The 123,358-nt window shown below is 45.6% G+C and overlaps 3 protein-coding genes and 20 non-coding genes across 23 annotated transcripts; 11 read left to right on the top strand and 12 right to left on the bottom strand.

The window, feature by feature from the left end:
- Positions 1–21,853: 21,853 nt before the first annotated feature.
- Positions 21,854–21,926, bottom strand: TRNAN-GUU (transfer RNA asparagine (anticodon GUU)). Its single transcript has one exon. It is a non-coding gene; the product is annotated as a tRNA-Asn (tRNA).
- A 3,428-nt stretch (positions 21,927–25,354) lies between these two features.
- Positions 25,355–25,427, bottom strand: TRNAN-GUU (transfer RNA asparagine (anticodon GUU)). The gene has a single exon. It is a non-coding gene; the product is annotated as a tRNA-Asn (tRNA).
- Positions 25,428–39,820: 14,393 nt separating this feature from the next.
- Positions 39,821–39,893, bottom strand: TRNAS-GCU (transfer RNA serine (anticodon GCU)). Its single transcript has one exon. It is a non-coding gene; the product is annotated as a tRNA-Ser (tRNA).
- Positions 39,894–40,292: 399 nt separating this feature from the next.
- Positions 40,293–40,365, bottom strand: TRNAN-GUU (transfer RNA asparagine (anticodon GUU)). Its single transcript has one exon. It is a non-coding gene; the product is annotated as a tRNA-Asn (tRNA).
- An 801-nt stretch (positions 40,366–41,166) lies between these two features.
- Positions 41,167–41,239, bottom strand: TRNAS-GCU (transfer RNA serine (anticodon GCU)). The gene has a single exon. It is a non-coding gene; the product is annotated as a tRNA-Ser (tRNA).
- Positions 41,240–41,638: 399 nt separating this feature from the next.
- Positions 41,639–41,711, bottom strand: TRNAN-GUU (transfer RNA asparagine (anticodon GUU)). The gene has a single exon. It is a non-coding gene; the product is annotated as a tRNA-Asn (tRNA).
- Positions 41,712–42,945: 1,234 nt separating this feature from the next.
- Positions 42,946–43,018, bottom strand: TRNAS-GCU (transfer RNA serine (anticodon GCU)). Its single transcript has one exon. It is a non-coding gene; the product is annotated as a tRNA-Ser (tRNA).
- A 399-nt stretch (positions 43,019–43,417) lies between these two features.
- On the bottom strand, positions 43,418–43,490 carry TRNAN-GUU (transfer RNA asparagine (anticodon GUU)). Its single transcript has one exon. It is a non-coding gene; the product is annotated as a tRNA-Asn (tRNA).
- A 1,871-nt stretch (positions 43,491–45,361) lies between these two features.
- On the bottom strand, positions 45,362–45,434 carry TRNAN-GUU (transfer RNA asparagine (anticodon GUU)). Its single transcript has one exon. It is a non-coding gene; the product is annotated as a tRNA-Asn (tRNA).
- A 16,432-nt stretch (positions 45,435–61,866) lies between these two features.
- LOC149701875 (uncharacterized) lies at positions 61,867–64,491 on the top strand. The gene has a single exon (XM_089867278.1). It carries the CDS (start codon positions 61,867–61,869, stop codon positions 64,489–64,491), a length of 2,625 nt encoding a protein of 874 aa, XP_089723404.1.
- A 2,984-nt stretch (positions 64,492–67,475) lies between these two features.
- On the top strand, positions 67,476–67,548 carry TRNAN-GUU (transfer RNA asparagine (anticodon GUU)). Its single transcript has one exon. It is a non-coding gene; the product is annotated as a tRNA-Asn (tRNA).
- Positions 67,549–69,089: 1,541 nt separating this feature from the next.
- Positions 69,090–69,162, top strand: TRNAN-GUU (transfer RNA asparagine (anticodon GUU)). Its single transcript has one exon. It is a non-coding gene; the product is annotated as a tRNA-Asn (tRNA).
- Positions 69,163–71,141: 1,979 nt separating this feature from the next.
- On the top strand, positions 71,142–71,214 carry TRNAN-GUU (transfer RNA asparagine (anticodon GUU)). Its single transcript has one exon. It is a non-coding gene; the product is annotated as a tRNA-Asn (tRNA).
- A 1,101-nt stretch (positions 71,215–72,315) lies between these two features.
- On the top strand, positions 72,316–72,388 carry TRNAN-GUU (transfer RNA asparagine (anticodon GUU)). The gene has a single exon. It is a non-coding gene; the product is annotated as a tRNA-Asn (tRNA).
- Positions 72,389–72,756: 368 nt separating this feature from the next.
- TRNAS-GCU (transfer RNA serine (anticodon GCU)) lies at positions 72,757–72,829 on the top strand. Its single transcript has one exon. It is a non-coding gene; the product is annotated as a tRNA-Ser (tRNA).
- Positions 72,830–73,953: 1,124 nt separating this feature from the next.
- TRNAS-GCU (transfer RNA serine (anticodon GCU)) lies at positions 73,954–74,026 on the bottom strand. Its single transcript has one exon. It is a non-coding gene; the product is annotated as a tRNA-Ser (tRNA).
- Positions 74,027–74,866: 840 nt separating this feature from the next.
- Positions 74,867–74,939, bottom strand: TRNAN-GUU (transfer RNA asparagine (anticodon GUU)). The gene has a single exon. It is a non-coding gene; the product is annotated as a tRNA-Asn (tRNA).
- Positions 74,940–75,160: 221 nt separating this feature from the next.
- On the bottom strand, positions 75,161–75,233 carry TRNAN-GUU (transfer RNA asparagine (anticodon GUU)). Its single transcript has one exon. It is a non-coding gene; the product is annotated as a tRNA-Asn (tRNA).
- A 1,085-nt stretch (positions 75,234–76,318) lies between these two features.
- Positions 76,319–78,362, top strand: LOC149701866 (uncharacterized). Its single transcript, XM_089867277.1, has 3 exons — positions 76,319–77,377; positions 77,490–77,926; positions 77,990–78,362. The coding sequence occupies exons 1-3, from the start codon at positions 76,319–76,321 to the stop codon at positions 78,360–78,362; spliced, it is 1,869 nt and encodes a 622-aa protein (XP_089723403.1).
- A 12-nt stretch (positions 78,363–78,374) lies between these two features.
- On the top strand, positions 78,375–97,301 carry LOC149701864 (uncharacterized). The gene is made up of 3 exons (XM_089867276.1): positions 78,375–81,200; positions 82,469–82,732; positions 97,161–97,301. Exons 1-3 carry the CDS (start codon positions 78,375–78,377, stop codon positions 97,299–97,301), a joined length of 3,231 nt encoding a protein of 1,076 aa, XP_089723402.1.
- TRNAN-GUU (transfer RNA asparagine (anticodon GUU)) lies at positions 90,864–90,936 on the top strand. Its single transcript has one exon. It is a non-coding gene; the product is annotated as a tRNA-Asn (tRNA).
- Positions 97,302–104,682: 7,381 nt separating the features above from the next.
- TRNAN-GUU (transfer RNA asparagine (anticodon GUU)) lies at positions 104,683–104,755 on the top strand. The gene has a single exon. It is a non-coding gene; the product is annotated as a tRNA-Asn (tRNA).
- Positions 104,756–107,169: 2,414 nt separating this feature from the next.
- On the top strand, positions 107,170–107,242 carry TRNAT-GGU (transfer RNA threonine (anticodon GGU)). The gene has a single exon. It is a non-coding gene; the product is annotated as a tRNA-Thr (tRNA).
- The last annotated feature ends 16,116 nt before the right edge of the window (positions 107,243–123,358 follow it).

The following is a 123,358-nucleotide window of genomic DNA, read 5'->3' as shown; positions in this document are numbered from 1 at the left end:
TTGCCACCATGATGCATTCCGTAGCTAATACCCGTTTACCATTTGGCCAATATGATCTTTTCTTCTATTATTAAATCTAAACCTGATTATTTAAACGTGTAAATAACTTTCGACTCACTCTGAACCGTTAATGTCCCTTCATTACAGACACGAAAATAAAACCCACAGTTTAGTTCACCTTAAGTCTCAATTATATACTCTTTGGTTCACTAAGCCTATTGCGGATAATATTTGATTTACCCGATTGAGTCCAGGCCTAAGCTTCCTTCTTGAAATATTTAGATCAAGGATTATTCTATATACAGATGTAGTATAGCTTAAGGAATATATAAACAGCAATTTCAAATAATAATATTAAAAATATCCTTGGAATATCAAAATGAAACAGAGCTTTAAAGCTAGAAAAGTACTAAATGCATCGTAGTTACGAAAAATATTTCCACATATTCACTTTATATTATGGAAAAAGTGAATATTAAGGTTCTGTAGGATTTCTTTACACATTAAAGCAAAGCGAACTGCTAAAGCAGCGCGCTAGTGTAACAACGGACCGACACACACAGACAAGAACATAGACTGCTTTTTAACTCCTTCCGTATTAATTTTGAATTGAGAAACCAAATTATCTTAAATATTAAAATAAATATATAATTAATATTTGATATTTTATTCGTTAGTTGTTCGCCTTATTGAGCTTTACATCGTTTTAAAAAAGAACAATTAAACATTCTTGAAAGACTTGACTAATATTGACGTTTGAAATGAAGCATACGCCTGTTGCTTCGCCTTACTCAAATAGGTAGTATATAAAGGATTCGAAACGCAGCTGTAGATAAGAACATCGTAGTTGCGTGAACCTTTGGAGGAAGACCCCGCCATTGGAAGGCTAGACGTTTCTCGTAACCCTTGCCGATCACCGCGCACAAATACAAGTACCCTGGTAATGGTAAATCAGTCAACGTGGTTGTCCCCTAGCAAAAACATTGAACTGACCGGTCCCAGGTGCCTAGAAAGGCTTAAAAAAGTGTAAACATATTCTATACACTCATTTGCAAGTTTAGAATCATCTTGATTTTTAATAGAAAATCCCATTTTGATGTTTTTACGTTGGTACGCCAAGATAACAAATAATATATTTTGATCGGTTATATGTACTAAACCTCTGATCTAAACTTACAGTTCACAACAAAAATGGTTACTGAAACATTTTTGAAGGCAATTTTAGCGTGAGTCAAACCGTTTAATGAGCAACAATTTCTAAAATTAGAATTCATAACTCAAAATTAAACCCAGTTATAAACCAAACTAATATAAAAATAAAATTTTATTTATTTACTAAATATGGGCGAAGTTCTAATATGGCTTTTTTGTGAGTAAATTCTGACTTTAGACGTGTCAAGCACCAGCGAATGAATGTACCCCATTCCCAAATTTCTGAACCTTGGCCTCTCGGCATGAGAAGGGGTTAAAACCGATTCAACAAATAAAATATTAATTATTCTTCCTCAGATGCTCGAGTTAACTACATGACGTCAATATGTTTATATCCTTTACACCTAGAGTAGGTTTTGAACACGTTTAAACCCTGGCGTTTCGGTTTATGTCCACTTTACGATAAGTTTAGATTTTAAACGTGTTTTTAAAGGCTTTCAATGCGCTGTTGTGTTTAGTTTTTATATGTTTAGCTATTACACCCATTGGTACTAGTTGGTGTTTAGTTTTCGTACGTCAAATCTAGGGGCTTAGATTTTCAACATGTTTAAATCAAATGGATGTGCTCAAAACCTAAACGTTGTTTTTTCTGTGTATGAACTGGTGAACATTTAATGGAACTTTTTTAACCATAATTTAATAATACTAATAAGACCATTAAGTAAGCTAGTAAACAGAAATAAGCCAATCTTAAAACCATTTGAGTATTATATGACATGATAAACTGGCCAATTAAGTAAAGTAGAGAATACAATGGCCGATTACGTAGAGACTAACAACGCGGGCAATGCTCTATCATTTCGAAAATTAAATGATTGCAATTATGAGACCTGGAAGCGCGATATGCGAATGGCATTATTAGACTATGGTTTATGGGGATTCCTGGATGGAAAAGAAAAAGAACCAGATGCAACAGCTTCAGAAGACGCGAAAACAGCATATCTTAGAAGATCGCAGAAAGCGTTATCAAAATTATCATTAGCGTGTGATGACCCCCACAAGAGTACTATAGAGAAGTGCGATACAGCAAAGGAAGCGTGGGATATTTTAGCAGGAATATATGAACCCAAATCAAAAGCGCGTATGGCAGACTTACGATCAGAATTTATAAGCTGTCGATATAAGGGTGGCTCAATGGCAACACACTTAGCAAGTTTAATAGTGATAGCAGATAATTTGAAAGCAGCGGGTTTACAAATATCGGACATGGAAATAGCCTTCCAAATGTTACATAAACTACCAGAAGCCTATAGGCAAATCAAGACTTTAGCGTATCATTGGCCTGATAAAGATTTTACTCCGAAGAACGTGAAACAGTTGCTAATATCAGAATATGATAGACAAAGGAGAGAAGATTGTGAAGATGATTATGAACAAGCCGGTTATTCATCTCACTTGCAACAAAGAGGTAGAGTTAGGACCCCGAATAACTTTAATCAGCCTAGGCCCAATAGAAAAGGTCATTATGCAAGAGATTGTTGGTCAAATAAAACAAATAAACAGAAACATAAGCAGTCAAGCGACAATGAAAGTAGACGAGCTCATTTCGCATCAGCCTTACTAGCGATAAAGGATAAAGAAGCCTGGATATTTGACACAGGAGCTTCGCATCATTTTTGCCATAAGAGGGAATGGTTCTCAAACTATAAACCAATAGAATCATCAGTAGAAATAGCTGAAGGTGGACCTAAAGCTATAGGCATAGGGAATGTCGCATTATCAATTAGAAATGGACAGGAAATAATTGATTTGATAGATGTCATACATGTACCAGGGTATAATAGAAATTTATTATCAGTGAGAAAATTCGATATGAATGGATACAAGACTATCGTGGAAAATGGAAAAGCAAAGGTATACGATGAGAAGAGGAAATTCTTCCTGAGCGCCAGGTTAACGGAGGAGAATTTATACGTCGCAGACGTCAAAGTACATATTGATGAACCAGAACAAGATAGTAAGCAGCACATAAGCACATTAACAAGTCAAACGCATGATATAATGAGATGGCACCAACGATTAGGGCACCCTAACGAAAGAAAATTGAAGGAATTACACGACAAGCATTTAGTCGAAGGCATACCTAAATTGGATGGGGAAGTTAGGCGTTTGTCAACCTTGCCGATTATCAAAAGCTGCGAAATATCCGTCTCGAACAAGTGAGAAAATTAAAACCACACAACCATTAGAGATAATTAGGGTTCGAAAATTACGGTAATTTTGGAAAATGGTAAATTACGCCGTAATTTACCGCGTAAATTACCGTTCATGGTAATTTACGAAAATTCAAAAATTAAATTATATTGATAGTTTTTAAGCTAAATAATAAAAAATATCACTAGAACACAGCTATTCTTTTTATAGCATAGTGTCTTACATTATTTAAACACCGAGTTTTGATGTTTACAGCTCAAAATACTTTTGAACAGCAACATCCACTTTCTTCTTCTTACCAATTTTGCGGATTGTTGCTATTTCACGTTTTTAGAACAAAATTCTAGAGAAGGACCGATACCAGTTTAAACCGATACCGATATATCAGTTTAGTCAAATTTCGGTGCCGATATTGGTATTGGCCCATCTCTAGAAATTTCTAACAACTACAGCTTTCCAGGTAAAGCAAACGAACTCGACAACAAGAATAGACGAGAGAATCAAATTTCATTTCCTTAATCAAAATTTTCCCACGCTTGCCGTTCGACCTTTTATGACTTACTCATATCTCATGAAAAGAAAAAAGTGTGCAAACACGGGCAGAGCAAATTATGGAGCTTTGAGCCCATTTTCCAAGTGAAGGAAATGAAAATTCGGTGGTAAATTACCATCGTGGTAATTTACCAGCGTAAATTACCGTTTTCGTAATTTACCCGTGAAAATCGTAAATTGCAGTTACCCTGGTAAATTACCGCGTAAATTACCATGGTAGTTTACCGATTTAGAACCCTAGAGATAATACATAGTGATGTATGGGGACCCTCACCTATAACGTCAAGATGTGGTGGCAGATATTTTATTTCGTTTATCGATGACTTTACAAGAAGAGCTACGATTTATATTATGCAAACGAAAGATCAAGCGTACGACAAATTTCAAGAGTTTAAACGATTCGTAGAAAGGCAAACAGGCAAGAACATCAAGGTCTTACGAACAGACAATGGCTTAGAATACTGTAATAGGCAATTTGAGAATAATAGTAAGAAATTGGGAATAAAACTCGAAAGAACCAATACATACACTCCAGAAATGAATGGCATCGCGGAAAGATTCAATAGGACAATAACAGAAGGCATTCGTACGATGTTAGAAGATGCAAAATTACCTTTGAAATTATGGGGCGAAGCTGCAATGGCGTTTACATACCTGTACAATAGATTACCTCATGACAAACTTAAAAATCAAGTTCCTTTAGAACGATGGATGGGAAAGAAACCAAGTGTACGACACCTTAAACGATATGGATGTACGGCGTTTGCATTGATACCCAAACCAAGAAGAAACAAACTACAAAACAGATCAAGAATTGGTGTTTTCATTGGGTATGCAATCAAAACTAAAGGATATAGAATATGGTTTCCAGATCAAGACAAGAAAATTGAACTGAAACATGTATCATTTGACGAAGATAAATTGGGGATACAGGAAGTTAACGCGAAGGTTGAAATAGTAGAACACTGTGATGAAGAGTGTTTGGAACCAGCAAAGACCAAGAAAACAGTACGATTTGCTGATGAAGCCGAAGAAACATCTGATGATGAATTCGAGGACAGTATGGAACAATCTGTAGAAGACAATATGGAAGAAACTAGCCATGAATCTGATGATGATGAAGAAAGAGTCACATTCCGAAGACCCAAACGTACCAACAAAGAACACGTGAAGCCCAAGGAGAAAGACGACATGGTCACATTTCATTTCCCAGACCATAAAGATAACGTGGAACCTCAGAAGAAAGAAGATAGATTCCCAGATAAAGAAGAAGATTTAGAATTACCAAGAGGATGGCGAAGAAAAGAAGTACCGAGAACATCTGGGCCAAGAATAGATGTCCTCTACATCACGGATGAAGAGGAAAGGTTGAGATCATATAATGAAGTGAAAGCTTGTTTACGCCAAAGAGGGATCCAGCATGACATGAGTAAATTTTCGTTTAAGCCTAAGGCAAAACAGCAGGCAAGATATGCCAGAGATATGTTAGGAAATATTGAATTCCATTGTATGACGATTCCAAAGACGTATGAAGAAGCCATAGAGAGAGAAGACAAAGATAAATGGGAAGACGCCATGGATATGGAATTACAAACAATTGCAAAACGAAACGTATATGATCTAGTGAAGAAACCAGAAAACCAACATATTATTGGAACGAAATGGGTTTACGCCTTGAAACAGAATGCAAACGGCGAAACTATACGGCATAAAGCGCGACTAGTAGCCCAAGGATTTTCACAAGAATTTGGATTAGATTATACGACGACGTATGCGCCAGTTATCAATTTTGCACTTGTAAGAATTTGCGTAATCATATTTATCCTATATTTGGGATGGACTCATACACAACTAGATGTAAAGAATGCATACTTATATGGCGATTTAAAAGAAGATATATACTTAAGGCAACCAAAGGGTTTTGTTCAATCAGGAAAAGAAGAGTATGTTTGGAAATTAAACAAGGCGTTATACGGGTTAAAACAAAGCGGTAGGCAGTGGTATGAACAGTTAGACAAAACATTACATGATTTGAACTTTAAGAAGTTACAAGGTTGTAATTGTATTTACCATTATGAAGATAAGGGGATACTACTAGTATACGTAGATGATATCATAATAATTGCTAAAAATAACCAAGTAATGAAGGAAATAACGACAAGACTTGAATCCGAATTCGAAATAAACAACCTTGGACCATTGCACTATTTTCTTGGGATAGAATTTGAATTTCACAAGAATGGCACAGCATATATACATCAAAAGGGATATATTGCTAAAATAAAAGAAGCATGGGATATGGAACTAACCAGAATCTATGAAATACCGGTACCAGTTGGCGTTGTATTCTCGAAACGACAATGCCCACCTGATGGGCAAAGAGTAGACTTTCCATACCGACAACTAATAGGAATATTGCTATACATAGCACAACGTACAAGACCAGATATAATGCATGCGGTAATTAGCTTATCAAGATACTCGGAAAATCCAGCCAAAATACATTGTGATCATTTAACAAGAGTATTGAAATATGTATTTGATACTAATGCTTAAGGATTGAATTATAACGCATTAAGCTATTTAACGGTCGACGCTTATACCGACGCATCCTATGGGATGGATTTAGATGATGGTAAATCAACCACAGGGTTCATACTAAATGTTGGCAATAATCCAGTTCAATGGAGAACTGTTAAACAAGACATAGTCGCATTATCAAGCACCGAAGCTGAATATATTGCATTAGCAGAGACAACGAAAGAAGTAATTTGGATATCAAGAATCATAAACGAATTAGTAGATATTTTTAGATTACAAAGTAATGAATTAAAGCCAACCATATATTGTGATAATCAGGCAACCATAGCTTTATCTAAAAATAGTATAGAGAATAATAGAACGAAACATATTGATATCCGATATCATTTTATAAGGGATTGTATTAATAAAGGTCTTGTTAATGTTGAATTCATAAGAACAAATGATAATATTGCTGATATGTTTACCAAGGCAATACCAACTAGAAAATTTAAAGAATTTTGCAACACACTAAGGTTGCAGTATTAACAAACCAAAGTGATACTATAAATAGAAAATGTGATAAATAATTAATAGATTAATGTGATAATAAGACTAACCTGATATATAAATGGTAATAATAGACTAAAGTGCTATAATGTGACAAAAGAACATAACAATGTATTAATAAAATAACATAATAATGTATGAAAAAAAAAATCAGAAACAAAACAAAGATGTATAAAGCATAATAGCTCAGACAACGAAAAAAAGAGGGGAGCATGTTGGAACTGAACTGAACTGAACAGTTATCTTCGCTATAATCACATGATAGAGATAAAGAACCTTTGCACCTAACCCGAGTTTAGGATTAGACTGAATTAGTGATAATGCATCACTCACTCTCTCTCTCTCGATCGGTTCTCTACCAGTGAGTCTCCCTCAGGATGTGCCTCTCGTGTGTAACGCTAAGTAGACCTAGTATTGTAGTAGGACGTATTCAACTATTTGTAATTATAACCAGTATGTAATAACAGTAAGAGTGCTTTACCGTAATGAAGAACGATGACTAACTTAACATAAACAGATTAATAATAAACTAATATGGTTTTATATAATCCGGCGTCATTCTTGAATATTAATTTAACAACTCTGAATTTTACGTTACATATAAGACCTCACAACACCGCTCCCGGATGGGCTCGAACCACCAACCTTTCGGTTAACAGCCGAACGCGCTAACCATTGCGCCACGGAAGTCCAAGATTAAATGGTCGTCAGGTATTGTGGAAAAACTTTGACTTTTTACGTCACATCTGAGACCTCACAACACCGCTCCCGGATGGGCTCGAACCACAAACCTTTTGGTTAACATCCGAACGCGCTAACCGTGGAGCCAAGGAAGCTCAGAAAATTGAAATGGTCGTCAGGTATTGTGGAAAAACATCGACTTTTTACGTGACATCTGAGACCTTGCAACACCGCTCCCGGATGGACTCGAACCACAAACCTTTTGAATAGCAGCTGAACGCGCTAACCATTGCGCCACGGAAGCTCAAAAATTAAATGTTCGTCAGTTATTGTGGAAAAACTCTGAATTTTACGTTACATCTAAGACCTCAAAACACTGTTCCCGGATGGGCTCGAACCACCAACCTTTCGGTTAACAGCCGAACGCGCTAACCATTGCGCCACGGAAGCCCAAAAATTAAATGGTCGTCAGGTATTGTGGAAAAACTTTGACTTTTTACGTTACATCTGAGACCTCACAACACCGCTCCCGGATGGGCTCGAACCACCAACCTTTCAGTTAACAGCCGAACGCGCTAACCATTGCGCCACGGAAGTCCAAAAGTTAAATGGTCGTCAGGTATTGTGGAAAAACTTTGGCATTTTACATTACATTTGAGATCCCACATCACCGCTCCCAGGTGGGCTCGAACCACCAACCTATTGGTTAACAGCCGAACGCGCTAACCATTGAGCCACGGAAGCCCAGAAATTAAATGGTTGTCACGTTATATGGAAAAGTTTTGACTTTTTACGCTACTTCTGAGACCCCACAACACCACTTCCGGGTGGGTTCGAACCACCAGCCTCTCGGTTAACAGCCGAACGCGCTAACCATTGCGCCACGGAAGCCCAAGATTAAATGGTCGTCACGTATTGTGGAAAAACTATGACTTTTTTCGTCACATCTGAGACCTCACAACACCGCTCCCGGAGGGGCTCGAACCACAAACCTTTTGGTTAACATCCGAACGCGCTAACCATGGAGCCAAGGAAGCTCAGAAATGAAATGGTCGTCAGGTATTGTGGAAAAACATCGACTTTTTACGTCACATCTGAGACCTTGCAACACCGCTCCCGGATGGGCTCGAACCACAAACCTTTTGAATAACAGCTGAACGCGCTAACCATTGCGCCACGGAAGCCCAAAAATTAAATGTTCGTCAGTTATTTTTAAAAAACTCTGAATTTTACGTTACATCTAAGACCTCAAAACACCGCTCCCGGATGGGCTCGAACCACCAACCTTTCGGTTAACAGCCGAAGGCGCTAACCATTGCGCAACGGAAGCCCAAAGATTAAATGTTCGTCAGGTATTGTGGAAAAACTTTGGATTTTTACGTTACATTTGAGACCTCACAACACCGCTCACGGATGGGCTCGAACCACCAACCTTTCGGTTAACAGCCGAACGCGCTAACCATTGCGCCACGGAAGCCCAAAAATTAAATGGTCGTCAGGTATTGTGGAAAAACTTTGGCATTTTACATTACATATGAGATCACACAAAACCGCTCCCGAGTTGGCTCGAACCACCAACCTATTGGTTAACAGCCGAACGCGCTAACCATTGAGCCACGGAAGCTCAGAAATTAAATGGTTGTCACGTATTCTTGAAAAGTTTTGACTGTTTACGCTACATGTGAGACCCCACAACACCACTTCCGGGTGGGCTCGAACCACCAGCCTCTCGGTTAACAGCCGAACGCGCTAACCATTGCGCAACGGAAGCCCAAAGATTAAATGTTCGTCAGGTATTGTGGAAAAACTTTGGATTTTTACGTTACATTTGAGATCTCACAACACCGCTCCCGGATGGGCTCGAACCACCAACCTTTCGGTTAACAGCTGAACGCGCTAACCATTGCGCCAAGGAAGCCCAAAAATTAAATGTTCGTCAGGTATTGTGGAAAAACTTTGACTTTTTACGTCACATCTAAGACCTCACAACACCGCTCCCGGATGGGCTCGAACCACAAACCTTTTGGTTAACAGCCGATGGCGCTAACCATTGCGCAACGGTAGCCCAAAGATTAAATGTTCGTCAGGTATTGTGGAAAAACTTACGATTTTTACGTTACATGTGAGATCTCACAACACCGCTCCCGGGTGGGCTCGAACCACCAACCTTTCGGTTAACAGCCGAACGCGCAAACCATTGCGCCACGGAAGCCCAAAAATTAAATGTTCGTCAGGTATTGTGGAAAAACTTTGACTTTTTACGTCACATCTGAGACCTCACAACACCGCTCCCGGATGGGCTCGAACCACCAACCTTTCAGTTAACAGCCGAAAGCGCTAACCATTGCGCCACGGAAGCCCAAAAATTAAATGGTCGTCAGGTATTGTGGAAAAACTTTGGCATTTTACATTACATTTGAGATCCCACAACACCGCTCCCGGGTGGGCTTGAACCACAAACCTATTGGTTAAAAGCCGAACGCGCTAACCATTGAGCCACGGAAGCTCAGAAATTAAATGTTTGTCACGTATTGTGGAAAAGTTTTGACATTTTACGCTACATCTGAGACCGCACAACACCTCTCCCGGGTGGGCTCGAACCACCAACCTTTCGGTTAACAGCTGAACGCGCTAACCATTGCGCCAAGGAAGCCCAAAAATTAAATGTTCGTCAGGTATTGTGGAAAAACTTTGACTTTTTACGTCACATCTGAGACCTCACAACACCGCTCCCGGATGGGCTCGAACCACCAACCTTTCAGTTAACAGCCGAAAGCGCTAACCATTGCGCCACGGAAGCCCAAAAATTAAATGGTCGTCAGGTATTGTGGAAAAACTTTGGCATTTTACATTACATTTGAGATCCCACAACACCGCTCCCGGGTTGGCTCGAACCACCAACCTTTCGGTTAACAGCCGAACGCGCTAACCATTGCGCCACGGAAGCCCAAGATTAAATGGTCGTCAGGTATTGTGGAAAAACTTTGACTTTTTACGTCACATCTGAGACCTCACAACACCGCTCCCGGATGGGCTCGAACCACAAACCTTTTGGTTAACATCCGAACGCGCTAACCATGGAGCCAAGGAAGATCAGAAATGAAATGGTCGTCAGGTATTGTGGAAAAACATCGACTTTTTACGTCACATCTGAGACCTTGCAACACCGCTCCCGGATGGGCTCGAACCACCAACCTTTCAGTTAACAGCCGAACGCGCAAACCATTGCGCCACGGAAGCCCAAAAATTAAATGTTCGTCAGGTATTGTGAAAAACTTTGACTTTTTACGTCACATCTGAGACCTCACAACACCGCTCACGGATGGGCTCGAACCACCAACCTTTCGGTTAACAGCCGAACGCGCTAACCATTGCGCCACGGAAGCCCAAAAATTAAATGGTCGTCAGGTATTGTGGAAAAACTTTGACTTTTTACGTCACATCTAAGACCTCACAAAACCGCTCCCGGATGGGCTCGAACCACAAACCTTTTGGTTAACAGCCGACGGCGCTAACCATTGCGCAACGGAAGCCCAAAGATTAAATGTTCATCAGGTATTTTGGAAAAACTTTGGATTTTTACGTTACATTTGAGATCTCACAACACCGCTCCCGGATGGGCTCGAACCACCAACCTTTCGGTTAACAGCTGAACGCGCTAACCATTGCGCCAAGGAAGCCCAAAAATTAAATGTTCGTCAGGTATTGTGGAAAAACTTTGACTTTTTACGTCACATCTAAGACCTCACAACACCGCTCCCGGATGGGCTCGAACCACAAACCTTTTGGTTAACAGCCGACGGCGCTAACCATTGCGCAACGGTAGCCCAAAGATTAAATGTTCGTCAGGTTTGTGGAAAAACTTACGATTTTTACGTTACATGTGAGATCTCACAACACCGCTCCCGGGTGGGCTCGAACCACCAACCTTTCGGTTAACAGCCGAACGCGCAAACCATTGCGCCACGGAAGCCCAAAAATTAAATGTTCGTCAGGTATTGTGGAAAAACTTTGACTTTTTACGTCACATCTGAGACCTCACAACACCGCTCCCGGATGGGCTCGAACCACCAACCTTTCAGTTAACAACCGAAAGCGCTAACCATTGCGCCACGGAAGCCCAAAAATTAAATGGTCGTCAGGTATTGTGGAAAAACTTTGGCATTTTACATTACATTTGAGATCCCACAACACCGCTCCCGGGTTGGCTCGAACCACCAACCTTTCGGTTAACAGCCGAACGCGCTAACCATTGCGCCAAGGAAGCCCAAAAATTAAATGTTCGTCAGGTATTGTGGAAAAACTTTGGCTTTTTACGTTACATTTGAGATCCCACAACACCGCTCCCGGGTGGGCTCGAACCACAAACCTATTGGTTAACAGCCGAACGCGCTAACCATTGCGCCACGGAAGCCCAAAAATGAAAAGGTCGTCAGGTATTGTGGAAAAACTTTGACTTTTTACGTCACATCTAAGACCTCACAACACCGCTCCCGGATGGGCTCGAACCACAAACCTTTTGGTTAACAGCCGACGGCGCTAACCATTGCGCAACGGAAGCCCAAAAATTAAAAGGTCATCAGGTATTGTGGAAAAACTTTGACTTTTTACGTCACATCTAAGACCTCACAACACCGCTCCCGGATGGGCTCGAACCACAAACCTTTTGGTTAACAGCCGACGGCGCTAACCATTGCGCAACGGTAGCCCAAAGATTAAATGTTCGTCAGGTATTGTGGAAAAACTTACGATTTTTACGTTACATGTGAGATCTCACAACACCGCTCCCGGGTGGGCTCGAACCACCAACCTTTCGGTTAACAGCCGAACGCGCAAACCATTGCGCCACGGAAGCCCAAAAATTAAATGTTCGTCAGGTATTGTGGAAAAACTTTGACTTTTTACGTCACATCTGAGACCTCACAACACCGCTCCCGGATGGGCTCGAACCACCAACCTTTCAGTTAACAGCCGAAAGCGCTAACCATTGCGCCACGGAAGCCCAAAAATTAAATGGTCGTCAGGTATTGTGGAAAAACTTTGGCATTTTACATTACATTTGAGATCCCACAACACCGCTCCCGGGTTGGCTCGAACCACCAACCTTTCGGTTAACAGCCGAACGCGCTAACCATTGCGCCACGGAAGCCCAAGATTAAATGGTCGTCAGGTATTGTGGAAAAACTTTGACTTTTTACGTCACATCTGAGACCTCACAACACCGCTCCCGGATGGGCTCGAACCACAAACCTTTTGGTTAACATCCGAACGCGCTAACCATGGAGCCAAGGAAGCTCAGAAATGAAATGGTCGTCAGGTATTGTGGAAAAACATCGACTTTTTACGTCACATCTGAGACCTTGCAACACCGCTCCCGGATGGGCTCGAACCACCAACCTTTCAGTTAACAGCCGAACGCGCAAACCATTGCGCCACGGAAGCCCAAAAATTAAATGTTCGTCAGGTATTGTGAAAAACTTTGACTTTTTACGTCACATCTGAGACCTCACAACACCGCTCACGGATGGGCTCGAACCACCAACCATTCGGTTAACAGCCGAACGCGCTAACCATTGCGCCACGGAAGCCCAAAAATTATATGGTCGTCAGGTATTGTGGAAAAACTTTGACTTTTTACGTCACATCTAAGACCTCACAAAACCGCTCCCGGATGGGCTCGAACCACAAACCTTTTGGTTAACAGCCGACGGCGCTAACCATTGCGCAACGGAAGCCCAAAGATTAAATGTTCATCAGGTATTTTGGAAAAACTTTGACTTTTTACGTCACATCTGAGACCTCACAACACCGCTCACGGATGGGCTCGAACCACCAACCTTTCGGTTAACAGCCGAACGCGCTAACCATTGCGCCACGGAAGCCCAAAAATTAAATGGTCGTCAGGTATTGTGGAAAAACTCTGAATTTTACGTTACATCTAAGACCTCAAAACACCGTTCCCGGATGGGCTCGAACCACCAACCTTTCGGTTAACAGCCGAACGCGCTAACCATTGCGCCACGGAAGCCCAAAAATTATATGGTCGTCAGGTATTGTGGAAAAACTTTGACTTTTTACGTCACATCTAAGACCTCACAAAACCGCTCCCGGATGGGCTCGAACCACAAACCTTTTGGTTAACAGCCGACGGCGCTAACCATTGCGCAACGGAAGCCCAAAGATTAAATGTTCATCAGGTATTTTGGAAAAACTTTGACTTTTTACGTCACATCTGAGACCTCACAACACCGCTCACGGATGGGCTCGAACCACCAACCTTTCGGTTAACAGCCGAACGCGCTAACCATTGCGCCACGGAAGCCCAAAAATTAAATGGTCGTCAGGTATTGTGGAAAAACTCTGAATTTTACGTTACATCTAAGACCTCAAAACACCGTTCCCGGATGGGCTCGAACCACCAACCTTTCGGTTAACAGCCGAACGCGCTAACCATTGCGCCACGGAAGCCCAAAAATTAAATGGTCGTCAGGTATTGTGGAAAAACTCTGAATTTTACGTTACATCTGAGACCTCACAACACCGCTCCCGGATGGGCTCGAACCACCAACCTTTCAGTTAACAGCCGAACGCGCTAACCATTGAGCCACGGAAGCCCAAAAATTAAATGTTCGTCAGGTATTGTGGAAAAACTTTGGCATTTTTCATTACATTTGAGATCCCACAACACCGCTCCCGGGTTGCCTCGAACCACCAACCTTTCGGTTAACAGCCGAACGCGCTAACCATTGCGCCACGGAAGCCCAAGATTAAATGGTCGTCAGGTATTGTGGAAAAACTTTGACTTTTTACGTCACATCTGAGACCTCACAACACCGCTCCCGGATGGGCTCGAACCACCGACCTTTCAGTTAACAGCCGAACGCGCTAACCATTGCGCCACGGAAGCCCAAAAATTACATGGTCGTCAGGTATTGTGGAAAAACTTTGACTTTTTACGTCACATCTGAGACCTCACAACACCGCTCCCGGATGGGCTCGAACCACCAACCTTTCAGTTAACAGCCGAAAGCGCTAACCATTGCGCCACGGAAGCCCAAAAATTAAATGGTCGTCAGGTATTGTGGAAAAACTCTGAATTTTACGTTACATCTAAGACCTCAAAACACCGTTCCCGGATGGGCTCGAACCACCAACCTTTCGGTTAACAGCCGAACGCGCTAACCATTGCGCCACGGAAGCCCAAAAATTAAATGGTCGTCAGGTATTGTGGAAAAACTCTGAATTTTACGTTACATCTGAGACCTCACAACACCGCTCCCGGATGGGCTCGAACCACCAACCTTTCAGTTAACATCCGAACGCGCTAACCATGGAGCCAAGGAAGCTCAGAAATGAAATGGTCGTCAGGTATTGTGGAAAAACATCGACTTTTTACGTCACATCTGAGACCTTGCAACACCGCTCCCGGATGGGCTCGAACCACCAACCTTTCAGTTAACAGCCGAACGCGCAAACCATTGCGCCACGGAAGCCCAAAAATTAAATGTTCGTCAGGTATTGTGAAAAACTTTGACTTTTTACGTCACATCTGAGACCTCACAACACCGCTCACGGATGGGCTCGAACCACCAACCTTTCGGTTAACAGCCGAACGCGCTAACCATTGCGCCACGGAAGCCCAAAAATTAAATGGTCGTCAGGTATTGTGGAAAAACTTTGACTTTTTACGTCACATCTAAGACCTCACAAAACCGCTCCCGGATGGGCTCGAACCACAAACCTTTTGGTTAACAGCCGACGGCGCTAACCATTGCGCAACGGAAGCCCAAAGATTAAATGTTCATCAGGTATTTTGGAAAAACTTTGACTTTTTACGTCACATCTGAGACCTCACAACACCGCTCCCGGATGGGCTCGAACCACCGACCTTTCAGTTAACAGCCGAACGCGCTAACCATTGCGCCACGGAAGCCCAAAAATTACATGGTCGTCAGGTATTGTGGAAAAACTTTGGCATTTTACATTACATTTGAGATCCCACAACACCGTTCCCGGGTTGGCTCGAACCACCAACCTATTGGTTAACAGCCGAACGCGCTAACCATTGAGCCACGGAAGCTCAGAAATTAAATGGTTGTCACGTATTGTGGAAAAGTTTTGACTGTTTACGCTACTTCTGAGACCCCACAACACCGCTCACGGATGGGCTAGAACCACCAACCTTTCGGTTAACAGCCGACGGCGCTAACCATTGCGCAACGGAAGCCCAAAGATTAAATGTTCGTCAGGTATTGTGGAAAAACTTTGGATTTTTACGTTACATTTGAGATCTCACAACACCGCTCCCGGGTGGGCTCGATCCACCAACGTTTTGGTTAACAGCCGAACGCGCTAACCGAAAATTAAAAGCCCAAAAAATTAAATGGTCGTCAGGTATTGTGGAAAAACTTTGACTTTTTACGTCACATCTGAGACCTCACAACACCGCTCCCGGATGGGCTCGAACCACCAACCTTTCGGTTAACAGCTGAACGCGCTAACCATTGCGCCAAGGAAGCCCAAAAATTAAATGTTCGTCAGGTATTGTGGAAAAACTTTGGCTTTTTACGTTACATTTGAGATCCCACAACACCGCTCCCGGGTGGGCTCGAGCCACAAACCTATTGGTTAACAGCCGAACGCGCTAACCATTGAGCCACGGAAGCTCAGAAATTAAAAGGTCGTCAGGTATTGTGGAAAAACTTTGACTTTTTACATCACATCTAAGACCTCACAACACCGCTCCCGGATGGGCTCGAACCACAAACCTTTTGGTTAACAGCCGACGGCGCTAACCATTGCGCAACGGAAGGCCAAAGATTAAATGTTCGTCAGGTATTGTGGAAAAACTCTGAATTTTACGTTTCATCTAAGACCTCAAAACACCGTTCCCGGATGGGCTCGAACCACCAACCTTTCGGTTAACAGCCGAACGCGCAAACCATTGCGCCACGGAAGCCCAAAAATTAAATGTTCGTCAGGTATTGTGGAAAAACTTTGACTTTTTACGTCACATCTGAGACCTCACAACACCGCTCACGGATGGGCTCGAACCACCAACCTTTCGGTTAACAGCCGAACGTGCTAACCATTGCGCCACGGAAACCCAAAAATTAAATGGTCGTCAGGTATTGTGGAAAAACTCTGAATTTTACGTTACATCTAAGACCTCAAAACACCGTTCCCGGATGGGCTCGAACCACCAACCTTTCGGTTAACAGCCGAACGCGCTAACCATTGCGCCACGGAAGCCCAAAAATTAAATGGTCGTCAGGTATTGTGGAAAAACTCTGAATTTTACGTTACATCTGAGACCTCACAACACCGCTCCCGGATGGGCTCGAACCACCAACCTTTCAGTTAACAGCCGAACGCGCTAACCATTGAGCCACGGAAGCTCAGAAATTAAATGGTTGTCACGTTATATGGAAAAGTTTTGACTTTTTACGCTACTTCTGAGACCCCACAACAGCACTTCCGGGTGGGCTCGAACCACCAGCCTCTCGGTTAACAGCCGAACGCGCTAACCATTGCGCCACGGAAGCCCAAAAATCAAATGGTCGTCAGGTATTGTGGAAAAACTTTGGCTTTTTACGTTACATTTGAGACTTCACAACACCGCTCCCGGGGGGGCTAGAACCACCAACCTTTCGGTTAACAGCCGAACGCGCTAACCATTGCGCCACGGAAGCCCAAGATTAAATGGTCGTCAGGTATTGTGGAAAAACTTTGACTTTTTACGTGACATCTGAGACCTCACAACACCGCTCCCGGATGGGCTCGAACCACAAACCTTTTGGTTAACATCCGAACGCGCTAACCATGGAGCCAAGGAAGCTCAGAAATGAAATGGTCGTCAGGTATTGTGGAAAAACATCGACTTTTTACGTCACATCTGAAACCTTGCAACACCGCTCCCGGATGGGCTCGAACCACAAACCCTTTGAATAACAGCTGAACGCGCTAACCATTGCGCCACGGAAGCCCAAAAATTAAATGTTCGTCAGTTATTTTTAAAAAACTCTGAATTTTACGTTACATCTAAGACCTCAAAACACCGCTCCCGGATGGGCTCGAACCACCAACCTTTCGGTTAACAGCCGACGGCGCTAACCATTGCGCAACGGAAGCCCAAAGATTAGATGTTCGTCAGGTATTGTGGAAAAACTTTGGATTTTTACGTTACATTTGAGATCTCACAACACCGCTCCCGGGTGGGCTCGATCCACCAACGTTTTGGTAAACAGCCGAACGCGCTAACCATTGCGCCACGGAAGCCCAAAATTTAAATGTTCGTCAGGTATTGTGGAAAAACTTTGGCTTTTTACGTTACATAAGAGATCCCACAACACCGCTCCCGGGTGGGCTCGAAACACAAACCTATTCGTTAACAGCCGAACGCGCTAACCATTGAGCCACGGAAGCTCAGAAATTAAATGGTTGTCACGTTATGTGGAAAGGTTTTCACTTTTTGCGCTACTTCTGAGACCCCACAACACCACTTCCGGGTTGGCTCGAACCACAAGCCTCTCGGTTAACAGCCGAACGCGCTAACCATTGCGCCACGGAAGCCCAAAAATCAAATGGTCGTCAGGTATTGTGGAAAAACTTTGGCTTTTTACGTTACATTTGAGACTTCACAACACCGCTCCCGGGGGGCTAGAACCACCAACCTTTCGGTTAACAGCCGAACGCGCTAACCATTGCGCCACGGAAGCCCAAGATTAAATGGTCGTCAGGTATTGTGGAAAAACTTTGACTTTTTACGTGACATCTGAGACCTCACAACACAGCTCCCGGATGGGCTCGAACCACAAACCTTTTGGTTAACATCCGAACGCGCTAACCATGGAGCCAAGGAAGCTCAGAAATGAAATGGTCGTCAGGTATTGTGGAAAAGCTTTGGCTTTTTACGTTACATTTGAGATCCCACAACACCGCTCCCGGGTGGCCTCGAACCATAAACCTATTGGTTAACAGCCGAACGCGCTAACCATTGAGCCACGGAAGCTCAGAAATTAAATGGTTGTCACGTATTGTGGAAAAGTTTTGACATTTTACGCTACTTCTGAGACCCCACAACACCACTTCTGGGTGGGCTCGAACCACCAGCCTCTCGGTTAACAGCCGAACGCGCTAAACATTGCGCCACGGAAGCCCAAAAATTAAAAGGTCGTCAGGTATTGTGGAAAAACTTTGACTTTTTACGTCACATCTGAGAACTTACAACACCGCTCCCGGATGGGCTCGAACCACCAACTTTTCGGTTAACAGCCGAACGCGCTAACCATTGCGCCACGGAAGACCAAAAATTAAATGGTCGTCAGGTATTGTGGAAAAGCTTTGGCTTTTTACGTTACATTTGAGGTCCCACAACACCGCTCCCGGGTGGCCTCGAACCATAAACCTATTGGTTAACAGCTGAACGCGCTAACCATTGAGCCACGGAAGCTCAGAAATTAAATGGTTGTCACGTATTGTGGAAAAAATTTTACATTTTACGTTACATCTGAGACCTCACAACACCGCTCCCGGATGGGCTCGAACCACAAACCTTTTGGTTAACATCCTAACGCGCTAACCATGGAGCCAAGGAAGCTCAGAAATGAAATGGTCGTCAGGTATTGTGGAAAAACATCGACTTTTTACGTCACATTTGAGACCTTGCAACACCGCTCCCGGATGGGCTCGAACCACAAACCTTTTGAATAACAGCTGAAAGCGCTAACCATTGCGCCACGGAAGCCCAAAAATTAAATGTTCGTCAGTTATTGTGGAAAAACTCTGAATTTTACGTTACATCTAAGACCTCAAAACACCGTTCCCGGATGGGCTCGAACCACCAACCTTTCGGTTAACAGCCGAACGCGCTACCATTTCGCCACGGAAGCCCGAAAATTAAATGGTCGTCAGGTATTGTGGAAAAACTTTGACTTTTTACGTTACATCTGAGACCTCACAACACCGCTCCCGGATGGGCTCGAACCACCAACCTTTCAGTTAACAGCCGAACGCGCTAACCATTGCGCCACGGAAGTCCAAAAGTTAAATGGTCGTCAGGTATTGTGGAAAAACTTTGGCATTTTACATTACATTTGAGATCCCACATCACCGCTCCCAGGTGGGCTCGAACCACCAACCTATTGGTTAACAGCCGAACGCGCTAACCATTGAGCCACGGAAGCTCAGAAATTAAATGGTTGTCACGTTATATGGAAAAGTTTTGACTTTTTACGCTACTTCTGAGACCCCACAACACCACTTCCGGGTAGGCTCGAACCACCAGCCTCTCGGTTAACAGCCGAACGCGCTAACCATTGCGCCACGGAAGCCCAAAAATCAAATGGTCGTCAGGTATTGTGGAAAAACTTTGGCTTTTTACATTTGAGACCTCACAACACGGCTCCCGGATGGGCTCGAACCACCAACTTTTCGGTTAACAGCCGAACGCGCTAACCATTGCGCCACGGAAGCCCAAAAATCAAATGGTCGTCAGGTATTGTGGAAAAACTTTGGCTTTTTACGTTACATTTGAGACTTCACAACACCGCTCCCGGGTGGGCTCGAACCACCAACCTTTCGGTTAACAGCCGAATGCGCTAACTATTGCGCCACGGAAGCCCAATATTAAATGGTCGTCAGGTATTGTGGAAAAGCTTTGGCATTTTACGTTACATTTGAGATCCCACAACACCGCTCCCGGGTGGCCTCGAACCATAAACCTATTGGTTAACAGCCGAACGCGCTAACCATTGAGCCACGGAAGCTCAGAAATTAAATGGTTGTCACGTATTGTGGAAAAGTTTTGACATTTTACGCTACTTCTGAGACCCCACAACACCACTTCTGGGTGGGCTCGAACCACCAGCCTCTCGGTTAACAGCCGAACGCGCTAAACATTGCGCCACGGAAGCCCAAAAATTAAAAGGTCGTCAGGTATTGTGGAAAAACTTTGACTTTTTACGTCACATCTGAGACCTTACAACACCGCTCCCGGATGGGCTCGAACCACCAACTTTTCGGTTAACAGCCGAACGCGCTAACCATTGCGCCACGGAAGCCCAAAAATTAAATGGTCGTCAGGTATTGTGGAAAAGCTTTGGCTTTTTACGTTACATTTGAGATCCCACAACACCGCTCCCGGGTGGCCTCGAACCATAAACCTATTGGTTAACAGCTGAACGCGCTAACCATTGAGCCACGGAAGCTCAGAAATTAAATGAATGTCACGTATTGTGGAAAAAATTTGACATTTTACGTTACATCTGAGACCTCACAACACCGCTCCCGGATGGGCTCGAACCACCAACCTTTCAGTTAACAGCCGAACGCGCTAACCATTGCGCCACGGAAGTCCAAAAGTTAAATGGTCGTCAGGTATTGTGGAAAAACTTTGGCATTTTACATTACATTTGAGATCCCACATCACCGCTCCCAGGTGGGCTCGAGCCACCAACCTATTGGTTAACAGCCGAACGCGCTAACCATTGAGCCACGGAAGCTCAGAAATTAAATGGTTGTCACGTTTTATGGAAAAGTTTTGACTTTTTACGCTACTTCTGAGACCCCACAACACCACTTCCGGGTGGGCTCGAACCACCAGCCTCTCGGTTAACAGCCGAACGCGCTAACCATTGCGCCACGGAAGCCCAAAAATTAAATGGTCGTCAGGTATTGTGGAAAAACTTTGACTTTTTACGTCACATCTGAGACCTCACAACACCGCTCCCGGATGGGCTCGAACCACCAACCTTTCGGTTAACAGCTGAACGCGATAACCATTGCGCCACGGAAGCCCAAAAATTAAATATTCGTCAGGTATTGTGGAAAAACTTTGGCTTTTTACGTTACATTTGAGATCCCACAACACCGCTCCCGGGTGTGCTCGAAACACAAACCTATTCGTTAACAGCCGAACGCGCTAACCATTGAGCCACGGAAGCTCAGAAATTAAATGGTTGTCACGTTATGTGGAAAAGTTTTGACTTTTTACGCTACTTCTGAGACCCCACAACACCACTTCCGGGTAGGCTCGAACCACCAGCCTCTCGGTTAACAGCCGAACGCGCTAACCATTGCGCCACGGAAGCCCAAAAATCAAATGGTCGTCAGGTATTGTGGAAAAACTTTGGCTTTTTACGTTACATTTGAGACTTCACAACACCGCTCCCGGGTGGGCTCGAACCACCAACCTTTCGGTTAACAGCCGAACGCGCTAACCATTGCGCCACGGAAGCCCAAAAATTAAATGTTCGTCAGGTATTGTGGAAAAACTTTGGCTTTTTACGTTACATTTGAGATCCCACAACACCGCTCCCGGGTTGGCTCGAACCACAAACCTATTGGTTAACAGCCGAACGCGCAAACCATTGAGCCACGGAATCTCAGAAATTAAATGGTTGTCACGTATTGTGGAAAAGTTTTGACATTTTACGCTACTTCTGAGACCCCACAACACCACTTCTGGGTGGGCTCGAACCACCAGCCTCTCGGTTAACAGCCGAACGCGCTAAACATTGCGCCACGGAAGCCCAAAAATTAAAAGGTCGTCAGGTATTGTGGAAAAACTTTGACTTTTTACGTCACATCTGAGAACTTACAACACCGCTCCCGGATGGGCTCGAACCACCAACTTTTCGGTTAACAGCCGAACGCGCTAACCATTGCGCCACGGAAGCCCAAAAATTAAATGGTCGTCAGGTATTGTGGAAAAGCTTTGGCTTTTTACGTTACATTTGAGGTCCCACAACACCGCTCCCGGGTGGCCTCGAACCATAAACCTATTGGTTAACAGCTGAACGCGCTAACCATTGAGCCACGGAAGCTCAGAAATTAAATGGTTGTCACGTATTGTGGAAAAAATTTTACATTTTACGTTACATCTGAGACCTTGCAACACCGCTCCCGGATGGGCTCGAACCACAAACCTTTTGAATAACAGCTGAAAGCGCTAACCATTGCGCCACGGAAGCCCAAAAATTAAATGTTCGTCAGTTATTGTGGAAAAACTCTGAATTTTACGTTACATCTAAGACCTCAAAACACCGTTCCCGGATGGGCTCGAACCACCAACCTTTCGGTTAACAGCCGAACGCGCTAACCATTTCGCCACGGAAGCCCGAAAATTAAATGGTCGTCAGGTATTGTGGAAAAACTTTGACTTTTTACGTTACATCTGAGACCTCACAACACCGCTCCCGGATGGGCTCGAACCACCAACCTTTCAGTTAACAGCCGAACGCGCTAACCATTGCGCCACGGAAGTCCAAAAGTTAAATGGTCGTCAGGTATTGTGGAAAAACTTTGGCATTTTACATTACATTTGAGATCCCACATCACCGCTCCCAGGTGGGCTCGAACCACCAACCTATTGGTTAACAGCCGAACGCGCTAACCATTGAGCCACGGAAGCTCAGAAATTAAATGGTTGTCACGTTATATGGAAAAGTTTTGACTTTTTACGCTACTTCTGAGACCCCACAACACCACTTCCGGGTAGGCTCGAACCACCAGCCTCTCGGTTAACAGCCGAACGCGCTAACCATTGCGCCACGGAAGCCCAAAAATCAAATGGTCGTCAGGTATTGTGGAAAAACTTTGGCTTTTTACATTTGAGACCTCACAACACGGCTCCCGGGTGGGCTCGAACCACCAACCTTTCGGTTAACAGCCGAACGCGCTAACCATTGCGCCACGGAAGCCCAAGATTAAATGGTCGTCAGGTATTGTGGAAAAACTCTGAATTTTACGTTACATATAAGACCTCACAACACCGCTCCCGGATGGGCTCGAACCACCAACTTTTCGGTTAACAGCCGAACGCGCTAACCATTGCGCCACGGAAGCCCAAAAATCAAATGGTCGTCAGGTATTGTGGAAAAACTTTGGCTTTTTACATTTGAGACCTCACAACACGGCTCCCGGATGGGCTCGAACCACCAACCTTTCGGTTAACAGCCGAACGCGCTAACCATTTCGCCACGGAAGCCCGAAAATTAAATGGTCGTCAGGTATTGTGGAAAAACTTTGACTTTTTACGTTACATCTGAGACCTCACAACACCGCTCCCGGATGGGCTCGAACCACCAACCTTTCAGTTAACAGCCGAACGCGCTAACCATTGCGCCACGGAAGTCCAAAAGTTAAATGGTCGTCAGGTATTGTGGAAAAACTTTGGCATTTTACATTACATTTGAGATCCCACATCACCGCTCCCAGGTGGGCTCGAACCACCAACCTATTGGTTAACAGCCGAACGCGCTAACCATTGAGCCACGGAAGCTCAGAAATTAAATGGTTGTCACGTTATATGGAAAAGTTTTGACTTTTTACGCTACTTCTGAGACCCCACAACACCACTTCCGGGTAGGCTCGAACCACCAGCCTCTCGGTTAACAGCCGAACGCGCTAACCATTGCGCCACGGAAGCCCAAAAATCAAATGGTCGTCAGGTATTGTGGAAAAACTTTGGCTTTTTACATTTGAGACCTCACAACACGGCTCCCGGGTGGGCTCGAACCACCAACCTTTCGGTTAACAGCCGAACGCGCTAACCATTGCGCCACGGAAGCCCAAGATTAAATGGTCGTCAGGTATTGTGGAAAAACTCTGAATTTTACGTTACATATAAGACCTCACAACACCGCTCCCGGATGGGCTCGAACCACCAACTTTTCGGTTAACAGCCGAACGCGCTAACCATTGCGCCACGGAAGCCCAAAAATCAAATGGTCGTCAGGTATTGTGGAAAAACTTTGGCTTTTTACATTTGAGACCTCACAACACGGCTCCCGGGTGGGCTCGAACCACCAACCTTTCGGTTAACAGCCGAACGCGCTAACCATTGCGCCACGGAAGCCCAAGATTAAATGGTCGTCAGGTATTGTGGAAAAACTCTGAATTTTACGTTACATATAAGACCTCACAACACCGCTCCCGGATGGGCTCGAACCACCAACTTTTCGGTTAACAGCCGAACGCGCTAACCATTGCGCCACGGAAGCCCAAAAATTAAATGGTCGTCAGGTATTGTGAAAAAGCTTTGGCTTTTTACGTTACATTTGAGATCCCACAACACCGCTCCCGGGTGGCCTCGAACCATAAACCTATTGGTTAACAGCTGAACGCGCTAACCATTGAGCCACGGAAGCTCAGAAATTAAATGGTTGTCACGTATTGTGGAAAAAATTTGACATTTTACGTTACATCTGAGACCTCACAACACCGCTCCCGGATGGGCTCGAACCACAAACCTTTTGGTTAACATCCGAACGCGCTAACCATGGAGCCAAGGAAGCTCAGAAATGAAATGGTCGTAAGGTATTGTGGAAAAACATCGACTTTTTACGTCACATCTGAGACCTTGCAACACCGCTCCCGGATGGGCTCGAACCACAAACCTTTTGAATAACAGCTGAAAGCGCTAACCATTGCGCCACGGAAGCCCAAAAATTAAATGTTCGTCAGGTATTGTGGAAAAACTTTGGCTTTTTACGTTACATTTGAGATCCCACAACACCGCTCCCGGGTTGGCTCGAACCACAAACCTATTGGTTAACAGCCGAACGCGCTAACCATTGAGCCACGGAAGCTCAGAAATTAAATGGTTGTCACGTATTGTGGAAAAGTTTTGACATTATACGCTACATCTGAGACTTCACAACACCGCTCCCGGGTGGGCTCGAACCACCAACCTTTCGGTTAACAGCCGAACGCGCTAACCATTGCGCCACGGAAGCCCAAAAATTAAAAAGTCGTCAGGTATTGTGGAAAAACTTTGACTTTTTACGTCACATTTGAGATCCCACAACACCGCTCCCAGGTGGGCTCGAACCACCAACCTATTGGTTAACAGCCGAACGCGCTAACCATTGAGCCACGGAAGCTCAGAAAGAAATTAAATGGTTGTCACGTTATGTGGAAAAACTTTGGCTTTTTACGTTACATTTGAGATCCCACAACACCGCTCCCGGGTGGCCTCGAACCATAAACCTATTGGTTAACAGCCGAACGCGCTAACCATTGAGCCACGGAAGCTCAGAAATTAAATGGTTGTCACGTATTGTGGAAAAGTTTTGACATTTTACGCTACTTCTGAGACCTCACAACACCGCTCCCGGATGGGCTCGAACCACAAACCTTTTGGTTAACATCCTAACGCGCTAACCATGGAGCCAAGGAAGCTCAGAAATGAAATGGTCGTCAGGTATTGTGGAAAAACATCGACTTTTTACGTCACATCTGAGACCTTGCAACACCGCTCCCGGATGGGCTCGAACCACAAACCTTTTGAATAACAGCTGAAAGCGCTAACCATTGCGCCACGGAAGCCCAAAAATTAAATGTTCGTCAGTTATTGTGGAAAAACTCTGAATTTTACGTTACATCTAAGACCTCAAAACACCGTTCCCGGATGGGCTCGAACCACCAACCTTTCGGTTAACAGCCGAACGCGCTAACCATTTCGCCACGGAAGCCCGAAAATTAAATGGTCGTCAGGTATTGTGGAAAAACTTTGACTTTTTACGTTACATCTGAGACCTCACAACACCGCTCCCGGATGGGCTCGAACCACCAGCCTTTCAGTTAACAGCCGAACGCGCTAACCATTGCGCCACGGAAGTCCAAAAGTTAAATGGTCGTCAGGTATTGTGGAAAAACTTTGGCATTTTACATTACATTTGAGATCCCACATCACCGCTCCCAGGTGGGCTCGAACCACCAACCTATTGGTTAACAGCCGAACGCGCTAACCATTGAGCCACGGAAGCTCAGGAATTAAATGGTTGTCACGTTATATGGAAAAGTTTTGACTTTTTACGCTACTTCTGAGACCCCACAACACCACTTCCGGGTAGGCTCGAACCACCAGCCTCTCGGTTAACAGCCGAACGCGCTAACCATTGCGCCACTGAAGCCCAAAAATCAAATGGTCGTCAGTTATTGTGGAAAAACTTTGGCTTTTTACATTTGAGACCTCACAACACGGCTCCCGGGTGGGCTCGAACCACCAACCTTTCGGTTAACAGCCGAACGCGCTAACCATTGCGCCACGGAAGCCCAAGATTAAATGGTCGTCAGGTATTGTGGAAAAACTCTGAATTTTACGTTACATATAAGACCTCACAACACCGCTCCCGGATGGGCTCGAACCACCAACTTTTCGGTTAACAGCCGAACGCGCTAACCATTGCGCCACGGAAGCCCAAAAATTAAATGGTCGTCAGGTATTGTGAAAAAGCTTTGGCTTTTTACGTTACATTTGAGATCCCACAACACCGCTCCCGGGTGGCCTCGAACCATAAACCTATTGGTTAACAGCTGAACGCGCTAACCATTGAGCCACGGAAGCTCAGAAATTAAATGGTTGTCACGTATTGTGGAAAAAATTTGACATTTTACGTTACATCTGAGACCTCACAACACCGCTCCCGGATGGGCTCGAACCACAAACCTTTTGGTTAACATCCGAACGCGCTAACCATGGAGCCAAGGAAGCTCAGAAATGAAATGGTCGTAAGGTATTGTGGAAAAACATCGACTTTTTACGTCACATCTGAGACCTTGCAACACCGCTCCCGGATGGGCTCGAACCACAAACCTTTTGAATAACAGCTGAAAGCGCTAACCATTGCGCCACGGAAGCCCAAAAATCAAATGGTCGTCAGGTATTGTGGAAAAACTTTGGCTTTTTACATTTGAGACCTCACAACACGGCTCCCGGGTGGGCTCGAACCACCAACCTTTCGGTTAACAGCCGAACGCGCTAACCATTGCGCCACGGAAGCCCAAGATTAAATGGTCGTCAGGTATTGTGGAAAAACTCTGAATTTTACGTTACATTTGAGATCCCACAACACCGCTCCCGGGTGGCCTCGAACCATAAACCTATTGGTTAACAGCCGAACGCGCTAACCATTGAGCCAAGGAAGCTCAGAAATTAAATGGTTGTCACGTATTGTGGAAAAGTTTTGACATTTTACGCTACTTCTGAGACCCACAACACCACTTCTGGGTGGGCTCGAACCACCAGCCTCTCGGTTAACAGCCGAACGCGCTAAACATTGCGCCACGGAAGCCCAAAAATTAGAAGGTCGTCAGGTATTGTGGAAAAACTTTGACTTTTTACGTCACATCTGAGACCTTACAACACCGCTCCCGGATGGGCTCGAACCACCAACTTTTCGGTTAACAGCCGAACGCGCTAACCATTGCGCCACGGAAGCCCAAAATTAAATGGTCGTCAGGTATTGTGGAAAAGCTTTGGCTTTTTACGTTACATTTGAGATCCCACAACACCGCTCCCGGGTGGCCTCGAACCATAAACCTATTGGTTAACAGCTGAACGCGCTAACCATTGAGCCACGGAAGCTCAGAAATTAAATGGTTGTCACGTATTGTGGAAAAAATTTGACATTTTACGTTACATCTGAGACCTCACAACACCGCTCCCGGATGGGCTCGAACCACCAACCTTTCAGTTAACAGCCGAACGCGCTAACCATTGCGCCACGGAAGTCCAAAAGTTAAATGGTCGTCAGGTATTGTGGAAAAACTTTGGCATTTTACATTACATTTGAGATCCCACATCACCGCTCCCAGGTGGGCTCGAACCACCAACCTATTGGTTAACAGCCGAACGCGCTAACCATTGAGCCACGGAAGCTCAGGAATTAAATGGTTGTCACGTTATATGGAAAAGTTTTGACTTTTTACGCTACTTCTGAGACCCCACAACACCACTTCCGGGTAGGCTCGAACCACCAGCCTCTCGGTTAACAGCCGAACGCGCTAACCATTGCGCCACTGAAGCCCAAAAATCAAATGGTCGTCAGGTATTGTGGAAAAACTTTGGCTTTTTACATTTGAGACCTCACAACACGGCTCCCGGGTGGGCTCGAACCACCAACCTTTCGGTTAACAGCCGAACGCGCTAACCATTGCGCCACGGAAGCCCAAGATTAAATGGTCGTCAGGTATTGTGGAAAAACTCTGAATTTTACGTTACATATAAGACCTCACAACACCGCTCCCGGATGGGCTCGAACCACCAACTTTTCGGTTAACAGCCGAACGCGCTAACCATTGCGCCACGGAAGCCCAAAATTAAATGGTCGTCAGGTATTGTGGAAAAGCTTTGGCTTTTTACGTTACATTTGAGATCCCACAACACCGCTCCCGGGTGGCCTCGAACCATAAACCTATTGGTTAACAGCTGAACGCGCTAACCATTGAGCCACGGAAGCTCAGAAATTAAATGGTTGTCACGTATTGTGGAAAAAATTTGACATTTTACGTTACATCTGAGACCTCACAACACCGCTCCCGGATGGGCTCGAACCACCAACCTTTCAGTTAACAGCCGAACGCGCTAACCATTGCGCCACGGAAGTCCAAAAGTTAAATGGTCGTCAGGTATTGTGGAAAAACTTTGGCATTTTACATTTCATTTGAGATCCCACATCACCGCTCCCAGGTGGGCTCGAACCACCAACCTATTGGTTAACAGCCGAACGCGCTAACCATTGAGCCACGGAAGCTCAGGAATTAAATGGTTGTCACGTTATATGGAAAAGTTTTGACTTTTTACGCTACTTCTGAGACCCCACAACACCACTTCCGGGTAGGCTCGAACCACCAGCCTCTCGGTTAACAGCCGAACGCGCTAACCATTGCGCCACTGAAGCCCAAAAATCAAATGGTCGTCAGGTATTGTGGAAAAACTTTGGCTTTTTACATTTGAGACCTCACAACACGGCTCCCGGGTGGGCTCGAACCACCAACCTTTCGGTTAACAGCCGAACGCGCTAACCATTGCGCCACGGAAGCCCAAGATTAAATGGTCGTCAGGTATTGTGGAAAAACTCTGAATTTTACGTTACATATAAGACCTCACAACACCGCTCCCGGATGGGCTCGAACCACCAACTTTTCGGTTAACAGCCGAACGCGCTAACCATTGCGCCACGGAAGCCCAAAAATTAAATGGTCGTCAGGTATTGTGAAAAAGCTTTGGCTTTTTACGTTACATTTGAGATCCCACAACACCGCTCCCGGGTGGCCTCGAACCATAAACCTATTGGTTAACAGCTGAACGCGCTAACCATTGAGCCACGGAAGCTCAGAAATTAAATGGTTGTCACGTATTGTGGAAAAAATTTGACATTTTACGTTACATCTGAGACCTCACAACACCGCTCCCGGATGGGCTCGAACCACCAGCCTTTCAGTTAACAGCCGAACGCGCTAACCATTGCGCCACGGAAGTCCAAAAGTTAAATGGTCGTCAGGTATTGTGGAAAAACTTTGGCATTTTACATTACATTTGAGATCCCACATCACCGCTCCCAGGTGGGCTCGAACCACCAACCTATTGGTTAACAGCCGAACGCGCTAACCATTGAGCCACGGAAGCTCAGGAATTAAATGGTTGTCACGTTATATGGAAAAGTTTTGACTTTTTACGCTACTTCTGAGACCCCACAACACCACTTCCGGGTAGGCTCGAACCACCAGCCTCTCGGTTAACAGCCGAACGCGCTAACCATTGCGCCACTGAAGCCCAAAAATCAAATGGTCGTCAGGTATTGTGGAAAAACTTTGGCTTTTTACATTTGAGACCTCACAACACGGCTCCCGGGTGGGCTCGAACCACCAACCTTTCGGTTAACAGCCGAACGCGCTAACCATTGCGCCACGGAAGCCCAAGATTAAATGGTCGTCAGGTATTGTGGAAAAACTCTGAATTTTACGTTACATATAAGACCTCACAACACCGCTCCCGGATGGGCTCGAACCACCAACTTTTCGGTTAACAGCCGAACGCGCTAACCATTGCGCCACGGAAGCCCAAAAATTAAATGGTCGTCAGGTATTGTGAAAAAGCTTTGGCTTTTTACGTTACATTTGAGATCCCACAACACCGCTCCCGGGTGGCCTCGAACCATAAACCTATTGGTTAACAGCTGAACGCGCTAACCATTGAGCCACGGAAGCTCAGAAATTAAATGGTTGTCACGTATTGTGGAAAAAATTTGACATTTTACGTTACATCTGAGACCTCACAACACCGCTCCCGGATGGGCTCGAACCACAAACCTTTTGGTTAACATCCGAACGCGCTAACCATGGAGCCAAGGAAGCTCAGAAATGAAATGGTCGTAAGGTATTGTGGAAAAACATCGACTTTTTACGTCACATCTGAGACCTTGCAACACCGCTCCCGGATGGGCTCGAACCACAAACCTTTTGAATAACAGCTGAAAGCGCTAACCATTGCGCCACGGAAGCCCAAAAATCAAATGGTCGTCAGGTATTGTGGAAAAACTTTGGCTTTTTACATTTGAGACCTCACAACACGGCTCCCGGGTGGGCTCGAACCACCAACCTTTCGGTTAACAGCCGAACGCGCTAACCATTGCGCCACGGAAGCCCAAGATTAAATGGTCGTCAGGTATTGTGGAAAAACTCTGAATTTTACGTTACATTTGAGATCCCACAACACCGCTCCCGGGTGGCCTCGAACCATAAACCTATTGGTTAACAGCCGAACGCGCTAACCATTGAGCCAAGGAAGCTCAGAAATTAAATGGTTGTCACGTATTGTGGAAAAGTTTTGACATTTTACGCTACTTCTGAGACCCACAACACCACTTCTGGGTGGGCTCGAACCACCAGCCTCTCGGTTAACAGCCGAACGCGCTAAACATTGCGCCACGGAAGCCCAAAAATTAGAAGGTCGTCAGGTATTGTGGAAAAACTTTGACTTTTTACGTCACATCTGAGACCTTACAACACCGCTCCCGGATGGGCTCGAACCACCAACTTTTCGGTTAACAGCCGAACGCGCTAACCATTGCGCCACGGAAGCCCAAAATTAAATGGTCGTCAGGTATTGTGGAAAAGCTTTGGCTTTTTACGTTACATTTGAGATCCCACAACACCGCTCCCGGGTGGCCTCGAACCATAAACCTATTGGTTAACAGCTGAACGCGCTAACCATTGAGCCACGGAAGCTCAGAAATTAAATGGTTGTCACGTATTGTGGAAAAAATTTGACATTTTACGTTACATCTGAGACCTCACAACACCGCTCCCGGATGGGCTCGAACCACCAACCTTTCAGTTAACAGCCGAACGCGCTAACCATTGCGCCACGGAAGTCCAAAAGTTAAATGGTCGTCAGGTATTGTGGAAAAACTTTGGCATTTTACATTACATTTGAGATCCCACATCACCGCTCCCAGGTGGGCTCGAACCACCAACCTATTGGTTAACAGCCGAACGCGCTAACCATTGAGCCACGGAAGCTCAGAAATTAAATGGTTGTCACGTTTTATGGAAAAGTTTTGACTTTTTACGCTACTTCTGAGACCCCACAACACCACTTCCGGGTGGGCTCGAACCACCAACTTTTCGGTTAACAGCCGAACGCGCTAACCATTGCGCCACGGAAGCCCAAAAATCAAATGGTCGTCAGGTATTGTGGAAAAACTTTGGCTTTTTAAATTTGAGACCTCACAACACGGCTCCGGGGGGGCTCGAACCACCAACCTTTCGGTTAACAGCCGAACGCGCTAACCATTGCGCCACGGAAGCCCAAGATTAAATGGTCGTCACGTATTGTGGAAAAACTTTGACTTTTTACGTCACATCTGAGACCTCACAACACCGCTCCCGGATGGGCTCGAACCACAAACCTTTTGGTTAACATCCGAACGCGCTAACCATGGAGCCAAGGAAGCTCAGAAATGAAATGGTCGTCAGGTATTGTGGAAAAACTCTGAATTTTACGTTACATATAAGACCTCACAACACCGCTCCCGGATGGGCTCGAACCACCAACTTTTCGGTTAACAGCCGAACGCGCTAACCATTGCGCCACGGAAGCCCAAAAATTAAATGGTCGTCAGGTATTGTGGAAAAGCTTTGGCTTTTTACGTTACATTTGAGATCCCACAACACCGCTCCCGGGTGGCCTCGAACCATAAACCTATTGGTTAACAGCCGAACGCGCTAACCATTGAGCCACGGAAGCTCAGAAATTAAATGGTTGTCACGTATTGTGGAAAAGTTTTGACATTTTACGCTACTTCTGAGACCCCACAACACCACTTCTGGGTGGGCTCGAACCACCAGCCTCTCGGTTAACAGCCGAACGCGCTAAACATTGCGCCACGGAAGCCCAAAAATTAAAAGGTCGTCAGGTATTGTGGAAAAACTTTGACTTTTTACGTCACATCTGAGACCTTACAACACCGCTCCCGGATGGGCTCGAACCACCAACTTTTCGGTTAACAGCCGAACGCGCTAACCATTGCGCCACGGAAGCCCAAAAATTAAATGGTCGTCAGGTATTGTGGAAAAGCTTTGGCTTTTTACGTTACATTTGAGATCCCACAACACCGCTACCGGGTGGCCTCGAACCATAAACCTATTGGTTAACAGCCGAACGCGCTAACCATTGAGCCACGGTAGCTCAGAAATTAAATGGTTGTCACGTATTGTGGAAAAGTTTTGACATTTTACGCTACTACTGAGACCCCACAACACCACTTCTGGGTGGGCTCGAACCACCAGCCTCTCGGTTAACAGCCGAACGCGCTAAACATTGCGCCACGGAAGCCCAAAAATTAAAAGGTCGTCAGGTATTGTGGAAAAACTTTGACTTTTTACGTCACATCTGAGACCTTACAACACCGCTCCCGGATGGGCTCGAACCACCAACTTTTCGGTTAACAGCCGAACGCGCTAACCATTGCGCCACGGAAGCCCAAAATTAAATGGTCGTCAGGTATTGTGGAAAAGCTTTGGCTTTTTACGTTACATTTGAGATCCCACAACACCGCTCCCGGGTGGCCTCGAACCATAAACCTATTGGTTAACAGCTGAACGCGCTAACCATTGAGCCACGGAAGCTCAGAAATTAAATGGTTGTCACGTATTGTGGAAAAAATTTGACATTTTACGTTACATCTGAGACCTCACAACACCGCTCCCGGATGGGCTCGAACCACCAACCTTTCAGTTAACAGCCGAACGCGCTAACCATTGCGCCACGGAAGTCCAAAAGTTAAATGGTCGTCAGGTATTGTGGAAAAACTTTGGCATTTTACATTACATTTGAGATCCCACATCACCGCTCCCAGGTGGGCTCGAACCACCAACCTATTGGTTAACAGCCGAACGCGCTAACCATTGAGCCACGGAAGCTCAGAAATTAAATGGTTGTCACGTTTTATGGAAAAGTTTTGACTTTTTACGCTACTTCTGAGACCCCACAACACCACTTCCGGGTGGGCTCGAACCACCAACTTTTCGGTTAACAGCCGAACGCGCTAACCATTGCGCCACGGAAGCCCAAAAATCAAATGGTCGTCAGGTATTGTGGAAAAACTTTGGCTTTTTACATTTGAGACCTCACAACACGGCTCCGGGGGGGCTCGAACCACCAACCTTTCGGTTAACAGCCGAACGCGCTAACCATTGCGCCACGGAAGCCCAAGATTAAATGGTCGTCACGTATTGTGGAAAAACTTTGACTTATTACGTCACATCTGAGACCTCACAACACCGCTCCCGGATGGGCTCGAACCACAAACCTTTTGGTTAACATCCGAACGCGCTAACCATGGAGCCAAGGAAGCTCAGAAATGAAATGGTCGTCAGGTATTGTGGAAAAACTCTGAATTTTACGTTACATATAAGACCTCACAACACCGCTCCCGGATGGGCTCGAACCACCAACTTTTCGGTTAACAGCCGAACGCGCTAACCATTGCGCCACGGAAGCCCAAAAATTAAATGGTCGTCAGGTATTGTGGAAAAGCTTTGGCTTTTTACGTTACATTTGAGATCCCACAACACCGCTCCCGGGTGGCCTCGAACCATAAACCTATTGGTTAATAGCCGAACGCGCTAACCATTGAGCCACGGAAGCTCAGAAATTAAATGGTTGTCACGTATTGTGGAAAAGTTTTGACATTTTACGCTACTTCTGAGACCCCACAACACCACTTCTGGGTGGGCTCGAACCACCAGCCTCTCGGTTAACAGCCGAACGCGCTAAACATTGCGCCACGGAAGCCCAAAAATTAAAAGGTCGTCAGGTATTGTGGAAAAACTTTGACTTTTTACGTCACATCTGAGACCTTACAACACCGCTCCCGGATGGGCTCGAACCACCAACTTTTCGGTTAACAGCCGAACGCGCTAACCATTGCGCCACGGAAGCCCAAAAATTAAATGGTCGTCAGGTATTGTGGAAAAGCTTTGGCTTTTTACGTTACATTTGAGATCCCACAACACCGCTACCGGGTGGCCTCGAACCATAAACCTATTGGTTTACAGCCGAACGCGCTAACCATTGAGCCACGGTAGCTCAGAAATTAAATGGTTGTCACGTATTGTGGAAAAGTTTTGACATTTTACGCTACTTCTGAGACCCCACAACACCACTTCTGGGTGGGCTCGAACCACCAGCCTCTCGGTTAACAGCCGAACGCGCTAAACATTGCGCCACGGAAGCCCAAAAATTAAAAGGTCGTCAGGTATTGTGGAAAAACTTTGACTTTTTACGTCACATCTGAGACCTTACAACACCGCTCCCGGATGGGCTCGAACCACCAACTTTTCGGTTAACAGCCGAACGCGCTAACCATTGCGCCACGGAAGCCCAAAATTAAATGGTCGTCAGGTATTGTGGAAAAGCTTTGGCTTTTTACGTTACATTTGAGATCCCACAACACCGCTCCCGGGTGGCCTCGAACCATAAACCTATTGGTTAACAGCTGAACGCGCTAACCATTGAGCCACGGAAGCTCAGAAATTAAATGGTTGTCACGTATTGTGGAAAAAATTTGACATTTTACGTTACATCTGAGACCTCACAACACCGCTCCCGGATGGGCTCGAACCACCAACCTTTCAGTTAACAGCCGAACGCGCTAACCATTGCGCCACGGAAGTCCAAAAGTTAAATGGTCGTCAGGTATTGTGGAAAAACTTTGGCATTTTACATTACATTTGAGATCCCACATCACCGCTCCCAGGTGGGCTCGAACCACCAACCTATTGGTTAACAGCCGAACGCGCTAACCATTGAGCCACGGAAGCTCAGAAATTAAATGGTTGTCACGTTTTATGGAAAAGTTTTGACTTTTTACGCTACTTCTGAGACCCCACAACACCACTTCCGGGTGGGCTCGAACCACCAACTTTTCGGTTAACAGCCGAACGCGCTAACCATTGCGCCACGGAAGCCCAAAAATCAAATGGTCGTCAGGTATTGTGGAAAAACTTTGGCTTTTTACATTTGAGACCTCACAACACGGCTCCGGGGGGGCTCGAACCACCAACCTTTCGGTTAACAGCCGAACGCGCTAACCATTGCGCCACGGAAGCCCAAGATTAAATGGTCGTCACGTATTGTGGAAAAACTTTGACTTATTACGTCACATCTGAGACCTCACAACACCGCTCCCGGATGGGCTCGAACCACAAACCTTTTGGTTAACATCCGAACGCGCTAACCATGGAGCCAAGGAAGCTCAGAAATGAAATGGTCGTCAGGTATTGTGGAAAAACTCTGAATTTTACGTTACATATAAGACCTCACAACACCGCTCCCGGATGGGCTCGAACCACCAACTTTTCGGTTAACAGCCGAACGCGCTAACCATTGCGCCACGGAAGCCCAAAAATTAAATGGTCGTCAGGTATTGTGGAAAAGCTTTGGCTTTTTACGTTACATTTGAGATCCCACAACACCGCTCCCGGGTGGCCTCGAACCATAAACCTATTGGTTAACAGCCGAACGCGCTAACCATTGAGCCACGGAAGCTCAGAAATTAAATGGTTGTCACGTATTGTGGAAAAGTTTTGACATTTTACGCTACTTCTGAGACCCCACAACACCACTTCTGGGTGGGCTCGAACCACCAGCCTCTCGGTTAACAGCCGAACGCGCTAAACACTGCGCCACGGAAGCCCAAAAATTAAAAGGTCGTCAGGTATTGTGGAAAAACTTTGACTTTTTACGTCACATCTGAGACCTTACAACACCGCTCCCGGATGGGCTCGAACCACCAACTTTTCGGTTAACAGCCGAACGCGCTAACCATTGCGCCACGGAAGCCCAAAAATTAAATGGTCGTCAGGTATTGTGGAAAAGCTTTGGCTTTTTACGTTACATTTGAGATCCCACAACACCGCTCCCGGGTGGCCTCGAACCATAAACCTATTGGTTAACAGCTGAACGCGCTAACCATTGAGCCACGGAAGCTCAGAAATTAAATGGTTGTCACGTATTGTGGAAAAAATTTGACATTTTACGTTACATCTGAGACCTCACAACACCGCTCCCGGATGGGCTCGAACCACAAACCTTTTGGTTAACATCCGAACGCGCTAACCATGGAGCCAAGGAAGCTCAGAAATGAAATGGTCGTCAGGTATTGTGGAAAAACATCGACTTTTTACGTCACATCTGAGACCTTGCAACACCGCTTCCGGATGGGCTCGAACCACAAACCTTTTGAATAACAGCTGAAAGCGCTAACCATTGCGCCACGGAAGCCCAAAAATTAAATGTTCGTCAGTTATTGTGGAAAAACTCTGAATTTTACGTTACATCTAAGACCTCAAAACACCGCTCCCGGATGGGCTCGAACCACCAACCTTTCGGTTAACAGCCGAACGCGCTAACCATTTCGCCACGGAAGCCCGAAAATTAAATGGTCGTCAGGTATTGTGGAAAAACTTTGACTTTTTACGTCACATCTGAGACCTTACAACACCGCTCCCGGATGGGCTCGAACCACCAACCTTTCAGTTAACAGCCGAACGCGCTAACCATTGCGCCACGGAAGTCCAAAAATTAAAAGGTCAACAGGTATTGTGGAAAAACTTTGACTTTTTACGTCACATCTGAGACCTTACAACACCGCTCCCGGATGGGCTCGAACCACCAACTTTTCGGTTAACAGCCGAACGCGCTAACCATTGCGCCACGGAAGCCCAAAAATTAAATGGTCGTCAGGTATTGTGGAAAAGCTTTGGCTTTTTACGTTACATTTGAGATCCCACAACACCGCTCCCGGGTGGCCTCGAACCATAAACCTATTGGTTAACAGCTGAACGCTCTAACCATTGAGCCACGGAAGCTCAGAAATTAAATGGTTGTCACGTATTGTGGAAAAGTTTTGACATTTTACGCTACTTCTGAGACCCCACAACACCACTTCTGGGTGGGCTCGAACCACCAGCCTCTCGGTTAACAGCCGAACGCGCTAAACATTGCGCCACGGAAGCCCAAAAATTAAAAGGTCGTCAGGTATTGTGGAAAAACTTTGACTTTTTACGTCACATATAAGACCTCTCAACACCGCTCCCGGATGGGCTCGAACCACCAACTTTTCGGTTAACAGCCGAACGCGCTAACCATTGCGCCACGGAAGCCCAAAAATTAAATGGTCGTCAGGTATTGTGGAAAAGCTTTGGCTTTTTACGTTACATTTGAGATCCCACAACACCGCTCCCGGGTGGCCTCGAACCATAAACCTATTCGTTAACAGCTGAACGCGCTAACCATTGAGCCACGGAAGCTCAGAAATTAAATGGTTGTCACGTATTGTGGAAAAAATTTGACATTTTACGTTACATCTGAGACCTCACAACACCGCTCCCGGATGGGCTCGAACCACCAACCTTTCAGTTAACAGCCGAACGCGCTAACCATTGCGCCACGGAAGTCCAAAAGTTAAATGGTCGTCAGGTATTGTGGAAAAACTTTGGCATTTTACATTACATTTGAGATCCCACATCACCGCTCCCAGGTGGGCTCGAACCACCAACCTATTGGTTAACAGCCGAACGCGCTAACCATTGAGCCACGGAAGCTCAGAAATTAAATGGTTGTCACGTTTTATGGAAAAGTTTTGACTTTATACGCTACTTCTGAGACCCCACAACACCACTTCCGGGTGTGCTCGAACCACCAGCCTCTCGGTTAACAGCCGAACGCGCTAACCATTGCGCCACGGAAGCCCAAAAATCAAATGGTCGTCAGGTATTGTGGAAAAACTTTGGCTTTTTACATTTGAGACCTCACAACACGGCTCCCGGGTGGGCTCGAACCACCAACCTTTCGATTAACAGCCGAACGCGCTAACCATTGCGCCACGGAAGCCCAAGATTAAATGGTCGTCACGTATTGTGGAAAAACTTTGACTTTTTACGTCACATCTGAGACCTCACAACACCGCTTCCGGATGGGCTCGAACCACAAACCTTTTGGTTAACATCCGAACGCGCTAACCATGGAGCTAAGGAAGCTCAGAAATGAAATGGTCGTCAGGTATTGTGGAAAAACATCGACTTTTTACGTCACATCTGAGACCTTGCAACACCGCTCCCGGATGGGCTCGAACCACAAACCTTTTGGTTAACATCCGAACGGGCTAACCATTGCGCCACGGAAGCCCAAAAATTAAATGTTCGTCAGTTATTGTGGAAAAACTCTGAATTTTACGTTACATCTAAGACCTCAAAACACCGTTCCCGGATGTTCTCGAACCACCAACCTTTCGGTTAACAGCCAAAGCGCTAACCATTTCGCGACGGAAGCCCGAAAATTAATTGGTCGTCAGGTATTGTGGAAAAACTTTGGCTTTTTACATTTGAGACCTCACAACACGGCTCCCGGGTGGGCTCGAACCACCAACCTTTCGGTTAACAGCCGAACGCGCTAACCATTGCGCCACGGAAGCCCAAGATTAAATGGTCGTCAGGTATTGTGGAAAAACTCTGAATTTTACGTTACATATAAGACCTCACAACACCGCTCCCGGATGGGCTCGAACCACAAACCTTTTGAATAGCAGCTGAACGCGCTAACCATTGCGCCACGGAAGCTCAAAAATTAAATGTTCGTCAGTTATTGTGGAAAAACTCTGAATTTTACGTTACATCTAAGACCTCAAAACACCGTTCCCGGATGGGCTCGAACCACCAACCTTTCGGTTAACAGCCGAACGCGCTAACCATTGCGCAACGGAAGCCCAAAAATTAAATGGTCGTCAGGTATTGTGGAAAAACTTTGACTTTTTACGTCACATCTGAGACCTCACAACACCGCTCACGGATGGGCTCGAACCACCAACCTTTCGGTTAGCAGCCGAACGCGCTAACCATTGCGCCACGGAAGCCCAAAAATTAAATGGTCGTCAGGTATTGTGGAAAAACTTTGGCATTTTACATTTCATATGAGATCACACAAAACCGCTCCCGGGTTGGCTCGAACCACCAACCTATTGGTTAACAGCCGAACGCGCTAACCATTGAGCCACGGAAGCTCAGAAATTAAATGGTTGTCACGAATTGTGGAAAAGTTTTGACTGTTTACGCTACATGTGAGACCCCACAACACCACTTCCGGGTGGGCTCGAACCACCTCACAACACCGCTCCCGGGTGGGCTCGATCCACCAACCTTTTGGTTAACAGCCGAACGCGCTAACCGAAAATTAAAAGCCCAAAAACTAAATGGTCGTCAGGTATTGTGGAAAAACTTTGACTTTTTACGTCACATCTGAGACCTCACAACACCGCTCCCGGGTGGGCTCGAACCACCAACCTTTCGGTTAACAGCCGAACGCGCTAACCATTGCGCCACGGAAGCCCAAAAATTAAAAGGTCGTCAGGTATTGTGGAAAAACTTTGGCATTTTACATTACATTTGAGATCCCACATCACCGCTCCCAGGTGGGCTCGAACCACCAACCTATTGGTTAACAGCCGAACGCGCTAACCATTGAGCCACGGAAGCTCAGAAATTAAATGGTTGTCACGTTTTATGGAAAAGTTTTGACTTTATACGCTACTTCTGAGACCCCACAACACCACTTCCGGGTGGGCTCGAACCACCAGCCTCTCGGTTAACAGCCGAACGCGCTAACCATTGCGCCACGGAAGCCCAAAAATCAAATGGTCGTCAGGTATTGTGGAAAAACTTTGGCTTTTTACATTTGAGACCTCACAACACGGCTCCCGGGTGGGCTCGAACCACCAACCTTTCGATTAACAGCCGAACGCGCTAACCATTGCGCCACGGAAGCCCAAGATTAAATGGTCGTCAGGTATTGTGGAAAAACTCTGAATTTTACGTTACATATAAGACCTCACAACACCGCTCCCGGATGGGCTCGAACCACAAACCTTTTGAATAGCAGCTGAACGCGCTAACCATTGCGCCACGGAAGCTCAAAAATTAAATGTTCGTCAGTTATTGTGGAAAAACTCTGAATTTTACGTTACATCTAAGACCTCAAAACACCGTTCCCGGATGGGCTCGAACCACCAACCTTTCGGTTAACAGCCGAACGCGCTAACCATTGCGCAACGGAAGCCCAAAAATTAAATGGTCGTCAGGTATTGTGGAAAAACTTTGACTTTTTACGTCACATCTGAGACCTCACAACACCGCTCACGGATGGGCTCGAACCACCAACCTTTCGGTTAGCAGCCGAACGCGCTAACCATTGCGCCACGGAAGCCCAAAAATTAAATGGTCGTCAGGTATTGTGGAAAAACTTTGGCATTTTACATTTCATATGAGATCACACAAAACCGCTCCCGGGTTGGCTCGAACCACCAACCTATTGGTTAACAGCCGAACGCGCTAACCATTGAGCCACGGAAGCTCAGAAATTAAATGGTTGTCACGAATTGTGGAAAAGTTTTGACTGTTTACGCTACATGTGAGACCCCACAACACCACTTCCGGGTGGGCTCGAACCACCTCACAACACCGCTCCCGGGTGGGCTCGATCCACCAACCTTTTGGTTAACAGCCGAACGCGCTAACCGAAAATTAAAAGCCCAAAAACTAAATGGTCGTCAGGTATTGTGGAAAAACTTTGACTTTTTACGTCACATCTGAGACCTCACAACACCGCTCCCGGGTGGGCTCGAACCACCAACCTTTCGGTTAACAGCCGAACGCGCTAACCATTGCGCCACGGAAGCCCAAAAATTAAAAGGTCGTCAGGTATTGTGGAAAAACTTTGGCATTTTACATTACATTTGAGATCCCACATCACCGCTCCCAGGTGGGCTCGAACCACCAACCTATTGGTTAACAGCCGAACGCGCTAACCATTGAGCCACGGAAGCTCAGAAATTAAATGGTTGTCACGTTTTATGGAAAAGTTTTGACTTTATACGCTACTTCTGAGACCCCACAACACCACTTCCGGGTGGGCTCGAACCACCAGCCTCTCGGTTAACAGCCGAACGCGCTAACCATTGCGCCACGGAAGCCCAAAAATCAAATGGTCGTCAGGTATTGTGGAAAAACTTTGGCTTTTTACATTTGAGACCTCACAACACGGCTCCCGGGTGGGCTCGAACCACCAACCTTTCGATTAACAGCCGAACGCGCTAACCATTGCGCCACGGAAGCCCAAGATTAAATGGTCGTCACGTATTGTGGAAAAACTTTGACTTTTTACGTCACATCTGAGACCTCACAACACCGCTTCCGGATGGGCTCGAACCACAAACCTTTTGGTTAACATCCGAACGGGCTAACCATTGCGCCACGGAAGCCCAAAAATTAAATGTTCGTCAGTTATTGTGGAAAAACTCTGAATTTTACGTTACATCTAAGACCTCAAAACACCGTTCCCGGATGTTCTCGAACCACCAACCTTTCGGTTAACAGCCAAAGCGCTAACCATTTCGCGACGGAAGCCCGAAAATTAATTGGTCGTCAGGTATTGTGGAAAAACTTTGGCTTTTTACATTTGAGACCTCACAACACGGCTCCCGGGTGGGCTCGAACCACCAACCTTTCGGTTAACAGCCGAACGCGCTAACCATTGCGCCACGGAAGCCCAAGATTAAATGGTCGTCAGGTATTGTGGAAAAACTCTGAATTTTACGTTACATATAAGACCTCACAACACCGCTCCCGGATGGGCTCGAACCACAAACCTTTTGAATAGCAGCTGAACGCGCTAACCATTGCGCCACGGAAGCTCAAAAATTAAATGTTCGTCAGTTATTGTGGAAAAACTCTGAATTTTACGTTACATCTAAGACCTCAAAACACCGTTCCCGGATGGGCTCGAACCACCAACCTTTCGGTTAACAGCCGAACGCGCTAACCATTGCGCAACGGAAGCCCAAAAATTAAATGGTCGTCAGGTATTGTGGAAAAACTTTGACTTTTTACGTCACATCTGAGACCTCACAACACCGCTCACGGATGGGCTCGAACCACCAACCTTTCGGTTAGCAGCCGAACGCGCTAACCATTGCGCCACGGAAGCCCAAAAATTAAATGGTCGTCAGGTATTGTGGAAAAACTTTGGCATTTTACATTTCATATGAGATCACACAAAACCGCTCCCGGGTTGGCTCGAACCACCAACCTATTGGTTAACAGCCGAACGCGCTAACCATTGAGCCACGGAAGCTCAGAAATTAAATGGTTGTCACGAATTGTGGAAAAGTTTTGACTGTTTACGCTACATGTGAGACCCCACAACACCACTTCCGGGTGGGCTCGAACCACCTCACAACACCGCTCCCGGGTGGGCTCGATCCACCAACCTTTTGGTTAACAGCCGAACGCGCTAACCGAAAATTAAAAGCCCAAAAACTAAATGGTCGTCAGGTATTGTGGAAAAACTTTGACTTTTTACGTCACATCTGAGACCTCACAACACCGCTCCCGGGTGGGCTCGAACCACCAACCTTTCGGTTAACAGCCGAACGCGCTAACCATTGCGCCACGGAAGCCCAAAAATTAAAAGGTCGTCAGGTATTGTGGAAAAACTTTGACTTTTTACGTCACATTTGAGATCCCACAGCACCGCTCCCAGGTGGGCTCGAACCACCAACCTATTGGTTAACAGCCGAACGCGCTAACCATTGAGCCACGGAAGCTCAGAAAGAAATTAAATGGTTGTCACGTTATGTGGAAAAACTTTGACTTTTTACGTCACATCTGAGACCTTACAACGCCGCTCCCGGATGGGCTCGAACCACAAACCTTTTGAATAACAGCTGAACGCGCTAACCATTGCGCCACGGAAGCCCAAAAATTAAAAGGTCGTCAGGTATTGTGGAAAAAGTTTGACTTTTTACGTCACATCTGAGAACTTACAACACCGCTCCCGGATGGGCTCGAACCACCAACATTTCGGTTAACAGCCGAACGCGCTAACCATTGCGCCACGGAAGCCCAAAAATTAAATGGTCGTCAGGTATTGTGGAAAAGCTTTGGCTTTTTACGTTACATTTGAGGTCCCACAACACCGCTCCCGGGTGGCCTCGAACCATAAACCTATTGGTTAACAGCTGAACGCGCTAACCATTGAGCCACGGAAGCTCAGAAATTAAATGGTTGTCACGTATTGTGGAAAAAATTTGACATTTTACGTTACATCTGAGACCTCACAACACCGCTCCCGGATGGGCTCGAACCACAAACCTTTTGAATAACATCCGAACGCGCTAACCATGGAGCCAAGGAAGCTCAGAAATGAAATGGTCGTCAGGTATTGTGGAAAAACATCGACTTTTTACGTCACATCTGAGACCTTGCAACACCGCTCCCGGATGGGCTCGAACCACAAACCTTTTGAATAACAGCTGAAAGCGCTAACCATTGCGCCACGGAAGACCAAAAATTAAATGTTCGTCAGTTATTGTGGAAAAACTCTGATTTTACGTTACATCTAAGACCTCAAAACACCGTTCCCGGATGGGCTCGAACCACCAACCTTTCGGTTAACAGCCGAACGCGCTAACCATTTCTCCACGGAAGCCCGAAAATTAAATGGTCGTCAGGTATTGTGGAAAAACTTTGACTTTTTACGTTACATCTGAGACCTCACAACACCGCTCCCGGATGGGCTCGAACCACCAACCTTTCAGTTAACAGCCGAACGCGCTAACCATTGCGCCACGGAAGTCCAAAAGTTAAATGGTCGTCAGGTATTGTGGAAAAACTTTGGCATTTTACATTACATTTGAGATCCCACATCACCGCTCCCAGGTGGGCTCGAACCACCAACCTATTGGTTAACAGCCGAACGCGCTAACCATTGCGCCACGGAAGCCCAAAAATTAAAAGGTCGTCAGGTATTGTGGAAAAACTTTGACTTTTTACGTCACATCTGAGAACTTACAACACCGCTCCCGGATGGGCTCGAACCACCAACTTTTCGGTTAACAGCCGAACGCGCTAACCATTGCGCCACGGAAGCCCAAAAATTAAATGGTCGTCAGGTATTGTGGAAAAGCTTTGGCTTTTTACGTTACATTTGATGTCCCACAACACCGCTCCCGGGTGGCCTCGAACCATAAACCTATTGGTTAACAGCTGAACGCGCTAACCATTGAGCCACGGAAGCTCAGAAATTAAATGGTTGTCACGAATTGTGGAAAAGTTTTGACTGTTTACGCTACATGTGAGACCCCACAACACCACTTCCGGGTGGGCTCGAACCACCTCACAACACCGCTCCCGGGTGGGCTCGATCCACCAACCTTTTGGTTAACAGCCGAACGCGCTAACCGAAAATTAAAAGCCCAAAAACTAAATGGTCGTCAGGTATTGTGGAAAAACTTTGACTTTTTACGTCACATCTGAGACCTCACAACACCGCTCCCGGGTGGGCTCGAACCACCAACCTTTCGGTTAACAGCCGAACGCGCTAACCATTGCGCCACGGAAGCCCAAAAATTAAAAGGTCGTCAGGTATTGTGGAAAAACTTTGACTTTTTACGTCACATTTGAGATCCCACAGCACCGCTCCCAGGTGGGCTCGAACCACCAACCTATTGGTTAACAGCCGAACGCGCTAACCATTGAGCCACGGAAGCTCAGAAAGAAATTAAATGGTTGTCACGTTATGTGGAAAAACTTTGACTTTTTACGTCACATCTGAGACCTTACAACGCCGCTCCCGGATGGGCTCGAACCACAAACCTTTTGAATAACAGCTGAACGCGCTAACCATTGCGCCACGGAAGCCCAAAAATTAAAAGGTCGTCAGGTATTGTGGAAAAAGTTTGACTTTTTACGTCACATCTGAGAACTTACAACACCGCTCCCGGATGGGCTCGAACCACCAACATTTCGGTTAACAGCCGAACGCGCTAACCATTGCGCCACGGAAGCCCAAAAATTAAATGGTCGTCAGGTATTGTGGAAAAGCTTTGGCTTTTTACGTTACATTTGAGGTCCCACAACACCGCTCCCGGGTGGCCTCGAACCATAAACCTATTGGTTAACAGCTGAACGCGCTAACCATTGAGCCACGGAAGCTCAGAAATTAAATGGTTGTCACGTATTGTGGAAAAAATTTGACATTTTACGTTACATCTGAGACCTCACAACACCGCTCCCGGATGGGCTCGAACCACAAACCTTTTGAATAACATCCGAACGCGCTAACCATGGAGCCAAGGAAGCTCAGAAATGAAATGGTCGTCAGGTATTGTGGAAAAACATCGACTTTTTACGTCACATCTGAGACCTTGCAACACCGCTCCCGGATGGGCTCGAACCACAAACCTTTTGAATAACAGCTGAAAGCGCTAACCATTGCGCCACGGAAGACCAAAAATTAAATGTTCGTCAGTTATTGTGGAAAAACTCTGATTTTACGTTACATCTAAGACCTCAAAACACCGTTCCCGGATGGGCTCGAACCACCAACCTTTCGGTTAACAGCCGAACGCGCTAACCATTTCTCCACGGAAGCCCGAAAATTAAATGGTCGTCAGGTATTGTGGAAAAACTTTGACTTTTTACGTTACATCTGAGACCTCACAACACCGCTCCCGGATGGGCTCGAACCACCAACCTTTCAGTTAACAGCCGAACGCGCTAACCATTGCGCCACGGAAGTCCAAAAGTTAAATGGTCGTCAGGTATTGTGGAAAAACTTTGGCATTTTACATTACATTTGAGATCCCACATCACCGCTCCCAGGTGGGCTCGAACCACCAACCTATTGGTTAACAGCCGAACGCGCTAACCATTGCGCCACGGAAGCCCAAAAATTAAAAGGTCGTCAGGTATTGTGGAAAAACTTTGACTTTTTACGTCACATCTGAGAACTTACAACACCGCTCCCGGATGGGCTCGAACCACCAACTTTTCGGTTAACAGCCGAACGCGCTAACCATTGCGCCACGGAAGCCCAAAAATTAAATGGTCGTCAGGTATTGTGGAAAAGCTTTGGCTTTTTACGTTACATTTGATGTCCCACAACACCGCTCCCGGGTGGCCTCGAACCATAAACCTATTGGTTAACAGCTGAACGCGCTAACCATTGAGCCACGGAAGCTCAGAAATTAAATGGTTGTCACGTATTGTGGAAAAAATTTGACATTTTACGTTACATCTGAGACCTCACAACACCGCTCCCGGATGGGCTCGAACCACAAACCTTTTGGTTAACATCCGAACGCGCTAACCATGGAGCCAAGGAAGCTCAGAAATGAAATGGTCGTCAGGTATTGTGGAAAAACATCGACTTTTTACGTCACATCTGAGACCTTGCAACACCGCTCCCGGATGGGCTCGAACCACAAACCTTTTGAATAACAGCTGAAAGCGCTAACCATTGCGCCACGGAAGCCCAAAAATTAAATGTTCGTCAGTTATTGTGGAAAAACTCTGAATTTTACGTTACATCTAAGACCTCAAAACACCGTTCCCGGATGGGCTCGAACCACCAACCTTTCGGTTAACAGCCGAACGCGCTAACCATTTCGCCACGGAAGCCCGAAAATTAAATGGTCGTCAGGTATTGTGGAAAAACTTTGGCTTTTTACATTTGAGACCTCACAACACGGCTCCCGGGTGGGCTCGAACCACCAACCTTTCGGTTAACATCCGAACGCGCTAACCATTGCGCCACGAAAGCCCAAGATTAAATGGTCGTCAGGTATTGTGGAAAAACTCTGAATTTTACGTTACATATAAGACCTCACAACACCGTTCCCGGATGGGCTCGAACCACCAACCTTTCGGTTAACAGCCGAACGCGCTAACCATTTCGCCACGGAAGCCCGAAAATTAAATGGTCGTCAGGTATTGTGGAAAAACTTTGGCTTTTTACATTTGAGACCTCACAACACCGCTCCCGGATGGGCTCGAACCACCAACTTTTCGGTTAACAGCCGAACGCGCTAACCATTGCGCCACGGAAGCCCAAAAATTAAATGGTCGTCAGGTATTGTGGAAAAGCTTTGGCTTTTTACGTTACATTTGAGATCCCACAACACCTCTCCCGGGTGGCCTCGAACCATAAACCTATTGGTTAACAGCCGAACGCGCTAACCATTGAGCCAAGGAAGCTCAGAAATTAAATGGTTGTCACGTATTGTGGAAAAGTTTTGACATTTTACGCTACTTCTGAGACCCCACAACACCACTTCTGGGTGGGCTCGAACCACCAGCCTCTCGGTTAACAGCCGAACGCGCTAAACATTGCGCCACGGAAGCCCAAAAATTAAAAGGTCGTCAGGTATTGTGGAAAAACTTTGACTTTTTACGTCACATCTGAGACCTTACAACACCGCTCCCGGATGGACTCGAACCACCAACTTTTCGGTTAACAGCCGAACGCGCTAACCTTTGCGCCACGGAAGCCCAAAAATTAAATGGTCGTCAGGTATTGTGGAAAAGCTTTGGCTTTTTACGTTACATTTGAGATCCCACAACACCGCTCCCGGGTGGCCTCGAACCATAAACCTATTGGCTAACAGCTGAACGCGCTAACCATTGAGCCACGGAAGCTCAGAAATTAAATGGTTGTCACGTATTGTGGAAAAAATTTGACATTTTACGTCACATCTGAGGCCTCACAACACCGCTCCCGGATGGGCTCGAACCACAAACCTTTTGAATAACAGCTGAAAGCGCTAACCATTGCGCCACGGAAGCCCAAAAATTAAAAGGTCGTCAGGTATTGTGGAAAAACTTTGACTTTTTACGTCACATCTGAGACCTTACAACACCGCTCCCGGATGGGCTCGAACCACCAACTTTTCGGTTAACAGCCGAACGCGCTAACCATTGCGCCACGGAAGCCCAAAAATTAAATGGTCGTCAGGTATTGTGGAAAAGCTTTGGCTTTTTACGTTACATTTGAGATCCCACAACACCGCTCCCGGGTGGCCTCGAACCATAAACCTATTGGCTAACAGCTGAACGCGCTAACCATTGAGCCACGGAAGCTCAGAAATTAAATGGTTGTCACGTATTGTGGAAAAAATTTGACATTTTACGTCACATCTGAGACCTCACAACACCGCTCCCGGATGGGCTCGAACCACCAACCTTTCAGTTAACAGCCGAACGCGCTAACCATTGCGCCACGGAAGTCCAAAAGTTAAATGGTCGTCAGGCATTGTGGAAAAACTTTGGCATTTTACATTACATTTGAGATCCCACATCACCGCTCCCAGGTGGGCTCGAACCACCAACCTATTGGTTAACAGCCGAACGCGCTAACCATTGAGCCACGGAAGCTCAGAAATTAAATGGTTGTCACGTTTTATGGAAAAGTTTTGACTTTTTAAGCTACTTCTGAGACCCCACAACACCACTTCCGGGTGGGCTCGAACCACCAGCCTCTCGGTTAACAGCCGAACGCGCTAACCATTGCGCCACGGAAGCCCAAAAATCAAATGGTCGTCAGGTATTGTGGAAAAACTTTGGCTTTTTACATTTGAGACCTCACAACACGGCTCCCGGGTGGGCTCGAACCACCAACCTTTCGGTTAACAGCCGAACGCGCTAACCATTGCGCCACGGAAGCCCAAGATTAAATGGTCGTCACGTATTGTGGAAAAACTTTGACTTTTTACGTCACATCTGAGACCTCACAACACCGCTCCCGGATGGGCTCGAACCACAAACCTTTTGGTTAACATCCGAACGCGCTAACCATGGAGCCAAGGAAGCTCAGAAATGAAATGGTCGTCAGGTATTGTGGAAAAACATCGACTTTTTATGTCACATCTGAGACCTTGCAACACCGCTCCCGGATGGGCTCGAAACACAAACCTTTTGAATAACAGCTGAAAGCGCTAACCATTGCGCCACGGAAGCCCAAAAATTAAATGTTCGTCAGTTATTTTGGAAAAACTCTGAATTTTACGTTACATCTAAGACCTCAAAACACCGTTCCCGGATGGTCTCGAACCACCAACCTTTCGGTTAACAGCCGAACGCGCTAACCATTTCGCCACGGAAGCCCGAAAATTAAATGGTCGTCAGGTATTGTGGAAAAACTTTGACTTTTTACGTTACATCTGAGACCTCACAACACCGCTCCTGGATGGGCTCGAACCACCAACCTTTCAGTTAACAGCCGAACGCGCTAACCATTGCGCCACGGAAGTCCAAAAGTTAAATGGTCGTCAGGTATTGTGGAAAAACTTTGGCATTTTACATTACATTTGAGATCCCACATCACCGCTCCCAGGTGGTTTCGAACCACCAACCTATTGGTTAACAGCCGAACGCGCTAACCATTGAGCCACGGAAGCTCAGAAATTAAATGGTTGTCACGTTATATGGAAAAGTTTTGACTTTTTACGCTACTTCTGAGACCCCACAACACCACTTCCGGGTAGGCTCGAACCACCAGCCTCTCGGTTAACAGCCGAACGCGCTAACCATTGCGCCACGGAAGCCCAAAAATCAAATGGTCGTCAGGTATTGTGGAAAAACTTTGACTTTTTACGTTACATCTGAGACCTCACAACACCGCTCCCGGATGGGCTCGAACCACAAACCTTTTGGTTAACATCCGAACGCGCTAACCATGTAGCCAAGGAAGCTCAGAAATGAAATGGTCGTCAGGTATTGTGGAAAAACATCGACTTTTTACGTCACATCTGAGACCTCACAACACCGCTCACGGATGGGCTCGAACCACCAACCTTTCGGTTAACAGCCGAACGCGCTAACCATTGCGCAACGGAAGCCCAAAAATTAAATGGTCGTCAGGTATTGTGGAAAAACTTTGACTTTTTACGTCACATCTGAGACCTCACAACACCGCTCCCGGGTTGGCTCGAACCACCAACCTATTGGTTAACAGCCGAACGCGCTAACCATTGAGCCACGGAAGCTCAGAAATTAAATGGTTGTCACGTATTGTGGAAAAGTTTTGACTGTTTACGCTACATGTGAGACCCCACAACACCACTTCCGGGTGGGCTCGAACCACCTCACAACACCGCTCCCGGGTGGGCTCGATCCACCAACCTTTTGGTTAACAGCCGAACGCGCTAACCGAAAATTAAAAGCCCAAAAACTAAATGGTCGTCAGGTATTGTGGAAAAACTTTGACTTTTTACGTCACATCTGAGACCTCACAACACCGCTCCCGGATGGGCTCGAACCACCAACCTTTCGGTTAACAGCTGAACGCGATAACCATTGCGCCACGGAAGCCCAAAAATTAAATATTCGTCAGGTATTGTGGAAAAACTTTGGCTTTTTACGTTACATTTGAGATCCCACAACACCGCTCCCGGGTGGGCTCGAAACACAAACCTATTCGTTAACAGCCGAACGCGCTAACCATTGAGCCACGGAAGCTCAGAAATTAAATGGTTGTCACGTTATGTGGAAAAGTTTTGACTTTTTACGCTACTTCTGAGACCCCACAACACCACTTCCGGTTAGGCTCGAACCACCAGCCTCTCGGTTAACAGCCGAACGCGCTAACCATTGCGCCACGGAAGCCCAAAAATTAAAAGGTCGTCAGGTATTGTGAAAAAACTTTGACATTTTACGTCACATCTAAGACCTCACAACACCGCTCCCGGATGGGCTCGAACCACAAACCTTTTTGTTAACAGCCGACGGCGCTAACCATTGCGAAACGGAAGCCCAAAGATTAAATGTTCGTCAGGTATTGTGGAAAAACTTACGATTTTTACGTTACATGTGAGATCTCACAACACCGCTCCCGGGTGGGCTCGGACCACCAACCTTTCGGTTAACAGCCGAACGCGCAAACCATTGCGCCACGGAAGCCCAAAAATTAAATGTTCGTTAGGTATTGTGGAAAAACTTTGACTTTTTACGTCACATCTGAGACCTCACAACACCGCTCCCGGATGGGCTCGAACCACCAACCTTTCAGTTAACAGCTGAACGCGCTAACCATTGCGCCACGGAAGCCCAAAAATTAAATGGTCGTCAGGTATTGTGGAAAAACTTTGGCATTTTACATTACATTTGAGATACCACAACACCGCTCCCGGGTTGGCTCGAACCACCAACCTTTCGGTTAACAGCCGAACGCGCCAACCATTGCGACACGGAAGCCCAAGATTAAATGGTCGTCAGGTATTGTGGAAAAACTTTGACTTTTTACGTCACATCTGAGACCTCACAACACCGCTCCCGGATGGGCTCGAACCACAAACCTTTTGGTTAACATCCGAACGCGCTAACCATGGAGCCAAGGAAGCTCGGAAATGAAATGGTCGTCAGGTATTGTGGAAAAACATCGACATTTACGTCACATCTGAGACCTTGCAACACCGCTCCCGGATGGGCTCGAACCACAAACCTTTCGAATAACAGCTGAACTCGCTAACCATTGCGCCACGGAAGCCCAAAAATTAAATGTTCGTCAGTTATTTTTAAAAAACTCTGAATTTTACGTTACATCTAAGACCTCAAAACACCGCTCCCGGATGGGCTCGAACCACTAACCTTTCGGTTAACAGCCGACGGCGCTAACCATTGCGCAACGGAAGCCCAAGATTAAATGGTCGTCAGGTATTGTGGAAAAACTTTGACTTTTTACGTCACATCTGAGACCTCACAACACCGCTCCCGGATGGGCTCGAACCACCAACCTTTCAGTTAACAGCCGAACGCGCTAACCATTGCGCCACGGAAGCCCAAAAATTAAATGGTCGTCAGGTATTGTGGAAAAACTTTGGCATTTTACATTACATTTGAGATCCCACAACACCGCTCCCGGGTTGGCTCGAACCACCACCCTATTGGTTAACAGCCGAACGCGCTAACCATTGAGCCACGGAAGCTCAGAAATTAAATGGTTGTCACGTATTGTGGAAAAGTTTTGACTGTTTACGCTACATCTGAGACCTCACAACACCGCTCCCGGATGGGCTCGAACCACCAACCTTTCGGTTAACAGCTGAACGCGCTAACCATTACGCCACGGAAGCCCAAAAATTAAATGTTCGTCAGGTATTGTGGAAAAACTTTGACTTTTTACGTCACATCTGAGACCTCACAACACCGCTACCGGATGGGCTCGAACCACAAACCTTTTGGTTAACATCCGAACGCGCTAACCATGGAGCCAAGGAAGCCCAAAAATCAAATGGTCGTCAGGTATTGTGGAAAAACTTTGACTTTTTACGTCACATCTGAGACCTCACAACACCGCTCCTGGATGGGCTCGAACCACAAACCTTTTGGTTAACATCCGAACGCGCTAACCATGGAGCCAAGGAAGCTCAGAAATGAAATGGTCGTCAGGTATTGTGGAAAAACATCGACTTTTTACGTCACATCTGAGACCTTGCAACACCGCTCCCGGATGGGCTCGAACCACAAACCTTTTGAATAACAGCTGAACGCGCTAACCATTGCGCCACGGAAGCCCAAAAATTAAATGTTCGTCAGTTATTTTTAAAAAACTCGGAATTTTACGTTACCTCTAAGACCTCAAAACACCGCTCCCGGATGGGCTCGAACCACCAGCCTTTCGGTTAACAGCCGACGGCGCTAACCATTGCGCAACGGAAGCCCAAAGATTAAATGTTCGTCAGGTATTGTGGAAAAACTTTGACTTTTTACGTCACATCTGAGACCTCACAACACCGCTCCCGGATGGGCTCGAACCACCAACCTTTCGGTTAACAGCTGAACGCGATAACCAATGCGCCACGGAAGCCCAAAAATTAAATATTCGTCAGGTATTGTGGAAAAACTTTGGCTTTTTACGTTACATTTGAGATCCCACAACACCGCTCCCGGGTGGGCTCGAAACACAAACCTATTCGTTAACAGCCGAACGCGCTAACCATTGAGCCACGGAAGCTCAGAAATTAAATGGTTGTCACGTTATGTGGAAAAGTTTTGACTTTTTACGCTACTTCTGAGACCCCACAACACCACTTCCGGTTAGGCTCGAACCACCAGCCTCTCGGTTAACAGCCGAACGCGCTAACCATTGCGCCACGGAAGCCCAAAAATTAAAAGGTCGTCAGGTATTGTGAAAAAACTTTGACATTTTACGTCACATCTAAGACCTCACAACACCGCTCCCGGATGGGCTCGAACCACAAACCTTTTGGTTAACAGCCGACGGCGCTAACCATTGCGAAACGGAAGCCCAAAGATTAAATGTTCGTCAGGTATTGTGGAAAAACTTACGATTTTTACGTTACATGTGAGATCTCACAACACCGCTCCCGGGTGGGCTCGGACCACCAACCTTTCGGTTAACAGCCGAACGCGCAAACCATTGCGCCACGGAAGCCCAAAAATTAAATGGTCGTCAGGTATTGTGGAAAAACTTTGGCATTTTACATTACATTTGAGATACCACAACACCGCTCCCGGGTTGGCTCGAACCACCAACCTTTCGGTTAACAGCCGAACGCGCCAACCATTGCGACACGGAAGAACAAGATTAAATGGTCGTCAGGTATTGTGGAAAAACTTTGACTTTTTACGTCACATCTGAGACCTCACAACACCGCTCCCGGATGGGCTCGAACCACAAACCTTTTGGTTAACATCCGAACGCGCTAACCATGGAGCCAAGGAAGCTCGGAAATGAAATGGTCGTCAGGTATTGTGGAAAAACATCGACATTTACGTCACATCTGAGACCTTGCAACACCGCTCCCGGATGGGCTCGAACCACAAACCTTTTGAATAACAGCTGAACGCGCTAACCATTGCGCCACGGAAGCCCAAAAATTAAATGTTCGTCAGTTATTTTTAAAAAACTCTGAATTTTACGTTACATCTAAGACCTCAAAACACCGCTCCCGGATGGGCTCGAACCACTAACCTTTCGGTTAACAGCCGACGGCGCTAACCATTGCGCAACGGAAGCCCAAGATTAAATGGTCGTCAGGTATTGTGGAAAAACTTTGACTTTTTACGTCACATCTGAGACCTCACAACACCGCTCCCGGATGGGCTCGAACCACCAACCTTTCAGTTAACAGCCGAACGCGCTAACCATTGCGCCACGGAAGCCCAAAAATTAAATGGTCGTCAGGTATTGTGGAAAAACTTTGGCATTTTACATTACATTTGAGATCCCACAACACCGCTCCCGGGTTGGCTCGAACCACCACCCTATTGGTTAACAGCCGAACGCGCTAACCATTGAGCCACGGAAGCTCAGAAATTAAATGGTTGTCACGTATTGTGGAAAAGTTTTGACTGTTTACGCTACATCTGAGACCTCACAACACCGCTCCCGGATGGGCTCGAACCACCAACCTTTCGGTTAACAGCTGAACGCGCTAACCATTACGCCACGGAAGCCCAAAAATTAAATGTTCGTCAGGTATTGTGGAAAAACTTTGACTTTTTACGTCACATCTGAGACCTCACAACACCGCTACCGGATGGGCTCGAACCACAAACCTTTTGGTTAACATCCGAACGCGCTAACCATGGAGCCAAGGAAGCCCAAAAATCAAATGGTCGTCAGGTATTGTGGAAAAACTTTGACTTTTTACGTCACATCTGAGACCTCACAACACCGCTCCTGGATGGGCTCGAACCACAAACCTTTTGGTTAACATCCGAACGCGCTAACCATGGAGCCAAGGAAGCTCAGAAATGAAATGGTCGTCAGGTATTGTGGAAAAACATCGACTTTTTACGTCACATCTGAGACCTTGCAACACCGCTCCCGGATGGGCTCGAACCACAAACCTTTTGAATAACAGCTGAACGCGCTAACCATTGCGCCACGGAAGCCCAAAAATTAAATGTTCGTCAGTTATTTCTAAAAAACTCGGAATTTTACGTTACCTCTAAGACCTCAAAACACCGCTCCCGGATGGGCTCGAACCACCAGCCTTTCGGTTAACAGCCGACGGCGCTAACCATTGCGCAACGGAAGCCCAAAGATTAAATGTTCGTCAGGTATTGTGGAAAAACTTTGGATTTTTACGTTACATTTGAGATCTCACAACACCGCTCCCGGGTGGGCTCGATCCACCAACGTTTTGGTTAACAGCCGAACGCGCTAACCGAAAATTAAAAGCCCAAAAATTAAATGGTCGTCAGGTATTGTGGAAAAACTTTGACTTTTTACGTCACATCTGAGACCTCACAACACCGCTCCCGGATGGGCTCGAACCACCAACCTTTCGGTTAACAGCTGAACGCGCTAACCATTGCGCCAAGGAAGCCCAAAAATTAAATGTTCGTCAGGTATTGTGGAAAAACTTTGGCTTTTTACGTTACATTTGAGATCCCACAACACCGCTCCCGAGTGGGCTCGAACCACAAACCTATTGGTTAACAGCCGAACGCGCTAACCATTGCGCCACGGAAGCCCAAAAATTAAAAGGTCGTCAGGTATTGTGGAAAAACTTTGACTTTTTACGTCACATCTAAGACCTCACAACACCGCTCCCGGATGGGCTCGAACCACAAAACTTTTGGTTAACAGCTGACGGCGCTAACCATTGCGCAACGGAAGCCCAAGGATTAAATGTTCGTCAGGTATTGTGGAAAAACTTACGATTTTTACGTTACATGTGAGATCTCACAACACCGCTCCCGGGTGGGCTCGAACCACCAACCTTTCGGTTAACAGCCGAACGCGCTAATCATTGCGCCACGGAAGCCCAAAAATTAAATGGTCGTCAGGTATTGTGGAAAAACTTTGGCATTTTACATTACATTTGAGATCCCACATCACCGCTCCCAGGTGAGCTCGAACCACCAACCTATTGGTTAACAGCCGAACGCGCTAACCATTGAGCCACGGAAGCTCAGAAATTAAATGGTTGTCACGTTATATGGAAAAGTTTTGACTTTTTACGCTACTTCTGAGACCCCACAACACCACTTCCGGGTGGGATCGAACCACCAGCCTCTCGGTTAACAGCCGAACGCGCTAACCATTGCGCCACGGAAGCCCAAAAATCAAATGGTCGTCAGGTATTGTGGAAAAACTTTGGCTTTTTACGTTACATTTGAGACTTCACAACACTACCTGACGACCTTTTAATTTTTGGGCTTCCGTGGCGCAATGGTTAGCGCGTTCGGCTGTTAACCAATAGGTTTGTGGTTCGAGCCCACCCGGGAGCGGTATTGTGGGATCTCAAATGTAACGTAAAAAGCCAAAGTTTTTCCACAATACCTGACGAACATTTAATTTTTGGGCTTCCTTGGCGCAATGGTTAGCGCGTTCAGCTGTTAACCGAAAGGTTGGTGGTTCGAGCCCACCCGGGAGAGGTGTTGTGCGGTCACAGATGTAGCGTAAAATGTCTTAGGTTTCTTCTTGTTATGTGTAACTCACCGCCGTTGTTTGTACTGTTCTTGTCCCCTGTTGTATGGCTTCTTGTTTCTTAAGTCGCTCTTCCTTGGTTGCTTGATGTGAGCATGTTTTAACTTGTCCAAGACAGTTCCATTCCTCGATTAGTTGACACACTTGGTCTGGGTTTTCTAACCCTAACTTCCACGTTGTACCGGATTACCGCACTGATTTTGACTGCCCCGTTCGTCGTTAAGCCTCGGCTATATACGTTGACTCCGTCCGCGTTTATTACCGCGTCATTACCATTAATCACGTTAAATATTTGTTGAATACCGTTAAATACCGCGAACCACGCTCTGCTACCATGTTAAATTAATATTCAAGAATGACGCCGGATTATATAAAACCATATTAGTTTATTATTAATCTGTTTATGTTAAGTTAGTCATCGTTCTTCATTACGGTATAGCACTCTTACTGTTATTACATACTGGTTATAATTACAAATAGTTGAATACGTCCTACTACAATACTAGGTCTACTTAGCGTTACACACGAGAGGCATATCCTGAGGGAGACTCACTGGTAGAGAACCGATCGAGAGAGAGAGTGAGTGATGCATTATCACTAATTCAGTCTAATCCTAAACTCGGGTTAGGTGCAAAGGTTCTTTATCTTTATCATGTGATTATAGCGAAGATAACTGTTCAGTTCAGTTCAGTTCCAACAAGAGTTTTTCCACAATAACTGACGACCATTTAATCTTGGGCTTCCGTGGCGCAATGGTTAGCGCGTTCGGCTGTTAACCAAAAGTTTGGTGGTTCGAGCCCACCCGGGAGCGTTGTTGTGAAGTCTCAAATGTAACGTAAAAAGCCAAAGTTTTTCCAAAATACCTGACGACCATTTGATTTTTGGGCTTCCGTGGCGCAATGGTTAGCGCGTTCGGCTGTTAACCGAGAGGCTGGTGGTTCGAGCCCACCCGGAAGTGGTGTTGTGGGGTCTCAGAAGTAGCGTAAAAAGTCAAAACTTTTCCACAATACGTGACAACCATTTAATTTCTGAGCTTCCGTGGCTCAATGGTTAGCGCGTTCGGCTGTTAACCAATAGGTTTGTGGTTCGAGCCCACCCGGGAGCGGTGTTGTGGGATCTCAAATGTAACGTAAAAAGCCCAAGTTTTTCCACAATACCTGACGAACATTTAATTTTTGGGCTTCCTTGGCGCAATGGTTAGCGCGTTCAGCTGTTAACCGAAAGGTTGGGGGTTCGAGCCCATCCGGGAGCGGTGTTGTGAGGTCTCAGATGTGACGTAAAAAGTCAAAGTTTTTCCACAATACCTGACGACCATTTAATTTTTGGGCTTTTAATTTTCGGTTAGCGCGTTCGGCTGTTAACCAAAACGTTGGTGGTGTTAAATCCCTCGGATAGTTTTCTCTTTTTATAAAAAGTTGTTTAGCACTTTAAACCCAAAAGGGGACCTAATGACACAAAATGTGCATACTGTTAAAATTCGCCGTACAGGCTCAGTTATATCTTAAACACAATAAAAACGAGAAAGCTCCCTTTTCGCACACATGTGTCGATTTTAAGTTTCCGTTTACTATTCAATACAAAAGAGAGTAAAAGCTCCTATTTCCACATCTTTTTTAACGATAAGAAAATAATAAAATCTTCACGCTTGCCTGTAACCTATTAACTTAAAAGGTAGAGAAGCTACCCTAAAATCTGTATGTTGAACCCTGTAAAAAGTAGGGGAAACCAATTTTAAAAACTGTACAACCTTATGGTCTATAATTCCCAAAAAGAAGCACTCTTCTCCGAACTTTGCCAGAGAGCAGATCAGAAAAAGACTAGCTAAAAATTTGTAGTAAATAAAGATATTTAAAACTTGCAATACTTGTAAAATTAATTCGTAGCCTTAAGTATAACTACTAGGTCGGCGACTATAGCGACGCACGATTGGAAATACTACTGAAAGTATCCTTTTTGAAAGCCTTTCTAAAAGTCTTTAGGAAGGCAATGGTAGTCTCCAAATGAGACATGGTTGGTCTCCAAATGAGACATGGTTGGTCTCCAAAAGAGACAGTCTCCAAATGAGACATGGTTGGTCTCCAAAAGAGACAGTCTCCAAATGAGACATGGTTGGTCTCCAAAAGAGACAGTCTCCAAATGAGACATGGTAGGTCTCCAAAAGAGACAAGGGTAGGTCTCCATAAGAGACAAGGGTCTCCGAATGAGACAATTGGGAAGGTCTACTAAATAGACATAGGGTGGGCTTCCAAAAGAAGCCAAATAAAATAACATAAAATAAATTCCGTAACTAAAAATCATACAACTGCCGCATTTGCTGGACCGATCAGGACTCATTAACAAAAAATCCACGACATTTTGGTGCCGAAACCCGGGACTAGACGTCCAGAGACTTAAACTTACAACCGTGGAAACTAAAAGAGCTAGCATGGACAACTACTCTAGCGACGAGGAGCAGACGCTGGCGAGCCTACGGACCCAGGAGAGAAGGCGGCAGAACGAACTAAGGAAACTGGAGGTGATACGGAGATGTGCTAGAGAGAGCGTGGCTACTCTCATCGGAGAACTTGGAGTGTTGTTGAGTGGTGATAAAAATTCGGGCGATGAAATAGACGATAAAGTGACTTTGTTGAACCAACGCGAGGAAGAACTCGTAGTGTTGGACGAAAAGATAAGAAACAATATCGATGATGTTGAGGCATTATCAAACGAGGTGATCGCCGCGAGAAAAATCCGCGATGAAATCACACTCACTGGGTCGGCAACGCGCCGTAAACGGCAACGCGATTCTTCACCGATTGGGAACAATCGCGTATCGGGACATGGTTCCGTTTCCGGTTGCCAATCGGGGTCGTGTAGTGCCATGAGAAGAACAAATACAAAATTGCCCCGCTTGGACATGCCAAAATTTGGAGGGGACATAACTCAATTCAACTCTTTCTGGAGCAGATTTAAAGCTGCTGTGGATGATGATGAAACTATCCCAAAGGTAGAGAAATTTAATTACTTAGTTTCATATCTAGAAGGTGAAGCAAAGGGTGCAGTTAAAAATTATAACGCTTCAGATGAAGCTTATGATGAAATAGTTAAAGACTTAAAAAACAGATTTGGCAGGTCAGATTTAATAATGCTAACTCATATGAACAATTTGATTAACTTAACACCTGTCAAATCATCTAGAGATATTAAGGCCTTACGCCAACTTTTAGAAATTTGTGAAGTAAATTTAAGGAGTTTAAAAGGGTTGGGTATGGACACGGCCTCCAAAAACACGTGTTTGGCCCCCTCGATTCTGCAAAGCATTCCGGAAGAAATCCGTTTAGAGTACAGTCGTACACGCGTTTCGGACGATGATTGGAACGCGGAAACACTGGTAGACTTTTTAAGAAAGGATGTGGAAAGCAGAGAAAGGGCTAATATTTTGGGAACCAACCTTTTTGGAGCCTCCTCCTCAGGGAGCAAATGGTCAGAGAGAGATAAATACCCCGTAAAAGCAAAGACTGACTTCCGTCAAAAAAAAACCTAACAAGTATGCCTATACGCGTAACGGACGCGGAGCTGCTGTTTCTTCCGCATCCGTACTATTTACGCAAACAAAGAAAGCGGGTTATTGCATCTTTTGCAAAAATGATAAACATACATCGGTCAACTGCACTGTCCATTCCCTAAAAGACAAAAAGGATTTGATAAGGGCATCGATGCGATGTTTTAATTGTCTGCGAATGGGACATTCTCTATCTGAGTGCAGATCATATTTGCAAGGCTGCATGTTATGCAAGGGAAAACACAATCGAGCCATATGCCCCCAAAATAACTCAAACAAGGGACCAAAAAATACCGTTATGGCGGGTATCAACAATCAATCAAACGCCGCGATAGGGAGTGGAAATGCTACAGTCCATTCAGTATATTCCAATCGCAACGTTTTGTTAAAAACTGCACAGGCCATAGTCAGGAACCCCCACCCGGAAGAAGCCATGAAGAAAAGGCAAGCGCGCTGTTTGTTAGACGACGGCAGCGACGCTACTTTCATTAGGCAAGATGTTTCTTGAGCTTTAAACTTACCAGTGGTTGGAATTGTAAGCCTAACAATAAGTAGTTTTGGAAATAACGATCAAGAAGCTGTCAAAAGAAGGAAAGTGAAACTAACCTTAGAAAACAAGAATAACCAAAATAAGGCAGTAGAAATTATAGCCATAGAGGTACCTTATCTATGCCAAGCCATCACCACCATTGACTGTAAGGAGATAGAGAAACACATGAATAGCCAAGGTATGGCTTTAGCCGACGAGCCCGAGGAGTCCGCGAGAAGCGGGTCGGACATTGGCATACTAATAGGAAGCGACTATTATTGGGAAATCGCCACGGGAAATATCGAAAGAATGGGCAAATCTCTAGTCGCTCAAGAAACAACATTTGGATGGGTTTTGCAAGGCCCACAATCTTCTCCTTCTTTACCACAAGAATATTGACAAGCAACGTCTGTGCGTGTTGGAATAGAAGAGAAGAAAGTATCCGACACGTTAAAGTCATTTTGGGAACTAGAATCCCTCGGGATAGATGCAAAGAAAGACGAAAACCCCCATAGTGAAGACTTTATGACTTTATTTGAACAAACTACTACATTCATAGACAATAGATACCAAGTTAAATTACCATTCATAACAGAAAAAACCGTCCTTCCTAATAACAAAAGTGTAGCCTACAAACGCATGAAAAGCCTAGTGCGAAGATTTAATAGAGACCCAGTTTACTTTCAAGATTACAAGGATATAATGAATGAACAGTTAAAAAATGAGATCTTAGAAAGGGTAGAAACAATTGAATCAATTCCTGGAACATACTATATGCCACACCAAGGGGTAACTAGGGTATCTAGTACAACTCGCTTGCGTGTCGTATGTGATGCATCATCACACATAGAAGGGGTACCGTCTTTAAACGACTGTTTGTCTGCGGGACCCAACCTGAACCCAGACCTTCTACTCCTATTACTAAGATTCAGAAATCATAAGATCGCGATAACCGCAGATATCGAAAAAGCATTCCTTCAAGTGAGAATAGACCCAGAAGATCGGGACTCGTTAAGAATGTTATGGATCTCAGAGTTAGACTCAAATGAATTCCAAGAATTACGCATGACCAGAGTCCCATTTGGGGTGACGTCATCTCCCTTCCTCCTAGCCGCGACCATCAAATGTCACCTTAAAAAATATGACAGCGGAAGAAAGGAAATTATAGTTCTAGGAAGAGATCTATACGTAGATGACTTGTGTAGTGGCGACAGTGATCCTAAGGCTGCCCTCGACCTTTCACTAAATATCAATAGCGTCATGAAAGAAGCCGGAATGACATTGAGAAAATGGAACACTAACTCAAAAGAACTAAAACGCATGTGGGGTCATAAAGGCTTATCAAGCGAAGGTGTCACGTTTGAAGGGGAGGCGGGGGAGAAAGATTTCAAGATCCTTGGGCTACTCTGGAAGCCAGAAGAAGATTACTTCACCTTTAATCTACAAAATTTGATTCAGTTTCTCGAAGGAATAAAGAACAACAAACGCTTCATATTAAGCGCGGTAGGCCAAATTTTTGACCCTATCGGTGTACTAAGCCCATATACCCTCAGGGCGAAACTTTTATTTCAATCCTTGTGGGAACAAGGCTTCGAATGGGATCAAGAACTTCCCCAAGAAATAAGCGAGCAGTTCAGACAATGGTGTAAAGAGCTTCCCGAATTGCGACACATTAAACTTCCCCGTCACTATTTCAATGAAACGGACAATGTTGAAACCAGTGAAATACATTGTTTCTGTGATAGTAGCATAAAGGCATATGCCTGCGTTATTTACATACGCTATACATCGAAAGATCATGAAATACATACATCATTTGTAACCGCCAAGGCTAGAGTGGCTCCTTTAAAACGACTAACCTTGCCAAGATTAGAACTAATGGCTTGTTTGCTTGGTTGTCGTTTGGTAAAGAACATAGAGACCGTATTTCAAACCGACGCATTAAAGGTGCGAATGTGGACCGATTCGATGATAGCGTTGCACTGGCTAAAGGGTTCAGCAAAATCATGGAAGCCCTTCGTTTCAAACCGAGTAGCTGAAATACAGCAAGCATCCGACCCCTTAGATTGGATGCATTGCCCAGGGGAAAATAACCCTGCAGACTTGCCTACACGAGGCTTATCAGCCACAGCCCTAAAAGAAAACGAACTCTGGTGGCACGAACCCCCCTGGCTGAGACAGGAGGAAGAAAACTGGCCCGAACAAAGCACCGTAGCCCTTAGGGCAAAAGACAACATTGAAGTAGAAAGGAGGAAAACTGTACTAAGCGTGAGCGTGAATTGTAAAGAAAGACTTTGCATTCAAAATCTCATCGACTTGAATAAATATAGCAAATTAGACACGGTTCTAAGGGTTACGGCTTGGATGTACCGATTTGTTGCTAATTGCAAGAAGAGAGATACAAGGCAAGGCGCCCTAACAGCATCTGAATTACTAAACGCGGAACAAAAATGGATAAAATCAGAACAAATAGAAGACTTTCAAGACGAAATAACGTCACTCAAAAATAAAACCAACATAAAAAGAACTTCAAACATATTAACTTTAAAACCCTTTCTTAACACTGAAGATATTCTATGCGTTGGTGGAAGGTTAGAAAAATCAAGCTTAACCTTTGAGGAGAAGCATCCAGCTATCCTAAACAAAAAGAAACGCTTGACAGAACTTGTAGTTTGGCGAAGCCACGAAGACGTTTTTCACAGCGGCGTGACTGCAACATTCACTCAATTACGATCTCGTTATTGGGTTCCCGCTGGTCGACAATTAGTGAAATCCTTATTGAAAAAATGCCACCTATGTAAAAAACTTAGCTGCAAAGCAGGCGAACTTTCCACCGCACCTTTGCCAAGGGAAAGAATTGACCAAGTTCCACCCTTCCAAGTAGTTGGCATCGATTTTGCAGGACCTTTATACATAAAAACTAATCAAACGTCCGAAAAGGCATACATCTGCTTAATTACGTGCGCGGTAACACGAGCCATTGACCTAGAGCTTGTAGGCTCTTTGACAACGGAGGACTTTCTGTTAGCCTTAAGAAGAATGATAGGCAGGCGTGGTTTACCAAGTGATATTTACACCGACAACGCAAAAACATTCACAAAAGCGAATGCGGACCTTAAAACCATATGGAACAATCTAGATACACCTTAACTGAAAGATTTTTTTGGCAAAAGGGGTATCACATGGAGATTCATAGCGGATAGAGCTGCCTGGTGGGGTGGTTTTTGGGAGCGAATGGTGAGGACAACGAAAAGTCTCTTAAAAAAGGCCCTTGGCCATTCATCCTGCAACTTTCAAGAACTACAAACAATATTAGTAGAAGTTGAAGCGGTGATAAATTCGCGCCCCATCACTTTTGACAATACAAGCGTTGACGAGCCTTACCCCCTCGCATCTGCTTATAGGAAGGAGACTCACGAGCTTACCTCCACAAAAGGTAAAACCAACCGATTTCACGACTAGCTCCCAAAGGGAAACAGCCAAGAGGCTACGATATAGACTGGCCTTAATGGACCATCTCAGTAAGAGGTGGAAAAACGAATATTTACTAGATTTGCGATCTGCCCATCACAGCAAACTCGCAAAAAACGAAACTGTAATGAAGGTCGGGGACGTTGTTCTAATACACGACGACAAATTACAAAAACAAATGTGGAAAATGGGTGTTGTAAATGAAACTCAAATTGGCCGCGATGGCAAGGTACGGGCTTGCATAGTGCGAACCGCGAACTGAAATCTTTTACGGAGGCCAGTCCAATTACTCTACCCCTTAGAAATCTCTGATAATTAAATAAAAGCATTAAACTTGAAAACATTTAAAATTACATATTAAATAAAAACATTAAACATTGAAAACATTTAAGATTAATTAAGCAAATGTAAAATTAAGATTCATTGAAGACATTTAACAAATTAAGATTAAACCTAACTAAACACGGTAAAACGTGAGAAAATTATGCACAAGAAAACAAAAAACAATATAAGAAATACTACGTATTTCGCGGGGGAGTGTTAAATCCCTCGGATAGTTTTCTCTTTTTATAAAAAGTTGTTTAGCACTTTAAACCCAAAAGGGGACCTAATGACACAAAATGTGCATACTGTTAAAATTCGCCGTACAGGCTCAGTTATATCTTAAACACAATAAAAACGAGAAATCTCCCTTTTCGCACACATGTGTCGATTTTAAGTTTCCGTTTACTATTCAATACAAAAGAGAGTAAAAGCTCCTATTTCCACATCTGTATCTTTTTTAACGATAAGAAAATAATAAAATCTTCACGCTTGCCTGTAACCTATTAACTTAAAAGGTAGAGAAGCTACCCTAAAATCTGTATGTTGAACCCTGCAAAAAGTAGGGGAAACCAATTTTAAAAACTGTACAACCTTATGGTCTATAATGCCCAAAAAGAAGCACTCTTCTCCGAACTTTGCCAGAGAGCAGATCAGAAAAAGACTAGCTAAAAATTTGTAGTAAATAAAGATATTTAAAACTTGCAATACTTGTAAAACTAATTCGTAGCCTTAAGTATAACAACTAGGTCGGCGACTATAGCGACGCACGATTGGAAATACTACTGAAAGTATCCTTTTTGAAAGCCTTTGTAAAAGTCTTTAGGAAGGCAATGGTAGTCTCCAAATGAGACATGGTTGGTCTCCAAAAGAGACAGTCTCCAAATGAGACATGGTTGGTCTCCAAAAGAGACAGTCTCCAAATGAGACATGGTTGGTCTCCAAAAGAGACAGTCTCCAAATGAGACATGGTTGGTCTCCAAAAGAGACAGTCTCCAAATGAGACATGGTAGGTCTCCAAAAGAGACAAGGGTAGGTCTCCATAAGAGACAAGGGTCTCCGAATGAGACAATTGGGAAGGTCTACTAAATAGACATAGGGTGGGCTTCCAAAAGAAGCCAAATAAAATAACATAAAATAAATTCCGTAACTAAAAATCATACAACTGCCGCATTTGCTGGACCGATCAGGACTCATTAACAAAAATCCACGATAGGTGGATCGAGCCCACCCGGGAGCGGTGTTGTGAGGTCTCAGATGTGACGTAAAAAGTCAAAGTTTTTCCACAATACCTGACGAACATTTAATTTTTGGGCTTCCGTGGCGCAATGGTTAGCGCGTTCAGCTGTTAACCGAAAGGTTGTTGGTTCGAGCCCATCCGGGAGCGGTGTTGTGAGGTCTCAGATGTAGCGTAAACAGTCAAAACTTTTCCACAATACGTGACAACCATTCAATTTCTGAGCTTCCGTGGCTCAATGGTTAGCGCGTTCGGCTGTTAACCAATAGGGTGGTGGTTCGAGCCAACCCGGGAGCGGTGTTGTGGGATCTCAAATGTAATGTAAAATGCCAAAGTTTTTACACAATACCTGACGACCATTTAATTTTTGGGCTTCCGTGGCGCAATGGTTAGCGCGTTCGGCTGTTAACTGAAAGGTTGGTGGTTCGAGCCCATCCGGGAGCGGTGTTGTGAGGTCTCAGATGTGACGTAAAAAGTCAAAGTTTTTCCACAATACCTGACGAACATTTAATCTTTGGGCTTCCGTTTCGCAATGGTTAGCGCCGTCGGCTGTTAACCAAAAGGTTTGTGGTTCGAGCCCATCCGGGAGCGGTGTTGTGAGGTGTTAGATGTGACGTAAAAAGTCAAAGTTTTTCCACAATACCTGACGACCTTTTAATTTTTGGGCTTCCGTTGCGCAATGGTTAGCGCCGTCGGCTGTTAACCAAAAGGTTTGTGGTTCGAGCCCACCCGGGAGCGGTGTTGTGGGATCTCAAATGTAACGTAAAAAGCCAAAGTTTTTCCACAATACCTGACGAACATTTAATTTTTGGGCTTCCTTGGCGCAATGGTTAGCGCGTTCAGCTTTTAACCGAAAGGTTGGTGGTTCGAGCCCACCCGGGAGAGGTGTTGTGCGGTCTCAGATGTAGCGTAAAATGTCAAAACTTTTCCACAATACGTGACAACCATTTAATTTCTGAGCTTCCGTGGCTCAATGGTTAGCGCGTTCGGCTGTTAACCAATAGGTTTGTGGTTCGAGCCCACCCGGGAGCGGTGTTGTGGGATCTCAAATGTAACGTAAAAAGCCAAAGTTTTTCCACAATACCTGACGACCATTTAATCTTGGGCTTCCGTGGCGCAATGGTTAGCGCGTTCGGCTGTTAACCGAAAGGTTGGTGGTTCGAGCCCACCCGGGAGCGGTGTTGTGAAGTCTCAAATGTAACGTAAAAAGCCAAAGTTTTTCCACAATACCTGACGACCATTTGATTTTTGGGCTTCCGTGGCGCAATGGTTAGCGCGTTCGGCTGTTAACCGAGAGGCTGGTGGTTCGAGCCTACCCGGAAGTGGTGTTGTGGGGTCTCAGAAGTAGCGTAAAAAGTCAAAACTTTTCCACATAACGTGACAACCATTTAATTTTTGAGCTTCCGTGGCTCAATGGTTAGCGCGTTCGGCTGTTAACGAATAGGTTTGTGCTTCGAGCCCACCCGGGAGCGGTGTTGTGGGATCTCAAATGTAACGTAAAAAGCCAAAGTTTTTCCACAATACCTGACGAATATTTAATTTTTGGGCTTCCGTGGCGCAATGGTTAGCGCGTTCAGCTGTTAACCGAAAGGTTGGTGGTTCGAGCCCATCCGGGAGCGGTGTTGTGAGGTCTCAGATGTGGCGTAAAAAGTCATAGTTTTTCCACAATACCTGACGACCATTTAGTTTTTGGGCTTTTAATTTTCGGTTAGCGCGTTCGGCTGTTAACCAAAAGGTTGGTGGATCGAGCCCACCCGGGAGCGGTGTTGTGAGATCTCTAATGTAACGTGAAAATCCAAAGTTTTTCCACAATACCTGACGAACATTTAATCTTTGGGTTTCCGTGGCGCAATGGTTAGCGCGCGTTCGGCTGTTAACCGAGAGGCTGGTGGTTCGAGCCCACCCGGAAGTGGTGTTGTGGGGTCTCACATGTAGCGTAAACAGTCAAAACGTTTCCACAATACGTGACAACCATTTAATTTCTGAGCTTCCGTGGCTCAATGGTTAGCGCGTTCGGCTGTTAACCAATAGGTTTGTGGTTCGAGCCCACCCGGGAGCGGTGTGGTGGGATCTCAAATGTAACGTAAAAAGCCAAAGTTTTTCCACAATACCTGACGAACATTTAATTTTTGGGCTTCCTTGGCGCAATGGTTAGCGCGTTCAGCTGTTAACCGAAAGGTTGGTGGTTCGAGCCCACCCGGGAGAGGTGTTGTGCGGTCTCACATGTAGCGTAAAATGTCAAAACTTTTCCACAATACGTGACAACCATTTAATTTCTGAGCTTCCGTGGCTCAATGGTTAGCGCGTTCGGCTGTTAACCAATAGGTTTGTGGTTCGAGCCCACCCGGGAACGGTGTTGTGGGATCTCAAATGTAACGTAAAAAGCCAAAGTTTTTCCACAATACCTGACGAACATTTAATCTTTGGGCTTCCGTTGCGCAATGGTTAGCGCCGTCGGCTGTTAACCGAAAGGTTGGTGGTTCGAGCCCATCCGGGAGCGGTGTTTTGAGGTCTTAGATGTAACGTAAAATTCAGAGTTTTTTAAAAATAACTGACGAACATTTAATTTTTGGGCTTCCGTGGCGCAATGGTTTGCGCGTTCGGCTGTTAACCAATAGGTTTGTGGTTCGAGCCCACCCGGGAGCGGTGTTGTGGGATCTCAAATGTAACGTAAAAAGCCAAAGTTTTTCCACAATACCTGACGACCATTTAATCTTGGGCTTCCGTGGCGCAATGGTTAGCGCGTTCGGCTGTTAACCGAAAGGTTGGTGGTTCGAGCCCACCCGGGAGCGGTGTTGTGAAGTCTCAAATGTAACGTAAAAAGCCAAAGTTTTTCCACAATACCTGACGACCATTTGATTTTTGGGCTTCCGTGGCGCAATGGTTAGCGCGTTCGGCTGTTAACCGAGAGGCTGGTGGTTCGAGCCTACCCGGAAGTGGTGTTGTGGGGTCTCAGAAGTAGCGTAAAAAGTCAAAACTTTTCCACATAACGTGACAACCATTTAATTTTTGAGCTTCCGTGGCTCAATGGTTAGCGCGTTCGGCTGTTAACGAATAGGTTTGTGCTTCGAGCCCACCCGGGAGCGGTGTTGTGGGATCTCAAATGTAACGTAAAAAGCCAAAGTTTTTCCACAATACCTGACGAATATTTAATTTTTGGGCTTCCGTGGCGCAATGGTTAGCGCGTTCAGCTGTTAACCGAAAGGTTGGTGGTTCGAGCCCATCCGGGAGCGGTGTTGTGAGGTCTCAGATGTGACGTAAAAAGTCATAGTTTTTCCACAATACCTGACGACCATTTAGTTTTTGGGCTTTTAATTTTCGGTTAGCGCGTTCGGCTGTTAACCAAAAGGTTGGTGGATCGAGCCCACCCGGGAGCGGTGTTGTGAGATCTCTAATGTAACGTGAAAATCCAAAGTTTTTCCACAATACCTGACGAACATTTAATCTTTGGGTTTCCGTGGCGCAATGGTTAGCGCGCGTTCGGCTGTTAACCGAGAGGCTGGTGGTTCGAGCCCACCCGGAAGTGGTGTTGTGGGGTCTCACATGTAGCGTAAACAGTCAAAACGTTTCCACAATACGTGACAACCATTTAATTTCTGAGCTTCCGTGGCTCAATGGTTAGCGCGTTCGGCTGTTAACCAATAGGTTTGTGGTTCGAGCCCACCCGGGAGCGGTGTGGTGGGATCTCAAATGTAACGTAAAAAGCCAAAGTTTTTCCACAATACCTGACGAACATTTAATTTTTGGGCTTCCTTGGCGCAATGGTTAGCGCGTTCAGCTGTTAACCGAAAGGTTGGTGGTTCGAGCCCACCCGGGAGAGGTGTTGTGCGGTCTCACATGTAGCGTAAAATGTCAAAACTTTTCCACAATACGTGACAACCATTTAATTTCTGAGCTTCCGTGGCTCAATGGTTAGCGCGTTCGGCTGTTAACCAATAGGTTTGTGGTTCGAGCCCACCCGGGAACGGTGTTGTGGGATCTCAAATGCAACGTAAAAAGCCAAAGTTTTTCCACAATACCTAACGAACATTTAATTTTTGGGCTTCCTTGGCGCAATGGTTAGCGCGTTCAGCTGTTAACCGAAAGGTTGGTGGTTCGAGCCCATCCGGGAGCGGTGTTGTGAGGTCTCAGATGTGACGTAAAAAGTCAAAGTTTTTCCACTATACCTGACGACCATTTAATTTTTGGGCTTTTAATTTTCGGTTAGCGCGTTCGGCTGTTAACCAAAACGTTGGTGGATCGAGCCCACCCGGGAGCGGTGTTGTGAGATCTCAAATGTAACGTAAAAATCCAAAGTTTTTCCACAATACCTGACGAACATTTAATCTTTGGGCTTCCGTTGCGCAATGGTTAGCGCCGTCGGCTGTTAACCGAAAGGTTGGTGGTTCGAGCCCATCCGGGAGCGGTGTTTTGAGGTCTTAGATGTAACGTAAAATTCAGAGTTTTTTAAAAATAACTGACGAACATTTAATTTTTGGGCTTCCGTGGCGCAATGGTTTGCGCGTTCGGCTGTTAACCAATAGGTTTGTGGTTCGAGCCCACCCGGGAGCGGTGTTGTGGGATCTCAAATGTAACGTAAAAATCGTAAGTTTTTCCACAATACCTGACGAACATTTAATCTTTGGGCTTCCGTTTCGCAATGGTTAGCGCCGTCGGCTGTTAACCAAAAGGTTTGTGGTTCGAGCCCACCCGGGAGCGGTGTTGTGGGATCTCAAATGTAACGTAAAAAGCCAAAGTTTTTCCACAATACCTGACGACCATTTAATCTTGGGCTTCCGTGGCGCAATGGTTAGCGCGTTCGGCTGTTAACCGAAAGGTTGGTGGTTCGAGCCCACCCGGGAGCGGTGTTGTGAAGTCTCAAATGTAACGTAAAAAGCCAAAGTTTTTCCACAATACCTGACGACCATTTGATTTTTGGGCTTCCGTGGCGCAATGGTTAGCGCGTTCGGCTGTTAACCGAGAGGCTGGTGGTTCGAGCCTACCCGGAAGTGGTGTTGTGGGGTCTCAGAAGTAGCGTAAAAAGTCAAAACTTTTCCACATAACGTGACAACCATTTAATTTCTGAGCTTTTGTGGCTCAATGGTTAGCGTGTTCGGCTGTTAACGAATAGGTTTGTGTTTCGAGCCCACCCGGGAGCGGTGTTGTGGGATCTCAAATGTAACGTAAAAAGCCAAAGTTTTTCCACAATACCTGACGAACATTTAATCTTTGGGCTTCCGTTGCGCAATGGTTAGCGCCGTCGGCTGTTAACCGAAAGGTTGGTGGTTCGAGCCCATCCGGGAGCGGTGTTTTGAGGTCTTAGATGTAACGTAAAATTCAGAGTTTTTTAAAAATAACTGACGAACATTTAATTTTTGGGCTTCCGTGGCGCAATGGTTTGCGCGTTCGGCTGTTAACCAATAGGTTTGTGGTTCGAGCCCACCCGGGAGCGGTGTTGTGGGATCTCAAATGTAACGTAAAAATCGTAAGTTTTTCCACAATACCTGACGAACATTTAATCTTTGGGCTTCCGTTTCGCAATGGTTAGCGCCGTCGGCTGTTAACCAAAAGGTTTGTGGTTCGAGCCCACCCGGGAGCGGTGTTGTGGGATCTCAAATGTAACGTAAAAAGCCAAAGTTTTTCCACAATACCTGACGAACATTTAATTTTTGGGCTTCCTTGGCGCAATGTTTAGCGCGTTCAGCTGTTAACCGAAAGGTTGGTGGTTCGAGCCCACCCGGGAGAGGTGTTGTGCGGTCTCAGATGTAGCGTAAAATGTCAAAACTTTTCCACAATACGTGACAACCATTTAATTTCTGAGCTTCCGTGGCTCAATGGTTAGCGCGTTCGGCTGTTAACCAATAGGTTTGTGGTTCGAGCCCACCCGGGAGCGGTGTTGTGGGATCTCAAATGTAACGTAAAAAGCCAAAGTTTTTCCACAATACCTGACGACCATTTAATCTTGGGCTTCCGTGGCGCAATGGTTAGCGCGTTCGGCTGTTAACCGAAAGGTTGGTGGTTCGAGCCCACCCGGGAGCGGTGTTGTGAAGTCTCAAATGTAACGTAAAAAGCCAAAGTTTTTCCACAATACCTGACGACCATTTGATTTTTGGGCTTCCGTGGCGCAATGGTTAGCGCGTTCGGCTGTTAACCGAGAGGCTGGTGGTTCGAGCCCACCCGGAAGTGGTGTTGTGGGGTCTCAGAAGTAGCGTAAAAAGTCAAAACTTTTCCACATAACGTGACAACCATTTAATTTCTGAGCTTTTGTGGCTCAATGGTTAGCGTGTTCGGCTGTTAACGAATAGGTTTGTGTTTCGAGCCCACCCGGGAGCGGTGTTGTGGGATCTCAAATGTAACGTAAAAAGCCAAAGTTTTTCCACAATACCTGACGAATATTTAATTTTTGGGCTTCCGTGGCGCAATGGTTAGCGCGTTCGGCTGCTAACCGAAAGGTTGGTGGTTCGAGCCCATCCGTGAGCGGTGTTGTGAGGTCTCAGATGTGACGTAAAAAGTCAAAGTTTTTCCACAATACCTGACGACCATTTAATTTTTGGGCTTCCGTTGCGCAATGGTTAGCGCGTTCGGCTGTTAACCGAAAGGTTGGTGGTTCGAGCCCATCCGGGAACGGTGTTTTGAGGTCTTAGATGTAACGTAAAATTCAGAGTTTTTCCACAATAACTGACGAACATTTAAATTTTGAGCTTCCGTGGCGCAATGGTTAGCGCGTTCAGCTGCTATTCAAAAGGTTTGTGGTTCGAGTCCATCCGGGAGCGGTGTTGCAAGGTCTCAAATGTGACGTAAAAAGTCAAAGTTTTTCCACAATACCTGACGACCATTTCCTTTCTGAGTTTCCTTGGCTACATGGTTAGCGCGTTCGGATGTTAACCAAAAGGTTTGTGGTTCGAGCCCATCCGGGAGCGGTGTTGTGAGGTCTCAGATGTGACGTAAAAAGTCAAAGTTTTTCCACAATACCTGACGAACATTTAATCTTTACGTTACATATAAGACCTCACAACACCGCTCCCGGATGGGCTCGAACCACCAACCTTTCGGTTAACAGCCGAACGCGCTAACCATTGCGCCACGGAAGCCCAAGATTAAATGGTCGTCAGGTATTGTGGAAAAACTTTGACTTTTTACGTCACATCTGAGACCTCACAACACCGCTCCCGGATGGGCTCGAACCACAAACCTTTTGGTTAACATCCGAACGCGCTAACCATGTAGCCAAGGAAACTCAGAAAGGAAATGGTCGTCAGGTATTGTGGAAAAACTTTGACTTTTTACGTCACATCTGAGACCTTGCAACACCGCTCCCGGATGGACTCGAACCAAAAACCTTTTGAATAGCAGCTGAACGCGCTAACCATTGCGCCACGGAAGCTCAAAATTTAAATGTTCGTCAGTTATTGTGGAAAAACTCTGAATTTTACGTTACATCTAAGACCTCAAAACACCGTTCCCGGATGGGCTCGAACCACCAACCTTTCGGTTAACAGCCGAGCGCGCTAACCATTGCGCAACGGAAGCCCAAAAATTAAATGGTCGTCAGGTATTGTGGAAAAACTTTGACTTTTTACGTCACATCTGAGACCTCACAACACCGCTCACGGATGGGCTCGAACCACCAACCTTTCGGTTAGCAGCCGAACGCGCTAACCATTGCGCCACGGAAGCCCAAAAATTAAATGGTCGTCAGGTATTGTGGAAAAACTTTGGCATTTTACATTACATATGAGATCACACAAAACCGCTCCCGGGTTGGCTCGAACCACCAACCTATTGGTTAACAGCCGAACGCGCTAACCATTGAGCCACGGAAGCTCTGAAATTAAATGGTTGTCACGTATTGTGGAAAAGTTTTGACTGTTTACGCTACATGTGAGACCCCACAACACCACTTCCGGGTGGGCTCGAACCACCTCACAACACCGCTCCCGGGTGGGCTCGATCCACCAACCTTTTGGTTAACAGCCGAACGCGCTAACCGAAAATTAAAAGCCCAAAAACTAAATGGTCGTCAGGTATTGTGGAAAAACTTTGACTTTTTACGTCACATCTGAGACCTCACAACACCGCTCCCGGATGGGCTCGAACCACCAACCTTTCGGTTAACAGCTGAACGCGATAACCATTGCGCCACGGAAGCCCAAAAATTAAATATTCGTCAGGTATTGTGGAAAAACTTTGGCTTTTTACGTTACATTTGAGATCCCACAACACCGCTCCCGGGTGGGCTCGAAACACAAACCTATTCGTTAACAGCCGAACGCGCTAACCATTGAGCCACGGAAGCTCAGAAATTAAATGGTTGTCACGTTATGTGGAAAAGTTTTGACTTTTTACGCTACTTTTGAGACCCCACAACACCACTTCCGGGTAGGCTCGAACCACCAGCCTCTCGGTTAACAGCCGAACGCGCTAACCATTGCGCCGCGGAAGCCCAAAAATCAAATGGTCGTCAGGTATTGTGGAAAAACTTTGGCTTTTTACGTTAAATTTGAGACTTCACAACACCGCTCCCGGGTGGGCTCGAACCACCAACCTTTCGGTTAACAGCCGAACGCGCTAACCATTGCGCCACGGAAGCCCAAAAATTAAATGTTCGTCAGGTATTGTGGAAAAACTTTGGCTTTTTACGTTACATTTGAGATCCCACAACACCGCTCCCGGGTTGGCTCGAACCACAAACCTATTGGTTAACAGCCGAACGCGCTAACCATTGAGCCACGGAAGCTCAGAAATTAAATGGTTGTCACGTATTGTGGAAAAGTTTTGACATTTTACGCTACATCTGAGACTTCACAACACCGCTCCCGGGTGGGCTCGAACCACCAACCTTTCGGTTAACAGCCGAACGCGCTAACCATTGCGCCACGGAAGCCCAAAAATTAAAAGGTCGTCAGGTATTGTGGAAAAACTTTGACTTTTTACGTCACATTTGAGATCCCACAACACCGCTCCCAGGTGGGCTCGAACCACCAACCTATTGGTTAACAGCCGAACGCGCTAACCATTGAGCCACGGAAGCTCAGAAATCAGTAGCGCCGCCAGGATTATTTCTTGCGTAGGCACAGCATGATCTACAGGCCCCCCTCCCTCCCTTTTGTTTTGAAAATTTAACGATAAGAAAATAATAAAATCTTCACGCTTGCCTGTAACCTATTAACTTAAAAGGTAGAGAAGCTACCCTAAAATCTGTATGTTGAACCCTGTAAAAAGTAGGGGAAACCAATTTTAAAAACTGTACAACCTTATGGTCTATAATGCCCAAAAAGAAGCACTCTTCTCCGAACTTTGCCAGAGAGCAGATCAGAAAAAGACTAGCTAAAAATTTGTAGTAAATAAAGATATTTAAAACTTGCAATACTTGTAAAATTAATTCGTAGCCTTAAGTATAACTACTAGGTCGGCGACTATAGCGACGCACGATTGGAAATACTACTGAAAGTATCCTTTTTGAAAGCCTTTCTAAAAGTCTTTAGGAAGGCAATGGTAGTCTCCAAATGAGACATGGTTGGTCTCCAAATGAGACATGGTTGGTCTCCAAAAGAGACAGTCTCCAAATGAGACATGGTTGGTCTCCAAAAGAGACAGTCTCCAAATGAGACATGGTTGGTCTCCAAAAGAGACAGTCTCCAAATGAGACATGGTTGGTCTCCAAAAGAGACAGTCTCCAAATGAGACATGGTAGGTCTCCAAAAGAGACAAGGGTAGGTCTCCATAAGAGACAAGGGTCTCCGAATGAGACAATTGGGAAGGTCTACTAAATAGACATAGGGTGGGCTTCCAAAAGAAGCCAAATAAAATAACATAAAATAAATTCCGTAACTAAAAATCATACAACTGCCGCATTTGCTGGACCGATCAGGACTCATTAACAAAAAATCCACGACATTTTGGTGCCGAAACCCGGGACTAGACGTCCAGAGACTTAAACTTACAACCGTGGAAACTAAAAGAGCTAGCATGGACAACTACTCTAGCGACGAGGAGCAGACGCTGGCGAGCCTACGGACCCAGGAGAGAAGGCGGCAGAACGAACTAAGGAAACTGGAGGTGATACGGAGATGTGCTAGAGAGAGCGTGGCTACTCTCATCGGAGAACTTGGAGTGTTGTTGAGTGGTGATAAAAATTCGGGCGATGAAATAGACGATAAAGTGACTTTGTTGAACCAACGCGAGGAAGAACTCGTAGTGTTGGACGAAAAGATAAGAAACAATATCGATGATGTTGAGGCATTATCAAACGAGGTGATCGCCGCGAGAAAAATCCGCGATGAAATCACACTCACTCGGTCGGCAACGCGCCGTAAACGGCAACGCGATTCTTCACCGATTGGGAACAATCGCGTATCGGGACATGGTTCCGTTTCCGGTTGCCAATCGGGGTCGTGTAGTGCCATGAGAAGAACAAATACAAAATTGCCCCGCTTGGACATGCCAAAATTTGGAGGGGACATAACTCAATTCAACTCTTTCTGGAGCAGATTTAAAGCTGCTGTGGATGATGATGAAACTATCCCAAAGGTAGAGAAATTTAATTACTTAGTTTCATATCTAGAAGGTGAAGCAAAGGGTGCAGTTAAAAATTATAACGCTTCAGATGAAGCTTATGATGAAATAGTTAAAGACTTAAAAAACAGATTTGGCAGGTCAGATTTAATAATGCTAACTCATATGAACAATTTGATTAACTTAACACCTGTCAAATCATCTAGAGATATTAAGGCCTTACGCCAACTTTTAGAAATTTGTGAAGTAAATTTAAGGAGTTTAAAAGGGTTGGGTATGGACACGGCCTCCAAAAACACGTGTTTGGCCCCCTCGATTCTGCAAAGCATTCCGGAAGAAATCCGTTTAGAGTACAGTCGTACACGCGTTTCGGACGATGATTGGAACGCGGAAACACTGGTAGACTTTTTAAGAAAGGATGTGGAAAGCAGAGAAAGGGCTAATATTTTGGGAACCAACCTTTTTGGAGCCTCCTCCTCAGGGAGCAAATGGTCAGAGAGAGATAAATACCCCGTAAAAGCAAAGACTGACTTCCGTCAAAAAAAAACCTAACAAGTATGCCTATACGCGTAACGGACGCGGAGCTGCTGTTTCTTCCGCATCCGTACTATTTACGCAAACAAAGAAAGCGGGTTATTGCATCTTTTGCAAAAATGATAAACATACATCGGTCAACTGCACTGTCCATTCCCTAAAAGACAAAAAGGATTTGATAAGGGCATCGATGCGATGTTTTAATTGTCTGCGAATGGGACATTCTCTATCTGAGTGCAGATCATATTTGCAAGGCTGCATGTTATGCAAGGGAAAACACAATCGAGCCATATGCCCCCAAAATAACTCAAACAAGGGACCAAAAAATACCGTTATGGCGGGTATCAACAATCAATCAAACGCCGCGATAGGGAGTGGAAATGCTACAGTCCATTCAGTATATTCCAATCGCAACGTTTTGTTAAAAACTGCACAGGCCATAGTCAGGAACCCCCACCCGGAAGAAGCCATGAAGAAAAGGCAAGCGCGCTGTTTGTTAGACGACGGCAGCGACGCTACTTTCATTAGGCAAGATGTTTCTTGAGCTTTAAACTTACCAGTGGTTGGAATTGTAAGCCTAACAATAAGTAGTTTTGGAAATAACGATCAAGAAGCTGTCAAAAGAAGGAAAGTGAAACTAACCTTAGAAAACAAGAATAACCAAAATAAGGCAGTAGAAATTATAGCCATAGAGGTACCTTATCTATGCCAAGCCATCACCACCATTGACTGTAAGGAGATAGAGAAACACATGAATAGCCAAGGTATGGCTTTAGCCGACGAGCCCGAGGAGTCCGCGAGAAGCGGGTCGGACATTGGCATACTAATAGGAAGCGACTATTATTGGGAAATCGCCACGGGAAATATCGAAAGAATGGGCAAATCTCTAGTCGCTCAAGAAACAACATTTGGATGGGTTTTGCAAGGCCCACAATCTTCTCCTTCTTTACCACAAGAATATTGACAAGCAACGTCTATGCGTGTTGGAATAGAAGAGAAGAAAGTATCCGACACGTTAAAGTCATTTTGGGAACTAGAATCCCTCGGGATAGATGCAAAGAAAGACGAAAACCCCCATAGTGAAGACTTTATGACTTTATTTGAACAAACTACTACATTCATAGACAATAGATACCAAGTTAAATTACCATTCATAACAGAAAAAACCGTCCTTCCTAATAACAAAAGTGTAGCCTACAAACGCATGAAAAGCCTAGTGCGAAGATTTAATAGAGACCCAGTTTACTTTCAAGATTACAAGGATATAATGAATGAACAGTTAAAAAATGAGATCTTAGAAAGGGTAGAAACAATTGAATCAATTCCTGGAACATACTATATGCCACACCAAGGGGTAACTAGGGTATCTAGTACAACTCGCTTGCGTGTCGTATGTGATGCATCATCACACATAGAAGGGGTACCGTCTTTAAACGACTGTTTGTCTGCGGGACCCAACCTGAACCCAGACCTTCTACTCCTATTACTAAGATTCAGAAATCATAAGATCGCGATAACCGCAGATATCGAAAAAGCATTCCTTCAAGTGAGAATAGACCCAGAAGATCGGGACTCGTTAAGAATGTTATGGATCTCAGAGTTAGACTCAAATGAATTCCAAGAATTACGCATGACCAGAGTCCCATTTGGGGTGACGTCATCTCCCTTCCTCCTAGCCGCGACCATCAAATGTCACCTTAAAAAATATGACAGCGGAAGAAAGGAAATTATAGTTCTAGGAAGAGATCTATACGTAGATGACTTGTGTAGTGGCGACAGTGATCCTAAGGCTGCCCTCGACCTTTCACTAAATATCAATAGCGTCATGAAAGAAGCCGGAATGACATTGAGAAAATGGAACACTAACTCAAAAGAACTAAAACGCATGTGGGGTCATAAAGGCTTATCAAGCGAAGGTGTCACGTTTGAAGGGGAGGCGGGGGAGAAAGATTTCAAGATCCTTGGGCTACTCTGGAAGCCAGAAGAAGATTACTTCACCTTTAATCTACAAAATTTGATTCAGTTTCTCGAAGGAATAAAGAACAACAAACGCTTCATATTAAGCGCGGTAGGCCAAATTTTTGACCCTATCGGTGTACTAAGCCCATATACCCTCAGGGCGAAACTTTTATTTCAATCCTTGTGGGAACAAGGCTTCGAATGGGATCAAGAACTTCCCCAAGAAATAAGCGAGCAGTTCAGACAATGGTGTAAAGAGCTTCCCGAATTGCGACACATTAAACTTCCCCGTCACTATTTCAATGAAACGGACAATGTTGAAACCAGTGAAATACATTGTTTCTGTGATAGTAGCATAAAGGCATATGCCTGCGTTATTTACATACGCTATACATCGAAAGATCATGAAATACATACATCATTTGTAACCGCCAAGGCTAGAGTGGCTCCTTTAAAACGACTAACCTTGCCAAGATTAGAACTAATGGCTTGTTTGCTTGGTTGTCGTTTGGTAAAGAACATAGAGACCGTATTTCAAACCGACGCATTAAAGGTGCGAATGTGGACCGATTCGATGATAGCGTTGCACTGGCTAAAGGGTTCAGCAAAATCATGGAAGCCCTTCGTTTCAAACCGAGTAGCTGAAATACAGCAAGCATCCGACCCCTTAGATTGGATGCATTGCCCAGGGGAAAATAACCCTGCAGACTTGCCTACACGAGGCTTATCAGCCACAGCCCTAAAAGAAAACGAACTCTGGTGGCACGAACCCCCCTGGCTGAGACAGGAGGAAGAAAACTGGCCCGAACAAAGCACCGTAGCCCTTAGGGCAAAAGACAACATTGAAGTAGAAAGGAGGAAAACTGTACTAAGCGTGAGCGTGAATTGTAAAGAAAGACTTTGCATTCAAAATCTCATCGACTTGAATAAATATAGCAAATTAGACACGGTTCTAAGGGTTACGGCTTGGATGTACCGATTTGTTGCTAATTGCAAGAAGAGAGATACAAGGCAAGGCGCCCTAACAGCATCTGAATTACTAAACGCGGAACAAAAATGGATAAAATCAGAACAAATAGAAGACTTTCAAGACGAAATAACGTCACTCAAAAATAAAACCAACATAAAAAGAACTTCAAACATATTAACTTTAAAACCCTTTCTTAACACTGAAGATATTCTATGCGTTGGTGGAAGGTTAGAAAAATCAAGCTTAACCTTTGAGGAGAAGCATCCAGCTATCCTAAACAAAAAGAAACGCTTGACAGAACTTGTAGTTTGGCGAAGCCACGAAGACGTTTTTCACAGCGGCGTGACTGCAACATTCACTCAATTACGATCTCGTTATTGGGTTCCCGCTGGTCGACAATTAGTGAAATCCTTATTGAAAAAATGCCACCTATGTAAAAAACTTAGCTGCAAAGCAGGCGAACTTTCCACCGCACCTTTGCCAAGGGAAAGAATTGACCAAGTTCCACCCTTCCAAGTAGTTGGCATCGATTTTGCAGGACCTTTATACATAAAAACTAATCAAACGTCCGAAAAGGCATACATCTGCTTAATTACGTGCGCGGTAACACGAGCCATTGACCTAGAGCTTGTAGGCTCTTTGACAACGGAGGACTTTCTGTTAGCCTTAAGAAGAATGATAGGCAGGCGTGGTTTACCAAGTGATATTTACACCGACAACGCAAAAACATTCACAAAAGCGAATGCGGACCTTAAAACCATATGGAACAATCTAGATACACCTGAACTGAAAGATTTTTTTGGCAAAAGGGGTATCACATGGAGATTCATAGCGGATAGAGCTGCCTGGTGGGGTGGTTTTTGGGAGCGAATGGTGAGGACAACGAAAAGTCTCTTAAACAAGACGGCCCAAGGGCTCGTAATAGTAGCCATATCGTACGAGTGAATAGCCCCTCTATACCCTACCCTAACGAGTGGATAACCCCTCTGTACCTTACCCTAATGAGTGAATAGCGCTATCTTTTTCAATGCTTAAATGATTTTCCGTGCATAAAATCAGAGTGAATAGCCCCTCGATTCCCTACTCTAAACAGTGATTAAATTATAACCGTATAAATTTACTTATGCTGTAATTCTAATATTCCGGCGAATCGAAGAACAGATAGTTTTTAGTGATAATCCCCTCGATGAGTTTACAACATAGACTTATGCCGATGCACACTTATCGCATCTTATAAATTTCTAACAAGGACTTATGCCCAGAAACTTTTGAAAGAGAAAGTTTAGTTATAGTGATTACGCATTTTAGTGATTATCCCCTCGAATTACCTTTAGCAATGCTAAAATGATCAGACGCATAACGCCCATTTAACACTATGTTAGCTCTATCTAAACCCACATTTGAATTAACCGCCAAAACGTTCCAGTCAAACATAACATAGATGACAATAGCTACCGAACGAGAACGAAACACATAAGGAGCGAGGTAGGAAACGGGGAAGATCGTTATCTATTTAATTAGCACATACATAAAAAAAAATATATAAAAACCCCAAACATACAAATTCATAAGTATCCGACCCCACAGATAAAAATTCAAAAGTTTCCGACCCCACAGATTAAGAGGTACCCCACACCACATCACCCCGACATTTTAGAGATAAGAATAAATAATAAAAAACTCTAGGTTTCTATCAAGTCTCTATGGTTGAGCGGGTAGAATGTTCGTCTACTACGCCAGCGGCCCGGGTTCGAATCCCGGTTCTGACCTGAAAAAATTTTAATTAAAATTAAATCTCTAACCGAGCCCAGTAACCCCTATGGGTGGGTTGTGGTAATATAAAGTTCCTTTTAAGCTAAAATCTGACGATAACGAAGCGACAACCCCGGCCACTACTACTACTACTACTACTACGGCTCGGGTCAAACTAAGAGCCTATCGTATACTACGATATGGCTAAAAAGGCCCTTGGCCATTCATCCTGCAACTTTCAAGAACTACAAACAATATTAGTAGAAGTTGAAGCGGTGATAAATTCGCGCCCCATCACTTTTGACAATACAAGCGTTGACGAGCCTTCCCCCCTTACCCCCTCGCATCTGCTTATAGGAAGGAGACTCACGAGCTTACCTCCACAAAAGGTAAAACCAACCGATTTCACGACTAGCTCCCAAAGGGAAACAGCCAAGAGGCTACGATATAGACTGGCCTTAATGGACCATCTCAGTAAGAGGTGGAAAAACGAATATTTACTAGATTTGCGATCTGCCCATCACAGCAAACTCGCAAAAAACGAAACTGTAATGAAGGTCGGGGACGTTGTTCTAATACACGACGACAAATTACAAAAACAAATGTGGAAAATGGGTGTTGTAAATGAAACTCAAATTGGCCGCGATGGCAAGGTACGGGCTTGCATAGTGCGAACCGCGAACGGAAATCTTTTACGGAGGCCAGTCCAATTACTCTACCCCTTAGAAATCTCTGATAATTAAATAAAAGCATTAAACTTGAAAACATTTAAAATTACATATTAAATAAAAACATTAAACATTGAAAACATTTAAGATTAATTAAGCAAATGTAAAATTAAGATTCATTGAAGACATTTAACAAATTAAGATTAAACCTAACTAAACACGGTAAAACGTGAGAAAATTATGCACAAGAAAACAAAAAACAATATAAGAAATACTACGTATTTCGCGGGGGAGTGTTAAATCCCTCGGATAGTTTTCTCTTTTTATAAAAAGTTGTTTAGCACTTTAAACCCAAAAGGGGACCTAATGACACAAAATGTGCATACTGTTAAAATTCGCCGTACAGGCTCAGTTATATCTTAAACACAATAAAAACGAGAAATCTCCCTTTTCGCACACATGTGTCGATTTTAAGTTTCCGTTTACTATTCAATACAAAAGAGAGTAAAAGCTCCTATTTCCACATCTGTATCTTTTTTAACGATAAGAAAATAATAAAATCTTCACGCTTGCCTGTAACCTATTAACTTAAAAGGTAGAGAAGCTACCCTAAAATCTGTATGTTGAACCCTGTAAAAAGTAGGGGAAACCAATTTTAAAAACTGTACAACCTTATGGTCTATAATGCCCAAAAAGAAGCACTCTTCTCCGAACTTTGCCAGAGAGCAGATCAGAAAAAGACTAGCTAAAAATTTGTAGTAAATAAAGATATTTTAAACTTGCAATACTTGTAAAATTAATTCGTAGCCTTAAGTATAACTACTAGGTCGGCGACTATAGCGACGCACGATTGGAAATACTACTGAAAGTATCCTTTTTGAAAGCCTTTCTAAAAGTCTTTAGGAAGGCAATGGTAGTCTCCAAATGAGACATGGTTGGTCTCCAAAAGAGACAGTCTCCAAATGAGACATGGTTGGTCTCCAAAAGAGACAGTCTCCAAATGAGACATGGTTGGTCTCCAAATGAGACATGGTTGGTCTCCAAAAGAGACAGTCTCCAAATGAGACATGGTAGGTCTCCAAAAGAGACAAGGGTAGGTCTCCATAAGAGACAAGGGTCTCCGAATGAGACAATTGGGAAGGTCTACTAAATAGACATAGGGTGGGCTTCTAAAAGAAGCCAAATAAAATAACATAAAATAAATTCCGTAACTAAAAATCATACAACTGCCGCATTTGCTGGACCGATCAGGACTCATTAACAAAAAATCCACGATAGGTGGATCGAGCCCACCCGGGAGCGGTGTTGTGAGGTCTCAGATGTGACGTAAAAAGTCAAAGTTTTTCCACAATACCTGACGAACATTTAATTTTTGGGCTTCCGTGGCGCAATGGTTAGCGCGTTCAGCTGTTAACCGAAAGGTTGGTGGTTCGAGCCCATCCGGGAGCGGTGTTGTGAGGTCTCAAATGTAATGTAAAATGCCAAAGTTTTTCCACAATACCTGACGATCATTTAATTTTTGGGCTTCCGTGGCGCAATGGTTAGCGCGTTCGGCTGTTAACTGAAAGGTCTGTGGTTCAAGCCCATCCGGGAGCGGTGTTGTGAGGTCTCAGATGTGACGTAAAAAGTTTTTCCACAATACCTGACGACCATTTAATCTTGGGCTTCCGTGTCGCAATGGTTAGCGCGTTCGGCTGTTAACCGAAAGGTTGGTGGTTCGAGCCAACCCGGGAGCGGTGTTGTGGGATCTCAAATGTAATGTAAAATGCCAAAGTTTTTCCACAATACCTGACGACCATTTAATTTTTGGGCTTCCGTGGCGCAATGGTTAGCGCGTTCGGCTGTTAACTGAAAGGTTGGTGGTTCGAGCCCATCCGGGAGCGGTGTTGTGGGGTCTCAGATGTGACGTAAAAAGTCAAAGTTTTTCCACAATACCTGACGAACATTTAATTTTTGGGCTTCCGTGGCGCAATGGTTTGCGCGTTCGGCTGTTAACCGAAAGGTTGGTGGTCCGAGCCACCCGGGAGCGGTGTTGTGAGATCTCACATGTAACGTAAAAATCGTAAGTTTTTCCACAATACCTGACGAACATTTAATCTTTGGGCTTCCGTTTCGCAATGGTTAGCGCCGTCGGCTGTTAACCAAAAGGTTTGTAGTTCGAGCCCATCCGGGAGCGGTGTTGTGAGGTCTTAGATGTGACGTAAAAAGTCAAAGTTTTTCCACAATACCTGACGACCTTTTAATTTTTGGGCTTCCGTTGCGCAATGGTTAGCGCCGTCGGCTGTTAACCAAAAGGTTTGTGGTTCGAGCCCACCCGGGAGCGGTGTTGTGGGATCTCAAATGTAACGTAAAAAGCCAAAGTTTTTCCACAATACCTGACGAACATTTAATTTTTGGGCTTCCTTGGCGCAATGGTTAGCGCGTTCAGCTGTTAACCGAAAGGTTGGTGGTTCGAGCCCACCCGGGAGAGGTGTTGTGCGGTCTAAGATGTAGCGTAAAATGTCAAAACTTTTCCACAATACGTGACAACCATTTAATTTCTGAGCTTCCGTGGCTCAATGGTTAGCGCGTTCGGCTGTTAACCAATAGGTTTGTGGTTCGAGCCCACCAGGGAGCGGTGTTGTGGGATCTCAAATGTAACGTAAAAAGCCAAAGTTTTTCCACAATACCTGACGACCATTTAATCTTGGGCTTCCGTGGCGCAATGGTTAGCGCGTTCGGCTGTTAACCGAAAGGTTGGTGGTTCAAGCCCACCCGGGAGCGGTGTTGTGAAGTCTCAAATGTAACGTAAAAAGCCAAAGTTTTTCCACAATACCTGACGACCATTTGATTTTTGGGCTTCCGTGGCGCAATGGTTAGCGCGTTCGGCTGTTAACCGAGAGGCTGGTGGTTCGAGCCTACCCGGAAGTGGTGTTGTGGGGTCTCAGAAGTGGCGAAAAAAGTCAAAACTTTTCCACATAACGTGACAACCATTTAATTTTTGAGCTTCCGTGGCTCAATGGTTAGCGCGTTCGGCTGTTAACGAATAGGTTTGTGTTTCGAGCCCACCCGGGAGCGGTGTTGTGGGATCTCAAATGTAACGTAAAAAGCCAAAGTTTTTCCACAATACCTGACGAATATTTAATTTTTGGGCTTCCGTGGCGCAATGGTTAGCGCGTTCAGCTGTTAACCGAAAGGTTGGTGGTTCGATTCCATCCGGGAGCGGTGTTGTGAGGTCTCAGATGTGACGTAAAAAGTCAAAGTTTTTCCACAATACCTGACGACCATTTAGTTTCTGGGCTTTTAATTTTCGGTTAGCGCGTTCGGCTGTTAACCAAAAGGTTGGTGGATCGAGCCCACCCGGGAGCGGTGTTGTGAGATCTCTAATGTAACGTAAAAATCCAAAGTTTTTCCACAATACCTGACGAACATTTAATCTTTGGGTTTCCGTGGCGCAATGGTTAGCGCGTTCGGCTGTTAACCGAAAGGTTGGTGGTTCGAGCCCACCCGGGAGAGGTGTTGTGCGGTCTCAGATGTAGCGTAAAATGTCAAAACTTTTCCACAATACGTGACAACCATTTAATTTCTGAGCTTCCGTGGCTCAATGGTTAGCGCTTTCGGCTGTTAACCAATAGGTTTGTGGTTCGAGCCAACCCGGGAGCGGTGTTGTGGGATCTCAAATGTAACGCAAAAAGCCAAAGTTTTTCCACAATACCTGACGAACATTTAATTTTTGGGCTTCCTTGGCGCAATGGTTAGCGCGTTCAGCTGTTAACCGAAAGGTTGGTGGTTCGAGCCCACCCGGGAGAGGTGTTGTGCGGTCTCAGATGTAGCGTAAAATGTCAAAACTTTTCCACAATACGTGACAACCATTTAATTTCTGAGCTTCCGTGGCTCAATGGTTAGCGCGTTCGGCTGTTAACCAATAGGTTTGTGGTTCGAGCCCACCCGGGAGCGGTGTTGTGGGATCTCAAATGTAACGTAAAAAGCCAAAGTTTTTCCACAATACCTGACGACCATTTAATCTTGGGCTTCCGTGGCGCAATGGTTAGCGCGTTCGGCTGTTAACCGAAAGGTTGCTGGTTCGAGCCCACCCGGGAGCGGTGTTGTGAAGTCTCAAATGTAACGTAAAAAGCCAAAGTTTTTCCACAATACCTGACGACCATTTGATTTTTGGGCTTCCGTGGCGCAATGGTTAGCGCGTTCGGCTGTTAACCGAGAGGCTGGTGGTTTGAGCCTACCCGGAAGTGGTGTTGCGGGGTCTCAGAAGTAGCGTAAAAAGTCAAAACTTTTCCACATAACGTGACAACCATTTAATTTCTGAGCTTCCGTGGCTCAATGGTTAGCGCGTTCGGCTGTTAACGAATAGGTTTGTGTTTCGAGCCCACCCGGGAGCGGTGTTGTGGGATCTCAAATGTAACGTAAAAAGCCAAAGTTTTTCCACAATACCTGACGAACATTTAATTATTGGGCTTCCTTGGCGCAATGGCTAGCGCGTTCAGCTGTTAACCGAAAGGTTGGTGGTTCGAGCCCATCCGGGAGCGGTGTTGTGAGGTCTCAGATGTGACGTAAAAAGTCAAAGTTTTTCCGCAATACTTGACGACCATTTAATTTTTGGGCTTTTAATTTTCGGTTAGCGCGTTCGGCTGTTAACCAAAACGTTGGTGGATCGAGCCCACCCGGGAGCGGCGTTGTGAGATCTCAAATGTAACGTAAAAATCCAAAGTTTTTCCACAATACCTGACGAACATTTAATCTTTGGGCTTCCGTTGCGCAATGGTTAGCGCCGTCGGCTTTTAACCGAAAGGTTGGTGGTTCGAGCCCATCCGGGAGCGGTGTTTTGAGGTCTTAGATGTAACGTAAAATTCAGAGTTTTTTAAAAATAACTGACGAACATTTAATTTTTGGGCTTCCGTGGCGCAATGGTTTGCGCGTTCGGCTGTTAACCAATAGGTTTGTGGTTCAAGCCCACCCGGGAGCGGTGTTGTGGGATCTCAAATGTAACGTAAAAATCGTAAGTTTTTCCACAATACCTGACGAACATTTAATCTTTGGGCTTCCGTTTCGCAATGGTTAGCGCCGTCGGCTGTTAACCAAAAGGTTTGTGGTTCGAGCCCATCCGGGAGCGGTGTTGTGAGGTCTTAGATGTGACGTAAAAAGTCAAAGTTTTTCCACAATACCTGACGACCTTTTAATTTTTGGGCTTCCGTTGCGCAATGGTTAGCGCCGTCGGCTGTTAACCAAAAGGTTTGTGGTTCGAGCCCACCCGGGAGCGTTGTTGTGGGATCTCAAATGTAACGTAAAAAGCCAAAGTTTTTCCACAATACCTGACGAACATTTAATTTTTGGGCTTCCTTGGCGCAATGGTTAGCGCGTTCAGCTGTTAACCGAAAGGTTGGTGGTTCGAGCCCACCCGGGAGAGGTGTTGTGCGGTCTCAGATGTAGCGTAAAATGTCAAAACTTTTCCACAATACGTGACAACCATTTAATTTCTGAGCTTCCGTGGCTCAATGGTTAGCGCGTTCGGCTGTTAACCAATAGGTTTGTGGTTCGAGCCCACCCGGGAGCGGTGTTGTGGGATCTCAAATGTAACGTAAAAAGCCAAAGTTTTTCCACAATACCTGACGAATATTTAATTTTTGGGCTTCCGTGGCGCAATGGTTTGCGCGTTCAGCTGTTAACCGAAAGGTTGGTGGTTCGAGCCCACCCGGGAGCGGTGTTGTGAAGTCTCAAATGTAACGTAAAAAGCCAAAGTTTTTCCACCATACCTGACGACCATTTGATTTTTGGGCTTCCGTGGCGCAATGGTTAGCGCGTTCGGCTGTTAACCGAGAGGCTGGTGGTTCGAGCCTACCCGGAAGTGGTGTTGTGGGGTCTCAGAAGTAGCGTAAAAAGTCAAAACTTTTCCACATAACGTGACAACCATTTAATTTCTGAGCTTCCGTGGCGCAATGGTTAGCGCGTTCGGCTGTTAACCGAAAGGTTGGTGGTTCGAGCCCATCCGGGAGCGGTGTTGTGAGGTCTCAGATGTAGCGTAAACAGTCAAAACTTTTCCATAATACGTGACAACAATTTAATTTCTGAGCTTCCGTGGCTCAATGGTTAGCGCGTTCGGCTGTTAACCAATAGGGTGGTGGTTCGAGCCAACCCGGGAGCGGTGTTGTGGGATCTCAAATGTAATGTAAAATGCCAAAGTTTTTCCACAATACCTGACGACCATTTAATTTTTGGGCTTCCGTTGCGCAATGGTTAGCGCCGTCGGCTGTTAACCGAGAGGATGGTGGTTCGAGCCCACCCGGAAGTGGTGTTGTGGGGTCTTAGATGTAACGTAAAATTCAGAGTTTTTTAAAAATAACTGACGAACATTTAATTTTTGGGCTTCCGTGGCGCAATGGTTAGCGCGTTCAGCTGTTATTCAAAAGGTTTGTGGTTCGAGCCCATCCGGGAGCGGTGTTGCAAGGTCTCAGATGTGACGTAAAAAGTCGATGTTTTTCCACAATACCTGACGACCATTTCATTTCTGAGCTTCCTTGGCGCAATGGTTAGCGCGTTCGGCTGTTAACCGAAAGGTTGGTGGTTCGAGCCCATCCGGGAGCGGTGTTGTGAGGTCTCAGATGTAGCGTAAACAGTCAAAACTTTTCCACAATACGTGACAACCATTTAATTTCTGAGCTTCCGTGGCTCAATGGTTAGCGCGTTCGGCTGTTAACCAATAGGGTGGTGGTTCGAGCCAACCCGGGAGCGGTGTTGTGGGATCTCAAATGTAATGTAAAATGCCAAAGTTTTTCCACAATACCTGACGACCATTTAATTTTTGGGCTTCCGTGGCGCAATGGTTAGCGCGTTCGGCTGTTAACTGAAAGGTTAGTGGTTCGAGCCCATCCGGGAGCGGTGTTGTGAGGTCTCAGATGTGACGTAAAAAGTCACAGTTTTTCCACAATACCTGACGACCATTTAATCTTGGGCTTCCGTGTCGCAATGGTTAGCGCGTTCGGCTGTTAACCGAAAGGTTGGTGGTTCGAGCCAACCCGGGAGCGGTGTTGTGGGATCTCAAATGTAATGTAAAATGCCAAAGTTTTTCCACAATACCTGACGAACATTTAATTTTTGGGCTTCCGTGGCGCAATGGTTTGCGCGTTCGGCTGTTAACCGAAAGGTTGGTGGTCCGAGCCCACCCGGGAGCGGTTGTGAGATCTCACATGTAACGTAAAAATCGTAAGTTTTTCCACAATACCTGACGAACATTTAATCTTTGGGCTTCCGTTTCGCAATGGTTAGCGCCGTCGGCTGTTAACCAAAAGTTTTGTGGTTCGAGCCCATCCGGGAGCGGTGTTGTGAGGTCTTAGATGTGACGTAAAAAGTCAAAGTTTTTCCACAATACCTGACGACCTTTTAATTTTTGGGCTTCCGTTGCGCAATGGTTAGCGCCGTCGGCTGTAAACCAAAAGGTTTGTGGTTCGAGCCCACCCGGGAGCGGTGTTGTGGGATCTCAAATGTAACGTAAAAAGCCAAAGTTTTTCCACAATACCTGACGAACATTTAATTTTTGGGCTTCCTTGGCGCAATGGTTAGCGCGTTCAGCTGTTAACCGAAAGGTTGGTGGTTCGAGCCCAACCGGGAGAGGTGTTGTGCGGTCTCAGATGTAGCGTAAAATGTCAAAACTTTTCCACAATACGTGACAACCATTTAATTTCTGAGCTTCCGTGGCTCAATGGTTAGCGCGTTCGGCTGTTAACCAATAGGTTTGTGGTTTGAGCCAACCCGGGAGCGGTGTTGTGGGATCTCAAATGTAACGTAAAAAGCCAAAGTTTTTCCACAATACCTGACGAACATTTAATTTTTGGGCTTCCTTGGCGCAATGGTTAGCGCGTTCAGCTGTTAACCGAAAGGTTGGTGGTTCGAGCCCACCCGGGAGAGGTGTTGTGCGGTCTCAGATGTAGCGTAAAATGTCAAAACTTTTCCACAATACGTGACAACCATTTAATTTCTGAGCTTCCGTGGCTCAATGGTTAGCGCGTTCGGCTGTTAACCAATAGGTTTGTGGTTCGAGCCCACCCGGGAGCGGTGTTGTGGGATCTCAAGTGTAACGTAAAAAGCCAAAGTTTTTCCACAATACCTGACGACCATTTAATCTTGGGCTTCCGTGGCGCAATGGTTAGCGCGTTCGGCTGTTAACCGAAAGGTTGGTGGTTCGAGCCCACCCGGGAGCGGTGTTGTGAAGTCTCAAATGTAACGTAAAAAGCCAAAGTTTTTCCACAATACCTGACGACCATTTGATTTTTGGGCTTCCGTGGCGCAATGGTTAGCGCGTTCGGCTGTTAACCGAGAGGCTGGTGGTTCGAGCCTACCCGGAAGTGGTGTTGCGGGGTCTCAGAAGTAGCGTAAAAAGTCAAAACTTTTCCACATAACGTGACAACCATTTAATTTCTGAGCTTCCGTGGCTCAATGGTTAGCGCGTTCGGCTGTTAACGAATAGGTTTGTGTTTCGAGCCCACCCGGGAGCGGTGTTGTGGGATCTCAAATGTAACGTAAAAAGCCAAAGTTTTTCCACAATACCTGACGAACATTTAATTTTTGGGCTTCCTTGGCGCAATGGTTAGCGCGTTCAGCTGTTAACCGAAAGGTTGGTGGTTCGAACCCATCCGGGAGCGGTGTTGTGAGGTCTCAGATGTGACGTAAAAAGTCAAAGTTTTTCCACAATACTTGACGACCATTTAATTTTTGGGCTTTTAATTTTCGGTTAGCGCGTTCGGCTGTTAACCAAAACGTTGGTGGATCGAGCCCACCCGGGAGCGGTGTTGTGAGATCTCAAATGTAACGTAAAAATCCAAAGTTTTTCCACAATACCTGACGAACATTTAATCTTTGGGCTTCCGTTGCGCAATGGTTAGCGCCGTCGGCTTTTAACCGAAAGGTTGGTGGTTCGAGCCCATCCGGGAGCGGTGTTTTGAGGTCTTAGATGTAACGTAAAATTCAGAGTTTTTTAAAAATAACTGACGAACATTTAATTTTTGGGCTTCCATGGCGCAATGGTTAGCGCGTTCAGCTGTTATTCAAAAGGTTTGTGGTTCGAGCCCATCCGGGAGCGGTGTTGCAAGGTCTCAGATGTGACGTAAAAAGTCGATGTTTTTCCACAATACCTGACGACCATTTCATTTCTGAGCTTCCTTGGCTCCATGGTTAGCGCGTTCGGATGTTAACCAAAAGGTTTGTGGTTCGAGCCCATCCGGGAGCGGTGTTGTGAGGTCTCAGATGTGACGTAAAATGCCAAAGTTTTTCCACAATACCTGACGACCATTTAATTTTTGGGCTTCCGTGGCGCAATGGTTAGCGCGTTCGGCTGTTAACTGAAAGGTTGGTGGTTCGAGCCCATCCGGGAGCGGTGTTGTGAGGTCTCAGATGTAACGTAAAATTCAGAGTTTTCCAATATATCTGACGAACATTTAATTTTTGAGCTTCCGTGGCGCAATGGTTAGCGCGTTCAGCTGTTATTCAAAAGGTTGGTGGTTCGAGCCCATCCGGGAGCGGTGTTGAAAGGTCTCAGATGTGACGTAAAAAGTCAAAACTTTTCCGTATAACGTGACAACCATTTAATTTCTGAGCTTCCGTTGCGCAATGGTTAGCGCCGTCGGCTGTTAACCAAAAGGTTTGTGGTTCGAGCCCACCCGGGAGCGGTGTTGTGGGATCTCAAATGTAACGTAAAAAGCCAAAGTTTTTCCACAATACCTGACGAACATTTAATTTTTGGGCTTCCTTGGCGCAATGGTTAGCGCGTTCAGCTGTTAACCGAAAGGTTGGTGGTTCGAGCCCACCCGGGAGAGGTGTTGTGCGGTCTCAGATGTAGCGTAAAATGTCAAAACTTTTCCACAATACGTGACAACCATTTAATTTCTGAGCTTCCGTGGCTCAATGGTTAGCGCTTTCGGCTGTTAACCAATAGGTTTGTGGTTCGAGCCAACCCGGGAGCGGTGTTGTGGGATCTCAAATGTAACGTAAAAAGCCAAAGTTTTTCCACAATACCTGACGAACATTTAATTTTTGGGCTTCCTTGGCGCAATGGTTAGCGCGTTCAGCTGTTAACCGAAAGGTTGGTGGTTCGAGCCCACCCGGGAGAGGTGTTGTGCGGTCTCAGATGTAGCGTAAAATGTCAAAACTTTTCCACAATACGTGACAACCATTTAATTTCTGAGCTTCCGTGGCTCAATGGTTAGCGCGTTCGGCTGTTAACCAATAGGTTTGTGGTTCGAGCCCACCCGGAAGCGGTGTTGTGGGATCTCAAATGTAACGTAAAAAGCCAAAGTTTTTCCACAATACGTGACGACCATTTAATCTTGGGCTTCCGTGGCGCAATGGTTAGCGCGTTCAGCTGTTAACCGAAAGGTTGGTGGTTCGAGCCCATCCGGGAGCGGTGTTGTGAGGTCTCAGATGTGACGTAAAAAGTCAAAGTTTTTCCACAATACTTGACGACCATTTAATTTTTGGGCTTTTAATTTTCGGTTAGCGCGTTCGGCTGTTAACCAAAACGTTGGTGGATCGAGCCCACCCGGGAGCGGTGTTGTGAGATCTCAAATGTAACGTAAAAATCCAAAGTTTTTCCACAATACCTGACGAACATTTAATCTTTGGGCTTCCGTTGCGCAATGGTTAGCGCCGTCGGCTTTTAACCGAAAGGTTGGTGGTTCGAGCCCATCCGGGAGCGGTGTTTTGAGGTCTTAGATGTAACGTAAAATTCAGAGTTTTTTAAAAATAAATGACGAACATTTAATTTTTGGGCTTCCATGGCGCAATGGTTAGCGCGTTCAGCTGTTATTCAAAAGGTTTGTGGTTCGAGCCCATCCGGGAGCGGTGTTGCAAGGTCTCAGATGTGACGTAAAAAGTCGATGTTTTTCCACAATACCAGACGACCATTTCATTTCTGAGCTTCCTTGGCTCCATGGTTAGCGCGTTCGGATGTTAACCAAAAGGTTTGTGGTTCGAGCCCATCCGGGAGCGGTGTTGTGAGGTCTCAGATGTGACGTAAAAAGTCAAAGTTTTTCCACAATACCTGACGACCATTTAATCTTGGGCTTCCGTGTCGCAATGTTTGGCGCGTTCGGCTGTTAACCGAAAGGTTGGTGGTTCGAGCCAACCCGGGAGCGGTGTTGTGGGATCTCAAATGTAATGTAAAATGCCAAAGTTTTTCCACAATACCTGACGACCATTTAATTTTTGGGCTTCCGTGGCGCAATGGTTAGCGCGTTCAGCTGTTAACCGAAAGGTTGGTGGTTCGAGCCCATCCGGGAACGGTGTTTTGAGGTCTTAGATGTAACGTAAAATTCAGAGTTTTTCCACAATACCTGACGACCATTTAATTTTTGGGCTTCCGTGGCGCAATGGTTAGCGCGTTCGGCTGTTAACCGAAAGGTTGGTGGTTCGAGCCCATCCGTGAGCGGTGTTGTGAGGTCTCAGATGTAACGTAAAAATCGTAAGTTTTTCCACAATACCTGACGAACATTTAATCTTTGGGCTTCCGTTGCGCAATGGTTAGCGCCGTCGGCTGTTAACTGAAAGGTTGGTGGTTCGAGCCCATCCGGGAGCGGTGTTTTGTGGTCTTAGATGTAACGTAAAATTCAGAGTTTTTTAAAAATAACTGACGAACATTTAATTTTTGGGCTTCCGTGGCGCAATGGTTAGCGCGTTCAGCTGTTATTCAAAAGGTTTGTGGTTCAAGCCCATCCGGGAGCGGTGTTGCAAGGTCTCAGATGTGACGTAAAAAGTCGATGTTTTTCCACAATACCTGACGACCATTTCATTTCTGAGCTTCCTTGGCTCCATGGTTAGCGCGTTCGGATGTTAACCAAAAGGTTTGTGGTTCGAGCCCATCCGGGAGCGGTGTTGTGAGGTCTCAGATGTGACGTAAAAAGTCAAAGTTTTTCCACAATACCTGACGACCATTTAATCTTGGGCTTCCGTGTCGCAATGTTTGGCGCGTTCGGCTGTTAACCGAAAGGTTGGTGGTTCGAGCCAACCCGGGAGCGGTGTTGTGGGATCTCAAATGTAATGTAAAATGCCAAAGTTTTTCCACAATACCTGACGACCATTTAATTTTTGGGCTTCCGTGGCGCAATGGTTAGCGCGTTCAGCTGTTAACCGAAAGGTTGGTGGTTCGAGCCCATCCGGGAACGGTGTTTTGAGGTCTTAGATGTAACGTAAAATTCAGAGTTTTTCCACAATACCTGACGACCATTTAATTTTTGGGCTTCCGTGGCGCAATGGTTAGCGCGTTCAGCTGTTATTCAAAAGGTTTGTGGTTTGAGCCCATCCGGGAGCGGTGTTGCAAGGTCTCAGATGTGACGTAAAAAGTCGATGTTTTTCCACAATACCTGACGACCATTTCATTTCTGAGCTTCCTTGGCTCCATGGTTAGCGCGTTCGGATGTTAACCAAAAGGTTTGTGGTTCGAGCCCATCCGGGAGCGGTGTTGTGAGGTCTCAGATTTGACGTAAAAAGTCAAAGTTTTTCCACAATACCTGACGACCATTTAATCTTGGGCTTCCGTGTCGCAATGTTTGGCGCGTTCGGCTGTTAACCGAAAGGTTGGTGGTTCGAGCCAACCCGGGAGCGGTGTTGTGGGATCTCAAATGTAATGTAAAATGCCAAAGTTTTTCCACAATACCTGACGACCATTTAATTTTTGGGCTTCCGTGGCGCAATGGTTAGCGCGTTTGGCTGTTAACGGAAAGGTTGGTGGTTCGAGCCCATCCGGGAGCGGTGTTGTGAGGTCTCAGATGTAACGTAAAATTCAGAGTTTTTCCAATATATCTGACGAACATTTAATTTTTGAGCTTCCGTGGCGCAATGGTTAGCGCGTTCAGCTGTTATTCAAAAGGTTGGTGGTTCGAGCCCATCCAGAGCGGTGTTGAAAGGTCTCAGATGTGACGTAAAAAGTCAAAACTTTTCCGTATAACGTGACAACCATTTAATTTCTGAGCTTCCGTGGCTCAATGGTTAGCGCGTTCGGCTGTTAACCAATAGGTTTGTGTTTCGATCCCACCCGGGAGCGGTGTTATGGGATCTCAAATGTAACGTAAAAAGCCAAAGTTTTTCCACAATACCTGACGAACATATAATTTTTGGGCTTCCGTGGCGCAATGTTTAGCGCGTTCAGCTGTTAACCGAAAGGTTGGTGGTTCGAGCCCATCCGGGAGCGGTGTTGTGAGGTCTCAGATGTAGCGTAAACAGTCAAAACTTTTCCACAATACGTGACAACCATTTAATTTCTGAGCTTCCGTGGCTCAATGGTTAGCGCGTTCGGCTGTTAACCAATAGGTTGGTGGTTCGAGCCAACCCGGGAGCGGTGTTGTGGGATCTCAAATGTAATGTAAAATGCCAAAGTTTTTCCACAATACCTGACGATGTAACGTGGAAATAATTAGTTAACTTAGTTAATTAAATTTCCGGTTACTTTAATTTAAAGTTTGTATGGCCGTCCCGGGTTTTACCTATCCTTTCACTATTGGGGGATGGTTCTTAAGTTAGTAATCGTTAGGTGTCTAGGGGTATGATTTGGATAAATAAATAGAACAGCTCTCAGTATATAACAGTAGTTGCAAGTTTAATGACGAGATTGAAAACAAATGTTTTAGGGGTACTATGACCCTTTTGAAAATAAATCAAAATAAAATAAAAAGAAATACGGTCAACGATACTGTGTTGTGGAAGCGACGATACGGTCAGTCCGCGGTTAGTAGTTCGTCGAGATGTGGCGACGGGCTTAACGTTACGTCCATCGTCGTGGCGTCGTAGCGTTTTACGAGATGTGGCGACGGGCTTTACGTTCGCCCTTTGTCGTGGCGTTTGGCGAGGTACGGTGGCTATTCTGTCGAAGTATGGCGACGGGCTTGCGTTACGTCCTTCGTTGTAACGGCGTAGCGGGTTGCGAGATGTGGCGACGGACTTTAGACGAGATCTTATTTTCGCGCACCCGCGAACGATTATTAATTCTCCGGTTAGAAGTATTGGGTACTCGCGAACGGTTAAATGGCGTCGCGAAGTTAAGTCCTTTTCGGGCCCACGAGAATGAATTATTTTAGTTTCCTGCGCGTTCAGTCTTTTGCGTTAGACTGCCTATACTTTCGGGCACTCGCGAACGGTTAATTTAGCGTCGCGAAGTTAAGTCCTTTTGGGCCCACGAGAATGGATTATTGAAGTTTCTCGTCGCGCACCACGGTAGATCCGTGTTAAGTTATCCCGGGTAATTTTAAAGTTTTTCGGCCGGGCGAGAGAGTCTAACCCTCCAGCCTAACGGTCCGGTTGATAACTCTGATTTCTTTTGTGTGGGCCAGGCTTTTATCCCTTTTTGGTGACTTCAGGCGCACCAATAGTTTACTCGCAACGAATTCGACTTCAGCCAATCAAATGCTTAATACAACTTAAAAAAAACGTGTTGACTTAGGACAAGACACGTGCACGTGCACTAAGAGGTCAGGGCTTGGTCGAGAGATATTCTAAAGAGGGATTGAGGTCGAAAAATATTGAAGAATGGCAAGGCAGGTGCGTGACCTGGCCAGCGGGTCGTCCCCGACCTTACCATTGAAAAGCGTGAAGTGCATGCGGCCTGGTACCGAGCTCGCATACCACACGCTGGGTTTTAAAAAGTATTTTCTTTTTGGATGTTTTAGGGTATTTTTATAAGTGTTCTTGATTTGGCGGGAACTTGATTTTGGCGGGAATTATTTAAATTTGCTGATTTTGGCGGGAATTATTTAAATTATTAAAATTTGGCGTTACAACTTATTTAAATTTGCTCATTTTGGCGGGAATTATTTAAATTATTAAAATTTGGCGTTACAACTCCCCCGGACTTAACGTCGAACGTCCTCGGGCGACCAAACCCTCAACAAATAAAAAAATTACAGCTAACTAAAACTTAAACATAAGAATTTAACACTTGTAAACAAAACTGAGATTCGCGAACATGTCAAACTTACAAATATAAAAAAAAACTCTACAAGGTCATCAAGTAAACTTGAGTAATACTGGGGAATGACATGTCAAAAAAAAAAAGGTTAAGCAATGGTAATAACACTATATACATGAAAAGAAACAACAGGCCTGAATAGAATACCAAAGGGCAAACTAAATTACGTAATAAAAAATAATAAAAGAAAAATCAAAATGTCTCAACAGAAAAACAGGCATGGGTGCACCTTGCTCCTCCCTAACAAATTTAGATGTCACTGCATTAATAACGCCGTGACACAACAAAAAATTACTGTGGATCAATGACCCTTCCCGTGAGGGTATTTCTGGGACGGAGTGTCCTTCCTCCGTATGGGATTGGTACCTCGTCCGCCTCATCATTCTGACCCATATCTGGGGCAGCAGGGGACGTTTCTAAATCGTTAATCTGAAGGTGAAGATTGGTTCGCTCAACATATGGTTTTAACTGCGAGATGTGATAGGTACCGAAAAGTAGCTTCTTGGAATCGACATTCTCTAACCTATAAGTCCGAGGACTAATCTTTTTGCTTATCCTAAAGGGACCTTCATATTTGGGCGCCAGTTTTGCGGCAAAATTATCCGCAGCTTGAGAAAGCTGGTGCGTACGCTTGAGCGCCAGTTCTCCCTCCTCCATCTCAAAATCCCTATGTCTCCTATCGTAATGGGTTTTCTGGCGAAGTTGGGCTTTTTTCAGACTCTTATACCCCTCTTCCAAGGCGTTTTGTACCTTTGGAATAAGATGAAGGCCAAAGCTACGCTCAATCTCATCAGAGACATAGTGAGAGGGGTCAGCGGGGGAAACTGCGCTAGCAATAGTACGGATTTCTCTACCGAACATAAGTTCCGCGGGACTAAAACTTGTTGAATCATGAATCGCGCTCCGGATGGCCATTGCGTATTGCTGGAGGCCCATGTCCCAATCTTGGTGATTGTCGGTGACATAAGATGCTATCATCGTGCCCAAGATTTGGTTATATCGTTCTGTCAGATTCTCTTGAGCATGGTACAGGGAAGCAAAACGTTGTTTAATGCCCAGTCTCTGGCAAACCCCAGAAAATACTTTTCCTACAAATTGGCGGCCGTTGTCGCTGACTATTGCAGACGGCAAACCAAATCGGGAGAATACATCGTCAATTAAGTGACGGACTATTGGGGCGGTGGTTGCCGCGCGTAGGGGGAAAACTTCCACCCACTTAGTGAGGTAATCGGAAACTACCAATATAAATTTAAACCCTCTTTTGCTCCTTGGAAATGGCCCCTTCAAGTCAATGGATATGACATCCCATGGGTTCGCTACCTCTGAACTGTTCATTAACCCTGCGGGTAATTGACGCGGGACTTTGTGTTTTTGGCACACAGCGCAAGAGTTACAGTACTTCAGGATGTCCAAAGTCATTCCGTCCCAAACGAATTGGCTTTGGATGCGTTTGATGGTTTTCTTGGACCCCAAATGCCCGGCCGACTGAAGGTCGTGGCTTAAATGTAGAATTCGGGCTTTAAGGTCATCGGGAACCAAGATTTTGTATGGGTCAGAAGAGGTACGACCCATTTTCCCAGAATCCTTATAGAGTATGCCCTGGCGAAATTCGCATAGGGGGGCCTTACGTTCAACCCACGCACGTAATTTCGGGTCACTAGGTGATTCATTATCCATTAGATAAGCGATTAAAGGACCTAATTTGGGATCACTCGCATGGGTTTCCACCAATTCAGCGTTATCGTATAGGCGGACTGGAGAATTAGCGGGATTTGTGACAGAAATGGCTGTCACCCGGCCTAACTCGCAGGTGTCAGTTTCGGGTATACGGGACAGAGCGTCTGCTACCACGTTATCTTTCCCAGGAATGTGTTTAATTTCGAAATCAAAGGCCTGTAGGCGACTGTTCCAGCGCGAGAGCTTTCCTGTCGGGTCGGGTGCGTTTTTCAACCAACGGAGGGCGCTGTGGTCCGTATATATCTCGAAATGAGTTCCTTCTATATAGGGACGGAACTTCTCTACGGCAAAGAGAATACCAAGGCATTCTCTTTCCGTCGTGGAGTATTTTTGCTTCGCTGTACTAAGGGACCTACTAGCATATTGCACTACGTGCTTTTTCCATCAATGATTTGGGAGAGAACCCCACCTAACCCACAGTTGGAGGTATCCGCGTGAATTATAAACTTATGGTTATAATCGGGGGCTCGTAGAATAGGGGCTGTAGACAAAAGGTGCTTGAGGTGATTAAAGGCAGACTCCTGGCTCTCCGTCCAACTCCATTTAACGTCTTTATGTAAGAGGTTGTTCAAGGGCTGCGCGAGTTTCGAGAAGTCCTTAATGAAGCGCCTGTAGTAGGCAGCCATGCCCAAGAAGCGTCGTAGTTGACGTATGCTTTTAGGGGTTGGAAAGTTTTGCATGGAGTCGGTCTTGTCGGGATCCACCTTTATTCCGTCATAATTAACTATATGCCCTAAAATTCTACACTCTTGTTGGCAAAACTGCGTCTTAGACGCCTTAACGGTAAGACCCGCGTTTAAGAAGCGCTTAAAAACTTCCTCTAGTGTGGATAGATGTTCTTCAAAACTAGGCGACGCGATAATAATAACGTCAAGGTAAGCGCAAACTCCTGACCCATTTCAATTCAATAACATATTATTCACCATGCGCTGGAAGGTGGCGGGCGCGTTTGTCAACCCAAACATTAAAACTTTAGGTCGAAACAGACCTCGATGAGTGACGAACGCCGCAATGTCACGGTGGGGCTCGTGTAGCGGCACCTGGTGGTAACCACTCCGCATATCCAGCGTGGTGATAAACTTTGGTTTACGCATCGATTCCAAAATGTCATCGATACGGGGAAGGGGGTATGCATCCTTCCGTGTAACTGCATTGGTTTTGCGATAATCTATACACATGCGGTATTCGCCTGGCTCCTTTTTAGGAATCAAAATTACAGGGGCAGCCCAGGGACCGCTGGAAGGCTCAATAACATCTTGGGCCAACATATCGTCTATCAATTGGTTCATGATTTCGCGCTTAACTGGGGAGACGCGATAGGGGGCGCTAGCGATAGGTAAATTATTCCCCACATCTAGGTAATGCTCCACTCGATGGGTTCTCCCTGGCACTAAGGAAAATATAGTCTGATACTTCCAGACCAATGTTTCTAGTTGCGATTGCTTGGTGGGTTCCAAAGGTGACGTTGCTAGGGCTGACTTTATACCTTCAATATCTATGGGGTTTTGACAGGGCCTTAACGTAGAAACACTGCCTCTGAGCGTAGTGGGGGAGTAAAAAGGAATCTTTTCAATATCGGTGTCTGCAAAACTAAAATGGCCCTTCCCATAATCTATAGTCATGCCCACGTGATTTAAAATATCTCTTCCCAAGATGCAAGCATAACGAAGGTTATCTACATATGCGGCTTCAAAGTTAACTAGTTTTCTTGGTAGGCCGAATGGGACAGTCACTACTCCCTGAGTGGAAAGAAGCGTTGAATCTGGTTGCTCTAGCGCTAAGTTTTTATGACGGGTTGAATATCCTAATTGCTCTAAATGAGATTTCAAGTTACTGTGAATAAGGGTATGTGTCGATCCAGGGTCGATTAAAGCTAAGCAGCGGGTGGCGCCAATAAAAATTTCAAGAAAGTCTTGTTTCCCTAAAAGTAGAGGGTTCCCTGGTGGCGAAATTCCCGCGCTCATATTTGGGGGTGTTAGTGCGTTTGGGGCGCTTCCGTTGGAAGACGACCCCCCTGACTTTCGTCGCCCCCCTCTCCGTTTCCCGAAACTGACTTCGGTGTCACCTCGGGGCAATAAGGGCGAATGTGTCCCACCTTTTGACAGTTGCTGCATGTGAGGTTGGGGTTAAAATAAGTATTTTCCGCCCATGAGCGTGAATTAGGAGGGTGCGAAGTGGCCTGATTAAACTGACCATTGTTTCTACGAGGAAAACTATTATTTTGTGGTGGCCGGTAGGTCTGAGAATTTGGTCGACCGCTATTCCCATAAGTATTATTCTGGCGATTACTATTATTAGGAGCGTTGCTATAAGTACGAGCTGGGGGCATGTTATTAACTTTCTTATTGGCCCCTGTACTAGCGGCTTCTTCCCGTTTTTCGCTACGAACCACCTGTTCAATACCCATGGCATCATCCAGTAAATCTCTGCTATTGGTGTAGGTTTTGGTCATGAGATACTTTTTAATCTCATTTCGGAGATTACTTCTGATAGTAGCTGTCTGTTCTAACTCTGATACGGGGGTGTTTAGTTGTCTAAATAATTTTTGGATTTGCTCCACGAACTCACAAACGCTTTCTTGCGGTTTTTGGATGCGTTCCCTAATTTTGGTATGAACTCTTTCGTCATTACCGGCTCGTTCAAAGCGAGATCGCAACCCTCTCTCAAAGGCTTCCCACGTGTTAAAGGGGCGGTTATCGAGATAAAAATCAAGGGCCGGACCAAGAAGCATGGTTGGCAGCACGCGATTAAGAAAATCCGCGTCAGGGACGTTATGAGCGAGACGCATCTGCAGGGCGCGTTTCAGAAAATCCTTTGGACCGGGGTCCGTAGGGTTTCCAGAGTAGGGAGCCGTTTGAAAGGGGGTGGCGTACATAATTGGGCCGGTTGTGAAGTTGCTACCTGCGGCGTTCACCGATTGCAAACTTGGGGGCGCCATTGGGACCGTAGGGAACATTTGGGACGGTGGAGGCCCATTCACGGAAACGTTAGGGGACCAGGTGGCTATTGAACTTGGGGTGCCCATTGTGTTTGCTGGTTGAAAACCAGTTGAAGGTTGCATTAGCACTGTAGAGGGTACTACATTCGTGGGGCAGTTTAAATTGGCCGGGGTAGGCTGCAGCATAGATGGCGTTAACCCTGTAGGGGGGCCTACATTATTTGAAATTGGCGGGTTTGGTGTTTGCACCAACCCTGTAGGGGAACCTACTAGATTTGCATTTGACATAAGCGTCGTTTGTGTTAACCCTGGAGGGGTACCTACATTACTCAAATTTTGGGTCTGACTGGCTAATACTTGGAGTAACATGGTTTCTAACTGTGTTTGTTTAGCCGCTTGCTGGGTCAACTGAGCCATGATATTGGTCAGCACATCCGTAACGGAAGGAGGGGTGCTGGAGACATTGGCGGTAGCAGGGGTTAAAGACTGCTGGTTACTCGGGCCTGAGCCAGAGGCAGCCTGGTTAATTAATGGATTAGGGGTACCCACATTACTCGATAGCGGGGGTGTGTGGGCCATTACGGGTAGAGCTCGGCATTTTCGATCAATTATCCACTTTATTTTATCTTTATCCATACCCGAAAATTATCCACAGAACTTACATGTTAAATCGTATTATAATCCACAAATTTGTTTATAAATAATCGGTTATCCACCAATTTGTGGATAATTGATCGAAAATGCCGAGCTCTAATTACGGGGTGAGCATTTACCGTGCTGGTTAAACCACCATAGATAAATCACGTGGGCATGACTATAGATTATGGGAAGGGCCATTTTAGTTTTGCAGACACCGATATTGAAAAGATTCCTTTTTACTCCCCCACTACGCTCAGAGGCAGTGTTTCTACGTTAAGGCCCTGTCAAAACCCCATAGATATTGAAGGTATAAAGTCAGCCCTAGCAACGTCACCTTTGGAACCCACCAAGCAATCGCAACTAGAAACATTGGTCTGGAAGTATCAGCGCAATGGTTAGCGCCGTCGGCTGTTAACCAAAAGGTTGGTGGTTCGAGCCCACCCGGGAGAGGTGTTGTGCGGTCTCAGATGTAGCGTAAAATGTCAAAACTTTTCCACAATACGTGACAACCATTTAATTTCTGAGCTTCCGTGGCTCAATGGTTAGCGCGTTCGGCTGTTAACCAATAGGTTTGTGGTTCGAGCCCACCCGGGAGCGGTGTTGTGGGATCTCAAATGTAACGTAAAAAGCCAAAGTTTTTCCACAATACCTGACGAACATTTAATTTTTGGGCTTTTAATTTTCGGTTAGCGCGTTCGGCTGTTAACCAAAACGTTGGTGGATCGAGCCCACCCGGGAGCGGTGTTGTGAGAACGTAAAAAGTCAAAGTTTTTCCACAATACCTGACGACCATTTAATCTTGGGATTCCGTGGCGCAATGCTTAGCGCGTTCGGCTGTTAACCGAAAGGTTGGTGGTTCGAGCCCCCCCGGGAGCGGTGTTGTGAAGTCTCAAATGCAACGTAAAAAGCCAAAACTTTTCCACATAACGTGACAACCATGTAATTTCTGAGCTTCCGTGGCTCAATGGTTAGCGCGTTCGGCTGTTAGTCAATATGTTTGTGTTTCGAGCCCACCCGGGAGCGGTGTTGTGGGATCTCAAATGTAATGTAAAATGCCAAAGTTTTTCCACAATACCTGACGACCATTTAATTTTTGGGCTTCCGTAGCGCAATGGTTAGAGCGTTCGGCTGTTAACTGAAAGGTTGGTGGTTCGAGCCCATCCGGGAGCGGTGTTGTGAGGTCTCAGATGTGACGTAAAAAGTCAAAGTTTTTCCAAAATACCTGACGACCATTTAATCTTGGGCTTCCGTGGCGCAATGGTTAGCGCGTTCGGCTGTTAGCCGAAAGGTTGGTGGTTCGAGCCAACCCGGGAGCGGTGTTGTGGGATCTCAAATGTAATGTAAAATGCCAAAGTTTTTCCACAATACCTTACGACCATTTAATTTTTGGGCTTCCGTGGCGCAATGGTTAGCGCGTTCGGCTGTTAACTGAAAGGTTGGTGGTTCGAGCCCATCCGGGAGCGGTGTTGTGAGGTCTTAGATGTGACGTAAAAAGTCAAAGTTTTTCCACAGTACCTGACGACCTTTTAATTTTTGGGCTTCCGTGGCGCAATGGTTAGCGCGTTCGGCTGTTAACCAATAGGTTTGTGGTTCGAGCCCAAACGGGAGCGGTGTTGTGGGATCTCAAATGTAACGTAAAAAGTCAAAGTTTTTCCACAATACCTGACGACCATTTAATCTTGGGCTTCCGTGGCGCAATGGTTAGCGCGTTCGGCTGTTAACCGAAAGGTTGGTGGTTCGAGCCCACCCGGGAGCGGTGTTGTGAAGTCTCAAATGTAACGTAAAAAGCCAAAGTTTTTCCACAATACCTGACGACCATTTGATTTTTGGGCTTCCGTGGCGCAATTTTTAGCGCGTTCGGCTGTTAACCGAGAGGCTGGTGGTTCGAGCCTACCCGGAAGTGGTGTTGTGGGGTCTCAGAAGTAGCGTAAAAAGTCAAATCTTTTCCACATAACGTGACAACCATTTAATTTCTGAGCTTCCGTGGCTCAATGGTTAGCGCGTTCGGCTGTTAACGAATAGGTTTGTGTTTCGAGCCCACCCGGGAGCGGTGTTGTGGGATCTCAAATGTAACGTAAAAAGCCAAAACTTTTCCACAATACCTGACGAATATTTAATTTTTGGGCTTCCGTGGCGCAATGGTTAGCGCGTTCAGCTGTTAACAGAAAGGTTGGTGGTTCGAGCCCATCCGGGAGCGGTGTTGTGAGGTCTGAGATGTGACGTAAAAAGTCAAAGTTTTTCCACAATACCTGACGACCATTTAGTTTTTGGGCTTTTAATTTTCGGTTAGCGCGTTCGGCTGTTAACCAAAAGGTTGGTGGATCGAGCCCACCCGGGAGCGGTGTTGTGAGATCTCAAATGTAACGTAAAAATCCAAAGTTTTTCCACAATACCTGACGAACATTTAATCTTTGGGTTTCCGTGGCGCAATGGTTAGCGCGTTCGGCTGTTAACCGAGAGGCTGGTGGTTCGAGCCCACCCGGAAGTGGTGTTGTGGGGTCTCACATGTAGCGTAAACAGTCAAAACTTTTCCACAATACGTGACAACCATTTAATTTCTGGGCTTCCGTGGCTCAATGGTTAGCGCATTCGGCTGTTAACCAATAGGTTGGTGGTTCGAGCCAACCCGGGAGCGGTTTTGTGTGATCTCATATGTAATGTAAAATGCCAAAGTTTTTCCACAATACCTGACGACCATTTAGTTTTTGGGCTTTTAATTTTCGGTTAGCGCGTTCGGCTGTTAACCAAAAGGTTGGTGGATCGAGCCCACCCGGGAGCGGTGTTGTGAGATCTCAAATGTAACGTAAAAATCCAAAGTTTTTCCACAATACCTGACGAACATTTAATCTTTGGTTTTCCGTGGCGCAATGGTTAGCGCGTTCGGCTGTTAACCGAGAGGCTGGTGGTTCGAGCCCACCCGGAAGTGGTGTTGTGGGGTCTCACATGTAGCGTAAACAGTCAAAACTTTTCCACAATACGTGACAACCATTTAATTTCTGGGCTTCCGTGGCTCAATGGTTAGCGCATTCGGCTGTTAACCAATAGGTTGGTGGTTCGAGCCAACCCGGGAGCGGTTTTGTGTGATCTCATATGTAATGTAAAATGCCAAAGTTTTTCCACAATACCTGACGACCATTTAATTTTTGGGCTTCCGTGGCGCAATGGTTAGCGCGTTCGGCTGTTAACCGAAAGGTTGGTGGTTCGAGCCCATCCGTGAGCGGTGTTGTGAGGTCTCAGATGTGACGTAAAAAGTCAAAGTTTTTCCACAATACCTGACGAACATTTAATTTTTGGGCTTCCGTGGCGCAATGGTTTGCGCGTTCGGCTGTTAACCGAAATGTTGGTGGTTCGAGCCCACCCCGGAGCGGTGTTGTGAGATCTCACATGTAACGTAAAAATCGTAAGTTTTTCCACAATACCTGACGAACATTTAATCTTTGGGCTTCCGTTGCGCAATGGTTAGCGCCGTCGCCTGTTAACCAAAAGGTTTGTGGTTCGAGCCCACCCGGGAGCGGTGTGTTGAGGTCTCAGATGTGACGTAAAAAGTCAAAGTTTTTCCACAATACGTGACGACCAATTAATCTTGGGCTTCCGTGGCGCAATGGTTAGCGCGTTCGGCTGTTAACCGAAAGGTTGGTGGTTCGAGCCCACCCGGGAGCCGTGTTGTGAGGTCTCAAATGTAAAAAGCCAAAGTTTTTCCACAATACCTCACGACCATTTGATTTTTGGGCTTCCGTGGCGCAACGGTTAGCGCGTTCGGCTGTTAACCGAGAGGCTGGTGGTTCGAGCGCACCCGGAAGTGGTGTTGTGGGGTCTCAGAAGTAGCGTAAAAAGTCAAAACTTTTCCATATAACGTGACAACCATTTAATTTCTGGGCTTCCGTGGCTCAATGGTTAGCGCGTTCGGCTGTTAACCAATAGGTTGGTGGTTCGAGCCCACCTGGGAGCGGTGATGTGGGATCTCAAATGTAATGTAAAATGCCAAAGTTTTTCCACAATACCTGACGACCATTTATCTTTTGGACTTCCGTGGCGCAATGGTTAGCGCGTTCGGCTGTTAACTGAAAGGTTGGTGGTTCGAGCCCATCCGGGAGCGGTGTTGTGAGGTCTCAGATGTGACGTAAAAAGTCAAAGTTTTTCCACAATACCTGACGACTATTTAATTTTTGGGCTTCCGTGGCGCAATGGTTAGCGCGTTCGGCTGGTAACCGAGAGGCTGGTGGTTCGAGCCCACCCGGAAGTGGTGTTGTGGGGTCTCAGAAGTAGCGTAAAAAGTCAAAACTTTTCCACATAACGTGACAACCATTTATTTTCTGAGCTTCCGTGGCTCAATGGTTAGCGCGTTCGGCTGTTAACCAATAGGTTTGTGTTTCGAGCCCACCCTGGAGCGGTGTTTTGGGATCTCAAATGTAACGTAAAAAGCCGAAGTTTTTCCACAATACCTGACGAACATTTAATTTTTGGGCTTCCGTGGCGCAATGGTTAGCGCGTTCAGCTGTTAACCGAAAGGTTGGTGGTTCGAGCCCATCCGGGAGCGGTGTTGTGAGGTCTCAGATGTAGCGTAAACAGTCAAAACTTTTCCACAATACGTGACAACCATTTAATTTCTGAGCTTCCGTGGCTCAATGGTTAGCGCGTTCGGCTGTTAACCAATAGGTTGGAGGTTCGAGCCAACCCGGGAGCGGTGTTGTGGGATCTCAAATGTAATGTAAAATGCCAAAGTTTTTCCACAATACCTGACGACCATTTAATCTTGGGCTTCCGTGGCGCAATGGTTAGCGCGTTCGGCTGTTAACCGAAAGGTTGGTGGTTCGAGCCCATCCGGGAGCGGTGTTGTGAGGTCTCAGATGTAGCGTAAACAGTCAAAACTTTTCCATAATACGTGACAACAATTTAATTTCTGAGCTTCCGTGGCTCAATGGTTAGCGCGTTCGGCTGTTAACCAATAGGGTGGTGGTTCGAGCCAACCCGGGAGCGGTGTTGTGGGATCTCAAATGTAATGTAAAATGCCAAAGTTTTTCCACAATACCTGACGACCATTTAATTTTTGGGCTTCCGTTGCGCAATGGTTAGCGCCGTCGGCTGTTAACCGAGAGGCTGGTGGTTCGAGCCCACCCGGAAGTGGTGTTGTGGGGTCTTAGATGTAACGTAAAATTCAGAGTTTTTTAAAAATAACTGACGAACATTTAATTTTTGGGCTTCCGTGGCGCAATGGTTAGCGCGTTCAGCTGTTATTCAAAAGGTTTGTGGTTCGAGCCCATCCGGGAGCGGTGTTGCAAGGTCTCAGATGTGACGTAAAAAGTCGATGTTTTTCCACAATACCTGACGACCATTTCATTTCTGAGCTTCCTTGGCTCCATGGTTAGCGCGTTCGGATGTTAACCAAAAGGTTTGTGGTTCGAGCCCATCCGGGAGCGGTGTTGTGAGGTCTCAGATGTGACGTAAAAAGTCAAAAGTTTTCCACAATACCTGACGAACATTTAATTTTTGGGCTTCCGTGGCGCAATGGTTAGCGCGTTCGGCTGTTAACCGAAAGGTTGGTGGTTCGAGCCCATCCGGGAGCGGTGTTGTGAGGTCTCAGATGTAGCGTAAACAGTCAAAACTTTTCCACAATACGTGACAACCATTTAATTTCTGAGCTTCCGTGGCTCAATGGTTAGCGCGTTCGGCTGTTAACCAATAGGGTGGTGGTTCGAGCCAACCCGGGAGCGGTGTTGTGGGATCTCAAATGTAATGTAAAATGCCAAAGTTTTTCCACAATACCTGACGACCATTTAATTTTTGGGCTTCCGTGGCGCAATGGTTAGCGCGTTCGGCTGTTAACTGAAAGGTTAGTGGTTCGAGCCCATCCGGGAGCGGTGTTGTGAGGTCTCAGATGTGACGTAAAAAGTCACAGTTTTTCCACAATACCTGACGACCATTTAATCTTGGGCTTCCGTGTCGCAATGGTTAGCGCGTTCGGCTGTTAACCGAAAGGTTGGTGGTTCGAGCCAACCCGGGAGCGGTGTTGTGGGATCTCAAATGTAATGTAAAATGCCAAAGTTTTTCCACAATACCTGACGAACATTTAATTTTTGGGCTTCCGTGGCGCAATGGTTTGCGCGTTCGGCTGTTAACCGAAAGGTTGGTGGTCCGAGCCCACCCGGGAGCGGTTGTGAGATCTCACATGTAACGTAAAAATCGTAAGTTTTTCCACAATACCTGACGAACATTTAATCTTTGGGCTTCCGTTTCGCAATGGTTAGCGCCGTCGGCTGTTAACCAAAAGTTTTGTGGTTCGAGCCCATCCGGGAGCGGTGTTGTGAGGTCTTAGATGTGACGTAAAAAGTCAAAGTTTTTCCACAATACCTGACGACCTTTTAATTTTTGGGCTTCCGTTGCGCAATGGTTAGCGCCGTCGGCTGTAAACCAAAAGGTTTGTGGTTCGAGCCCACCCGGGAGCGGTGTTGTGGGATCTCAAATGTAACGTAAAAAGCCAAAGTTTTTCCACAATACCTGACGAACATTTAATTTTTGGGCTTCCTTGGCGCAATGGTTAGCGCGTTCAGCTGTTAACCGAAAGGTTGGTGGTTCGAGCCCAACCGGGAGAGGTGTTGTGCGGTCTCAGATGTAGCGTAAAATGTCAAAACTTTTCCACAATACGTGACAACCATTTAATTTCTGAGCTTCCGTGGCTCAATGGTTAGCGCGTTCGGCTGTTAACCAATAGGTTTGTGGTTTGAGCCAACCCGGGAGCGGTGTTGTGGGATCTCAAATGTAACGTAAAAAGCCAAAGTTTTTCCACAATACCTGACGAACATTTAATTTTTGGGCTTCCTTGGCGCAATGGTTAGCGCGTTCAGCTGTTAACCGAAAGGTTGGTGGTTCGAGCCCACCCGGGAGCGGTGTTGTGAAGTCTCAAATGTAACGTAAAAAGCCAAAGTTTTTCCACAATACCTGACGACCATTTGATTTTTGGGCTTCCGTGGCGCAATGGTTAGCGCGTTCGGCTGTTAACCGAGAGGCTGGTGGTTCGAGCCTACCCGGAAGTGGTGTTGCGGGGTCTCAGAAGTAGCGTAAAAAGTCAAAACTTTTCCACATAACGTGACAACCATTTAATTTCTGAGCTTCCGTGGCTCAATGGTTAGCGCGTTTGGCTGTTAACGAATAGGTTTGTGTTTCGAGCCCACCCGGGAGCGGTGTTGTGGGATCTCAAATGTAACGTAAAAAGCCAAAGTTTTTCCACAATACCTGACGAACATTTAATTTTTGGGCTTCCTTGGCGCAATGGTTAGCGCGTTCAGCTGTTAACCGAAAGGTTGGTGGTTCGAACCCATCCGGGAGCGGTGTTGTGAGGTCTCAGATGTGACGTAAAAAGTCAAAGTTTTTCCACAATACTTGACGACCATTTAATTTTTGGGCTTTTAATTTTCGGTTAGCGCGTTCGGCTGTTAACCAAAACGTTGGTGGATCGAGCCCACCCGGGAGCGGTGTTGTGAGATCTCAAATGTAACGTAAAAATCCAAAGTTTTTCCACAATACCTGACGAACATTTAATCTTTGGGCTTCCGTTGCGCAATGGTTAGCGCCGTCGGCTTTTAACCGAAAGGTTGGTGGTTCGAGCCCATCCGGGAGCGGTGTTTTGAGGTCTTAGATGTAACGTAAAATTCAGAGTTTTTTAAAAATAACTGACGAACATTTAATTTTTGGGCTTCCATGGCGCAATGGTTAGCGCGTTCAGCTGTTATTCAAAAGGTTTGTGGTTCGAGCCCATCCGGGAGCGGTGTTGCAAGGTCTCAGATGTGACGTAAAAAGTCGATGTTTTTCCACAATACCTGACGACCATTTCATTTCTGAGCTTCCTTGGCTCCATGGTTAGCGCGTTCGGATGTTAACCAAAAGGTTTGTGGTTCGAGCCCATCCGGGAGCGGTGTTGTGAGGTCTCAGATGTGACGTAAAATGCCAAAGTTTTTCCACAATACCTGACGACCATTTAACTTTTGGGCTTCCGTGGCGCAATGGTTAGCGCGTTCGGCTGTTAACTGAAAGGTTGGTGGTTCGAGCCCATCCGGGAGCGGTGTTGTGAGGTCTCAGATGTAACGTAAAATTCAGAGTTTTCCAATATATCTGACGAACATTTAATTTTTGAGCTTCCGTGGCGCAATGGTTAGCGCGTTCAGCTGTTATTCAAAAGGTTGGTGGTTCGAGCCCATCCGGGAGCGGTGTTGAAAGGTCTCAGATGTGACGTAAAAAGTCAAAACTTTTCCGTATAACGTGACAACCATTTAATTTCTGAGCTTCCGTTGCGCAATGGTTAGCGCCGTCGGCTGTTAACCAAAAGGTTTGTGGTTCGAGCCCACCCGGGAGCGGTGTTGTGGGATCTCAAATGTAACGTAAAAAGCCAAAGTTTTTCCACAATACCTGACGAACATTTAATTTTTGGGCTTCCTTGGCGCAATGGTTAGCGCGTTCAGCTGTTAACCGAAAGGTTGGTGGTTCGAGCCCACCCGGGAGAGGTGTTGTGCGGTCTCAGATGTAGCGTAAAATGTCAAAACTTTTCCACAATACGTGACAACCATTTAATTTCTGAGCTTCCGTGGCTCAATGGTTAGCGCTTTCGGCTGTTAACCAATAGGTTTGTGGTTCGAGCCAACCCGGGAGCGGTGTTGTGGGATCTCAAATGTAACGTAAAAAGCCAAAGTTTTTCCACAATACCTGACGAACATTTAATTTTTGGGCTTCCTTGGCGCAATGGTTAGCGCGTTCAGCTGTTAACCGAAAGGTTGGTGGTTCGAGCCCACCCGGGAGAGATGTTGTGCGGTCTCAGATGTAGCGTAAAATGTCAAAACTTTTCCACAATACGTGACAACCATTTAATTTCTGAGCTTCCGTGGCTCAATGGTTAGCGCGTTCGGCTGTTAACCAATAGGTTTGTGGTTCGAGCCCACCCGGAAGCGGTGTTGTGGGATCTCAAATGTAACGTAAAAAGCCAAAGTTTTTCCACAATACCTGACGACCATTTAATCTTGGGCTTCCGTGGCGCAATGGTTAGCGCGTTCAGCTGTTAACCGAAAGGTTGGTGGTTCGAGCCCATCCGGGAGCGGTGTTGTGAGGTCTCAGATGTGACGTAAAAAGTCAAAGTTTTTCCACAATACTTGACGACCATTTAATTTTTGGGCTTTTAATTTTCGGTTAGCGCGTTCGGCTGTTAACCAAAACGTTGGTGGATCGAGCCCACCCGGGAGCGGTGTTGTGAGATCTCAAATGTAACGTAAAAATCCAAAGTTTTTCCACAATACCTGACGAACATTTAATCTTTGGGCTTCCGTTGCGCAATGGTTAGCGCCGTCGGCTTTTAACCGAAAGGTTGGTGGTTCGAGCCCATCCGGGAGCGGTGTTTTGAGGTCTTAGATGTAACGTAAAATTCAGAGTTTTTTAAAAATAAATGACGAACATTTAATTTTTGGGCTTCCATGGCGCAATGGTTAGCGCTTTCAGCTGTTATTCAAAAGGTTTGTGGTTCGAGCCCATCCGGGAGCGGTGTTGCAAGGTCTCAGATGTGACGTAAAAAGTCGATGTTTTTCCACAATACCAGACGACCATTTCATTTCTGAGCTTCCTTGGCTCCATGGTTAGCGCGTTCGGATGTTAACCAAAAGGTTTGTGGTTCGAGCCCATCCGGGAGCGGTGTTGTGAGGTCTCAGATGTGACGTAAAAAGTCAAAGTTTTTCCACAATACCTGACGACCATTTAATCTTGGGCTTCCGTGTCGCAATGTTTGGCGCGTTCGGCTGTTAACCGAAAGGTTGGTGGTTCGAGCCAACCCGGGAGCGGTGTTGTGGGATCTCAAATGTAATGTAAAATGCCAAAGTTTTTCCACAATACCTGACGACCATTTAATTTTTGGGCTTCCGTGGCGCAATGGTTAGCGCGTTCAGCTGTTAACCGAAAGGTTGGTGGTTCGAGCCCATCCGGGAACGGTGTTTTGAGGTCTTAGATGTAACGTAAAATTCAGAGTTTTTCCACAATACCTGACGACCATTTAATTTTTGGGCTTCCGTGGCGCAATGGTTAGCGCGTTCGGCTGTTAACCGAAAGGTTGGTGGTTCGAGCCCATCCGTGAGCGGTGTTGTGAGGACTCAGATGTAACGTAAAAATCGTAAGTTTTTCCACAATACCTGACGAACATTTAATCTTTGGGCTTCCGTTGCGCAATGGTTAGCGCCGTCGGCTGTTAACTGAAAGGTTGGTGGTTCGAGCCCATCCGGGAGCGGTGTTTTGTGGTCTTAGATGTAACGTAAAATTCAGAGTTTTTTAAAAATAACTGACGAACATTTAATTTTTGGGCTTCCGTGGCGCAATGGTTAGCGCGTTCAGCTGTTATTCAAAAGGTTTGTGGTTCAAGCCCATCCGGGAGCGGTGTTGCAAGGTCTCAGATGTGACGTAAAAAGTCGATGTTTTTCCACAATACCTGACGACCATTTCATTTCTGAGCTTCCTTGGCTCCATGGTTAGCGCGTTCGGATGTTAACCAAAAGGTTTGTGGTTCGAGCCCATCCGGGAGCGGTGTTGTGAGGTCTCAGATGTGACGTAAAAAGTCAAAGTTTTTCCACAATACCTGACGACCATTTAATCTTGGGCTTCCGTGTCGCAATGTTTGGCGCGTTCGGCTGTTAACCGAAAGGTTGGTGGTTCGAGCCAACCCGGGAGCGGTGTTGTGGGATCTCAAATGTAATGTAAAATGCCAAAGTTTTTCCACAATACCTGACGACCATTTAATTTTTGGGCTTCCGTGGCGCAATGGTTAGCGCGTTCAGCTGTTAACCGAAAGGTTGGTGGTTCGAGCCCATCCGGGAGCGGTGTTGTGAGGTCTCAGATGTGACGTAAAAAGTCAAAGTTTTTCCACAATACTTGACGACCATTTAATTTTTGGGCTTTTAATTTTCGGTTAGCGCGTTCGGCTGTTAACCAAAACGTTGGTGGATCGAGCCCACCCGGGAGCGGTGTTGTGAGATCTCAAATGTAACGTAAAAATCCAAAGTTTTTCCACAATACCTGACGAACATTTAATCTTTGGGCTTCCGTTGCGCAATGGTTAGCGCCGTCGGCTTTTAACCGAAAGGTTGGTGGTTCGAGCCCATCCGGGAGCGGTGTTTTGAGGTCTTAGATGTAACGTAAAATTCAGAGTTTTTTAAAAATAAATGACGAACATTTAATTTTTGGGCTTCCATGGCGCAATGGTTAGCGCTTTCAGCTGTTATTCAAAAGGTTTGTGGTTCGAGCCCATCCGGGAGCGGTGTTGCAAGGTCTCAGATGTGACGTAAAAAGTCGATGTTTTTCCACAATACCAGACGACCATTTCATTTCTGAGCTTCCTTGGCTCCATGGTTAGCGCGTTCGGATGTTAACCAAAAGGTTTGTGGTTCGAGCCCATCCGGGAGCGGTGTTGTGAGGTCTCAGATGTGACGTAAAAAGTCAAAGTTTTTCCACAATACCTGACGACCATTTAATCTTGGGCTTCCGTGTCGCAATGTTTGGCGCGTTCGGCTGTTAACCGAAAGGTTGGTGGTTCGAGCCAACCCGGGAGCGGTGTTGTGGGATCTCAAATGTAATGTAAAATGCCAAAGTTTTTCCACAATACCTGACGACCATTTAATTTTTGGGCTTCCGTGGCGCAATGGTTAGCGCGTTCAGCTGTTAACCGAAAGGTTGGTGGTTCGAACCCATCCGGGAGCGGTGTTGTGAGGTCTCAGATGTGACGTAAAAAGTCAAAGTTTTTCCACAATACTTGACGACCATTTAATTTTTGGGCTTTTAATTTTCGGTTAGCGCGTTCGGCTGTTAACCAAAACGTTGGTGGATCGAGCCCACCCGGGAGCGGTGTTGTGAGATCTCAAATGTAACGTAAAAATCCAAAGTTTTTCCACAATACCTGACGAACATTTAATCTTTGGGCTTCCGTTGCGCAATGGTTAGCGCCGTCGGCTTTTAACCGAAAGGTTGGTGGTTCGAGCCCATCCGGGAGCGGTGTTTTGAGGTCTTAGATGTAACGTAAAATTCAGAGTTTTTTAAAAATAACTGACGAACATTTAATTTTTGGGCTTCCATGGCGCAATGGTTAGCGCGTTCAGCTGTTATTCAAAAGGTTTGTGGTTCGAGCCCATCCGGGAGCGGTGTTGCAAGGTCTCAGATGTGACGTAAAAAGTCGATGTTTTTCCACAATACCTGACGACCATTTCATTTCTGAGCTTCCTTGGCTCCATGGTTAGCGCGTTCGGATGTTAACCAAAAGGTTTGTGGTTCGAGCCCATCCGGGAGCGGTGTTGTGAGGTCTCAGATGTGACGTAAAATGCCAAAGTTTTTCCACAATACCTGACGACCATTTAATTTTTGGGCTTCCGTGGCGCAATGGTTAGCGCGTTCGGCTGTTAACTGAAAGGTTGGTGGTTCGAGCCCATCCGGGAGCGGTGTTGTGAGGTCTCAGATGTAACGTAAAATTCAGAGTTTTCCAATATATCTGACGAACATTTAATTTTTGAGCTTCCGTGGCGCAATGGTTAGCGCGTTCAGCTGTTATTCAAAAGGTTGGTGGTTCGAGCCCATCCGGGAGCGGTGTTGAAAGGTCTCAGATGTGACGTAAAAAGTCAAAACTTTTCCGTATAACGTGACAACCATTTAATTTCTGAGCTTCCGTTGCGCAATGGTTAGCGCCGTCGGCTGTTAACCAAAAGGTTTGTGGTTCGAGCCCACCCGGGAGCGGTGTTGTGGGATCTCAAATGTAACGTAAAAAGCCAAAGTTTTTCCACAATACCTGACGAACATTTAATTTTTGGGCTTCCTTGGCGCAATGGTTAGCGCGTTCAGCTGTTAACCGAAAGGTTGGTGGTTCGAGCCCACCCGGGAGAGGTGTTGTGCGGTCTCAGATGTAGCGTAAAATGTCAAAACTTTTCCACAATACGTGACAACCATTTAATTTCTGAGCTTCCGTGGCTCAATGGTTAGCGCTTTCGGCTGTTAACCAATAGGTTTGTGGTTCGAGCCAACCCGGGAGCGGTGTTGTGGGATCTCAAATGTAACGTAAAAAGCCAAAGTTTTTCCACAATACCTGACGAACATTTAATTTTTGGGCTTCCTTGGCGCAATGGTTAGCGCGATCAGCTGTTAACCGAAAGGTTGGTGGTTCGAGCCCACCCGGGAGAGGTGTTGTGCGGTCTCAGATGTAGCGTAAAATGTCAAAACTTTTCCACAATACGTGACAACCATTTAATTTCTGAGCTTCCGTGGCTCAATGGTTAGCGCGTTCGGCTGTTAACCAATAGGTTTGTGGTTCGAGCCCACCCGGAAGCGGTGTTGTGGGATCTCAAATGTAACGTAAAAAGCCAAAGTTTTTCCACAATACCTGACGACCATTTAATCTTGGGCTTCCGTGGCGCAATGGTTAGCGCGTTCAGCTGTTAACCGAAAGGTTGGTGGTTCGAGCCCATCCGGGAGCGGTGTTGTGAGGTCTCAGATGTGACGTAAAAAGTCAAAGTTTTTCCACAATACTTGACGACCATTTAATTTTTGGGCTTTTAATTTTCGGTTAGCGCGTTCGGCTGTTAACCAAAACGTTGGTGGATCGAGCCCACCCGGGAGCGGTGTTGTGAGATCTCAAATGTAACGTAAAAATCCAAAGTTTTTCCACAATACCTGACGAACATTTAATCTTTGGGCTTCCGTTGCGCAATGGTTAGCGCCGTCGGCTTTTAACCGAAAGGTTGGTGGTTCGAGCCCATCCGGGAGCGGTGTTTTGAGGTCTTAGATGTAACGTAAAATTCAGAGTTTTTTAAAAATAAATGACGAACATTTAATTTTTGGGCTTCCATGGCGCAATGGTTAGCGCGTTCAGCTGTTATTCAAAAGGTTTGTGGTTCGAGCCCATCCGGGAGCGGTGTTGCAAGGTCTCAGATGTGACGTAAAAAGTCGATGTTTTTCCACAATACCAGACGACCATTTCATTTCTGAGCTTCCTTGGCTCCATGGTTAGCGCGTTCGGATGTTAACCAAAAGGTTTGTGGTTCGAGCCCATCCGGGAGCGGTGTTGTGAGGTCTCAGATGTGACGTAAAAAGTCAAAGTTTTTCCACAATACCTGACGACCATTTAATCTTGGGCTTCCGTGTCGCAATGTTTGGCGCGTTCGGCTGTTAACCGAAAGGTTGGTGGTTCGAGCCAACCCGGGAGCGGTGTTGTGGGATCTCAAATGTAATGTAAAATGCCAAAGTTTTTCCACAATACCTGACGACCATTTAATTTTTGGGCTTCCGTGGCGCAATGGTTAGCGCGTTCAGCTGTTAACCGAAAGGTTGGTGGTTCGAGCCCATCCGGGAACGGTGTTTTGAGGTCTTAGATGTAACGTAAAATTCAGAGTTTTTCCACAATACCTGACGACCATTTAATTTTTGGGCTTCCGTGGCGCAATGGTTAGCGCGTTCGGCTGTTAACCGAAAGGTTGGTGGTTCGAGCCCATCCGTGAGCGGTGTTGTGAGGTCTCAGATGTAACGTAAAAATCGTAAGTTTTTCCACAATACCTGACGAACATTTAATCTTTGGGCTTCCGTTGCGCAATGGTTAGCGCCGTCAGCTGTTAACTGAAAGGTTGGTGGTTCGAGCCCATCCGGGAGCGGTGTTTTGTGGTCTTAGATGTAACGTGAAATTCAGAGTTTTTTAAAAATAACTGACGAACATTTAATTTTTGGGCTTCCGTGGCGCAATGGTTAGCGCGTTCAGCTGTTATTCAAAAGGTTTGTGGTTCAAGCCCATCCGGGAGCGGTGTTGCAAGGTCTCAGATGTGACGTAAAAAGTCGATGTTTTTCCACAATACCTGACGACCATTTCATTTCTGAGCTTCCTTGGCTCCATGGTTAGCGCGTTCGGATGTTAACCAAAAGGTTTGTGGTTCGAGCCCATCCGGGAGCGGTGTTGTGAGGTCTCAGATGTGACGTAAAAAGTCAAAGTTTTTCCACAATACCTGACGACCATTTAATCTTGGGCTTCCGTGTCGCAATGTTTGGCGCGTTCGGCTGTTAACCGAAAGGTTGGTGGTTCGAGCCAACCCGGGAGCGGTGTTGTGGGATCTCAAATGTAATGTAAAATGCCAAAGTTTTTCCACAATACCTGACGACCATTTAATTTTTGGGCTTCCGTGGCGCAATGGTTAGCGCGTTCAGCTGTTAACCGAAAGGTTGGTGGTTCGAGCCCATCCGGGAACGGTGTTTTGAGGTCTTAGATGTAACGTAAAATTCAGAGTTTTTCCACAATACCTGACGACCATTTAATTTTTGGGCTTCCGTGGCGCAATGGTTAGCGCGTTCAGCTGTTATTCAAAAGGTTTGTGGTTTGAGCCCATCCGGGAGCGGTGTTGCAAGGTCTCAGATGTGACGTAAAAAGTCGATGTTTTTCCACAATACCTGACGACCATTTCATTTCTGAGCTTCCTTGGCTCCATGGTTAGCGCGTTCGGATGTTAACCAAAAGGTTTGTGGTTCGAGCCCATCCGGGAGCGGTGTTGTGAGGTCTCAGATTTGACGTAAAAAGTCAAAGTTTTTCCACAATACCTGACGACCATTTAATCTTGGGCTTCCGTGTCGCAATGTTTGGCGCGTTCGGCTGTTAACCGAAAGGTTGGTGGTTCGAGCCAACCCGGGAGCGGTGTTGTGGGATCTCAAATGTAATGTAAAATGCCAAAGTTTTTCCACAATACCTGACGACCATTTAATTTTTGGGCTTCCGTGGCGCAATGGTTAGCGCGTTTGGCTGTTAACGGAAAGGTTGGTGGTTCGAGCCCATCCGGGAGCGGTGTTGTGAGGTCTCAGATGTAACGTAAAATTCAGAGTTTTTCCAATATATCTGACGAACATTTAATTTTTGAGCTTCCGTGGCGCAATGGTTAGCGCGTTCAGCTGTTATTCAAAAGGTTGGTGGTTCGAGCCCATCCAGAGCGGTGTTGAAAGGTCTCAGATGTGACGTAAAAAGTCAAAACTTTTCCGTATAACGTGACAACCATTTAATTTCTGAGCTTCCGTGGCTCAATGGTTAGCGCGTTCGGCTGTTAACCAATAGGTTTGTGTTTCGATCCCACCCGGGAGCGGTGTTATGGGATCTCAAATGTAACGTAAAAAGCCAAAGTTTTTCCACAATACCTGACGAACATATAATTTTTGGGCTTCCGTGGCGCAATGTTTAGCGCGTTCAGCTGTTAACCGAAAGGTTGGTGGTTCGAGCCCATCCGGGAGCGGTGTTGTGAGGTCTCAGATGTAGCGTAAACAGTCAAAACTTTTCCACAATACGTGACAACCATTTAATTTCTGAGCTTCCGTGGCTCAATGGTTAGCGCGTTCGGCTGTTAACCAATAGGTTGGTGGTTCGAGCCAACCCGGGAGCGGTGTTGTGGGATCTCAAATGTAATGTAAAATGCCAAGGTTTTTCCACAATACCTGACGATGTAACGTGGAAATAATTAGTTAACTTAGTTAATTAAATTTCCGGTTACTTTAATTTAAAGTTTGTATGGCCGTCCCGGGTTTTACCTATCCTTTCACTATTGGGGGATGGTTCTTAAGTTAGTAATCGTTAGGTGTCTAGGGGTATGATTTGGATAAATAAATAGAACAGCTCTCAGTATATAACAGTAGTTGCAAGTTTAATGACGAGATTGAAAACAAATGTTTTAGGGGTACTATGACCCTTTTGAAAATAAATCAAAATAAAATAAAAAGAAATACGGTCAACGATACTGTGTTGTGGAAGCGACGATACGGTCAGTCCGCGGTTAGTAGTTCGTCGAGATGTGGCGACGGGCTTAACGTTACGTCCATCGTCGTGGCGTCGTAGCGTTTTACGAGATGTGGCGACGGGCTTTACGTTCGCCCTTTGTCGTGGCGTTTGGCGAGGTACGGTGGCTATTCTGTCGAAGTATGGCGACGGGCTTGCGTTACGTCCTTCGTTGTAACGGCGTAGCGGGTTGCGAGATGTGGCGACGGACTTTAGACGAGATCTTATTTTCGCGCACCCGCGAACGATTATTAATTCTCCGGTTAGAAGTATTGGGTACTCGCGAACGGTTAAATGGCGTCGCGAAGTTAAGTCCTTTTCGGGCCCACGAGAATGAATTATTTTAGTTTCCTGCGCGTTCAGTCTTTTGCGTTAGACTGCCTATACTTTCGGGCACTCGCGAACGGTTAATTTAGCGTCGCGAAGTTAAGTCCTTTTGGGCCCACGAGAATGGATTATTGAAGTTTCTCGTCGCGCACCACGGTAGATCCGTGTTAAGTTATCCCGGGTAATTTTAAAGTTTTTCGGCCGGGCGAGAGAGTCTAACCCTCCAGCCTAACGGTCCGGTTGATAACTCTGATTTCTTTTGTGTGGGCCAGGCTTTTATCCCTTTTTGGTGACTTCAGGCGCACCAATAGTTTACTCGCAACGAATTCGACTTCAGCCAATCAAATGCTTAATACAACTTAAAAAAAACGTGTTGACTTAGGACAAGACACGTGCACGTGCACTAAGAGGTCAGGGCTTGGTCGAGAGATATTCTAAAGAGGGATTGAGGTCGAAAAATATTGAAGAATGGCAAGGCAGGTGCGTGACCTGGCCAGCGGGTCGTCCCCGACCTTACCATTGAAAAGCGTGAAGTGCATGCGGCCTGGTACCGAGCTCGCATACCACACGCTGGGTTTTAAAAAGTATTTTCTTTTTGGATGTTTTAGGGTATTTTTATAAGTGTTCTTGATTTGGCGGGAACTTGATTTTGGCGGGAATTATTTAAATTTGCTGATTTTGGCGGGAATTATTTAAATTATTAAAATTTGGCGTTACAACTTATTTAAATTTGCTCATTTTGGCGGGAATTATTTAAATTATTAAAATTTGGCGTTACAACTCCCCCGGACTTAACGTCGAACGTCCTCGGGCGACCAAACCCTCAACAAATAAAAAAATTACAGCTAACTAAAACTTAAACATAAGAATTTAACACTTGTAAACAAAACTGAGATTCGCGAACATGTCAAACTTACAAATATAAAAAAAAAACTGTACAAGGTCATCAAGTAAACTTGAGTAATACTGGGGAATGACATGTCAAAAAAAAAAGGTTAAGCAATGGTAATAACACTATATACATGAAAAGAAACAACAGGCCTGAATAGAATACCAAAGGGCAAACTAAATTACGTAATAAAAAATAATAAAAGAAAAATCAAAATGTCTCAACAGAAAAACAGGCATGGGTGCACCTTGCTCCTCCCTAACAAATTTAGATGTCACTGCATTAATAACGCCGTGACACAACAAAAAATTACTGTGGATCAATGACCCTTCCCGTGAGGGTATTTCTGGGACGGAGTGTCCTTCCTCCGTATGGGATTGGTACCTCGTCCGCCTCATCATTCTGACCCATATCTGGGGCAGCAGGGGACGTTTCTAAATCGTTAATCTGAAGGTGAAGATTGGTTCGCTCAACATATGGTTTTAACTGCGAGATGTGATAGGTACCGAAAAGTAGCTTCTTGGAATCGACATTCTCTAACCTATAAGTCCGAGGACTAATCTTTTTGCTTATCCTAAAGGGACCTTCATATTTGGGCGCCAGTTTTGCGGCAAAATTATCCGCAGCTTGAGAAAGCTGGTGCGTACGCTTGAGCGCCAGTTCTCCCTCCTCCATCTCAAAATCCCTATGTCTCCTATCGTAATGGGTTTTCTGGCGAAGTTGGGCTTTTTTCAGACTCTTATACCCCTCTTCCAAGGCGTTTTGTACCTTTGGAATAAGATGAAGGCCAAAGCTACGCTCAATCTCATCAGAGACATAGTGAGAGGGGTCAGCGGGGGAAACTGCGCTAGCAATAGTACGGATTTCTCTACCGAACATAAGTTCCGCGGGACTAAAACTTGTTGAATCATGAATCGCGCTCCGGATGGCCATTGCGTATTGCTGGAGGCCCATGTCCCAATCTTGGTGATTGTCGGTGACATAAGATGCTATCATCGTGCCCAAGATTTGGTTATATCGTTCTGTCAGATTCTCTTGAGCATGGTACAGGGAAGCAAAACGTTGTTTAATGCCCAGTCTCTGGCAAACCCCAGAAAATACTTTTCCTACAAATTGGCGGCCGTTGTCGCTGACTATTGCAGACGGCAAACCAAATCGGGAGAATACATCGTCAATTAAGTGACGGACTATTGGGGCGGTGGTTGCCGCGCGTAGGGGGAAAACTTCCACCCACTTAGTGAGGTAATCGGAAACTACCAATATAAATTTAAACCCTCTTTTGCTCCTTGGAAATGGCCCCTTCAAGTCAATGGATATGACATCCCATGGGTTCGCTACCTCTGAACTGTTCATTAACCCTGCGGGTAATTGACGCGGGACTTTGTGTTTTTGGCACACAGCGCAAGAGTTACAGTACTTCAGGATGTCCAAAGTCATTCCGTCCCAAACGAATTGGCTTTGGATGCGTTTGATGGTTTTCTTGGACCCCAAATGCCCGGCCGACTGAAGGTCGTGGCTTAAATGTAGAATTCGGGCTTTAAGGTCATCGGGAACCAAGATTTTGTATGGGTCAGAAGAGGTACGACCCATTTTCCCAGAATCCTTATAGAGTATGCCCTGGCGAAATTCGCATAGGGGGGCCTTACGTTCAACCCACGCACGTAATTTCGGGTCACTAGGTGATTCATTATCCATTAGATAAGCGATTAAAGGACCTAATTTGGGATCACTCGCATGGGTTTCCACCAATTCAGCGTTATCGTATAGGCGGACTGGAGAATTAGCGGGATTTGTGACAGAAATGGCTGTCACCCGGCCTAACTCGCAGGTGTCAGTTTCGGGTATACGGGACAGAGCGTCTGCTACCACGTTATCTTTCCCAGGAATGTGTTTAATTTCGAAATCAAAGGCCTGTAGGCGACTGTTCCAGCGCGAGAGCTTTCCTGTCGGGTCGGGTGCGTTTTTCAACCAACGGAGGGCGCTGTGGTCCGTATATATCTCGAAATGAGTTCCTTCTATATAGGGACGGAACTTCTCTACGGCAAAGAGAATACCAAGGCATTCTCTTTCCGTCGTGGAGTATTTTTGCTTCGCTGTACTAAGGGACCTACTAGCATATTGCACTACGTGCTTTTTCCATCAATGATTTGGGAGAGAACCCCACCTAACCCACAGTTGGAGGTATCCGCGTGAATTATAAACTTATGGTTATAATCGGGGGCTCGTAGAATAGGGGCTGTAGACAAAAGGTGCTTGAGGTGATTAAAGGCAGACTCCTGGCTCTCCGTCCAACTCCATTTAACGTCTTTATGTAAGAGGTTGTTCAAGGGCTGCGCGAGTTTCGAGAAGTCCTT

The sequence above is a fragment of the Phalangium opilio genome, unplaced genomic scaffold, assembly GCF_054372755.1.
Source record: "Phalangium opilio isolate 3A_F unplaced genomic scaffold, DU_Popi_V2 ptg000019l_1, whole genome shotgun sequence".
NCBI lineage: Eukaryota > Metazoa > Arthropoda > Arachnida > Opiliones > Phalangiidae > Phalangium > Phalangium opilio.
The sequence above is the reverse complement of the archived record's forward strand: the minus strand, read 5'-3'. Positions and strand labels throughout refer to the sequence as shown.

What these genes read in the sequence shown, in the direction of transcription:
- LOC149701875 (XM_089867278.1), top strand. Translation starts at nt 61,867, where the DNA reads ATGACTTTATTTGAACAAACTACTACATTCATAGACAATAGATACCAA.
- LOC149701866 (XM_089867277.1), top strand. Translation starts at nt 76,319, where the DNA reads ATGGACAACTACTCTAGCGACGAGGAGCAGACGCTGGCGAGCCTACGG. An exon ending in CAGAGAGAGATAAATACCCC is followed by an intron (nt 77,378 to 77,489) that starts GTAAAAGCAAAG and finishes ACGCAAACAAAG; the next exon opens with AAAGCGGGTTATTGCATCTT. An exon ending in AGCGACGCTACTTTCATTAG is followed by an intron (nt 77,927 to 77,989) that starts GCAAGATGTTTC and finishes AACAATAAGTAG; the next exon opens with TTTTGGAAATAACGATCAAG.
- LOC149701864 (XM_089867276.1), top strand. Translation starts at nt 78,375, where the DNA reads ATGCGTGTTGGAATAGAAGAGAAGAAAGTATCCGACACGTTAAAGTCA. An exon ending in GTGGTTTTTGGGAGCGAATG is followed by an intron (nt 81,201 to 82,468) that starts GTGAGGACAACG and finishes CCTCCACAAAAG; the next exon opens with GTAAAACCAACCGATTTCAC. An exon ending in AAATTGGCCGCGATGGCAAG is followed by an intron (nt 82,733 to 97,160) that starts GTACGGGCTTGC and finishes GTGTTGACTTAG; the next exon opens with GACAAGACACGTGCACGTGC.